General features: G+C 42.3%; 2 protein-coding genes across 3 annotated transcripts; one reads left to right on the top strand and one right to left on the bottom strand.

The window, feature by feature from the left end:
- The first annotated feature begins 3,820 nt into the window (after positions 1–3,820).
- LITAFD (LITAF domain containing) lies at positions 3,821–7,441 on the top strand. Its single transcript, XM_014893884.2, has 4 exons — positions 3,821–4,159; positions 5,048–5,113; positions 6,218–6,377; positions 6,844–7,441. The coding sequence occupies exons 1-4, from the start codon at positions 4,063–4,065 to the stop codon at positions 6,950–6,952; spliced, it is 432 nt and encodes a 143-aa protein (XP_014749370.1). The 5' UTR covers positions 3,821–4,062; the 3' UTR covers positions 6,953–7,441.
- Positions 7,442–12,166: 4,725 nt separating this feature from the next.
- On the bottom strand, positions 12,167–79,699 carry USP7 (ubiquitin specific peptidase 7). 2 transcript variants are annotated; one of them, XM_014894584.2, is made up of 32 exons: positions 79,527–79,699; positions 49,623–49,727; positions 49,200–49,232; positions 43,690–43,888; positions 42,170–42,308; positions 41,383–41,471; positions 40,572–40,680; positions 35,346–35,476; positions 32,932–32,986; positions 32,329–32,409; positions 32,142–32,232; positions 31,516–31,598; positions 30,483–30,592; positions 29,470–29,626; positions 28,449–28,593; positions 27,346–27,476; positions 26,194–26,328; positions 25,887–25,988; positions 25,103–25,208; positions 24,660–24,752; positions 23,813–23,880; positions 22,841–22,941; positions 21,324–21,477; positions 20,831–20,898; positions 19,649–19,757; positions 19,478–19,555; positions 19,016–19,116; positions 18,791–18,890; positions 17,826–17,945; positions 16,508–16,579; positions 15,524–15,614; positions 12,167–12,796 (listed from the first exon to the last, which is right to left on the bottom strand). In XM_014894584.2, exons 1-32 carry the CDS (start codon positions 79,606–79,608, stop codon positions 12,690–12,692), a joined length of 3,345 nt encoding a protein of 1,114 aa, XP_014750070.1. In that variant the 5' UTR covers positions 79,609–79,699; the 3' UTR covers positions 12,167–12,689. The 2 variants fall into 2 exon arrangements, with proteins under 2 accessions (XP_014750070.1, XP_014750078.1); XM_014894592.2 differs by lacking the exon at positions 49,200–49,232 and having other exon boundaries at positions 79,527–79,684.
- Positions 79,700–121,896: the final 42,197 nt, after the last annotated feature.

Here is a 121,896-nt window from a genome sequence, read left to right as displayed (position 1 = left end):
AGTTTGCAACAAGAAATGTGGTGCACATTCAGTCAATCCCCCTCAGCTACATCCTCTCCATTTGAGGAGGCTGGTGACCTGATTCGGGCTTAAAAGCCAGAATAACTGATGTTAAAAAATTAATTTCATGAGTAAAGAATGGGGAATTGGCAGAGTGTTCATCTCTGTGAAAAGGTTGTCTGCTTCAGATATAATGAATACTTTCTAAAGTCCGACTTCTCATTCTCTGCCAGCAGTCCTCTCTTTTAGCTTCTATTTAAGAATGAGAATAGGAAAATACCTGAGTGCTGCTCCCCAGCTATGTTTGTATTAGAGCTGGAACAATTCCTTCTTGAACATCTGAAAACCCTCAGCACATTGTGAATATTACCTGAAATGGCCATCTCAGGACTAAAGGGAAAAGATCTCTGCGCTGAGGAATTCAGTGTTTCACTGCTAGCCAAAAACTGGAATTAACTGCTTCCATCAAGAGAAACAGGCTCTTGATATTGTTCAAGCCCTAGATGCATTTGCACGCCAGCAATGGCATTTTATGGCCATTCTTTAAAATATCAGAAATTTAAATTGCCTCATAAACACAGCTGGAAGGGCTAAAAGCCCAGGAAAACACTAAACTAGTGATGACAGGAGAACCAGAACACATTGCAGCAAACTGAAAGCCTTTGGGCCAGTATCCTACAAGCCAACAGGCCACTGGAGAAAACTGCTATTCCTCCACATGAAATGTACAGATCATTTACTATAATGTTTTAATGCTAATCTTCCAAAATACCAAACTTTTGGATGTAGTATCCTATATTCTTCAAACTCCCAAATCTTAAAGTTCCCTCCCATTTCCGTGTTCCTTTTTTTCTATCTCTGAACACGCTCTCACTGAATGGCAAATCCCACACTGACATCAGCTGAAGCTGGAAAGGAGATTAAACACTTCTTATAAAGTCACTGCTTCTTGAGATGCCATCCTTGAGAGCCAGGTATGAACCTGAGAGAAGCATTAATACTGCAGGGAACTTGGATTTTCAAATGAAACCCCTTTCCAAGCAGAGATGGCAGTGCCTGTGTCCCTGCAGGCACACTTGGAGTTAATCCCATCTCTGGGGTTATTTAGCCAGCAGGGACATTCAGGAGGGATGTGCAGAGTGGGAGCTGGAGTGGGGCTGTGCCCTGGAATTTCACAGCTCATCAGCTTTGCTTGCTGCATCAGGCTGCTCTTCACACCCAAACACAAGACCCTGGAGCAAATCAGAGGAAGATGATGGAAACTGCCTGCCCATCCTCCCCTGGAATCTGTCCCTCCTGGAACAGAAAGGCTTTGTCATTTGCACCTTACTTTCACTGAACTGGCTCTTTGTGCATATGCCTCAGGGTGTGATTTAATTCTTTTTTAAATACTGATTTCCACAGGACTCAAAGTCAGCTTTATTTTACAATGCAAACCGGTTCATATCCATATGTAGACGAGCCTAAAACTTGGGAGAAGACAGGGAATTGTTTTGGTGCCCCTGGGACTAGGCAGTTCTGCCTGCAAATCCAGCAGTTTGCAGGACTTTGAGTCAATCTGCTTCGGACAAAGGCAAAGCCCACCCCAGGAGAGCCCTCGAACAGAGCTCTGCTTGCTCTGGGTGGCTGCAGAGAGGGCAACTCACATCACTCCTAAGCTATTAATTGAGACCCTCCTAAGCCATTAATTGGGACCCTCTAGGGTGTTTTTGTAGGCAAGTTTATAGGGCATTTTCCTGCTCTTCAGGAACTGCTTCCTGATATTTCTCCTCACTTTTCCCTCCAGGGCTACTCACACTGCTTTCTCCCTTATCTTCCTCTCCAACATCTGAAAAAGAGGGAAATCGCTTGCTCTAATTTATGGCAACAACACCTACAGGTTTGGGAGTCACGGTGCTAAAGGGCTCTGTGCACCTTATACACTGCTGGGGCCAAGAACACAGAGCACTTCTGTGCCAAATTAAAGGGTCTGCAGAACTGCATAAACAACCCTAGAAAACGCCTTTCCTGGGCCTCTGGAGTGCAGCACCCAGGCTCAGAGGGTATCCAAGCCCCGGGTGCTTTCTCCACAGGCTGAGGAGGAGCTGAGCCCACCCAGCCCTGCGGCAGCTCCTCCCTCCAGCACTCACAGCTGCTGCGGCTGGACAAGGCACTGAAAATGAGCAAGTTCAACAATTCAAATTATCAACAGCCTCAGCCCGCAGCTCCAATAGATCAAACACAAACCTGGCAGCCCACACTATTCCCTGCTCTGCTGCTGATTCACTTTTGCACCTCGTGTCTTACACATTTACCTGGTGATGTTATCCTGACACCTCGCTGGGTGGAGCCAGCATTAGTCAGAGTGTGCTTGCACTCCGCAGTTAACTCGACGAGTTCTCACTGTGTTAGCCATTATTATTCCCTCCTACCCTGTGCCTCTTGCAGGCGCCTGCCTGGGCTTACAGGCACTGGATGGAATTCAAAAGCTCTTTCCTCTTTTTCCTGCTTCACAGAGTGATGAATTCTGCAGAAGTGTCACCCGAAGGGACACCACCCAGTATTTAGCGTACCAAGATAGGAATAAGACAAAAACTTGGAAACTCCCTGTAATTCCCGCACTAATCCCTGTTCCAGGGGAACAGCTCTTGGCCAACACCGGCTAATGTAAATTATCTATCACCACACTGCTGAGCCCACAGTCATTAATGGCAAACTCTGTTTCCTCTCCCTTGGTTCTCACAGCTTCATCCTACCCAAATTCTCTTGACTCTCACCTTTTTTCTTCTCATTGGGATCCTCATGAAACTTCAACAATGGCCTATTAACATCTCTGCCATTCCCAATCCCCTGTTTTAGCTCCTTTATAACAATCATACTGAGATGCACCTTTCTGCCATCCTCTCCCACCCAAATATTTGTAATTTCCATCGGCACTTTGGCCTTAACATGGCCAGTGCTGTATTTCTGGTTTTTTTTCCTCTACACCTACCTAATCCCTTTATTATTCATTCTGATATCGTTTCTCGTATCACCTGCCGTTCATCCAGATTTGTGAAAATTCCGGCACATCTTCCCTGGTGATATTTTCAAATTCCCTTTTTCCGCCCCCCCCCCTTTCTGAAGGGCTGATGCTTTATCTCAGCTCTACTGATCTTCCTCTTTTGTCCTCCTCCAGCACTCCTTGCAAACCTGTTGAGACCATCCTGCCTTGCCCAGCAGTTCCTCTGCTGCTTTTCTTTGATCTAACACATTTGTGCAGTTTGTGCATCTGTGCTCCTTTTCCCCAAAAACACTCACTGACCTGTGCTAAAAGGCTGTGCCTTTCTTCTGCAAAGGACACTTACAGCAAATATTAGAAATCAACCAGTTAATATTGGTCCAAGGGGCAGCAAGGAATAATTAGCGCCTTTCCGCTGACAGTAATACAAACGCACATTTCCCTCCGTGTTCTTTTCCTCCCACCCTCCTTTCTTGCGAGGATCAGCTCCTGCTAACACCTGCAAACACACATTTCGTGGCCTCGTCTTGCTCAGAGCCTCAGGCAGCGCAGTCATCCGTAATAAGGATGTTTCCCAACAAAAGCCTGTCACCTACCGATGAGACAATAGTTTCACAGGACACAAGCGGTCACGATAACAATGGTGATAAGGTTGCACAATAATCCGAAGAAAGACAGATCCGAATTGCCGCTGATTGCACTGACTTAATCACACGTGAAGGTTTTTCACAGGTGCTCCAAGTGTGCTCTTCCCTTCCCTGATTACTTTAACAATCCATAGAAAAAAGAATAGGTTAAGTTTTCTGCAAAGGTAACTCTTTCAGTCAAGAGTTTGCACACTTTCTGGGGAACATTTTTAACTTCCCAGCACAAAGAAATGCGTTAAGATGGTATTTTCTGCTCTCCACCTTCCTCATCATGAAGTGTGACAGGAGCTGACTGGTCGCCAGCCTACAAAAAAGCCACAGTGTGAGAACTGCTCATTTCCCTCTAAGCAGCACCTGAGTTTGCGAGCTGGAGAAGCAAAGGCAGGGCACGGAGAGCAGGTTTTGCTGTGCCTCCCTGCGCAGTGAGCTGCAGCCATGTCCGGAGAGAAGCATCACCGCCGGGAGGTGCCCATGATCGTGTACGAGCCGCAGCACAGAGCCGAGCCCTCGGCCCCGGAGCTCGGCCAGGACGGTGAGTGGGGCTGGGACAGAGCCGGGAGCGCCTCGGGGAGCGCTGGGGCTGCTCTACAGCACAAACCCTGCACATCTGGGGCTGCTCTACAGCACAAACCCTGCACACCTGGGGCTGCTCTACAGCACAAACCCTGCACATCTGGGGCTGCTCTACAGCACAAACCCTGCACACCTGGGGCTGCTCTACAGCACAAACCCTGCACATCTGGGGCTGCTCTACAGCACAAACCCTGCACACCTGGGGCTGCTCTACAGCACAAACCCCAGCACATCTGGGGCTGCTCTACAGCACAAACCCTGCACACCTGGGGCTGCTCTACAGCACAAACCCTGCACACCTGGGGCTGCTCTACAGCACAAACCCCAGCACATCTGGGGCTGCTCTACAGCACAAACCCGGCACATCTGGGGCACAGCCTTGCCAGGACCTGATGGGTTTAGAAACTTGTCTGTGCCGGCATATAAAACCCAGGGTTGGGATGGGATCTCCTAATAGAAACATCATTCAAATGGCGATAAATGCTTTTGTTGGTTTAGTTAATTTTTTTTTTTTTAAACATGTTTTTTTTACCACTGAAGGTAGAAGTACTGTGGGTCCTTTATCAGTGGAGTCTTTAAATTAAGATTGGGTATCATGTCAGTGTTACGCTGGAATTTCTGCCTTTCCTAAAACATGATTTGATTTCTCAGCTTTTATAATAAAAGTGAGACCAGCCAGTCACTGCAGGCTCTTCTGGCTTTGCAGAGCCATGAATCAGTTCAGGGCTGTTTCTCCCTGGGCTGGATTTGGCACTCCCTGCGAGCCCCCTCTCCCTCACTACACGGGGCTTTGGGAGGCAGAAGCTGTTGGCACTTTTACATTTTGTCTTTGTTTTTCTTTGCACAGGGGACTACGAGTACCCTCCTCCCCCACCTTACTCCTACCGAGAAACCACCATCGTGGAGGAGCCCGGTGAGCCCAGGGCTGGTGCTGCACATCAGCAAAAGTGAAATGGGTTCAGTTTTAGCATCAACAGAGAGGGTGGGTGGGAGGTTTCTGGCCCAATCACAGTCTCATAAACTGGAAAATTTTCACAGAAATGCCAGAAGATAAACTATGACAGGGCACTCAGATTTGATTTTTCCAGCATTAGCCAATCCACACAAATACCCATTAAAAGAAAAATAAAAAACAAACCAAAAAGGCCTGAAGCCAGGGCTTTCAGAACAAATAATTATAAGGCCAGTGTTCTTGTCACCTTTATGGGAGGGGAGAAGCTCAAAGGAGATGCTGAGGGAAGGCTTTGAAGAGCAGTCAATAACACCCCATACAGGAGAAAGGAGACATAGGTTTTAAAATATCCCTAAAACCAGAAGGCACTTGAACTCTGACATGCTCTATCCTATCTAACAGCAGATCCCTTCCCACTCCTCAAGTTTTGCCTCAGGCTACAGTGTGAAGTTGTACCCTAAACACATTTTAGGATCCTAAAAATGTTTGGTTTTTTGTTGTTTTTTTTAACTGAAAACATTTCTGAAAAAAATATCCTTCGTGTACCTACAAGGGGCATGCCTGTCAGGGAATATGATAGTCAAGTCTAGACTGCAAATACATGAGCTAGAGACTAACTGGGGACAGCACCAGCAGCTGTTTGATGGCATTTAGGTGTAAGAGTAACTGCTTTGAACTTCTCATAACTACTGAAAAGTTGATCCAGAGAGTTCCCCAATATCTTCAAATCCCTTCTTCAGGGAGAACAAGTATTTTCATATTATTTTAAATATCAGAAGACAAATCCTCAGTGTCAGAGTACATCCACCAGAGGGTGGTGGGGACTGCCTGACTGGGATTATCCCACAGACAATTCCCTGTGTACGAGGAAACAGTGGCTGGGTTTAGGTGCAGTGTATTGGGATACACACAATGACCAGCACAGGGGTTCTTGGGAATAAACCTGAAATCAACAATAATAACACAGAGGCCACGTTAAGAACCCACATTCTCCCAGTTAAGGATTTATAAACTGTGTAATATTTCCTGTGCTTCTAATTTGCTTCCTTTCTCTCCTGAATTCAGTTTATTTGGTGTCCCAGCCTCCCATCATTGTGGCAGGGATCTTCTCCAGCAAACCAACATCCACAATCTGTCCTTCCTGCCGCCAGCACATCACCACCCAGGTCACCTACAGACTGGGCAAGCTGTCCTACCTCCTGTGCACCAGCCTGTGCATGGTTGGGTAAGTTTTCATGGGCACTGTGCACATTCAGCATAACAGAAGGTTAAAAATGAGTAATTAAAAATCAAAGTTCTAGTTAGTGCTTGTACAGACAGTTTGCCCTTCTCCACTTGATGAGAAGCCATCCTGTCCTTTCTAGATACAGTCATCATGGCTACAGGGGATGCAAACTTGCTAAATTTAACCCAGTTATGTTTCACTTTTCATAAGACAAGCAGAAATTAGTACAACGTTGTCTACTTCCCAACTCTAATTTAGATTCAGGCTCAGAAACAGACTCACACATAAGATGTCAGAAGCGAAGAAGATTAATTTTTTGGAAGATACATTAATAGACTTGGGAAAGAAATGGATTCACATAGTGAAAAGGCAGAGAGAACAAGGCAGGGGGAAATCACAGCTGTGGCCAGCAGAAAAGGAAAGCCAGTAATAATTCTGTGCATGTCCATCTCCTCTTTGGCTCCAGGTGCTGCTTTGGATGCTGCTTCGTCCCTCTCTTCGTGAAGATCTTCAAGGATGCAGATCATTACTGCCCATGCTGCCAATTTCACATTTATAGATACAAAAGACTATAGAAACCAAGTTTATGCAACCAGATGATGTAAAGCCTCCATTCCCTAATAGCACAAGATTCTGCACATGAAACTACTGCTAGGAAACCCACAGGACTGTGCTTAGGTTCTGCAGCTCCCTTGCTGGTGAACCCACCCAGTAAGCTCCAGTTCACCACCACACGGTTGGATTGACTTTAAAACAAAGAACACTTCCAAGACTAATTGGCAGTGTTTATGCTCCATTTGACTCGCTGCCTGTGCTGTGAAGTTTCCAGTTGGTGAGTTCTTCAGCTCCTCTCAAATCTCCCACCCAGCTGGGACACAGACTCCTCTCAGCCCACCACTAACCAAGGTCTGGACATGGATGTTTCAGAGAAGCTCTTACCTTCTCTGCACTGGAACTGACTGGTTGGGATCTCATTTCTCTCTGCTCTTCTCCCTACAGGATCTACCCCTGCAGGGCTGTGGGTGGCACAGTATAGCTCATTATTTATTAACAAAACACTAAGTTATGAGACTGTCTTTACTCTCTTATGTATTAGGTAAGAAAATAAACCTGTTATTGTTACAATAGTGGCAAAACATTTGCTGTCTGCGTTGCTGCCATGGCCTGAGCATGAGATGCAGGTCACTGGGACACCTCCTTTACATTAACAAGCTACAATCCAAAAGGCAAACACACACATAAGAAAAATCAGCAAACACAGCTTGAACAAAGCTACCACAAGGTCTTTATTTTGCCTCTCGACCTTCTCACTGCAGTGCATCATCTCCCAAAGCAGGACTTACTAGACTTTACCTTCACACAGAACTTTATAGTCACTTACCTTTTGAAATCAAATATCTGCTATTACAATGCCCAGGAGGTGCCCAGACCTTTCTCAACACTGACAGTAGCAGTGTTACTGCTGGCTGGAAAAATAGGCAGAGGAAGAGAAGAAACTTCCATGTTATAACACCATGAATACTTTCACATTGGCACAGGGATTACTGAGGGCAGGGGGATGTGCAGCAGCAGCACTGGGGCTGCTCTACTGGGCACTCAGAGAACTTAAAGAGCTCCTTATCCAAACCCTGGCCTGGCAGTGTGACCAGTGTCCTTGCCGTGTGTCACCAGCCCTGGGGCACCGCCCGCCATCGCCCCCTGCCGGGCACGGGGCGCTCTGCCCGCGGGGGCACCGAGACAGGCACAGGGGCAGGGACACCGGGAAAGGTCAGGGACACAGGCAGGGACACCGGGAAAAGTCAGGGACACCGGGAAAGGGGGCAGAGACACAGGCAGGGACACCGGGAAGGGGGTCAGGGACACAGGCAGGGACACCGGGAAGGGGGTCAGGGACACAGGCAGGGACACCGGGAAGGGCCAGAGCCCCCAGCAGCTCCTCCAGCACTGTGACACAGCGAGGACAAGTCCTGGTTGTTGGACACTGTGGGGCCGTAGAAATGAGCTCCAGAAAGGGCAATGCCCACCAGCCCTGTCACCCTGAGCCAGCTGTCACAGGCTGCATCAGAAACTGCCCCTACCGAGCTGACCCCACACTTTAGCTAAGCCAGGCTGGGCACATGCACAGATTCTTACTTCAACACCTGCACCACTGCAGCCTTTAGACCACAGAAACCCCAGTCTTCAGACTGTGAGACATGAAAAAATGTAATCAGTAGATGTAAAAACTGCTAAACAACCACTTTCCCAGCCCTACGTGAAACCCAGAGCCAACACCCAGAGCAGCTGCCCCAGCTCTCACTCCTCTGTACCTGTGACTGTCCCTCTCCTGGTCACCCAACCCACTGTCACCTCATGGAATACAAACCCACAAGGATTAAAGGCAGCCACACAGATGGCAGCACAACATGTTTTACCAATCCACACATTTTTTTTGGATGTTAAGATATTTCTCCATTTTAAAATATGGCTGTGGAACAACAAGCATTGCTATTAATTAGTGGTAAATAATGCACCAAGTCGGTGACATTAATCAGGAAAGGTCCAAAACCCAAATCCACACGAATATACACATGGCAAAGAAATTATGTATGACTTGAGATGTGCAAGAGATACTTAACAGAAGTAGTTAGGATATTTTTACACCACTATATATAGGTGCAATAGTTTTACACAATTAATTAATTCATTCATTCATTTCCTGCTCTGCTTGGTATACAGCTAACTTCAATGTACCTGGGGCAGAAATTAAATAAATACAGATTTGAAGCTGGATTAGGACATAGCACATGTGAACATTTCCCCCTTTTTCTGACCCCAAAGACCAGGCAGGTTTAACAGCCAGCAATGACATTTGCTGCTCCCACATCAAACAGTGACATTCTCCACCTCAATACCAAAATGTTTCAGGAAATATAAGGGCTCAAAACATGGAAGCTGACGAACAAGTCAGAATTTTCCTTCTGGCTAGCACACCTTAGATTATTAACACCATTCCTGACACACAATTCGGCTGAATTTTGTAAACTGCATCTACTCGATCTAACCAAAATCTGAGTGACCCAAAAGCTGTTAACTCCAACTCCTCTCCAAAATGAAGAGCCATGACACTAAAGCAGTGTTCAGCCCGGGCTATTTTATTTACAATATGTACAAGTTCCTACAGAAAACGATTTCTCACAGAGGATTTATCACACAGCAATCCCCCAGCGTGGCTCCCATGCAGGCGCTGCCCCCGCCGCCAGCGCAGCGCCCGCGGCCGGGGGGTCCGGGCTCCGGGGGCTGGCACGGCACGGCTGGCACAGGCAGGATGGCACAGGGAGGATGGCACGGCACTGCTGGCACAGGGAGGCTGGCACGGCTCGGGGAGGCTGCAGGAGCTCCGGAGGGCAGCAGCTGAGGTAGATCCGGGATCGGGAGGCTCTCGCTCTGCTCGTCCTGCTGTGCCAGCCTGGGCGAGTGAAGGGGGCTGGGGCTGGCTGTCACTCTCTAGTCAGCAACTACCACTGGTGACATCTGCTCAGATTTCACAGAATGCTTTGGACTCCTTCAGGATAAAAGGCACTATGTAAATCTACAGGAACAACGCTCTATTTCTGTAGGAAGAATTCGGATGGGCTGTCAACAACACGTTGCTCTGATACTGTCTACTGTGAAATTACATCCTTATTGCTTTACACTATATTACCATTACCTTAATTTAATGCACTCACTGTCTATCATCCAGATAATTCCAAAATCTGAATAAAGAAATGAAAAGCATGGCAATTTTGAAGACTGTATTCTTGTAAATTGTTTTAAATGAACTGAACAAACATACTGCACCTGAGAAACCCTCCTGCCCTCCTCTTTACAGGTGTTTCCACATTTCAGTAACAAGTTACTTGTGCTCCAAAACTTTTTTTTTTTCCCAGAAAATCTTTCAGTAATTGAAAACTGCATAAGGAATGCCTCAAAGTATGGACTTCACCAAATTAGTGCAGCACAAATACTGAAGCACATAAAATCCAATCATCGAAGACCCAAAAGGCACCCAAAATCTACTGTTAGCCGCTTTTTATTCTGAAATAGGAAGGACTGTGTTTCTAAAGATAGACCCTAAAAGCTGCCACCATCCCATAATTAATGTGAAAACTTAGTGACATTCAGATATAAGCTCAATTTTATATCAGTCTAAACAACACTAAATATAATTAGGGCTTACTACTGCTGACCAGAGCCTCTGATTCCCAGAAAGAGTTTGGAAAAAAATCGTGACATTTGCTGAAAGCCTGTAAAGACAATCCAAGTACCAGTAAAAACACTCCTGGGATGGTGCAATTCTCACCAGCTTGATGGAAATGCAAAGCACAGGAAAACTTTCTCCACTTAAGGCATGCCAGTTAAACACTTCCCTCTATCACTAACCTACACATTCAGACAACAAAACCAAAGTAAACAACTAGTTTGCCTTGACTGGAAATAAGGGATAGTTAAAAGCACTGCAAGATACAAACGAAAAAGAGAATCAAACATACCTAGAACTTGCACCTTCTGTTTTGGTTATGAATACAGGGAACACATTACAGAGGGAATCTATTACTCTATAAAGAGATCTTACCTTTAGAGACTCCAGATTTCACTTTACACCATTGATAATATTAGACTTGAGAATCTGGACCACAAAATTTTGTACAGGCAGGCAGAGTCCAGTCTACCACAAAGACTCTACCACGAGCTTTACAAACAAACTAGTAAAATAATTTTTCCATTTCTCTTTTTTGTACATGGCTCCTTTCCTGGAAAACCTTTTATTTGTTAAGCTCCAATGTGACTAGTTAGGACATAAAAAAACCAAACCCCAAAAAAACCTCCAAACCCCAAAACTATTAAAAAGAAAGCCCCACAAAGTTTCCCCAAAACAACCAATGAAGATTATACAATTGTCAACACTTAAGGAAAAAGAAAACCACACCTTTAGCAAAATCTCATGAATGAAAACGTTTCCCAAAACTCTACTTCCAAGGAGAGGAGAAATCTTCTTCAGTGTCCACGTCATCACTCATCGAAAAAAATTTTATAGAAAATTTTATTCAACATACAACATTTTCCAGCAAAAAAAGGCAATATACAGGAAGAGGAGTTGTACACTGAGGCTACAGAAACAAAATAAAATACTGGAAAAGAATGTAAAATTAAGTGTGAATTGCTGATTCTATCTTTACTGCACTCAAAACTAGACACGCGGCTGGCATTAGCTCCAAAGAAAAGGAAGCAGTCTGGGGACTGAAATAAAACTACACACAATGAATATCAACATCAGTGAAATTCACTTGCAGACTCACCCAATAAAATTAACCTCCAAGTGTTAAATTGTACATGTTCATTCATTAAATATACAATTTCTTTTTTCGTTTTTTTTTTCTTCTTTTTTCGTTTTTTTTCCTCCTTTTTTATACAAAGTCAACAGCTTACTAAACACTAGTGAGCATGCCCTCTGTGCTAAAAGGCTAGTTCTTGTGTTTTCCCCATCTCTTCCCATGGTAACTAAATTAATGATATTTATAATCTTTTCACTTGCTTTTGCCAACTTTTGAGTGTCATTCTATTTGCCAGAAGGTGGCATAATCCATCGCAACGGTTGGAAATTTAACAAAAAAAACCCAAATATCTCTTTTTAGGACTCGGGGCATCCACTTGGCAAAACGGGATGCAAAGTATTGACTAAATTAAATGAAAACTAGTTCATTAAAAAAGATTCTATGAAGCTGGAGGAGACAAAAATCCCAAATAAGTGCCAACAATGTACACAATGAAGTAGAGATTGCTATTTATTGATGATGTGAGTTTTTCTTTTGCATTTACAAATGCACAAAAATGTCATTTAAAGTATAACTGAAGGAAATAAATCTGATGTGAGTCTAAACATAAGACTTACCAGCTGCAGTGATGGTGAACACCACATGGGAAGGGCAGCCAGTCAGCTTATGCCATCTATAAACGTACTACAGACAAATAATTTTGCCAATGTCAACTGTTCTACTAAACTCTTCCCTCATTATGCTGACAATTGCCTTGCATTACGTTTACCATAAAATAACTCTCATTGGCATCCAAGCTTTTATAAAAACACCTTCATTTTGCTCAAAAAGGGCAGTCAATAGATACAGAGAAGCCAAACTGAACAGCCTCAACAAAATAAAATTAACATCAGCAGCAAATCCTCTTGCTGAAGACTTCAGATATAGTGCACGTGTACCAAAGTTCTACAGTTGTTAAAAAGGTGCACACACACACTTATTTTTGTCCCTTGCCTTGACAATCTGGTTAAGTAAGTCAGTTATGGATTTTAATAGCTTTTTCAAGGTAAGTGTAGCGACTTCTCTTTGGGGCTTTATTGAAATGGTCAAGCCCTAGCCATGGCCTTGGATGAGACATGTTGCCTAGAAAAGAAAAGAGAAAAAAAAAATAATGAAGTTTTAAGACTAAATTGAAAAAACGTTTCCATTGCACAAACTACTCCTGTGTGCTCTGCCCATGGTTTGGTGGGAGTCACAGGGAGGGCAGAGGAGTGCAGAGCAGCCCACAGCCAGCCAGGCTTTCCTTCCAACAGCACATCCACAACCTCCTCCAGGTACCTGCTTTTTCTCTTCTTCAGTCACCTACAGGAGTTTACAGCACTGAAGGGTGCTCTAAAGCAAAATAACCACTGTTATGGCCATATAAGAGGCACATCAGAGTACCAGATTTCACCAAAGTGCTGAGCCTGTTTCAAACAGGGAGGAATCTGCCACTGAAACACCACAACCAACAGTATTTACCATAATCTCTGCTATTCCTATCACCTGGTTTAAGTGGGAATATCTGTTAAATTCATGTAAAACGCAAATAATGCTAATTAAGAAATCATTAAACTGTCCCTCCTCTTTATTTTCTAAGAAAAAACCCTAGTCACTTAGATTGCAAAGAAAATATACAGATTTTTTCATTTGTTCAACCCAATATTATTTATTCTACTGCTAGGTTTCATGAAAACCACAGTCCACATATTTCTTCCAAAAGGGAGAAATTCTCTTTTAAGATATTCTCATTGCAGAGCATCCAATGTTCTTTGAAGTGAAATGATAAAGGCAGAAACTAAAGAGGCCCCCAGCAAGGGAAGCACATTCTACATTCAAAGCCATCAGCTGCAACCACTAAAGCATAAAACACGTGACCTTGTTGGTTGCCTGCATCTGCATTTTGTGATAAATTTCTTCAATCAAAATTATTTTGGTTTTTTTTTCTTGTTTGACAAAATGGTCAATATCAAATTAAAAGAGAACTGCCAATCTTAGTGGGAGAATTTGAATGTTTCTGAAGAAAGACATTAGGTCTTACATGGTTGGTGGCAGCACAGTCATGGCTGATGTCAGTGTACCTTGGCAAAAGCAGAGGGACACAACTGACATCAGCTATGCCAATCCAACTGCACAATGCCACCACAGCTTTGGTTCCATCAGTCCAGTGTGTGCTAAAATTTAGTATTTGTAGAAATTAATTCTATCAAAGCATACCATATCACAGGGGTGAATTCCATGAACTCTCAAATTAAAACCTTTTGCTCTCACATTCCCTACAATTCCCACAAACAGTTCAAGTTCTCCCTTTTGCACATTCTGACATGTTCTGTGCCTTTGCCCTGGTCACCTGGTTAGTTTTTCAAGCTCTTTTGGCACCACTGGCTCTGCCTTGCTCACCAAGTCCAGCAGCTCATCCCATACTATTGCCTTTCCCTCCCTGACCCAAGAGAGATGACTCCCAGAATAAAATTAGGACTCTGTCTGCTCTGACCACACAAGAGAGAGTTTATCTGTCTGTGGAGAAATGTCCACCTCCAAGCTGACCATCCAGAGACGCTTCACAAGCAGAGCACAGAGGTCCTGCAGTGCCACACTCGTGGCTCTGGGGTGACTGCAGCTGCAGGCACTCACAGCTCTGACAAGCCATGACCCTGCCTGTGCCACACACACAACAAAAGCACTGTTTGCTAGGCTCCTGCAAGTGCCCAGTAATAACACAGGTCTAACTCTCTGCAGGTTTTGAAATAAATGGACAGTTACAGGATTTCTTTACAACTGTTACATCAATCCAGAGCACAGCTGGGAAAAACTGGAGAAAGCTCGACCCTAGCAAAACCTACCACATAAACCAGGATTCCTAATGGTCAGAAAAACAGAACTGCAGAGAGTCAGTGCAACCCACAGAGAGGAATACTCAGCTAAGCTGGGAGAAGAAACCCCAATGAATTCAAGGGTTTCAATGGATCCCTGACTGTGGATGCAAAGGTGCCATTCCCAAACAGAACTCTCCAAAGAGGAAAAGGAGATTTGGATTTAGAAGCACTGGTGCAGTTGCCCAGAGGAGCTGTAGCTGCTCCATCCCTGGAAGTGTCCAAGGCCAGGTTTGATGGAGCCCTGAGTCTGGTGTGTGGCATCCATGGAACAGGGTGGAATGGGAGGCTCTTTAAGGCACTTCCCAGCCCAAAGCTTTCTATAACTATAAAAACACTCCTGTGGTGGAACTCCTGAAGGATTAATCTGTTTTCTCCCATGTGTAAATGTCTAAGAAAACAGAGGTTTAAATGTCAGTCAAGTAAACAAGATGGCAAGTCCATCCAGAGACAAATTTAGATGGAGCTGCATTTGTACCTTGGTGAATCATCTCTTAGGGGGAAAAAAATCTAAGCAGTGTCTAATTGACATATTTAATGCCCTTGTTAGAATCTTCAGATTCATTGAGGATATCAAGAATAAAGAAGAATTAACTTTTCATGACAATCAAACATGCAAGGGGGTAGATGGACAATAAAGACAAGGTGCAATTGATACTGCAATGTGTATTATACTGGACCCATTTGGTCATTCACATGCAATCTTTTAACTCAAAAGGAAATAGATTACTTATCTATATGCCTATAAAATAATTATTCTCAGACTAACACATATATATTAACACTGCTCAGTGTGCACACAGGTGTATATAAATTCCTGTTTAGTCACTACATCAAATATATTTCATGTAAAAAGAACAAACTCTTTCTGCATCCTGAGTTAAGGATAAACACATAATAACAACTTGCAGAGAAATTTCAGCAGGCAAAAGAAAAGTGAAGTTGTCTAACAACTTACCAGGTTGGGACTCAAAATCTTTCAAGTTCACTTCATACTCATCTTCATTGAGATACTGGTGTCGGCCCATCATTACAATGGCAAATTTAAACTATACAAAGAAAAACAACACAAAACCCAAGTGGTAGGACACAACATTGAAATAAAGTCTTCAAGCCTAAGTTCATTGGTTATAAGTAGTGTTCTTCAGGGGTTGAAAAAGGCCAATCCTGCTTAAAACCCTCATCAACAACTTGGATAATGGGACACAATAAATGCTCTGGAAATCATGAACCCACATCCTGGAATACTGTGTCCAGGTTCAAGCCCTCCAGGGAAAAGACAGGGCAACAAACTGCAGCAAGTGCAGCCACAGTCCAGTGAGACCATGAGAGGACTGGGGGAGAATCTGGTGTACAGGAACCTCTGGGAAATGGCTTCTGTTTAGCCCAAAGAAAAGGAGGACAGGGTATCTACAGCTTTCCAGTACCTGAAGGATGGTGCACAGGAACAGGCTCTTTGCAAAAAAACTGCACAGAGGTGACCTCCACGAGTTGCAAAATGAAACATTCTGGTTGTATGCAAGGAAAGCAAAGCCTTCCCAATGATAGTGGCAATACTCTAAAACACAGTGTCCAGAACAGGGCAGAATTCCCACCCTTGGGAATTTACAAATTGCAACTAAAAAACCCTGCACAACCTGACTGAGTCACAGACTGCTCTGAGCAGGAATGTAATGTGGGGGTGGCTTCTAAAGGTCCCTCATCAGCTACACTTTTCTGGGTTACTTTAATGTTTTGCAGAATATCTCTCTTGATGCAGTATAGAAATACTGATTCTACCCACCCTAACTGATTAGTCCTAGAAAAAGCATTATTTCAGTCAAGCAGCTGTTCTATTACACAAAATCTACACTTATCCCAAGTCTGTGGTGTACCAACCTACTACAATAAACTCATTTAGGGTTTACAGTCAGCAATAAAAACTCTCCCAACTTGAAATTACCTTTTCAAATTCTTTTTCTTGTATGTCCAGCATTGTCTGAATCCGCTTCATAACCTCTCTGAAGTGTTCACCCTAATAATTGCAACAAGATTTTTAATGTCAAAAAAATCAAGGAAAAGAAAGAGAAGCTGTTAGTATTTCCTGCTTCAAGCTTCATTGAAAAACAATGCCTTAAACTCTGTTATTTACAAAATTACACAAGTATCAAAATAATTCTCTACAATATGGAAGAACAGCAGGCAACTTTGCTCTAAATTCAGAAACTTTAAGTATTACTGATTCATCATTATGCAAACTGCCCCATAAATTGGCCAGGCACTGCCACTGATATGTGCAAGTCAGGTTAAAGTTAAGTAGGAAAGTTAGAAAATCAGCAGCAAAACAGGAATTTGTAACAAAACCCCATATTCTTGCTAAGCATATTACTACTTATTGTAATATATTTTTGCTCCCTATGTACACTGCCCAAAAAGTGACAGATACCATCAATTTAAAGATTAATAATATATATTAACTGTCATAACAAGAAAATGCAGAACAAATGGCTTCCACCAAAAATCACCACACAGGTTTTACTCTTTGATCAAAAATATGGAAATCAGTAAAATTCTAATTTTAGAGTTTTAGAAGTAGAGAGATATGGACATATTTCTAATTCCCAAATTTTTAAAGTTATTTTCATACAAAGTAACATACATAAACTAGAAAAAATTTAGAAGCAAATGCCTAAGTGCTCCCAGAAATACATACTGATATTAAGAGAATCAGGGTGGCATTCAGGGTGACAGCACCACAGAAAAACTTGAGAATTTAAATTAAGCTTTCAAAATTAGCTTTTGTTCTTGTACCAACTTTCAGCCCTAGCAGACAGAGCACATCAAATTGCAGAAGGGATGAAATGCAAAGTCATCTCAGGAAGTGATGGAGAGAGCAACCCCATTTTCCATAATCTTGTCTGGTGAGAGCAATCATGGCAGGGCCACTTTTGCCAACTCTGCACTGCAGTTACTGAAGTGCTGCTGGAAATAGGGCTCTGGTTTGTTGGGGGATTCTGCAGGGGCAGGGGATGACAGCTGCTGCCAAATGCCAGCTCTAGGTCTTGCACAGGCTCACTGAAACACTGAACAGCCTGGATATGCAAAAGGAACTGAGCTGGGAAATGATTTAAGCATAAAAAGGCACAGACAGGGCAGAACCTTTGCTACAAGAGCTGTGCTCTCCTACACTCTCTTCTTGTACTGATGCATTTCTTTGACAGCACCTAAAGAAAACATCATCAGTATAATCCCACAGGGAGCAAAAGGGAAGAATACTGCACCTGGTGTATCCTCAGCAAGAATGGAATTCCAAATGTCCCGAAAACCTCTTTGTGGAAATGTGCCACTGTGATTAGCATCTCATTTTCTTTATCTATATCTACCTGGTCCAGAGGAATTTCCTAGATCCAAACAGAGAATTGTGACTCCAATCAGCTAAACTTCCACAAAAAGAAACTAAAGTTTTAAAGTAATTTTTCTAGTTATTAAGAAACTGAAAGCATTATTACTGTTACTGATTTCAAATAATTCTATTCAAAAACAAATAGAAGAGCCACGTTGTTTGACAGTCTTTTACCAGAGTCCCTCATCCCTGGCATGAAAGCACTTCAGCTTCCCCTACTCAGGAAATATTCTCTGGTTTCTCTGAATGGCTTTTTTGACAAGAAATCTTCTATCAGTCCAGAACTAGCTGACAGTAGCACAGGCCTCTTGTCAGCTCCTCATTACAATTTACGCTGGGAACTTTTTTTTTGATTTCTGATCTCTCAGGCAAGCTAGCAGATCTAAATGATGATATGTTTAGGGAAAACAAATCACACATTAAGTATCAAATTTTCCTCAAGAACCTCAAATGTATCAGAAAAGGAAACAAAACCTTCTAGAATATTAGAGTAAAAAAGTGGGTTCTAAGCATAAACATTTCTATCATGAACTCTCAAATAAACCTTGGAATTACTGCTAAGACATTAAATATCCTATGGGCAGGCTCTTGCAAAGTCTTCATGTATTGTTATAAAAACATGTAAAACTGAAAGAATGAAACCATTACAGGGAAGCAGATGGAACAAAGGATGATCTTTTTAAAAGCATTATCTTTAAAAATACATGCAATATTATCATGTAATCTTAATACAAACATCACAATATTTGAAGATTAGCACCCAGAAAAAGAAAATTACCACTTGAAAGAGTTTCCTCTCTCAAAGTCAGGCTTTAAAGCTTCTCTAAGACAAGCACAACTCACCTCTATTCGAAACGTTCGACTTGTTGCAGGTGACAAACACTCTAACAGCTCATCCTCCTGATGGACACCAATTATTTTGTAACTTACAATTTCTAGCAGCCTTAAAGATAAACAGGAAAAAAAGTGAATTAAAGAAAATCAATGCAACATTTTAAATTCTACAGATACTTTGCTGCATAAAATTTACACGATCACATAGAAGAAATCATAGTCTTCCAGCTTTACCTTAATTTCCCTGAACCTTTTTCAGAGAGTTCTACAACTTTTTTACATTCTTCTAACAGGTCCCGCACACACCCATGTTTATCTGGATATACTGTTATTTCCTGTGGAATTTGAAACACAAAAGTCATTAGAAAATCTGAAAATGTAAACAACCACATTAAAGCACAGAACACACCAGACTGTTCTCCTTAACTACTCATCTTGAAAAGATAACTTAAGTCAGTACCTATGTCATCTTCAACATTTTTGTTAACAGAGCTGATTTTTTTTTTACCTTTTTTTGGTGCTCTTTGTTTTTGTTTTTTTTTTTTTTGTTGTTTGTTTATTTTGTTAGGTTTTTTTACATTATGTACAACTTTGTTCTAATTCTGTGTTACTCACGGGTAGAGTGTGTGACCCATAAGCACACCCACACCAGCTCTGACACAGAAATGACAGCAAATGTGTAATGGCTTCACTCACCTCTTCCCTAAACTGGCTATTTAGCCATATGCATTTAAAACTTCTTCTGTTTTCAAAATCAGTTATCTTCATTTTGAGCTTAAGAAAAAAAAGAAAAACACTTTAGGCATACTTTGAATAGGGCAGAATTATTTTTTATAACTCACCCCAATAAAAGGAAAAGACTCTTACCTGTTGATAGTAGAGTTTTTTCGGTTGCCTAGGCTTGAAGAACTGCAGAAGATCTCTTAAAGTACCTTCATAATTATGTCTAAGAGGATTACCAGGGCCATCCCTATAACTACAGAAGGAAAGAAAACACGTTCTTAAAATCCACCTCTTCAAAATCCATCACTTCTCAGTAAATTGAAGCATCAAGAACATTTTTATTACTGGCTTCCAGTTTCACATAATTGCTAACACAGCCTAAGCAGCACAACACACAGAACTTTAGTGATTTTTAAACACAGCTGGGCTGTGGGAACAGAAAACCATTCAGGGTGTGTGTTAACCATTCAGGGTGTGTGTTAACTCTCCTGATGTTTACAAGCTCACCGTCAGCCTGCAGGCTGGCAGACCTACATTCCTCTGAAATTACTGGCATAGCAGCACATGCTTTAGATTGTGAAAGATTAATTTGTGGAGCCACATGACACAGCAAATTCCACAGTGACCACAGAGCACTGGAAACTACACAGAGCTACTCAAATTCTCACTGATGATGAAGGGAGATAGCCTCAGGTAACTAAAGAGCATCTACACTTCCATGAAAACAGAAAACTAAGTTAGAAAACTAAGTTTTGTGTGTGCATTATTCCTATACACAGAGCCATAATACACTACTTTCTGCTACAGTTTCATACAGATTCAAATCTAGTTTTACACAAACATGTAAAACCATCACTTGAACCAGAAATATCCCTCTGAGTTCCTGTGAACTTGTTAGATTGTTGTCATCTTCATAAAACCTTATTTGCAGACTTTGAGGTAGGAGGGGGGAATTCTGTGGAGTAACTCCTGCATTTAAACTTGTAAAATCACCAAAAATACTGCTTTATGTGCTGTTTCTGCTCTCCTCCATTCTAGAAATCTGCATTCACTGAAACAGCACTTGCATTAACTTAGCAATTTGTCTCACAGCATCAGGCTTTGAAGTAATTAATCATTTTTAAAATGACATTTACTAGAACTCTTCTAAAACATGCAATTCTTTGAGGGTCTAGAGACAGACATTGCAATACTTCAACTGTCAAAGCAACCTGCTGTGCTTGCCACAAAGGTAACATCTCACTGGTAGAGAATTAGTTAAAGACCTGGAAAAGGCTAATTTTTGAGGAACAGCTTAGACACAGAATATTAAGGAATTCATCTTACCCTTGGGACTTGAAAAACTGTAATAGCATTGGATCCGTGTTAAGTCTCTGAGCGACTGTCTTTGCAACCTGAAAATAAATTTTCGGTAAGTTCTGAATTGTTTCACACATTTATGACATTGCTCTACAATTATACAGTCATTCATTCCATGACAGGAACATTATGCTACTGGAATTCTGAGAGAACCCACTATGCCTACCTCCCCAAGGCTAAATAAACTAGTATTGTTAGCTTCTGAACAGTTGATAATAAGATATTCTAAGGAAAAAAAGAGGAAACTGTTTTATGACATAAGTTACTGTTGCCAAAAGGCCACTAAATCCACAACAATTGGTCCATTCTTATTTTGCTTGTTTTTGTTGTTTGGTTGCTTTTTGCTGTTGGTTTTGTTTGTTTGTTTGTTTTTTTTACATATAGTATTAGGGAAATAAGGAAGACTTGCTCTGAAGATTCCCACTCCTTCAAGGAAACAAAAGAGAAACAGGACACATGCCTGAAAGTAATTCATCCTATTGGATAAAGTAACAACAAAGCCTGGGTCATTTGGGATGGTTTTGTCACAGAAAATGACATCCACACGGTGATAGAGGTCTCGGAAGTATTCCTTAGCTGTTGGGAGCTCGCTGTTATCATTTTCTGGGTCATCCCTACAAGAGCAAACAAATAATGACACCATTACACATCACACTGTTACACACACAGGCAGCTGGGGCTTTTAAAAACATGTTCTACAGTAAGTCAGCAACAGTGGAGAGATAGAGAGATGAAGTTTAGAAACCTTTTGCAAGAGCCACCACTGGTACACAGTAGGACTGGTGCAGCCAGCAGTGACCCAGAGCCCGGCGTGTCTGTGCTGCAGGGCCCGGTGGCCTCGCCTGCTGGGCTGCTCCCTTGGCAGCCTGGCCCTGCTCCTGGTTCCTGTGGGTCCACAGCACCATTGCAGCAGGAGCTGCCCCTCCCTCCCACCCTGGCACATCCCTGTGTGTCTGTACCAATGCTGCACAGCTTTCCATGAACCCCTGTATCAATCACTTTGCACAGAGGCCGGATGGACAACATTCCTTAGCACAGAAAGGCAGAACAGTGGGCATAGGGGCTGGTTTGGGTCACTCCTGACTGGTACCCCAACTTCTCTGCAGAGAAATAGCACCAGGGTACAAGCTGTGCACTTACCCAGGAGTCAGCAGCCAGCCAAGGGTGCATAACACCAACTGGGTCAACTGGGAATGCGAGTTCCAAGGCATGACATGAGAAATACATTCATCTCACATAATCTGGGGTAAGAGTGCTGAAGATAGACTAGCTGGCTTCCACCCACTGTCAGCCCATGGAGAGAAACAGAGCAACACAGTTGGGTGTGACCATCAGGAGTGAGAGCATAGAAATGCTGATTTATAGCCCTGCCAAGCTTATGAAAGATTCCTTTATTGGATACAAGATGCAGGAGCTCCCCTTTTGCCTTGGAGAAATCTCCAGCTGAAGCACCAGTACACCCACGAGTGGCACGTGCTCAGGCAAACTAGGAGCATCTCATCACCACAGACCAGTAAGGACCTGACTGTGAGCACAAGGGAGAGGCAAAAAGGGAAAGCAGTTTAGTGTAGTTCTGGGCTGAAAGAGCTCCAAGAGCCTTGTCCAGTGGCCATGGTACTGAGCCCAAGATCTGAAATGCTGGAAGGCTCCTTGGTGTCTGCATTACAGAGGCTCCAGTACAAAGCTGCACAAATCAGATGCATTGCTGAACACACTCTGGCAATATTATGAGCTATTTTAGGTTATTGGTTTTCTAAACTAGGAGGACACCTTTTCCTTAAGTAATGTGGCACGTGATACTCAAATACCACTGATATTTCCTCATTCCCCCTTTGAATAAACAAATGAGAACTGCAGAGAACACATCTACTATTGGAATGTAATACTTTGCTCTTGATAAGAAAGCTTAAAGGAAGTTCAGCTTTCAAAGTCAACCAGGTGATTGAATTGCAATAAGGGACCCCGTAAAATACATACTTCTGAAACACTATGATGTCACCATCCATGAGTTCATCGAGAGCTTTATCAAGAGATACATCATAGTCTTGAATCCTTTCTGTTAAATTGGGTTTAACTTCCTGCAATAAAGAATAAAAATTATTGATCACAGAAAAAAAGAGAAAAATAAAGGTCACAATAGTGAAGAAATCATCAGATAAGCTAACATGTATATTCTTTCAACTGAAACAAATGCATAGATATGTATCAATACAAATCCAATATATGTATTATTAAATATCTATAGGCATATTACATACTTATACTGGCAGGCTGACCTCTGGGCTGACCCAGGGATAAAAGCATCTGTGCAAACAAACTGGAATGACACTGTAACCCTGACCTGCCCAGAGCAAGGAGTATAGCTTTGCTTTTTAGGATGGCAGTGTGTGTGCTGCCCTGGAACCACCAGAGAGAGCAGCAGGACTGCTACTATAAATTGCAACAAAAAACCAATTCCTTATTCTTACTCTAGCAAGGACTTTACCTTGGCAAGATCTGCTTCATCAGCACACTGCTTGTGTATTTGGGCAGAAACAGCATAGCAGACTAAGGATTTTGTTTGCTGATTTTGGCTGGGGGAAGGAAGGAGAAGATGCAACATTTTCTCAACTTCACTAAGGTGGGCACTGAAAACATGATGGCCAATAATGTCAGCAGCATTAGCTCCTCTAACTCAGCAACACAGGTTTAGAACAACAAAGCTGCTCATATAGGACCTCATTGAGACTTTTTTTTGTCTTAAAGTTTTCCATTTTTATCTTTCAATATAAAATCTGTTTGAAGGTAACTGCTGCTACTCTTTTGCAGCACTGTAGACTTCAGAATTACAGATTACAGCGCTGATGATTTATAAATTACCATTGTTATGAGCAACTTTTTAAAATTAGTAATTTCTTTCTTTACAGCATGCAAAAGACAAAAAGTTACAAAAAGTCTATCAATTCAAACCTCATAGAGGATAAGGTTAGTTTCTTGTGGAAATCCTGCTCTCTCACACATAACTGGAAGCAAGTCACCTGTTGGGAGAAAAAAAAAGGAATGTAAAATGTGTTGCACTAATTGCTACTGAGACCAACCACTGAAAGGAGAGAATCCCTTTCTTTACCCTGGGTTCTACAATGCCTAAGAAAGAGAGCCTTCCACATTAAATTTTCCCTTGTTGACATTCAACCAGACACACATTTATGGTTTCTTTCCACTTCATTTGAACAACAAAAATATGCACCAGTTCATTGAAAATAACACTGCTCCTTCCCCAGAGAAAAGGTTTAGTATCTTTAAAAAAATAATTCATGACAGTTAAAATACAGGATTAAGAAATATGCATAAGTTAACAAAATGAGACATTCAAAATGAAAAACTACTAAATGTTTTTAGTCAGTGGGTATTTGCAGAATGCCTTAAATGGACCCATATGAAAATTAAGGCTCACACACAATTCAGGCTGAGCAGCTGCTCAGGCTGCCATGGTGAGAGGTTGTAGAAGAGTTATTTGAAAAGCTGTTGGGAGGAAAGTAGCAAATCCCAAAGCTTTACAACAGGTCTGAAACAGCTGTAACAGCTGGTGAGTACAGCAACAATGAACTGACCACCTGTGGGGTTTGGAGGCTCAGACCTGCAGAAAATGTCACTGACACCACGTGGGGAAGAAAACTCTCAGGTGCTAGGTGAAATAAGAATTTGCTTCTGTGATGTACCTTTGGTTTCAGTGATGAAATTATTATTAAAGGATAAGTATGTGCAATCTACTCTAAAAACTTCAATAAGTACAATGAAATTGAAATTGAGAACTCACGTATTTTACAGGATATAGGGGTGTAGATATGTCCACAATAATTCAAACTCCGAGTCTTCGGATCATACATCTTCAGAAACAACATTACATCATCTACAAATTAAAACACAAGATTTGATTTTAAGTGAGGCTTGGGGGGAGGAGGAAGGAGATCACCTAGATGTTTTTATTTGCACAGTAACAAATGTATCTTTGATTTATTAATTTGGTGCCATTAAAATATAGAGAGAAATTTATTCAGTGAGTCTAAAAACATGCAAAGATTGTCTTCCACTTCAGGAGAAATGAAAGAAAAACTGGATGAGAAAAACTAATTTCAGCACTGTAGTAGTTTGATGGATACATCAACAATATAGCTGAAAAAAGGAGTGCACAGTGTTTTTGGAGATACACACAAAATGAAAGTACTTTGTATTTTAGAAATGTTTAGCCCATATGCTTACGATCTTTATCAAATTTGGGTAATGTTGCTCCAGTAGCAGCCATCTCTGGATCTACTGTTTCCAAAAATATTGTCCATGGATTCTCATTGTCACTGAGCTCAATCATCTACGTAGAAAGATGTGAGAGAAGAAAAATAAAAGTCTCTGAAGACCATAATACAACCTGGTATCTGCATTTTAATCAGTACAAGAACTTCAAGATATTCTACAAGTGGGATAGTTTTATTTTAAAGTTGTGTTAAAGGCAGTTTAAGAAATTTATTAAGACAAACAAATACAGATATAAAACTACTAAAAACTTTGATGAAGTAGTAAGTTTTACTTAAAATAAACCCACTTCTTTATCTTCTAAAAGTTTACCTACAGCTACCTTTAAAATGGCAAGGACATGACTTAATTTCAGAATAAAAGGACAGTGAAACCAATCTCTATTTTCTGTGGTATTTAGACACGTTTTACATTTTAAGCAACAGAATTCCTTAAATCCAGAGGGTTTTCCCCTTTTGTCAAAGGGACATTTGTGTTTTAATCTAACATAAGAAACCATGATCAAATCTTTTTTCCAAAGCAGAAAAATCATGCACCAACTACACTCCTGCTTCCTATCCAAATTAATCCACTCAACACCAAGTCATCCCAAGTATCAAACTTCACAAGATACAATGAAATTAATTTTAAATTGAAAGTCTGAAAAATCTAATGTCTCAAAGTTAGATATTCTTTAAGAGAGCTAAAAATCATGGGAGATATACAGAAGTAATATCATCTCTCAGTGACTACTTACCGTTTTATTGCCATCTGCTTCATTATCTAACATTGCAGGTCTCTTTGTTCCATTACTTCTAGCTTGCATTGGCCATAATCTGATTTGATCCTGGGGAAATCCCTAAAATAAATAAAAATTGTGACAGGAAACTAAATCAAAACAAGGGAAAAACAGGCTAAAGATGCTTTCATCAAATTCAAAAAAATCTTCTGTGTTAAAAGGTTTAAATTATGATTGCTGCCAATATGTGGAGAAGGGCTATAAAACAACCATAATGTAACAAAATAAATACATGCAGGTAGGTATTCAGCTACAGAAAACTCACCATTGTTTGAGAGAGGTTTTGAACAAATTCTGTAAGTGTGGAGTTTTTTAATACTTTGAAAACAGTGTATTTCACTTTTTCTTCATCATACATATCATTGCCTTGGTGACCACAGAACTGATCCTCTGCCACTATCTGAAAAACGACATTTAAAGGTTACTATTCACATTAGCCCAGCTGCACCACATAATACCTTCTCAGGATGCTTTACTATTAAACCTCACTGGCCCTCTGGCACAATGCTCATGTTCTCAGGCAGCAAATTTACAAGAATAGAGATTATAATGAAATTTAAAAATCGTGATTGATAATCTCATCAGTGCAAGTAATTACAATACATTAATTCTTACAAATCCCGAGCAATTAAAAACCAGTCTTAGATCCCAAGTCTTGGAACGTGCTCTAACAATCTTGGCACTTGGAGAAAATAAAAAGGCTACATAATTCTGTGACTGGTGCAATGTAAAGAGGCCATTGAACCCTTTCCCTGTATTTGCAAGGTCCCACTGCAAACTCAGTGTAAATGCAGGGCAGAACGAGCTGGACTTCACCAGTATCTCTGCTCATCACCACCAGAGAGAACAGGCAAGGAAACATGGAGGCACATGGAAAATGGGTTCTATTTCCCTGTGCCAGATGGGCTCTGGAAAGAGCCATAAACAGGGTTCCTTAAGGCAATTCATAACTATCTAGTCCATCTGGCTTTTCTAAAAAGATAATTGCAAATATAAGCACTCTCTCCTCCTGCTTCTACTTGATGAGCTCAGTTTGGCAATAGTCCAGACCTGCAGCCTATGGCTAGATACATTCTAATTTTAGAAAATAATTCCTGAAGGAGATAAAAGTGCAGTGGTAGGGCAGCCATTTGAAATAACCTGGTCCTTTTACCTGAACTTACTACTTTTACTAACAAGCACAATAAACTCTAAAGTAAGCAGAAATGTTTACAACATACAGTACTGTGTGTTTTATTATGATTCCTTGCATATGTAAATATACTTAAAAGCACTAAAATAATAATTTCCTCTTCAAACACTACTTCAGAACAAATATTTAAGAAAAAATGAAAATCAAGGTTTGCCTTCAGGGTGGTTCAGTATTCTAAATTTTCATGGTAAAGTAGTTGTAACTGAATCTGTTTCAAAAGCTGACCTGCACTTGCATATAGAGGTGAGCTTCCTGCCTTTCCTTCCTCTTCTGAGCTTCTATCCTTTTCTCTTCTTGTAGCCTTTCTACAAGTTGTTGAGGAATATCATGGTCGGTGACAGGTTGCAAAACTTCACCTATAAAGCAAATTTTATGATGTTATTTCAAGACTTACATCAAACAGCTCCTTCTTCATATATGCTTGACTTCCCTCTGATTTGAAGTCAAAACCAGCTTTCTTCAGCTTTCACTTAAAAACATGGTTTGATATCATCATGCTTTGGCAAAAGAAGCACTTCTATGACAAGCCAAAAAGCACTACTTCCATGAAATATATATCATAGACTTTTGAATGAAATATTCAGTTCAGAATGAAAAAAATATTTGTCACCACTCCATTTTTAAGCATATATGTATCTACACGTTTACAATCAATTTGATTTCATTCCATTACCGAAGTCAGTTCACTAAGTTTTCCATCCTATAAACCAGCCAAGGTTGAAGCACTTTGCAGGTGCCTTACTGAAGTAAAAGATGACCCAGAGCAGCTTAAACTTTCCAAACACGAGAGAACGGCCGGTTGATCTTGCGGGATCTTTACGTTCCTGAGGACACACACATTCACAGAGCTGGGGAATTACAGCTTGGAAATCCTTTCCAGGCCTGGATTTCTCCTGACTCTCAGCTCCATTCCCAGGCTGACAAGCTGACTGCAGCTTCAGTTAGGGAGGAGTCTCCCAAGGTGAGAACATGGTGACAAACAGAGTGGGATTCATAATAAAGATTAACCCCTGGTGTCTTTCCCGTGGGACACATCCTGAGGTGCTGTCCCAAGGATGTTTTTCCCAATTGTCCAATGAGCTCCTGTCCTGTCCTGGCTGCACATAACACACTTTAAATCCGGGCTGTCTGTACAATAAACTTGGCCTTTTTCCCCAAAAAGCTCCGTGTGTGTTGCTGTCCTTTCTCTCTCTTTGCAGCGCAGTGACCACACGTTCCCACTGTAAATAACGCAGTCCTGTTGTGCAGGAACACTGCCAACAGTTCAGAGGTGAGCCAGCCCTGCCTGCCTGCCTGCAGGTCCCTGTGAGCACAGAGGGGACACGTACTGAGCTTGGACTCCCTGATGTAGACCAGCATGTAGGCGTTGGTGCAGTGCCGCACGGACAGGTCGTCGTCGTGCCCCCCGTAGTTGTGCTCGATCGCCTCCTCCTTCGTGCACCTCGACACTACATCGTCATCGAATTTACACCACTGGCGAGGAAAGTTTCAGAGAAAGGTGATTTTACACGTAAAAACATGTTCCTGAATGATAAATTAATCCTATTTCTGGCATGTCTTTCTGCTCTTTGAAGTAACTAAAATTACTTTCAAGCGGCATGGCTTTTAAAAGGAAATCTAGTTCAGTATAATTTGTGCTACCTGCTACTTGTGCTCAGCATAAGGAAGTCCATAAATACCAAACCTTTACTGATCATTTTACAATGAGCACAATAATTATTCTAAGAAGCTTTTCATAAGACTGTTATTCAAATATCTAGTATTTCTGTAGGAAACAGAAAAACTGATGTTATCTGTTGTAAAATGAAATAAAAAAGCAATGATGCACAAGACATCTAGTAATTCTTTGCACGTTTAGACCAATATACATCAAATTTTAAATTAAAACATTAAAGTCAATTAAGAATAAATTACAAATAGCAACAACTTCGCAGTAAAATCTGACTTCTACCCTTACTGTGAACAATCATGTACACACAAAACCAGTCAACTCTCGGGAAGAGGCACCTGACCTATAAATGTCCAATCCAATCAAGTCACCTAAACCTGGAACAGTGGGACATACACAAACATGCTGAACTTCTGAGTCACAGAAACGCTGGAAATGCTTCTATTTGCTTCAGCAAAGTCAGCCTCAAAAAAATGCTGGATAAAACCTGATTGCAGAAGGACTTCAACACATACACACACAAGTGAAGGGATTTCCTCAGTTAAATGTCTTTTGTTAAAAGCTAAGTGTGTATGCACTCTTCTTTTAGGGGACAAAAATTCTGAAGATTTGCCCATTATAAAAACTGCAAGCATGCATTTACCACACACAAATACTTTTAGGTGCTTTTCAATACTCACTTTGCCATCGCCCTTTGGATTTAAGTAAACAACATAATGTCCACCATGGTTATCTCCACTGTGTACTAGGACTGCATGGAGAATGTAATTTGCAGGATCTTTAGGATCTGTTTTTTGCAAAAATTCATCTAGTGGCAACTGCTCAGGAAATTCAAACCTAGTTTTGAGAAGAACGAAGACAATTGTATTTGTAGTTAAGATAGACACACATTATTATGGAACATTACATGTACTCCTTAAGCAAAGTATAAAGATTGAACATGTTACTGTTACAATGCCATTTCTATCCACAACATGCTGCATACACTGGCAGAATGGAAAAGTTTAAATAAATTCCTGTTTAAATATGGAATAAAAATAAACTTTTCAAGCAGCTCAGGAAAGTATGCCCTCAGTAGCATGGGTAAAAGCACTTCAACTGAATTAGGGCTGGTTTGGATTCACTGCATCAAGGCAAAAGCTTTAAAATCTGTTAATTTCCAGCAGACAAATGCAGCTTTCCTAGCACAGCTACCACTGTACTGGAACATTACTATGAAATATCTCACCTTGGTGAGAATGAGATAATTGCAAAACACATTTAGTTTACAACCAACTGTGTATTTCCTCAAGAAATTATCTCTACTTACAGTAAGTGGGCAAATGGCTCTTCCTCCATCCGTGGAAACAGATGGAGGGCAAGCAGGTAACTCCTTATTCATCCTGCTTACTGTGGTGGCAGCCTAGCCACACATAGCACAAAGAATGCTACAGAAGCCATTAAAAGATGCAGTCACCTGTTCATGGTCAAAGCAATCACTATGAATTACCAAACATTCCATTTGTCATTCTGAACTTCAACATTCAACCAGTGCACTTTTAGGGGACCTCTACTGCGTGTGACTGCACACACCTGCCTCTCACACTTTAGCCACAAGCAGGATTTTGGGAAGCTATTTTTTGGTAAAATACATTCATAGGTCTAAATTCTACAAAAAACCCAACACACACACTAAACCAACCAACCCACTTACCTATCGTTTATCTTGATGTTTTGGTCAGTCTGAGGATCATACATAAATCTCATGAGCTGTAGGTGTAATACTGGTGGCAATGTTAGGAACTTCACACCTTTCTCTGCCTCCTAGACATTTTAAAGGAAATAGAGGGTTGAATTTGTAGGATTTTTAGCAACTCAAAATATTTGTTTGCACACACTCTTCATATGGACTTTTATAGACTTGACTGCACAATGTGCACCAGAATGGTTCAAAACTTGGGTGCAATTTGAGTATCCTAATGCTGCATCAATCTCCCATGAGCTATTCCAGTAACACAAGAACTCAGTTAAATTAAATTTAGGCCACTCATACAAGCACATGTGGACACCTCACTGCATTAAGAGCAAGTTACCTGCACAAATAAAATTGGGAGAATATGGAGGCAAAAGCTCATTTTTGATCAATTCAGAATTTAATGTTCATTGCATCCTGCCAACATGAATTTGGCTACTGTGCTATACCTTCCTAAGAACAGCTGAAGAATATATAGAACATTACTGACAAAACCTAGTATGTCAAAGCTGCAGAAATAAGCTTTCACAAAACTTTATTTATAAAGGACTTCAGCTTACTCTGGTGGGTGCAGAAAGTGCAACTGAAGAGCTCAGAACATGTGCACACACATAAATGTTTAATTTCTATGGGTCATTTTGGTATTCTTGCTGAGAATACAAACATGAGCTCTCCAAAGTTACTTTCAGAGCTATGCTGCTTTTGCTTTTTTACTTGACACATGGAAGAACAGACTACTCATAGAGGAAGAACTCAGTCTTGAGATTGGTGGAAAAGTGAGCCATTCTAGCAACTGGAAGACTTGGACCTATAAAACTCACTACAAATTAAATTGCTATAAAATTTGAGCTCCATTTTAAGAAATTCAACACTAAATAAGAGGCACTATATAAAAAGCTTGTCTAAGAAGAAACATCACCAAAATCAGTTGATAAAATCTAGAATAAAGGATAATGAAATACTATTAAAAAAAAAAAAAAAGAGAGAATAATACCTGCAAGCCATGTTCTCCTGCATCATACTTGTTATCACCATCCAACTGCTCCACTGCAACGTAGTCAATGAAGGACTCAAAAACTGAATGAAAAAAAGATTGGGGAATTGTACAGGAGGAAAAAAAATGCACGTTTACTGTAGCCTGCAATACATTAATCAAATGAAATATTAGGACAGGGGAGTTTGTGTTTGAATATTTCTGTCCTTTAAATAAAGTTTTATATTACTTAAGAATGTCAAGAAATGCACCAAATTGTAGAGGCATATCTAAGAATACCAGTAGATTTTAAAATCATAACTACTGTGACAATACCACTGTGATCACCATGGCACAGTTTTATGACACCAGAATACTCCTGAAGGTCTTAGAGTTTTATGAAAAGATACCAGTGAGAGAATTGGGGAGGAAGGAGAAGGAGCAGGGAAAGGAAATGGAATAAGGAAAAAAAGGAAATGCAATGCAGGCAAAAACATTCTCAGCACTGAAAATGTTTTCAGTAAGGTGTCCTAAAGCACATATTTCCAATCACTGTGCACCAACAAACCCACTTGAAAACAACAGGCACTACAGTTTTCCAATATGTTGAAGTACTGGATTGGTGTATACCACAATATATCACTTACTATTTTTCTTTCCCTTTATACTTAGCTGGATGTCATAATAATCTTCTATTCGTTCAGATCGATAGTCTACGTGCTTGCACTGGATATAAGACTGGAAACAAAACCAAAAAAACCCACAGAAGTTCAATTTTATAAAAGTAATAAGAGTGAATTTAAATTATTTTTGAGAAAGGTATAAAATACATACCACCATCTTCCCTCTGAACAATTTAGGGATAGTGCCTTCTACACATGTGCCTTTCATTTTATTTTCCACATTATCAAGCAGCTGAAAGAAAAATCATTGTTTACACAAGATAAACTTGCAGTTTTTAAATTTAGTCATCAGACACACATGACTACTTAACTGATTAGATGCTAAATTACTTGGACAAAAATTAAATGTTAGTTTATTTGTACTGGCATTTCCTTTCTAGTTCTTTAAATCCTCATCTTTCCCCTAAACTGAGAGCTACTCCAGCCAGCTACTTCATTCCTTTGAGTCTGGAAACCCCCACAGATGTAACAATACACTTTATCTTCAAAACTGCATTTCTCTCCATGGCTATAGAAGTACCACTAGCACACGTTCCAGCTTCTCAACTCTTTACAAATTCCTCACCCACAAAAGGCCACAAGCAATCCCATTCTTAAAGAGAAACCAAGGCAAAAACTCTGCATTTGAGACCTAATTTAAATTAATCAGGGCTACTATTACTCTGATCATTCCTAAACTATATAGATATGTATTTGGCAGAATATCAAGAGAAATTTATACATCACAGATCAGTAAGAAATAGTATAAACATACCACTCGACATAATTCCTGGACATCATGCTGCATGAAGCTGTCTAAAGTTTCCCACCTTTGTAAGGCAAATAAATAAAAAATTACTAATTAGGAAAAAAACACCTCAAAAGACATTTTTTGATTTCTTCATAGATCAAAAATGTAATACACAGCAAGATGTACAGACTGAGATTTAGGACTGACTGATGCACAGGTTCTTTATTTGTGTAGGAAGAAGGGGCAGTGAACTTGGGAGACATTTTGGCAGCTGTTCTGTGCCCACCCCCCTTCTCCTGTACGGGACAGGGACAGTGAAGACACCCAGAGCCAGCTGAGGCCAGGACATTGCTCTCCCAGTCTACAACCCAGTCTCAGTTCATGCCAAAAAACCTCTTAAATAAAGGCTTGGGAGCAATTCAATGCCATCAGTCTCCACAGCAGCTTTCCAGCTGCCTCTCTGCAGAGGGCCCTTCAGGTGCAGTCAAGTGGCGTTCAGGGATTAGTTCAGCACAGGAAAGGAAGCAAATGGATTTCTAGGAAAGACTGGCTCTTTTGTGCTCATCTAAACAGTTAATCCTGGGCATGCAGTGACTCCAAGAGGCATTCAGCTTTCTGAACTGTCCATATACAAACACACTGTGTGAAAGCAGGATCTAAATGCCTCAGAGCCAGCATAGCACACTGCAACAAGAGTGTTCAGCACTCCTGCCTTCAACAAAACAAGAAGCACAGAGTGTTTCTAGTTCCAGCACTAAATACATCTGTGAGAACTGTGAGAATCTGTGTGTAACTTCAACTCTAGCAAGCTTTTTAAGTTCTAAGTCTCTGACAACTTTTTTTTGCAGCAGACACCACTAGTCCCAGCTGTATGAAATACTCTGTTGATGGTAGGCTCCAGCTTCAGTGTGAGGTTCCACCCTGGCCCTGGAACCAGCAGCAGGGTGATCAGGAGCAGTGCTGACTTTATCCTCCCTCCTACTCTCCTCTCAGTGACTCACCCCCGCTGTCACAAGACAGCAAACTAATCTCCCAAAGTGTGCCAACAACTGTGTGGAGTCCACACCTAAACAAGCTGAATCAAGTGACCTGTCAGATAATTAAGAATAGAAAATAATGCCCTGACTCTTTAGGCTTTAAACACTAGCCAGCTCATAGGACAAATCAAAGAAAAAGGTCACACACTAAAATTAAGATAAAGGTGGTCTCCTTCACTCGTGGCATCATTTTCTACTTAAAGAAGTCAAACCTAGAATTTCACAATACTCAGTAAAAAGTAATACCCTAACCAGAATCTAGGGCTCACAAGGCCAAAAACCCCTCTCTGATTCAACAGTGAGGGAAGGGGGAAACCTAAATCTTCAAACATATTCTAAAATTCTTTTCCAAGAACAAAAGCAGGCACGAACACATTCTTAAAACCCTACTGTTGAATACAAAATTAAGCATCTGCAACACCCTTGGGAAAGGCCTCTTCAAGCTACTGAATATGACAGTTGGGATCTTAACTCGAAATATCTATCATCAAGTCTGGTCCTGTTGCAGGACAGCAGGAGCACTGATAAACCAAATATACAGCAGGAAGAGGGTATGGACAGATAAACAGAAACACTGAGGCTACTGATTTCATTTTAAGATTCCCCTAAAGGAAAAGAGTCAAAGTTCTAAAGACACGAGGTACAAAGAGTGTTTGTAGGACAGAGCACGACTACAGGCTGTAGCAGCAGATGCAGGATGAACACGAGGACAACTGTATGAAAAAGATGATAAAAATGTGTTTTGAAATAAAATGTGTTCCTAATGTGTTTTGAAATAAAGAGTCTTTGTCAATATTACAAGACTAGCCTATAAATACAGTGAGACAAAGTAATACATGATAAAGTATTTTAGAACAGATTTTAATAACATCCCACTCCACACTTACAAGACATGGAAAGACTTATAGAGGTTATATTAATGTTAATCTTTCTGTCCTAACTTGTGTTTTTGGTACGCTGTAGGAAAATGCTACAGCAGCCATCAATGTTCAACAACATGGACATGCAAATTACTGCTATTGCATTAAATCGAAAACAGATTTCATTTTTCAAAGACATTAACTATACACGAACTGCAATGTTTCAATGACTGTTTTGTTCTGAATTTTACTTAAGTCAAATACATCACACAATGTTCAGGTAAATTACAATCCTGCTTTTAACAGCTCTTTTTCTGTACCATTCCCCTTCCCAAACAATCTGACTTTTGGATCAGCTGTCTTTAGTACTGGCTACAAATAAAAACCCATGCAAGTAGACTACAGAAAGTTAACAATTAACACCATGTTATATTAACACTTCTCTGCACATCTCTAAAAGTAACCTATTAAAATAGAATTTTTTAAAGTAAAGCTTTATGAAACCTGAGTCTAATAAATAGTCCAAGCTTTTGAAACTTACCCAAATGATTTTGTTAACTTTTTAGTTCCAACTGGTTTGTCACTATGTTGCAGCTCATAAAACACTCTTTGCAATGCTAAAGGAACACTTTTGGATGAATCATCTCCTTCTGTGGGCATCATGTACACAGCCTGAAAAAGCATTTAGTTCAATTAGTATCAGAAAAGTTTATTGCTCATCCTGTTTAATACATTCTTTCCTCTTCAGTGACTTCCTTCCTAGAACTCAATTTAATCAACACTTCAAAAAAGTCTGAAAAAAAATCTTGTACTGTAGTGTAAAAACGTCAATTGTCTGGAAGAACTCTTCTTAGAGCACAGTGGTTGGGAAGATGTGAACAACAGATTCCATTCACTGTTATTTTATCTAAATAGTTCCCTTATTCCAGCCTAGAATAGTAAATGCACTAAAGCATTTAATACCTTCAGATACCTTCTCATGCCTGGTATGGCTGTGCAATCATCACAGTAGGACCAGATATACCAGTCAATACTACAGACTTGAAAATAACTGGTTTTGTGAAAAAGCAACCACATGAAACCATAAAGAGCAACAAGTGAATGAAAACAGAAGTGGTCCACGTGGAGAAAGATGCCAGAGGAAGCTCTGAGAGTCCCTGATTCCCTCATTCCTACTTAATGTCATCACTGTCCAGCAAATAAACAGCTTAACAATTCAATTCACTGATTATACTGATCTGGGAAGGATTTGGAACAAAGAAATCACACAAATAGACCAAACAGGGATTAGGAGAGTTCCATAGTCACTGAAATGAGATTTACTTTTTAAAAAGTGTACAATACATCTAGGGGAAAGGAAGAGCAAAGAAAAGGGAGATGTTCATTTGAGAAGCATAAATATACAAAAAAACAGACAATCCTGGAAGGAGATTAGGCAACAAAAGAAACTAAAAAATACTCCAATATTAAGTAGCATATGAGAAAATAACCTGTTAAAACCAGAAAAATTTAATTTTCAGAAGTCACCAGTTAATAGAGATGACCTAAAACAGAATCATGAACACAAATAACTTCTAAATTTTATTTCTCTTCAGTTGCAAGCTACATCATTAGTAATACTTACACATATAAAAAGGAAACACTAATAACACACTGAAATTTATCATCAACTTTTTTCTGAAGGATAGTCAACAGAAGTCTTTGTTAGGGTAATTTTAAGAACAAACGCCCAACCTCAGTCTAATGACAATAAAAAAAGTCTTCCTTTGCTCCACTTTGAGATTTGCTTAAACTGCTGTTGTAAATTTTATAAATTGAAGAAAATTGCATCTTCAGTTTTATCACTGGCAACAGCTTTTAACTGTTGAAACTCAATAAACCTCCAACTTTTTTAATGTGTTAAGCACGCTTCAAGAGTTTATAGTGATACAGTCTGGGACAGAACTCTGTAGCTTCTGCTCTCTGTTACTGCCCACAGAAGTGCCAAGTTCAGACTGGGGTCCAGTTGCTCAGGATCAGATCCAGTTAAGTTCTGAGCATCTCAGGAATGGAGATCCCTCCACCTCTCCATAGATCCTCATGTATAGCTAGACCACCTGATTAGGAAAATTTCCTTCCTAAGATCAGAACATTCAATTTCAGAACAATTCAAATAAGCTAACAGAGTAAATAATTTCCAATTGCTTTATTTTTATCATCCAAATGCAGAATCTCAGCTAACCAGGTGGATCTGAACAAACTCCAATTCAAATATCACTAGCTAGACTTATACCTTTGATTTCACAAGCAAAAATTATTTCTTGCTTTAAAGTATCAACACCAGAACAAATCAGCACCTTGAAGAGTCAACTTTAAACCTCTTCCCGTACCTGGTTTATGAATCTTTTTAAGAGTATCACTAACTAAAGATAGCAACAGAAGCAGTTGAACAACTAAGTCTCAGATCTTTCAAAACTCTATCATCAGCCCCTGTTAACTTTTTGAACATCTTATAAATGCTATTCTATAAAACATATATATACTTGCTATGTTTAAACAAAAAGAAATAAAGCATGAAAATCGTCATGAAAAAATGCAAATATAGTTTAAAAAAAATTTAAAAATTTAAAAAAATATTAAAATGCTAAATCTATAGCAGGCTAAAATTCAACCTTGTGATTGACTCTTCCATCAAAAATGCATAAACTGGAGTTCAGAATACCTTGATGATTAACCAAAATCAAATCCTTTGCCTTTAGTTCCTATTTTTTAAAATGTTTGTCTCATACACCATCTGGACAATTAATTCCCTTCCTATATCTCTCAAGTAATATCCAAATAATAATTTACAATTTACTTATAATTACTACATTCTAGCTGTCATTGAATAAAAACACCAGTTTTATTTCTTTGGAAATTCTGTATGTGTTATGACAAAGCAAACTTTTAACACAGCCTTTCTTGGCTCTTCATTCTGTTTGTGTTTTTAGGTAATATTGGAGTTCACTTCTCTAAGTTTAAGTGTTTCTTCACTCTACCACTTCTTAAATATTATCCACTTGAAACCTTTAATTTTTTGCCTTAGCCTCCCAAATTCTGAAAGCTTGACCTCAAGATAAAGGAGTGGGGCATTCTCATCCACATAAAAAAGCAAGGTCTCTTATTTAACACCTGAGAAGTTCCCTCAGGAAATGAACACAAAAGAGGGATAGGACATGTATAGGCATATTGACAGATATGAGAAAAATTTTAGATATTTACATAACAATAGAATGGTACAGGCAACTTTGAACAAATTGCTTAAAGCCAGGAATTACTTAAAGAAGGGAAATAAATACTGTGTATGAAATTCCAAGGTTTTGTAAAATATATTGGATAACTTGAGGAGAGCCAGATCAGGGAGAAATGGACAATATTTATTATTTTAATGTATAAACATTCTGTAATGTTCTCATGAGTTGTAGGGACTTTTGCAAGGGAACCAACAGAAAGTTCCAGAATGGACCGAATGCAGCCACAAGCACTGAGAGGCTGGAGGCACTAAGGACAGTTCTGGGACAAGGCAATGAACAGAGGCCAGGGACAAAGCTGGACCCCTCTGGGCAGTCACCACTGCCCCTTGCCTACTGGACTGTAGTTAAGCACATCAGTCCCAAACAACAAATAATAACATACTTTAATGTCAAAGTTCCTTTCTTTATTCCCTACCACTGAAGCCACCTCTTGTTGCTTTAAAGGGAGGTCTCATTTCCAAGAGCCCAGAACCTCCCATGTGCTATGTGCAAGCAGAGCAGAGAAGAAAGGACCTCTCCATCAAACCTCACCCACGCTTCCCCAGGGCCTGACTTTCCACAGGTACGTGCCTGCCTTTGCTATTGTTCACTGCTTCCCCAGCTCTGCTCTGACAGCAGCTTCTCTGTGAACAAAGCTCTAAGTAACAGCAACAGAAATCATTATTTCTTCCAAGGAAGGAGGATTCACTGAAATTATGGAAATAGTGAAAAGCAAACCGAGGATGCTGTATGTTTTGTTTTATTTTACTTTGGTTTAAGAGGAACAAGTTTGGTCAAAGTGAAAATAAAAATGTAAAAAATATTTTTTCAGACAAGGCAACAACTGATTCTTCCTGATCTGTACCAATGGCAAATGAGTGCTAAAGTTGTCTAAAACTGCCACTGTCATCTGTTCTGTTTGGAGGGACTCTGGAAGCCTGAGGAATGAGCAAGGAATTGAACTTTCCAGCTGATGTCCAGGAACACTTCCATAAAGGAAGCTGCAGTTACCAATTTCAGTAAATTAAGCTCTCATGTGGTCATTAGCCAGATATTAAGAGATGCTAAAAGTTGCTTTTATTTTGGTGCTGGGGAAGAAGTGCCGGGGAATGCCTGGTAAGATTTGTTCAGTTGAAACGAGTCTGTAAACAAAAAGAATTTCTTCTTCACTACTTCATGGTACATATTGATTTAGTGACTACAAGACTGTCTTGAACAAACTACTCAACTGCATTAGATGGAGCTATTACAAAAACACTTTTTTCTCTCAAGACCAAATTGAAGTTGCTCAAAAAAGTAAAATGCACAAACACTGAGTACTGACCAAAAAGAACAGGCATTATAATGAGTGATAAACTGAATGAGTAAATTATAGCTCCTGCAAAAAAGGAACAGGTGCATCATATAAAACAAGGCAAGTATTTATCTGTTGTTCATGGCAATGGGAAGATCTCAGTTACACTCTATTGGAGTTTGAGGTGCTATTTTTTTTGCAGCACTTCAGAGTAAACAGCCCACTGCAAAGAGAAAAAAGAAATGGCAACTGGGACACTTACAGGCCACAGGGATATAAATAATAAGGCTGTGGGAAATTAAAGACAGTGGAAAGCAGGTACATTAAAAAGGAAAAAAATATAACTGAACTGCAACAACTAGTCTACACAAGAGAAAGCCCAAGTTAGAACAGCTTATTTTCAGTAAGACAGACAGTAAGTGCAGAAATGCACAGAAGGATGAATTAGGATCAACAGGAAACTCCAATACACTGAACAGCACCACAATCCCTTTTTCTCCAAGTACATCCCCTCTTCTAAATAGCCACCTCCAATACCAAGTCATCACTTCTGTTTTTAACCCCAGTAAGGGTACTGCACTATTTCAAAATAATACATTATCTAGTGTATTTTATCCTGGCTTTAGATGAGATATTTATTAAAAAGATATTTAAAGACATTTCCAGCAAAGAAGTAACATCTACAGTAAACAAAAAAATGCTACTAAAGTAAATACAAAATTACATTGTTTGAACTACTGAAAATACAATGCTTTCCCCATCACTACGAGGATGGCAACCACATTCTGCTGCATAATAGGAATTTCAAGATGGAGCAAATGTGTATCTTTGAGCATTGTTTATGGGCTGAAAAGCCTTAATTCCCTATTTTAACTATTTCAGAGAAAGGAAATTGCTTCCATCTTTTATCTGCAAGATTAAAGTGCTCTCCCCACCCCCAGCAATTCCTAGCAATATTAAGATATAATACAGTCAAAGAAACACTCCCTAAGCTCGGGTCTTCTCCAGGTGCTCTGTCTGCTTCCATAGAAGACAAAAGCTTGTGTTCTACAAACTACAAAAGGGAGCTTCCTGTACTCTGCCTGCAGTATGATGTACACCACCATGTAAGTCACAACTCCTCTGGAAGGATAAAGGAGGCAAAAGGATCACACAAATTCTGAAGCATTTACAAATGAAACAACCAACATTATAGTCTCAGGTTCTTTCGTGTATTACTTACCTTTCGTAGCTGATTTGTGAAAAATAAAGTCTGTAACAAACTGTTCATGTAACACGTTGCTCCCTGGTTCTTTAAGCCAACATATCCTGTGTGCTTCTTTGAATCCCACCTAGAAAATAGTTTGTGGTTAAAAACAAGGAAGTTCTATATTCCAATAATAAAGAGTGTTTGTTCTAAGGCAGTGCTGCTGGTTGGTATCAGCTACTCTGCACTGCTTCTGAAGATTCAAATAAACTACACTCCACTGCTGCCTGCCAGTAACAACAGTCTCTGCAATCAGATGCTTAGTGATTTTATTACTTTTTTAAAGAAAATATGTTCTATATGGCAGAAAAACAATGTCCTATGGGAGCGTCCTGGAGCTCAGAGCTGTACTTTTAAGGGCAAGTCTGCAGCTCTGTACAACACTGCTGTTTACAAGTGCCATTAGTGAGAACAACTGAGATGAAGTAGTTTTACAACTGCAAACTAAGGCAAGTTAGGCAGCACAGCCACTCAGTTGCACCTGAGACCCCACCAGCTCCCATACCACAAATGCTCAGGCCAGAATTGCAGAGGTGTTAAATCTCACACAGAAGCTGCGTGACACCATTTTGCTGACTGATGCCAAAAGAAATTGATTCTATACAAAATCTCTGACTATGAAAATATTGCCATGTGAGAATTCAGCAACTAGTAGTGACAAAGCAAGAATGTCTGATGGGAGCTACAAATGGCAATAACACAGAATACTTGAATGATCCCAAGCAACATAAAAATACTAGAATTAAGAATTTTTAGTATGGCTTTGTTTTTAATAAAAGATACTTACGCTACTCCGTGTGGAGCATCTGCTTGAACATAGACTTCAAAAGTAACTTTGTCCTCTTCTATAAAGCCTTTTTCAGGATCAGTAACTTCCTGTAAAACACAAATGACACAGGAACATGAAAAGTGGAACATGCAACATGACTGCAGTGAAGCATCCAGTCAGACATCACTTTCTAGTTTCCAAGCCTGAGCTATCAGTAGTAATAAACTGAAGAGGAAAAGCTGAAGAACACCAAAGCAGTTGTTTTTCAGCTCACTGCATTTTAATTCTTTTTTAGTGTCTCAGTGTAGGAAACTTGCTCCTGCCTTCTAAGTTTTCACAGTAGTTTTTCAGTTTTCAATAATGTAAGAGTTGGTAATCAAATGTTCTGCTTCTTCTGGACAGTATTCCAAAACCTTTGCAAATGTTTAAAAAGTTGTCACAATTCAAGAGAAACTTTAGTAGTATTGTTAGGGCATTAAATATACATCTACATATATACAAAGAACATATGGAAATGCAAGCAAATTTGTTGCTTCAGAATGTCATTGACTATCACATAGTGATAACAAAACACAAGCACTCAGGCAGAAAATAATAATGAGGGAATATTTAAATTACAACACCAATAAGAGCACTCTACAAAAATCAAATTGATAGAGTAAGAAATTGAGAAGAAATCTACAGTAATGATAGAAAAAAATAACAGCTTGAGGAAAAAAACCCTTTGCTATCAGCATCTCAGTATGCAGGAGTACAGAAAACTGCTCAGATTAAGCAACAGATTAATACATGTCCAATTACTTACACTCCAGGCCATGAAGTTAGAAAAGCCCCAGTCATTCTCCTTATGAAAGAACAAGTGACTAATACGACGACTGAATGATTTTTCATCATCCTTGTAGTTTATTATCTTGAGAACTGCTTGTGCATGACAGGACCATGACCTATAAATATAGAAGAAACACTTGAAACTCTTTCAAAACCAAGCTTTTTATAGTCATTACATAATTTTTTTTGTTAGGGATTTTGGGTACATTACTTTCACACTGGATTTTTTTTCCTTATTAGATGTTAATTGTTACTGAGGGCATGAACCTCTGAGGCTTTCTGAAGCGACATTATGAACCTGGAATGGAGAATTTCTTATGGCAACAGTGTTGATAAGAAAGTGTGTCAGTGACTTGCAGGTTGGTTTAAGAAGCTGAGGGCTCTCCCAGGTGAGTTAATTCTGATCTGCCTCACTGCACATGGATGGGCCAACTCCACGTGCTCTTGGTGTCTGCAGAGTGGGAGGGCTCAGCCTTTGCTAAGGAAAGGATGAGGAGCTTCTCCCCTCCCTCCCTCAAGATAAACTCTCCAACACTAATTGTCTCAGCAGCACTCCTTCATGACCATTGGTGCCCAAAACCACCCTACTTGTGCAAGGCAATCAGTCTGGACACAGCTCAGACAAGATCCTGTCACTGCCTCATGCAGTGGCACTGCTTGCTCAGCTCCACCAGCTGCACCTTGGTTGGTTCTTCTGAAGATCACCCTTTTTCTTTAAAACTTGGATGTGAATCACACGTCCTATTACTTGTTAATACACTTACAACTTTTTCTTTATATTCTGTCCTGAGCACTCACCTCTAAATTATAAAAATGATGAAGAAGTGCAACTTATTATTCAGAATAAATAACAAGCTTTGTGAGATTCAGTGCCAGAATGGAGTTACCCTATTGGAAAGGACACCTGAGAGGTCTGCACTTTTCCTAGATAAGCTACAGGAATGCCTCAGAAATTTGTAGGTATCTTTTAAAATTTTTCTATTATTTACAAAAGTGGTCAGAGGTAGTCAATATTGATTTGCATGCAGGACTCCAAGAACACACACATGTTCAGATCTTGCTGGATGAGCAACAAACTCCACTTAAGGACTTGTGTCCTGCTCTGCCTGCACTGGTAGCAGTTACCTGTTCACACACTTCACAGGGCAGCATTTATAGCTTGGCATGGTTAGAGAAGCTCCACTTTCATTTGAAATCAACCCAAAACTTTTTCCATGCCAAGAAAACTGTCAGTCAAGGACTTATCCTTCAGCAAGCATATATCTAAATTTTACCACAAACTTCTAGTCACACAAGCTGATTTTAGCTCATCCTAAAGAGGGGATTATTCTTATGCTTTGAGATTTAGAAAGGTGGGTAAAGGGCACTCAAACTCCTGCAAGAATTCTCTCCTCTTGCAGAAAGTGAGGTGAAGGTTTTTTTGTAGGTATTTGTACTTATTGCAATAGATTAGCCAGTATCAAGTGAGGAGTTGTACAATAATTAGAAGGGTCTTACGTGGAATCAGATTCAGCATTGCACTGAAGGAAGAATCCTACACTTTTTTGGTGTGGTCTGTCCGGGTAGAGTCGTGGCATTACCATGATCTTCCAGGGCAAGTTCCGTACGAAGCAGGGAGGGCTGAGCACTGACTCACTCAACCTGTTGAAGCGTTCCACTGTAAACTGAAATGTCGCTTCTGATCGCCAACTTGTATCTGTAACACACACACACACACACCCCACTGTTTGAAACACCTCACGTTCTTCACTCCAAAATGACCAACATCATGTAATATGAGCACATTTCATGTAGTGGAATATGGGAAGCAACAAAAACATTCCCATCCCAGAGGGACAGTGAACTACTTCATTACTGACGTCTCAATTTTTTCATTTTGAGAAACACTGCAACTCCATTCAGGCAAACAAGGCACTGCAAGACAAATTCCTTTTGTACACTATTTCTTTAAATGCTTCTTTAGCAGTAGGATTTGTTACCACTCCAGTTTCTTCTAAAGCAGCAGGTGCAGTAAGACAGACATCAAACACTCTACAACTAAATCACAGCCCACTCTAACTCTTCTTGTTGTGCAGCATCTCCACAGCCCAGTTTAAGTCACTTCCCTGCATGAACCCATACGCACAAAGGAATTTCACAATCTGTTCAGATGCCCTGTTGATATCATGTCATCTTTTAGTTGCTTTTGGCTTACAACAGTGTATCTTAAAACAGATTAATGCCATAGGTTGGTTGTTGGATTTTTGTAAAATTGTATCTGTTTGCTGAAATTCAGCTCAAGAGCAAGGTCCTGTTTTCTTTATGCTATGCAAAAACTTTAGAGATTTTTAGTGGTCTAGCACAAAATTAAATTAGACTATTTTTTTTTCAAAGAGCTTATTTTGACACACACAATTAAAGTAATTTTGCCTTCTTCCCACATACCCAGTTCTTCACCTACCACAATCTGTTCTGCTTCTGTAGCACTCAGCTATAACAGGGTGCTGGAGACTGTGACAGCTTCAGCAAGGCACAAGGCCAGCCTCTCTTTCCTGTGACACACCTCATAGTGCACTAAGGGAGGAAAAACCTGCAACTTATCCCAGATTATCTACAGTCCAGGGATGCATGAGACACTCCCCTCCTTCTCCAGTCTGACACTCGTGTCACATGGAATCCTCCTGGCTGTAAGGAGGTTGCACTAGCACACGGGGCAGCAGCCAGTACCCAGGGTCACCCTGCTGCTCTCACTGCACCCATGGGAGATGCACAGCTGAAAGTGTGCCACACATGCAGTGACACCTGAAATCAAAGAGCACTGAGGGACAGCACCACCGAGCCAGAAATCAGAAATCAGATTGTGAAATTGTGACGAGGCACACAGTACAACAAACGTGTTCCTTCCATACACAGACAGCAGCCGTTTACTCAGCTTGGCACAGCACCAGAGACAGCGCTGAATCATTTTTCCAAAACACAGGTGAGTCCTGATTGCTACCTTACTTAAAAAATGGAACATTCTTCATTACAATATGCAACAGGGTAAAGATTATACACTTCATACACAAAATTACCAAGTTTTATCCACAACTGCCAGGGAGCTATGACAGATTTCATTCTTCTCCCTTGTGAAGCAGTTTTCAAGCAGTTGTCCTACTCCCGAACTGCAACACAGAGGATTTTTTGGTGTATGGTCTGACAGCCATAAGCATTCCAATTGTGTCCTGAAGGTACTATGGCCCAAACCTGTTTCCTGTCCCCTCTGCTCCTGTAAAGACCTTCGTGTTGCCCTGAGCTCTCAGCTTCCTCAATAACACAACAATTCAAAGGATTACTTTCTCCTTTTTCCCTGCCTGGAAGTGCAGCTAACTAGCAGTCTGTCACCTACTTAAAAAATGCTCTCTTCCCAGTTTCACTACTCACTGCCCGTTGACAGAGGGAAAAGCTGATCTTCTACACCCAAGAACCTGACAGGCTGCAGACAGAGGAGCTCACTAACTTGATTTGCAGCCAGGATAATACAAGTCTGTAACACATTTAATAATTTAAAATCAGTCTTGCATCACACGTGTATTTCAAACCAACTCGAGGCCACCTCCCTGCTCACAATCAGGGTATCAGTGATTCTGGGCTCAGTCTGAGCTTCCAAAACAGGAGCCAAGTTTGCTTTCTGCCTCCTTTGATGCAGCTTTCAGAGACTTCAGCACAAGGATGCAGCAGTGCTGCTACAGTGTCAGCTAAAAAACACAGCCCACGCAGCATCTGCAGATGCTTCAGAGAAAGTTTGCCTGTATTTCTTGATTTCTTTTTAGGAAAGCCTGTGCATGAGACCTCATGAGGGAATTGGGAACTTTTCTCTGTAAAATATTTGAACAAGCACTAGTAACTGCTCCATAAAAATGCAGCCTTGTAACACAGGTCAACCCTGAAACAGAAGTTTCTTTAAAAATAACAACCTTCCTTTCTTTCCAGTAAGCCTAATTTTTTCTTAGCAAGTGTAATGGATTAAAGGAAGAATTTTATTAGAAAAAGAAGTTTACATAGCAAATGTGACAATTATTTTGAGTACATCAATAAATAAAGCCTTTTTCTGCCATCATGAACATGTCCTCCAGATGCCAGTTAAAGACTGCAACTGGCAGCAGGATAATTTAGTAGTGACTGGCAAGAGAGACTTTTATAAATCCCAGAACTACAAACTGAACACAAGGTAAAATCCAGCTGACAATACCTGGAGATATTCCAGGGAATGGACTTTCTTATGTGGAAAAGATTTTTTCATTGATGTGATGAATGTCACATTCAGCACCCTCAGAGAAGAAAGAGCCTTCAAATCAGAGATCCAAATACTGAATATGATCATTTTAAGGCTGAAACACATATTTAAATGTCGATACTTTTGGGAAAAGCAGATTTCTTTATTCTCTTAGTAAATGTTGCTACCTTGAAAGTGCACTGGAATTATTAAAATATTCTAAACCTGAATTATTAATGGAGAAACTGGCTGAATATTCTATGAATATTTTAATAATGATCCAAATACAGCATGCAATACCAGCATATGGCTAAGACTGATGCTTCTGAAAGCCTTCTTGCCTCTGCAATTCTTCACAGAAATGAGACTTCAGGAGGTAATGGCAAAGCTGCGAGTTTATGTTCAGCTAGGGACCTTCTGTTTGAACTTTAACTTCTAAGAGAATTTATTCTATATGTTGCTTTGAATACTGATGCACTTGCAAACAAGTTTTGATCAGAGCCTTGTTTTTATTAGTTTTTACTTTATTTGCAGAGGCTGCTATTCCAGGTTTTAAAGTCTGGTTCATTTAAGTCATTCTCCATCCAAAGCACAGCACAGTCCTTTAGCTGGTTCTTTTTAATTGCTAAGATTTCATACAGAGCAGCAACAGGTACTGGTCACAGCACTTGAGAGAACACAGCCTTATCTGAAAGTCCTGCTGCTGGTCCACTGCTGCTCCTGTTCCCTGTGCCTCACAATGCCTGCAGCCTGTTGCCTAGCAAAGGGGATAAGAGCTGCATTTTTTTTCCCCCCCAATCTTATCAGTCATTTCTTTATGTGCTAAGCTGGAAGAACAAAATCACCTCAAAAGTTTCTTGAACTCAGAAAATCACCAGAAAGCCGATTTCTATCATCCAGCTGGAAGCATCAACTTTCATCTTACTGTTCACCTCTCACAGGAACCACTAAACTCATTAATTTCACTGAACAGGTATCTAAATTCTTCTCATGCATTCTGTACCAGCTCAGATTGATGCCCCTTGCTATGAGTAACAGCAAAAGAAAGCTGCATGTTTATCAGAGAAGCCCATATCTCCCATTTTCCGTGTCTTTGGAATCTCTGAGCTGTACATTACCCATGCACATCATGCTGCAAACCAGATTAGCAAGAGCACAAACAGCAAGAGAGCAATTGCACCGATGTGTAAATAATGCAACAGCAAGCAACTAATCTGATTTACAAGACTTGGAAAAGAGGCATCATCCACTTATGTGATGCAAGTCTTCAGGAATGTTTTTTCAACTTAACATTTTGCAATAACACTCTTTCCTATCTGTGTCAATGCACAGCTGTAGCAGCACCAACATGTAGCCAGACACTCCTTATTCAAATATGATAATGAGGAACTATCACGAGTATTGCTTAATAATCCCTTGATTAATAATAATTCCTTGAACCCTGAAGGATGTCCCACTGGAGAGTGGGCCCAAGCTCCTGACCATGCTGAAAGCCCATCAAGGCATGAGAAGCTTTCACAAGTCTTCTGTCAAATGCCTTGAGATACTTCTTCTCCCTAGTGCAACACCTTCAATACCCAGTTCTGAGAAGAGTCAAACAGTTGGGAATTGACACAAACAGGTTCACAGTAGTTTTTTGGTTAAAGGGTCAATGTTATTCTGAATGGAGAGGTAAATATCTGATTACTTGCCAGCCCTGATAGAGCCTGGCTTTCATCAGCTATTTCTGCAGTTCAAGTCCCTATTTGTACAATTTGTACAAGTATGTACAGATCAACTAGTGGAAAACAATTTTTCTAAGTCATCAATGTGTTATGTACTGCTTGTATCAACAGCAAACACTACAGGCTTTCTACATATAAACATCTCTACCAAGAACAGAACTTAAACAGTTCTGCTCTAGCCAGTTGGTGTCAACCCATGTGGTCTTCTCTTGCCACCCTCTAAATATCATGGCCTGACAGATATTTAACCTCTTTTATAACAGCTTTTGGTAAGAACAGAATTCCCTGTTTCAGTCTCACCTATTTACTCTGAGCAATAAATCAAAACCCTCTGAATGAGATTAGGTGATCACACAAATAAAATTCATAGGCTAAGAAGACCACATTTTTCTTTCACTGCAAGACTCTGGTCATAGAAAACTTCATCTTTGCCAATGATACAGAGATAATTCAAACATGAGATGCTTTTGTTCCGAATTTAAACTCTATTCTCTTCATGGAACATTACTATTTTCTACCAGTATTCTATGTTCCTTGAACACATGAAAGTAAGCACTTTTTTGACCTTTAACCTCAAATTCTGCTTTTTCTGAAAAAAATTACTCAACATTTCTGCACAAATCTAACAAAATGTTTAAGTCTAGTCCTAACTGTACTCTCACAAGACAGCATGGAATATGGAACAAAACCCACTCATATGATGTTTCCCTTCTCCCAACTCAATTTTACCCATTCTTCAAAATGAGCAGTCCTTGCCCATATCCTTTCCTAAGAAAAGAAATATCGTTGCACATTTTCCTCACTAAACATAACAGATCTAGACTTGTTGCCTTTCTTTAAATATACCCAGAGTTATAATTATTTGATCTTCTGCAACAAACTGTATACCCTTATTTTCATTTAATGGACCAAAGGACTTCAAAAACACATGTCCCCTTGTATTAACAGGACATTAATACATAATTTTTTCTTCACTTTTGCAAGTAAAATTAGGCATCAGAACTGAGAGCAAAAGATGTTCATCAACAAAATAGTTGCCACTGACTTACCACACAAAGACAAAACCAGAGCACAGCTGCCACCTGACAAGAGAGCAGGACAGATAAGGATTCTAAACACCCTGAAGGAATTGTGTAACTGATAAAACTACTATTCAGCAAAACCCAGCTGCAGCACCTTTAAAGGGCTGTATCACAAAACATAACAATGGCCAAGAGCACTTTCTGCAATTTTTAAATGAGTACCTAGAAAGAGTACAAGAAAAAAATCCCAAGCCTTCAGAAGTCTAATCCTATTGTACAGCTATGTCAAAAGGATGCCTACACAGAAAGCCAGCAGCCATAACTACAGAGGGATTTATTTTTTTAATGAGCTACAGATCACAGGACACAGGTAAGAGATTGACCATTTTCTCCATTAAAATCATAAAATTAAAGAAGCCAAACAAATGCATTTATCAAATATTTACTTACCATCTTCCATGTCTTCCTCAGTGTTGTTATGTCCGTCAGCCATTGCTACATTCCCATTAATGACAGGATTTTGAGTAATTCTTGGAGGATCATCTGTATCTCCAGCTAAGACCAAAAAAAAATATGTGAAAATTAATCACACAATTAATAATCAGAAAATAACATTTTTGTCTCAGGTAGTGTTTATGAGACACACGAATGGTGCACATTTGCACAGAACAGCATTTAATTAAATTATTGCTCAACAGTTTTACTGGTATGTGTCTAACAAAAATTCCCCATATAGGTGAATATTTATGGATGAAGAAAAAGGTCCACATTAATGTGGAATACAGAGACAAAGAACATAAATTGACTTTTAAGTTTCCAAATGGCTTTACAATCAGCATCTTATAATCAAGTCTCATTAAATAAGAATATTTTCTTTACTTTCTCTTGCATTCTTACAATGCAAGAAATTTTTACACAAGTTCAAGTTTCTAATAGCAGACTTTTTAAACTAACAAGTTACTTTAAGACTTGTGTTACTTTTTTAAGGAAAAAACTGAACCTCTAATCAACTGTAATAGTAAGATTTAAATCTTACTTGGGGAAAATTGACAAGGAAATCTTTTAGGATTAAGGAACATTTTAGATATAACATTTCCAATTTCTAGCCATAACTGCCATTAAGTTTTGCTCCAGTGACCATTACATACATAAATGCCACTAAACCAAGAGACATGAGACAATTTGATGAACTGAAACCCCACTATTTTGATTGAACAAGCACCTTCCTCATTCCTCCAACAACTGAACAACACCTCCTTCCATTGCTTCCACACCAGTGGATAGTTTCAGCATGATTCCAGAAAAGTGGCTATATTCTTGGATAAAACAAACTGGGTTTTATCATCAAACAGTAAAACCTATAAGCCCTTGCAACCATCTCAAGGACAGGCACTACTTAAAAGACACTGGAATTTAAAAGGTCTGATGAGTTTCTCGTTGCTACACAAGTTGTGCTATTAACTTATATATTCTACTATCCCTCAAAAGCCCCAAGGTCACTGATCTGGGTAAACAGGAACAGTTTTATACCCAAAAGCTACACACAAGTTACTGACTGTGAGCACAGGGGATGCAGGTAACCTGTGCCACAGGATGGAAACCGTTCCCAAGGGACACGGCACGATCCCAGCTCCAGCACACCGGCCTGGCCGTGCCCTCGCCCGTCAGCACCCTGGACAGAGCCGTGCTCGCCACCGCCCTGCCGAGCAACCGAGCTCCCCACGGCCACGCAGGGCTGCCCACGGGCCGGGCTGCCCATCGACCCGGCTGCCCACCGACCCGGCTGCCAGGCTGTTTGCAAGAGCTGCCAACTAGCCTGGACAATTGCCTCCGACCAGACTGCAGCTGAATTTCTCCTGGGCAAAAGGGACAAACTCAAGTGACAATAGGAATCGCTGTGTGATCGTCTCCCGAGTCTTTTAAAGGCCAGGGCTCCCATCAAAGGTAGGAGAAACCACAGAAGTGCAGCAGCATCAGTCACCGGCTGCTTCAGAGCCGTCCCTCTCCTCAGAGCACACCACGCTTTTGCAGCCTCATTCCAGCTCACAGCACACAGGAAGATACTTTCACACTCGGCACTCCTATTCTGATTGTTTACTCTCCTGGGAAATCCGCACAAGTAGTAACCTCTGCCCTCAGCACGACAGAAACAGCTCAGGTTAGAGACTTACTCCTGGATTAGAGCTACGCTACATCACGAACATAATGCTCACACACGGCTTTTGGACACTTATTAGGGTGCAGCAGATCTCACTGAGGTACCAGTGACAGCGGTGTAGTGAAACACGCACTGGGCAGCACACACAGTAACACCTATGTTTTTCTAAATTCTTAGCTTTAGAACAAAAGCAAAATCAAGTATGACTTGAAGTTTTGACTTTGTAAGAAAAAGGTTTGCAGAAGAGTGGCTCGGGTGTGGTAGAGCCTCAGGGGCCCCTTCAGCAGCAACCGGCACTGGGAACGCTGCAGCAGAACAGCAAGTTAAAGATTTACAACAAAATTACGGGGGGACAGCTCTGAACTCCTGCAACTTAAGAGCAGGAAAATGACAAAAATCAAGAGTGAGAAGGAAAGATCCCCAATTTCATTTCAACATCCTGCCCTCCCCATCACTTTTTTAACCTTTTAACAGCACGTGCTGTTAAACAAAGCTGTTCTCTGGGTCAGCGCATTCTAGAAGCATACAGCATGTTCTCAAAATGTAACAATTGCTTATGCTAAATTAATACTAATATTTTTTTTAATTATTTTTCTTCCCAAAGTTATCATCAATGCAACTTAGTATCTGGAAACAAACTGAAGCAAACACCTGAGCTCTATTCTTCACTAAAAGCATATCCAAGTTACCTTTAAACAGAAAATTTAAATATCGACACCATGTTTCATGGGAAAAGAACTGCCCTTAACTAATAAAGAACTTCCTATGAGATACTGCTCTACATTCCCTGAAAGTATGAGGAATTAGAGAGGATAGCAATACCAATCAACTTAGACACTGTTTAGTGATAAGACAAATGACCCATGATGAATGCCCCTGCTGCTTCTTCTGACATAGATGGACACAAAGTTTGTGATACAGCTTTCAGATATGGAAACCAGATAACACCAGTCAATATTTTTGGCTACTGTGAAAAAGGAAGCTTTTAAACTGCTAATAAAATTCAACTAATCCTTTAGACAAACAAAACACAATCCCTCTTCCACAGATGTACTAGCAAGCAGTATAACAAAATGCATTTTCTACTAGAGCGTTGAAAACCAGTAATTTGTGTTTTCCTCTCATGTCCTTAACAGCTCATAGGAAAAATTGTAAAATCCTACCAAGGTTTAATTAAGAAACATGTTTTCCTTTGCCTCAAGCAGAGGCAATGCCTAAGACTTATTCAAATTATACATTACACGATTAAGAAAGAGAAAAAAATACCTGTCCACACTGGCCAGGAAAGCCTTCCTACCAAACATACTACTTAATACACTGCTGCCTTTAATGCAGTTTAAACCACAGTGTGCCAACATCACTCCAGTCATGTCATCTCTCCATTGCCACATCAGAATACCCAGTTCTAATGATATCCCTGGAATAAATTTGAGATGCAGTCTATGAATCAACTGAAAATTAACATAAACCACATCAATTAAGGAAGCATTACAACAAAGCAACTTTAGGAACAGGAAACGTTTTTAACTCTTTAAATACATTACTGCAATATTAAATGAACACAGCTCTCAATAGTAAAGTTGTAGACACTATAAGCCTGTGTTGTAAGAATATATTTTCCACCTCCCCAAAATGCAACACATAAACCTTTGTAGATGTTCTTTTGTTACAAAAAGGAATGCAAGGCAACACGAAAAATAGCGATGACAATTTCTTCTGAAACATTTAACATCATATACCATTTTCTCTCTGTCCATGGCACTGTGCTGCAAATGAAAAATACATCTTGAAGAGTTTACAGGGAGTCTCTGAGTTTGGACGATAAGGCAACTTCCAAGAATGGACATTTCAGATATTAGTGAGTTTGTGCACAAAAAAAAGCTTTCACTTAGTTACTGAAAGATCATGAATGCTGAAATAAGTCTAAACACCGAGATACGCAACTGGAACAAAACTGGAGCATGATGGCACAGTTTGGGAAGGTGGTAAGAAGTGTCAGTCACCTTACACAGACAAATTACTGGATTATACATAAATGACTCTGCAGGTGCACACTTCTCATCACCCATTAACTAAGCCTGTCACTGAAGTGTTGAGATGAAAGCATCAAAACAAAATGGTTGTGGCATTTGCTGCAGGGGAAAGTGGGACAGAGAAGCAAAAAAACCCCAAATACATTCTCTGAAACTATAAACTTCCCATATAATGACAGACCCTACAGAAAGTATATATATGAAAAGAAGTCTGCTTGTTATGGACTATGAGCTCAGTATTATCATGTTCAAATACTCACACTATTAAGCAATCAGAACTACAACAGTATCGATGATTAAAAAAAAACCAACAAACAACCTATATTAAAGAAAAGCTGTTCTGATGGATTCAGCCTGCTTATTAATATGAACTCAAGTGTCACTGTAAGATACATTGCTCTGTTGTTCTACTGTTCACAACAATTCAAATCCACAAGGATGGAATCACAGTTTGTCATATTTTTTTCCTACTGATGAGAAAGTAGAAAAAATTTTGTCAAGTTGATGTAGCTTCTGGCATAAGTTAAATCCAGTTTTAAGACAGGAGCACTGCAGAGTGCTCTGTCCCTGAGCTGCAGGACACATCACTCAGCATAAACACGTGTTTGCAGTCACATGTGGCCAAAAGCTACAGAATGACTCCACAAGCACAGCAATTCCACTACAGCAGAAACTGCCTCTGTTTAACAATGATGACGGCGAGCTACAACTTTACTAATCTTTCAGTCATGATTCACATCACAGCCATAGTCAAAGTCTGAGAGATTCTCTATAATATTTGTTATTAGCTTTCAGAGCTGGCAGCCACAGAGGAGAAACTGAAGCAGTCTCCGCAGCAGGTTATGAAACATTTGTTTCCTTTTGAGGTTAAGGAGACCACAGCGGAGGAGTAATAGTGATACTAAACACTGGGTACAGTTATCACACACATCCGCTCACTCTGAAACCACTGGCACTGAGGGTTTTACAGTCCCTGCAGGCAGCCTGCACAGCCCTCCATGCAGCAGGGCCACAGCAATCCCAACATCAGCAGGGAGCTGCACCAAGGGCAGTATCAGCAACCTGAAGGGAGTCAGTCATTCACTGCTGGCAGCAGCTTGAAGAATATCATGACCTTTCACATCCAGGGTCTTGATTTTAGTGGAAGAAAGCAGAAAACAACACTTTCTTCTCTTTTGCTGGACTAAACGGGCATTCCAGAATAAAGGTCTTCATGAAAGTTTTAAAAGGGCATTCTTCTCTTTAAATACAAATATAACCCTATATACAGATATGATAAAGGGGTGGGTGTGCGTGAATTCCAGTGGATGAGTGAACCCGCAGTAAACACTAGGAAAAGGACTTACTGAGCAAAAATATCAGGTGGCAGGAGATAAGAATAAAATCAGAGAATGCAAATGAGCAAAGTTCATGCTGTAACAGTCAACCTACATCAGCATCAAGGACATCCCGTGCATGCTCAACACATAGTCCAGGTTTAGCTTTGCACCTCAGTGTCAGGACTCAAAGCTGTCACACCCCTCGGGGCAGCGCAGCACAGCCATGGTTCTCTGCATTCACTACAGAACATTTCCTCTATTGTGGAACAAACCATAATCTCTTTAATAGTTTTTTTTTTAAATTATTTTTTTAAAATGTATCAGTATTGTAAATAAATAAAAATAAAGAAATATCTAAAAGTTTATGTCAATGCATAGTTTAAAATACCAGCCTGACATGGATAATAGCACAAAAGTAAAAAAAAAGAATTAAGAAATCACCACTGCTAGAAATCATAATGAATAAACATTCTGTGATTTCAAGTGCTATAATAAATATCATCTCTTTAACCACCAAGTTGATCCTTGCTATAGGAGCTATATGCAGCATATCAAAAGACATAACTGAGAAATCCCTAAAGCAAGCAGTAAATGCCACGCTTTCTGAAGCAGTTACCAAACCATGGTGGTGCAAACAGGATACTGAAGAGACTCAGAAAGCAAGAATATGAAAGTCAGAAAAATGTGAAGAAGATGATGAGCAAATACCTGCCTTGAGCTGGAAGAAACAACGCCAAGAGGTTATTTCACAATTCCAGAGAAGAAATGCCCAGACCATGCCTGTAAGGAGGCTGCAGGCACTCTGTGGAACTGGTTTTTATGTGGCTGTAACAGTTCACAAGAAAACTTCTGGGTTCCAGTAGCTTGCTTCTCCACAAGTCTGGAAACCATTGCTCTGAAAGCCAGATGAAAAGAGTGGCTCTCAAGAGGGCAGGGTTTAAAAAAAACAAACAAAAACCAACCAAACAAAAAACCAAATATCCAGGCCAAAAAGTAAAACCGAAACAACCACACATACCAAAATTATCCAAACAAGCTCCCACCTCCACAATCTGAATGGAATTTATTTACAGTAGTCAATCTTTGAACTACTAGAAGTGTTCAGAGCAAAAATTTCCCCACTTGCTCTGAAAGAACTCAGCTTTTCCAAAGCAAGAGAAACTATTTGGCCTCTAATCCCTACCTGCAGTTAGAATACAAACACCACTTACTGCACAAAGGGACTCAAGAGAAAAGGAATTAAATGAAAATCATTCTACACAGTTTCATTTTTCCAAGACAGTCCTAGGTTGCTATAATGAAAGATCTGAAGAGAAATCAAGCAATTTCTGTACTGTGGCTGCCTTTCAAAAGGCATCCAAAAAAAGCAATTCACCTAAAACATTTCAAAGGTATCAAACAGTAACAGAGACTGAGATTAATTTGGCCAGAAGAATGGGAGGAGGGAAAAGGGAAGTACATAAACCCCCATGATCCTATGGATCAAGATGTAGATAATTGCTGTCATGGATGTTTCCATTACTTATAAATATTATGTCATTTGTCTTCGCAGTTAAAAGTTAATTCTCCCATTAGCAAAACTGGGTAAAATTTGCTTTGGCTTCATTTATTATTTTCCTTTCTTCATGGCTCATTACTTGATCAGTGCCAAAAGGTGTATCTAGAAATGTCTGTACCATAACAAGAAAGTTATGATTATAATGACTAAGTCTTAAGGGGGAAAAGCTTCTAGAGAAGTATCAGGAGGCAGAACCAACCTTACAGACTAAGGGAGAAAGGTATTAAGGGCACAGAAAGTGAGGAGACTTCCAGCTAGGGAAATAAGGTTTAAAGATCTTCAATCCTTTCAAAATTTCCTCTATTACATTTAGAAAGAAAGGAGAAAATACATTTATTTACTAAAGAGCAAGTAGCCAACATTAAATCTCAAAAAAAAAAAAAACCAAAAAAACCAAAACCAAAACCCAAACAGTATTATACGGAAGTCTCTTGCTCTCTAATTGTCATCTGAAACAAGTAATTATTGCATTATTGACTGGGAACTGCAAATCTCCCACAGTAGGAGATGATGTTACACAAGACAGCAAATGAAGAACTGGGATGGGACAACTTCCTGGAACCAGACTCATCTCTGCCGTGCCTACAGAATATGCAGCAATGACTAGACAGACAGTAACAACACTGCAGCCACCACTTAGGACACTGATCAATCATTATGTTCTGCTGCCTTGCATTCCCATCTCTGGGTCTGCCCGGCCAAAGAGGACATTTTGACAAAGCACAGGACGGCCAGACTGGTTTCTAACTGCGCCAATGTAACTAATGAATGGGAACTAAATTGTATTAATAGATTACATGATTATTCTATTCTTAGATAAAGCAAAGCAGTTACACTCTAAGAAGACCCTGAACACTGCACAACACACATGAACAATACCAGTCTGTAAGGTAAATAGTATCAGAAGCTTCATCCCACTGATACAGTTATCTCCGTGGGAAAATAAATGGGAGGTACAATGTAACTTTGTGGATAGAAAAATAGTTGAGAACAAATAGCCAACTCAGAATCTGCTCCATAACTAAGAAGTTTGCTGCAGCAACTCATTTGTCTGCTCATCTTCAAAGACAAGAGCAGTCTGATGGCACTTTACCAAACAAAACTCTTAAATGTCTTAGAAATGTGATTAACTTCCTACTATCACAAAAAAACCATTTAGGGTATTATCAATACACCCACGCAGCGGACTAAGCTGCCATTAAAGAAGTCCCCCCAAAAACTTACTGAAACCAAGAGTGACTAAATCACCTGCTTTCACCATTTTAACCCTTTGCTTTATGAGTAATTCAGTGTCAGATGAAAGATTGTGTGAACCAGAGTTCAGTTTGGACACTAACAACACACACATAATTATCCAACAAATGTACAACTTTATGCTCTTGGTGAAGAGTGTGTATAGGCAGCCTTCACATTTCAAGGGATCTTTCAAATGCTTTTTAAGCCCCAGGTGTATAATAACTGGGGTAGACAGCAGCACTGGCATGAATTTTTCTTCAGTACGGTGAAATTATTTAGCAGAAGATACCAACCTGCCTGTCTCATTATCCTGGCTTTATGCATTATACAGTGTCACAACCTCTTGGAAGCCATCAGGACAAGAGAAGGTCTGCTGAAAAATTTTTCACAGTTTTTTTCTTAGTCTGAAGAGCTTTTTTAGCTTAGGCTGTGCTTCTAGAAACCAATCAGATCAGGAAGAAAGGCAGGAAGACTGCTTCTGGCTACCCTGTAATACTCAAAAAACAGTAACTAGAACAGTTGACAAGATAAATTATTTTCTTCCATGATCAGGAAAGGCAGAAACATCAGAAGTGTCATGACCTATTATGGCAGCAGCTCCTGGACTGGCACTACCTTCTCCTTGCTGTATCTAGAGCAGCAAGGCTACAGAAGCAACTACCTCAACTCGTCAGGTCTTGTCTCTGCACATTCCAGAGATGGCAGTGTGATTACATCTCTGCTGCGGGTCGGGCACTCAGTCCCAACCTACCGAACACACCCTCAACAATGTGTTTTTCCAGTATCACACCCCTCTTTATGTTTTACTGCTCTACTGAGTAATGTCCTTCTCTACTGCAACAACAAAGGCTACCATCTGTGGCATCACTAGAGAGGCTGCAAAACTACTCACAGAAAAAAAGGAAGTTCTGAAAGAGGGAAGAAAAGGATGTCCCCTGAGCTGGAGGCAGGGCAGCCCAAGGGCCATAGAGTATTTCTGTTTGTGTGACATTATACTCAGCATGCAACAGTGCTGTGGACATGTTCTTGGTGCGTTTAAAACAGACAATTAAAAAGCAATTAAAATAAGCATATTTGGATAATAATATAAGCACATTGTGGAATTACTGATTCTGCTCCCATTAGCACCTCTCTCTTTCCTTGTGGAAGTCTAGAAAAGCACACACCTCCACCACCTGGACCAGCATGATTTTTATTACTCCGATACATAAATTTTTCAGAACTCACTTCTGTACCATTTCGGATGAGTACAATCCACAGTCTCAGAGAGTCTTGGGATACATCTATTTAACTGAATACAATAACTGAACACTCACAGTATGCTTAAGAAGCAAAAAGGTTTTGCACATATACCAGTAGCATAAAACATTGCCTTACATGGGTATGATCACACACACCACTTGCCCAAACCAGCTCTGAAGGTACACTGCTTCTGCGCAGTTCCTTTGCTACAGAGTCAAAATATTATTCACCACTATTTCAGATTCTGTAACTGTTTTGAGACCAGATTCATCCTTACAGCAAAGGCTAATTGCACTGCTGACTCCTGAACTCAGCCTTGAAGCATGCTGAGTTTTGCTCACACTAGCAGTAGCACAGGAAGGTAGCTTGATTGTATTTTCCTAATAGTGACGTGATTTTTAAACTGTTGAAACACTGTTGATCTGTCCATGTTGGAGTTTAAAAGCAAAATTAATTTCCTGGTAGAGAATTGGATATGTTAGACTTCCATATGCATATGGACTTGCATTGGAACTAATTTTATAAGCCTATGAGCAAAAAATATAAACCACCTACTTTAGCCCCATCTTTTAATTTACCTTTTAACAGAAAAGATGACACCAAGCCACAGAAACTGTGCAATGTGACCAAAACCCTCACATTTAGGGATCTAACACTTCCAGCATTTCCTCCTCTTATTTTCAGAAATGCTTTAAAGGTCTTCCTTTATTATTGCAGATTTGCTAATACTGATCTTGTTTTCCCTCTTCTTATGGGGCCAGCTGTGCAGAGAAATGGATAGATAAGTAAAGTATTCCACGTTCACAGAATCTGACTCAGTAGATGCAGGTAGCTGGTAGTTCTAGACTAGGCTTTGGTGAGAAGAGAGAAAGGCAAATAAATCAGATTCAGGAAAATAACATTAACAACTACATAAAACTGTGAAAAACCAGGCAAGCACAGTTAATCGTATTTCCTGACAACACAAACAAGCTTAAATCCAGGCTTCTTTGCTGCATAGTAAAGGAGTCAAAATCAAATATGCTCACAAGAAAGTATTCCTCTGAGGATAACTATGGAATGTGTTTCAGAGGTGGCTGTTACAGCAAAGCAGCCTGAAATCCCAGGCCAAAGCATCTCCAAACTTGATCTGGCAATCCCATGGCAAATCTAGAAAAATGCAAAAACTGTGTCCCTGAGGACACAAGGAGTGGTGATCACTCTGCCATGCCACTGGATGCATATACTGCCCAGCTGAGATTCACAACTCAAAGATCTCAGTAGCACAGTATCTGACTATGTTTTTATTGAGGTGGTGGCTTCTGCAACCAAGAACCACTACAGGCTGTAATTAGCACAATGCACTGAGTACTAGAGCAATCTGAAATGTAGTATGGAAGCAGAAAGATATTGTTTATACAGAAGAATTGTAAATCAAGCCTGCCGTGTGTGCTGGTTTGGCTTCTTCATGACTAGAGGGGAATATAGGATTTTCTACTACTTATAATACACAAGGGACTTCATATTAAATTACCAGAATGCAAGTTTAAAGAAACAAAATCCGCTCTCCAGACTTTCAGCACATCTTTCCTCAATTATCCAGGACCCTTCCTAGTCTAATCAGTCAATACCACTGAACAGCCATTTGATACATTGTACCATCTTTATTTTCCTTGTTGTAACTTCTTTACTTCTCCTATACCTTTTCAATATGGAGGGGGAAGCAAGGCTGTTAACCAGGCTGCACTCAGAGTTCGAAATCAGCAGCATAGGGAATGTACACAAAGCATTTATTATTGCCAGTTCACTTCCAAAGGCGATGCAGTGAATGGAAGAAGATTCTACGAGGAGCAGTGAAAAGGTACAGAGGCAGCATGGCCAGGCTCAGACACCCTCTGGGTGTGCACAGCAGGGAAGGGAACTCGCCATCCCTCCCCTGCACTCACGTTAAACATCAGCATCTGCCACTGACAGACCTCCACACACCAGGTTAAACAATTTTTGCTCAGTCCAGGGTGGCTAATCTTATGCAAATATTCAGGGTTTCCATAAGGAACTTCTGAGCATTCATACAAAAAAATCTGTTACTAGCCTAAAGTATTAAAAAAAAAAAAAAAAAAAAAAAAAAAAAAAAATAAAATTCTTGACTAAGAACACAGTTTTGTAGAATCTATAAAACTTTACTGTAGGAAAGAAATGCCTATTGCCAAAGCGTCTGGCACTTTTCATTCAAAATAAAGAGCCGGCCCAATTGTGGAGAAGCATCCAGGCAGTGTGGGGCTGGGAGCAGGATCAGCCCTACCTGCCCAGGTGAGTTTCCTCCTGCTCTGAAGAAGAGCCACGGCACTGAACTGCAGAGCTGAACCAATTAGTGTGGGGTGCCCAGTGCTGATAAATCCTAACCTCACATCAGGGTCGCTTTTACAAGCGAAGATTAACTGTGGGGAAAACGACAACAACAATTAAACCATTCAAGGTCTGAGGTTTGAGGTTGTTTTGTTAAGTTCTTTATGTGAACTGATCCACATGCACACGTGCACAGCCTGGTAACACAGGAACATTTACTGCTTCCTGCCAGCCATACAGGGAGCACTGCTGACAAAATCATTATTTCCTACTGAAATTCAGTTTTCACTGTGTATAGTAACAGATACATTTCCAGCATAATAGCAAACCATGATTTTAAGAGATTTCAGAGATTTCTACTCCAAAAAAAAAAAAATCTATGCTTTAAGTGTAAACGTCTGTTTTTGATGTAATTAACAAGCAGTAATAACGCTCTCATGTAAAATTAACAACTGCAAAATGAGCAAAACAAAAAATGTTCCTTTTTTCACATGGGATGATCTAGAAAAGAAGCTGCTTTCTTATTGTTTAAGACATAGATTTCAGAGTTCTGTTCTCCACTAGTTTCCCAAATTCCTAAAAGACATGGTTCCCAGGAGCTTTTGAGGTTGTTCCTTAAACTCAATTTTCCAGCCTCGCCTGTTAGCACAGTGCCATGTCCCACAAAAGCTTCACTGACCAAAGAGGATGAACATGGAATGACTGTGCATGAAAGGGGTGTCCAGCTGGTACAGGAGATTTGGTGATGTCCCTGCCTTGAACACGAAAAAGGCTCAGGGCTGGTGCCCCAGGGAGCAGAGACTGTGGGGTGCTTTACCCCATCCTGCTCCCATTTGGAAATTCCCATCCCTCCATCAGTGTCCCTGTTTTCACTGAAGTCTCCACGAAGATTTTGGGGTCTAGACACTCCCAAGAAACCCCAGCCATTAAATTTCTGGCTAGCTTTAATCTACTGAATCATCTGCCAGGTGGCTGCTTTCTTCTAGTTTGCAGCACGAAAATTAGCAATCACTAAAATAATTTTAGAAGCCTTAACAGAGCACTGATGCAACAGCTTTCCTCAGTCTCTACAACAGAACCATTAAATCCCAAAGCAGTTTACACTTTCTTCAGCATTCATTTTGACTAAGATTTAACCTTTATTTTCCCTTTCCATTCTGACAGCAACCTTTCTACCTCCAAGTGTTAATGCAAGAAAATAATTACTTAGGCTCTAAGAAAGAACTGATTATTGTTGTAAAACGTTCTGAAGATCAGCTTCACTTTGCTGCTTTGAAGATGAAAGTTACTGTACTGAAAACATCCAAATGTTAGCAGACACCAAAATTAGCACTAAACAGTGTTAATTATTTAATACTGTCTACATGAGGAACAATTTTCTTCAAACAAATAACACAGCTGAAAATTTTTTTTTATGGAATCTCGTGTGTCAGTTTCCACTATTTACCATGGAATTCTTAAAAGAATGCAGACGGGAACTTTATAATCCTCACTTAAGCACTCCACTGACAATTTTACCACTTTTTCTTTGTCAGCAATTTTAAGTCGCATTCTTTTCTTACTGAAAACAAAAGAAAACTTTAAAGTGACTGAAAAAGCTTTTCCTGTTTAACTATTCAGTGTTAAACAGCCAGCCAGCTGTTCTGGTGCCACACAGGCTGCCATGGGACCAGGGAATCAAGTCCCTGCTTCCCCAGGCCTATTAGTTAAGCAATCACAATCAGGAATGAAGCTATACTTTGTATTCTAGAGAAAACAGTATACAGACACAGCCATATACAGATTTTGAGGCTAACTTGCTTTTCCAAATCCTAACACAAACACACCGAAATCCACGAGGCAAAGAAACTGCTGTGTACTCCTCCACAGGAACATTATGTGAACAGCCAAATTCACACCTCCAAACCTGAGCAACTTGTAATACAAACAAGAATAAAGAAGAACCTACTGCTATACCCTGGAACACCTCTAAACCAGCAATCTTTTAGAACTCCATCACAGACAGAGCTTCTTGAACCCTGTACCTCATACAGGAACATCTGCAGCTGCAAACTCCAAAGCTACATGATTTATGCAAACAACTACTTCAGAAACAGAAATTTGAGAGATGCATTCAAAAAGGAAGACCTCATGCCTATGTAATTTCATTTTCATTTGAATTTAAAGAGCAACCAAATGGCAGAGGTGGAGGGATAAGGATGTTTCTGATGGAGTTTATTGTATATGGTGTGGCTCTCAGATTTCAGTGATCTCAGTAGTGTCCAGATGTGTCACCATCCCAAATAATCACCCAAATTAGTTTTCCCTTGTAAAGGGAGACAAAACAAGTTGGTCGAATTTCTTCTTCTTTTTTTGGAAAACTGAGTTACTTCACAAGTAGCAGCAGTTATAATTAGCACATTTTTCATCAGAAATACATTCTGAAGATGAAATTGTATTTCACTGCTCACGTTTGTTGCATATTTACTTTCTTACTACATATTACACTTAATTTTTGTTTCATGAGCCAAATCCTCAGATAGTATTTCAATAGCTTTCTGGTCAACTATTCTTAAAACATAAAGACAACAAAATAGACTTGAAAATACATTTTAGGACAGTTGGCTACTGTGTGTCACTCTGTGAATTACATCTTTCTTATACTTTGCAGAACACCCTAATTCCAGATACTCTCTTCTTTCTGGTAAATCTTCCCGACTACTTCTATTTTCCCTCCACTGCTAATACCACTCATCTGAAGCAAATTTTGAGGACTTCCAAAATTAATTACTGCCTTCCTGCTTTGCCTCTGGCTAGAAGTTGGTATAAACACGACCATCGAATTGAGCTGTATTTTAAATTCCTTATTCTGTTGAGGATGAATGATTCTTCCTTTGTCTCAGGACAACCCAAAGTCCCTTAAGTTTACTCCACACCCTGTATTTTTCTCTCTAATAATGCAGCATTTTGTGGTCTGTGTCACCATCAGCCACTACAACCTCACACACAGCTGGGACGGAAACCCTCACTCCTCACACTTCTTTTGCTCCAGTTAGTTTGTTCACATTTCCTGCTACAACTTTTACCCCACAAATGCTCTCACTATTTGGAGTATATCCCTGGAGCCTACAAAAGCAGATTTTTTTGGCAGTCCTCCCCACTACTGGATCCTCACTGCCTCTCTTTTTCCTGGACTACTTTTCTGTAACTTTAAAACTGCTAGCAGTTTTCCTTGAAGGGGTGTGAGCATGGCATAGTGCATGGCAGTGGATCACAGGGGAGAAGAGAAAAATAAACCCAAACACAGAGGTACACCACAAAATGTCTAGTATGTAATTCCTGGCACTTCCTTAGCTCCAGACCTTTTTCACCAAAAAAATTCAATTAAGAAGCCATAAGGATGTTCCTTCTTTCAGAGGTAGAGCTGACATGATTTAAGAGATCTTGCTGAAGAAATAGAAGTACCTACAATAAAAAAAGTATCTGCAATAATGTGCATTATTTGCAGGATTTTCATTAAAATTGACTAAATTTTTTATTTATTAAAGCAACTTAACTGAAGCAGAGAGCTCCAATTTAAATGCCATTACAGTCAGGTCTGACCCAAACCTGAAACAAACTCCAGCTGCCACTGGTCAAAGTCAGAATTAGAGCAGGATTTAAGAATTACTAGAGACAGTAATAATTTAACTGCAACTGTTATCCCTTCTGGAAGGAGAAACTTTTTCTCTGAAAGAAAGGAAGAGACACGCTGTGCCTCTGCAATAAAGAATAAAAAGAGAGATAAAAGACAAATTTAAAAAAAGGAGAAGATAAAATAGACAGGGATTGAAAAGAGAATGGCTACTTTAGTGGTTATTTTGCTGGAGGTTATCAGGGAGGAGAAGCTGCTCTCTGGGACACAGCTCTCAGACCAGCAAAAGAAGCAAACCAACCCTTTGAAAGAATAATCAGTTATTTTACCTACAGAAACCAGGTGGCTGCAAGTGGCAATGCTGTGTTTATCCAGGTGGTAACACAACACTGGCATACTTCTAACAGCTAAGCTACACAACAGGAAATTTATCTGTGCATATGTAAAAGGAGAGTCTTTACCTGTTTAAGCTTGTTCACAAACCCCATCAGACAACACAATTTAGATTTTTACCTAGCAGATGCACCTTTCCCCCCCATTGCATCCTTTGACCATAAAAATGTTAAAATAAACATACACTGTTAATTCATATGGCCAAGCTCAGGTATTTTAATGTCCCTGTGGATGTTATATTATTGATACATTTTCAGTAAACTTTAAGATCAAAGAAATCCCACAAGACCAAAAGGAGAGAAACACAGACAAGGGGACAGGGTAAGCACATCTCTGTCTGCCTTTGATTTGGACAATCTGAGTAAACAAGATATTGCATTAAACATCTAGATGATAATCTGTGGGATGCTGGAGATCCCTGAGATTTTATCAGAAAATTTCTATCAAGCTGTAGGATCTCCCCACACTGCCCTTCTCAAGGCAGGGCCCTGGGATTTCAGCCACCTGCAGCTGAACTGCAGGAGGGAGGCAAAGCAGCCCAAGGACCCGGCTGCATACACAGGAAAAATACCACATCCACTACTGCTGGTTGCACAGTGCAAGATAAAAAGGTGTTCCTCCAGTGTTCAAAACACTGCACATGCCACCCTCTCTTCTTTGAAAATTAAAATATTTACTTCAAAGTGCTGACACAGAATAAATGACCCCAGAACAAAGAGAAACACCATTCAATTAATTTACAGGCACGTGGTTTTAGCTTTTGCTATTGCCATCATACCTAACACATGCAGTGTTCACAGCCAAATTTGGGTTTATAACTGGGGGAAGGGTATTTTCATTATTTTCTGCAAATCCTATTAGCAATCAACTCAGCAAAATTTCTCAAGCAAACAGGCTACAAATGTAAGGATTTCAACGCCAATAGTGCTTATTCCCCGCCTTAATCTAATCCAGCACCCTTGAAGTCTGAGCATATTCCCAATCCCTGCAAGCTTCCTTCTCAGACACAATTCTGAACTCACCCTGCTGAGCCGTACAGGGAACTCCCATTTGAACGCTGAGCTCCAGCTGCTGGGGAAAAGGAAAGACTATTCCACATCTACCAATAAATGCACCCCCCATGCATTTGCACACATGCAGACAAACTGCCTCAAGCACTGCAGCAGAATCCTGTTATCCCTCTGCAACTGAGGTTAAGAACCAGCACGGAGTGACAAACTCCTGCTACACAACAGCACTGCCTGCACTGCATTAACTGCATGTTACAACTGCTGTTCTAGGGACAACTATGATATTTTTTAAGAGAAAAAAGTCTGCAGGACGTGCAGAGTTCCCATGAGATTTTTTTATCAGTTTTAACAACTATGCAATCAGATTGGCTCAACAAGGATACAGCTTTCACACTTTCTGTTCTCTAAGTGAGGACTAAATCAGAATCAGTAGTCTTGGTATTATTTATAGAATTGAGGTTTATTTTAGTATTATTGACACTATTATTTTAATACTTGACTTACATAACTGCTTTATCTGAGATCAAAGAAATGATCCTACATTTTATTTCATATACTAGTGTACTTGGTATGGCTACATCTTGAACAGGATCAGCAATCCAAGTTCCAGTAATACGATTTCTCAACAACCAACAATCAGAATCTGTGCTTACACAGGTCCATAATCTTTATTATGCTTTATGTTCAGGGTGAAACAAAGCAAACCAGGAGACAAAAAGCATTCTAGAGTTCTAGGGCATTAAGGGTTTTCACTTTTTGAGTTTTGTTCAGAAATACAGAGAGGATGAGTGAAAGCCTTGGCAGGTACATGATGCAGACAGATGGCAGGTACACGATGTGCACACAAGAGCTGTTCCTGCAACTACTGGCTCCTGCTAGCTCACTGGTGCTCTATAAACTTTTTAAAATGGTAACATGCACTTCAGTAGACCTCCAACAACTTAACTCCAACACTTATATTTTATTATCATTGCTTGAAAAAACACATCTCAGAGAGCTGGTAGAACTCTGTGGAAAGGAGAAGGCATTTCTCACCACTACGAGTGGCATATTCACAGCAATTTGTATTTTCTCCCAAATCTTAGAACAACATAGAAAGTGATTAAGCACTCTGGGTAAGCCATAAATCACATTATTCAGGTATATTCAGGTGCTGAACTAACATTAAAATAGCATCTTAAAATAGCTTTTGCTGCTACTGAAGATTACAGAGACAGTCAAAATTTCTCTGCAGATCAAGGTGGCAGCTGCATACATTCAACCACTATAGGATTTACACTTACAGACCTTGTTGAGTGAATTAAGATGGAAAAGAAAAGCAGTAGGGTGAGGAAAGCATTCCAGCTCCCAGAAAATTCAAGCCCACTTAACACAGCCAAGTGCACAACTATCTTTTGAATATAAGCTGAACTTCTGAAGTGAACATATACCACTAAAAATTCCATGTTAGGCGAGTGCTGCCAGCACTCCCTGCCTGGCAGGCAGTTATTAACACACTATCTTCTTTCTCAGTGCAGCAGTAAAAAGGAGCAGGTATCCCTCCAGCCTCTCCTCTGCTCAGGTCCAAGGAGCACACAGACAAGGCTGCAGCCAAGAACAAGGCATCCTTCCCAGCTGCCCACTTCTCCAGGTGCCCTTCTGGACTGGACCAGGAGGTAGGACAGTTTTTCTTCTGGAAGCAGTTCAGTATTTTTCAAAGCTTCTCCTGCCAAGGCAGCCCTTCCTCCACCTGGGAAACACAGGGGCACAGAGCAGTGTCCCACCAGGCTGGGAGGTGGCTCCCCAGGAACAGGACTGCTATGGGGCACAGTACATCCGTACTGGAGAGGCAAGTTATCAAATGAATAATCCCTCCCCAAACTCCTGAGCACGATGTAGACATCAAAACTGCACACTACCAGCAGCTTTACAACACTCAGAGTTTAACAAGCTTCTCATAGAAGGCAATGGTCCATGGTTAGGGTAGAAATCAACCATAATTGCTCAACAACTCTACTTACTTAAAAAATTTCTTACTCCAGAAAAGTAAAATATCTATTTACAAAGCTGTATGCTGCCAAAAATTTAAATACTTCTATTGTACACCCATCCTTTGATTTAATAAAGCATGCATCTGAGGTGGTTAATGTGCATTTCAAGGTATATTAAAAATGAGAGATCAAAAATTAACATCAGCCCAGGTAATCTCTGCCAACATTTTGCTCCAGCTACACTAACTAGACCCTGTCTAGCATTAAGCACATCAGCTCTAGGCCAACTTTACCTTCTTAGGTCTAACCTGTGAATGTGATGCTAACAACAATAGGCACACTTTAAGCTGAATTCAAAATGACAGAAATTTCATGCATCTTCGTCTGCAAACTTTCCAGATCAGAGAGCAGATTAACTCTGAAACTCTCTGTTTCCAACACAACTGGTAAAAACTTTTATTATCCAACCATATTCCAGAAATCAGTGCCTTCTGTTTAAATTAGGACCATTAAACTGGCCAGAAACCCTGGCTGATCAAACAGCTGCAGTAAGCACCAGCTCTAGGTCTGAATGCAAGCTGGAAATTTTTATCCCACACGAAGACAACTTGGACAGGAGACTAAATCCACCAAAAATACATTTAGATCATAATTTAATTTAAATTATTATTTAAATTTATAATTTAAGCTAGGTAACTGTTTGACTTCTTAATATGTACTTGAATCAGAAAACAGTAACCCACTTTGTACGGGTGAAAAAACTGAAGACCCTTCAGATGTCTCTCCAATTTGGAAAATGCAAGAAACTAGATTAAGCTACAATGAATACCCTGGTGGCAAGAAGAGAAAAGATGAAGTAAAAGAAGTGAAGACATTCAGAAGCAGACCTGTAATAGGAACAATTTCATCCCTAGAAGTGGTTTGCATCTGAAAAACATCCAATTTTTATAATGGTAAAACCACGTGTCTGCACTAAGAGCTCTGTAAACTTGGATTTTATACCTTTGGAACTTTGTTATGGCCTGCTATGCATTTCTTGGGGGAGACAAGCCCAGGTGCCCAATAAAGGGTCTTGGGTATGCATTAAAAACGAGTTACAGAAGCCATTAATGGCTTAAGAATTTTCTCATCCTCCTGCCTCCTCAGTGAAGTTGACCCACTTGTCTGTGGGGCCAAACAATAAAGCAGACCAGTGAACTGAGCTAGGTTAAAAATAAATACAAAATAAGGAAGTTATTTTCAATTCAGATCTCTTCATTCATCTCCTTATGAGCAAGGATGCAAAAGGGTAGCACAGAGGTCAAAAACCCTGCTCCAGAAGACAACCTCTTCTCTTCAGCAATGTGAGCTAGACACAACTCTTTCCCTGGCTCTCAGCAGCATGTAAAAGTCATCTGATATAACGAGGTCTGGTGCCCAGACCAAAATCAAGGACCTTCCCTGCAGCTTGTGCTCAATTTTGGGTTAAGCTCCTCTTTCTTGCAAGCATTATTCTCAGCTGGACTGCAGCACACCACCTGACACTGTAAAGCAGAGACTCCTTGGATGTGGGAGATGTTTGATGCCTCTGGCTCCAGAGGGGTCAAGCATGCACACCTGTTAAGTGGGCTTCTGCTGGACTAACTTCAGCAAAAGCCAGGTAACAATAATAATAATCTTGAACAAAATGGGCCTTCAAGATGAAGTCTGTGTTGAATTCAGTGCTATTGGTACAACTTCAGCAAAAGCAAATGTTTACACATTTGGATAAGTAAGGCTCCCATGGCTCATGTTCAGACCTTGAGTAAGCTTTATTTCAAGTAATCACATACTATTCTTGGATTTGACCTCAGTTTTGTTTTTCAAAGGTGGCATGAAATATCTAAATTTTTATTCATCTTAATTATTAGTTGCAATACAGATTTACACAAACACTCCTGGGGTATTTATGATCTGAAAAACAACAAACAGATAAACATACTGAGGAGAACCACTTGAGGCATGGGCTCTCACTGCATTCAGTTCATTGTAACTGCAGGATGCTGAAAGGTCTTATAGAATTAGTTGGAATGTTTTCTTAATCCAGCAAGAGAGGTCACTGACCAGTAAAGCCAAAGTGTTTTTATCCTGAGTTTTAAAGTCTGAAGACAGATGCTGAGGTTCCACACACCTTTCTTCAGTGGCAATACCAACAAGCTCAGTCCCACCCCTAGAGCCAAGCTTCCCCAGAGCCCGTCCAGCTCCTGCTCGGCTGCAGGGACTGAAGAGCCCCTGGTCTGACTCCTGATCTGCAGCCAAGCACAGGGGACACAACAGCCATGGCCCATCAACAGGCAACTGACACAGGCACAACGAGATCCACTGTTGTGCAACTTTCTAATGACTTTCCCATTAATCTGTGCTATTATCAAAATCAAGAGGGTTTCCCCAGCAGAGCTCTGCTGATAAGCAAACGAGCTGCACAGCTTTCCCTCCTTCAGAGGGAAGCCACAAGAATCCTTTCCAGTAGGGACCACATCCTTCCCACACCAGCCCCCTCTCCTGCTTTGGGTTATACACTCCAGGGCACAGGATAGGCCAAAGCATGAGCCTGATGAACAAAATAAATCGGAAAAACAAGAGAAATCTGCCGAGGATAAGGAAATATTTTAAAATCAATATAGAATTGAAGCAATATATTTGAAGGAAAAAAATTTTATAAAATTCTGTGGTTAAACTTTCAGAATTAACTACTTTTAAAGAAATTATTACTAAGGTTTTAGTTCTGGCAGATTTGGGGTTGATTTTACTGTTGCTTATTTTTAATTCCTCAACCATAAGGACACTCTTAGAAAGAAAGGGAAAAAAAAAAGAAAAACCCCAACACTTAAGCTTATGGTTACCTTTGTGGCATGACAGAAATATTATAAAGTATTATATTAATTTTTAAGGAGACTGTTCTTTTGATGCAGAGTGCAAGAAGTATTTGAAACAGTCAGACTGAAATAGAGGAGGTAAAAGCCACACAGGAAGAATAAGAGAGGAAAGCAGATGAAAAATACCACTTCTCTAATTGCAATTAGCAGGGAGGGTTTTGCATGTGCCTTGTGACTCACTGTTTAATTCATATAATATACAGACACATTTGAGTTATCTCTGCGTTCAAACTTCTAATAGTTTCTCCTGTTCTCCAGAATTAGGGTCACCCCTTGATATTATTACGCAAGTAACACTTAACCAGGTGAAAAATTCTTTAGAAGAGGTCAGCTCCTCACTATTCCCAAGGAAGAAGGAAATCTAACTAATCTTTAGCTTGATTTAATGAACAATAAAAGGTTCACACAGACTCTGCTTAAGCATATTTCCTTTTGTATGCTATAAAAGGAGTACACCTCACATTGTCTTAGCACCTGAAGCCTGCAGACCCACACAGCAGCATGTGAGTGTCCAGTCAGCTCCAACATCTGTAACAGAAGCAAATTAACCATTTATCTAACTGGAAGAATTAAGATACACTCTGAAGGAAAACCTGTGCCTAAAAATTGGTCCCTGATCACTGTTACTATCTGGTGATAAGTAACTGAGACACATTTCACAACTGCTGAGCAGCAAAGAGGTGGCTGCATCAAGAGAACTGTCTGGATTTGTGAGCATAAAGGAGAATCCAAGTTCTGCCTCATCTCTAAATGAAGTGATCTTGGGTCTTGAAGAAAACCAAAGATGATGCAGAAATCACCATGCCCCTGTACTAGGATTCAGAATTTCACCTTGACTAAGACAACAGGCATTCTTAGATGGGGGCAAGAAAAAAAAGTAATAAAAATAAATGTTCACTCCCCAAACATTTGTTAATGTCTTCTTTCTTTTCCAGCAATCAGAGACTCTCAAGACTAAAAAATGCAACAGGTTACTGCTTAAAAACTGCACAGTGCTAAACAGCACACTCATACAGGGGGCTGAGGCAGCCTGGTAGGACCAGATCCATAATGGTCCCTTATCACAGCTGATGGCCAAAACAGCAATGCACGGAAATAGATGCCAGGCACAGGGTGGCCAGCCTTTAGATCCCAACACCTGCACACTGGAATGTTGGTACACAAGCCTCTGCCATTGCCACAATCATATCCAGCACAGGGGGAGAACTGCAGAACATGGGTAAGTTCAAAGCTCCTAATCAAATGTCCTCCTGCTCTGCTGGGGATACAGGCTCAGCTGCACAACAGAGCAACAAGACGGGGGGCACAGCTGCCAGGGTGGCTTCCTCACACAGTGTATTGGTCTTATATTGGGAAGTCTGTTTCTCTTCTTAAAAATGTAATTTCTCCCTTCTTAAATGTCATATACTAAAACCAATAACATCATTTATTACCTTATCTACTAAAGATAGATGTAACATCTGTACATTTTCAAATCACAGACTAGGCATTTTATGAAATCAATTCACACTACTAATGCCTGATCTATTTATCAGAAAGAATATTAACCTCCTAAGTTGTATTTGGAGTTTAAAACCATCACCAAGTTTTAACAGGTACTTTCACACTTTTATCAAAATCTTCACCTAAGTTCTGCTGAACAGTATCAGGGATATTAGAAAACTCACTGAAACACATGGGGAGGAAAATCTCTGTTGTGGGAATACACAACCATTCCTTTTTTCAAACATGGCTGTATTAGGATAACATCACATTTAGAACCCTAAACCAGAACTGTCCTTAGACCTTTATCAAAACACACGTGCACAGCTGGAGATGCCACATTCTTAAAAAACATTCTTACATTGCTTACATCTGTGAAATCATCAGATGATCAAGACTAGAGCTCAGTGAACACCAATGATACTCCTACACATCTTTTGCTATTTACACTAGGAAAAGGGATGACCTTAATAATTTTCACAGATTTCTGCATTTAAATCAAGTTCTACTGGAGTGCATTAAACCCCTTAACACACAACATATAAAGCTCCAAGTTCTGTTTCCCAGCAATTTTATGTTTCATATCAAAGAGATGTGACTATATTAAAAAAACTCATCACCTCTCCTAAGCTGCAAAACACTGCAGTACTGCTAAAAAAAAATATCTATTTTGAACTTTCTCCTCAGACGACATTCCAGCTCACTATCCACATCATCTTCCTCTGGCTTGCAATATGCTTTGGAGTGCCAGCAGAGGGGCTGATGGTGTTCAGGACACCTGGAAGACTGTCTAGATCCAGCACATATGCAAGAACAGTCAAGGGAACAGTGTTTTTTCCTTCCCCAATTCAAGCAGGATGCTCCAGCACACCTTCTCTGGGTGGCATCACTCTGGAGCTCACTTTACAGCTGCAGTCAGGGAGAACTCAGGTTTGCAGACAGTGAACATCCTGTTCTCCTAAGACATTTGATGCTATAGAGCATGATGGTTTTGTTAAAATCTTCACTATTATGTGGGTCAGGAATTACTTATTTTGGTAATGTTTAAAATAGCTGCCAAACAGCAATTAAAAACACTAACTGAGCTATGCTGTATTGATTACAGCATGGAATTTAAATTTTCTCAAAATTTATTACTTGATCTCTATATTTTTAATACATTTTGCCTAACAAATATGCTCATGCTGTTAAACTGGACAATCAAATTGTGATATTCTAGATCACATCAAATCCAATATAAAACAGTTTTCAAATGTATTTTTAAATTCTGAAGAGAATCCCCAAGATTCTTAGACACTACAGTAAGACTAGCACTGTCTTCCCAAAACTGGAAATAGCCAGCACAGTATTTTCAAAATCCATCTGCTAATTTCCAGAAGCCCAGTTATTTCTAGTGAACAAAATCTCAGCCTTCTAGGGAATCTAGGCAAATCAAAGTCAGAACAAGACACTATTTCCAAGCTGACCATCCTTTATTTTGCCAGCAAGTCATTCAAACCCTATTCAATGTTTCTAAACTTGTAGAAATAATTTTACTACAAACAGCAAGGCAAGATGAAAAATAAATGGATTAGCAAAAATGTTAAAATATTGCAGTCTAAGCCTGCAACAATACTCACAGATCATGCTTCAGCCATTGTCACTGATTAGGTGCACTTTCACTCTTTTTGCTACTATATGAAATTAAAATGCTACAACCACTGCAGCAAAGTGACCAATGGAAATGTTTCAGAAAACAACACTGTATACTTAGTAACTTGACAAATAAGACAGCTCGTCTCCAGCCCCCCTTCTACATGTCAGAACACTTTTTAATAACTGTTAACCTTGTTGCTGGTAAAAATCTACTACGTACTGATTTGACATTACTATATTAATACACATATGTATTTCAGGGGAAAAGGCATTCTGGCTATGGATTACTAATAACTTGCATTGCAAGCTACCCAATATTTTACTCCTTCACAATCTACAGCCCCAAGATACAAAGTCAAACTACAGCAACTGATCTGAGACATCTCAAAGCACAAACTAAAGCAAACAATGCCCTATTTTAAATTTATTATCATTCAAGAAAAATTGGATGCTTCACAAGCTTTAAACCAGTTCATTTTCACCCTTACCCCAAATATCGAATGATGTCATGCAAGATGTACTGGCTAAACTGGTTTAACTGCTACAGGCTGGATACACTGTTTAGATTTTCTTGTGATAAATTACTTTGCAGCAATGAAACTGATTCAGTTAGTTTTAAACAACTATGTTCACCTGCTTTTTTGAAGTAGTTTGGGCTCCTATTACCTCTCCCCACAATTTGACAGCTTGCTACTTTACTTTATTTAACTCCCTAGGAGCAGCATGGAGCAGTTTTTACCACTTCCAAATTCAGTCAACAGCATGGAACAACTGGAGTGCTGTAAGGAAGCCTGAGATACACAGCTCATCCTGAGGAGTGTGCAATCTGCACTTCCCTCCAAAACTTGCACACATTTTCCGCTATTTCACTATTTCCACTGCACAGAGAGTTTACTTACTGAGAACCCAGTTTATGGAGAATGCACAGAAGGAACTCCAGACATAGCTTGTACTCTTCAGAAGCCACCAAGGACGTTTTCCTGGTTGGCATGAAGTGAGTACTTGAGAATGATCCAATGCACATCTTCTCCCAAGGCCAAGCAAGCTGTTTCTGAGCTACCAAACATGAACATTAGGAGTAAGAGGCCAGGCCTGGTTCTTTGCTCTAGCTATAACCCCAGAATTAACCTCATTTTGCGTGTTGTCCACTGCATCAGCATTTCGATATTCCCTTGCTTGACCATCACCTATTTCATGGAAAACGCTGGAGAGGGGAAGGGGCAGGAAGAACACATAAACAAGCAGATACCCACAGCTGTATAATGAAATTAGTCTGCATATTCTCCTCTCAAACACATAGCCCCATTTTATCACCACCTGGCAAACAGCAACACAGAAGACAGCAAAGGAGTGCAGGGAAAAAGAGGGATACAGGCCTTCAGGAGGAAGGCATAGAGGCAAGCAGAAAAAGAAAGTGAACACTAGATTATGTATGCAAATGATATTAAATTGCCAGGAATTGAGAATACTAATGAGGACAAAACATGAGAGGGAAGCAAGCATTCAGAAAACAGGCAAAAATAAGTTAAGTATTTGAGACCAGTATTCCACAGTGGGTTTGAAATCTAGCAAATTCTGTCAGTAATGAGCAAGGAGAACAAACTTTCAGCAGCATGAAAACTGCAAAATAGTGTGATTTTAAACTTTTCACATACAAGCAGACATGTCAGGTTTTTCCTGGGGTTTTTTTTTGTACATACCTTGCATCATTTAACCTGCAATTCAAGTCTCAATTTTAAGTTCTCCGAACTAAGGGAAAACTTAAAAGATGGAATTGCCTGAGAGGCTGCAGAGCTGACACAAGGACAGAACATAAGTGTGCAACCTGAACTACCAGTCACTGCACGTTCCTGCCTGTGACACTGTGTTGCTAAGCCTGTGCTGGCTACTTCAGGAAAGAAACTTTCCTAATGACAAACACATGTACCTATGGAACCATGGGCAGAGGCTGAGCCTACAAAAAAAAACAAATTCAAATTATAAACAAGGGAAACTTAGAGTTATTAAACTGCAAATGAGACTTTTCACCAAAGAACCCTATGCAACGTGTAACTGCTTAAGCCGAGTCCTTTGAAGCTCACACATTTGTGAAAAGATGTTACAGAGGAAGCATATATAAAGTATCAACCTTGGATTCAATTACACTTTATAGAGCAACTCACTAGCAACACCAGAGTCCTAATTCTTTGCGTGATAAAGCAAACTACACACCCTACTTACAGTACAGAAAAAACTAATATTTATTTCTTCCACTAAATTTATTGAGCATACAAATAAACACTTCAGAATTTCCACGGGATAATTTACTAATCGCCACCCCAAACTGTTAATTTATCTAACACCCAGGCACCAACGGCTCATCTGCACACTCCCACTCTGTTTCGGCCCAGAGGCAGCCAGAATCACATGCTTTTATGCAGCATTAAATAAATGAGGGGTGCACACAGAATCCAGGACAGTGACAGAATTTGGCCAGGTAACTGTCAGCATCTGTGCTACCTCAAGCTGCCCTTCTTGTTCCTTCCTGCCCCAATGGCAAACCCTCACCACACTCACACAACTAAATGGGGCTGCAGGGTGAAGCCAATTAATAATCTGAACAATTTTAACCCCCCCACTTTCTGTTTTTAATAGTCACAGGGAGGTGCAGTAACCCAACAGCTGGTGTGGCACATGAGGGGACAACCAGCAGCAGCACTGTGTTGTCCAAGTGTCCCCTCAGCTTGGGAAGTAGCTGCCTTCAGGGACACAACTCCTACAGTGCTGCGAAATTTAAAGTTTCTCTGTCCACATATCACTATTGCCAAGCCCCAGTAAGGCTAGAGCTGGTTCCTAACACCCACAGGTAACAGGACTAAACACACAGAGGGGTGACTGGTAACACAACAGCACTGCAGAGCACTGCAAGCAGGTGAGCCTACACCCTGGTCCTGCTGAGCATGTACCTGGCCCTCACCATGCTGCCACTGCTTCTTTCCTCCGTGATGCAGAGATTAATTTTTCTTTCTAAACGGAATGTCTTCATCCCTTGTGAAGTCCAAAAGCCCTGTCCAGTAGTACTTTCATTTACACAGAGTGTCCATAAGGTCATCAAGGAAGAGTAAATTAGTCATAAGGGAAAGGGGAGGGGACAAAATAGGGACATGAGAGCAAACACTCAAAATACCATATCTGATTCAACCCTGAACAGTTTAATTCCGCACTTCGATTACTATATCTGAAATTGTTATTTCACTCTTTAAAAATTGGTCAGTGTAGCTGTACACAGACTAAGCAAACCTTAAAGTAATTTAAAATCAAGATGTGCAATTTTCCACTGTGCATTCTTCACATGCCTCCTAAATCTAATGTGATCACTCACCAAAGAATGGCATCCAATACTGCTCTGTGCATGTTAAAATTAAGCTAACTACATGTTATTATGTCTTTTCCTCACTGCTCGAAAACATCTCTAAAGAAAGCACAAACATCCATATATTAAAATGATGAACACTGTTTTACACATTAAATTGATAGATACCCATGATGTCAACTTTTAAAAAAAGTTAACAATAATCTGATCTCTGCAGTCCAGTAAAATTAACATGTTTCTCTAAGAAAAATCAAGTATGGGGAAAAAAAACTCTAAAGGCTAAACTTTTCTGTTTTTTACATAAATGGATAGTTCTCAAAAATTACCAAGTTTGTTATATCGGTTGGAATCAGCTGTGTGTGGTGTAATAAATTTCAAATAGATTTCTGAGACAACGATGTATTCACAGTGTCACTATGTTGACATGTGCAGACTCTTCCCTCCAATGGAGGTGGCCACCAGCATGATTTTTACAACCCTCACAGTGATTTCTGCATGTATTTTGGACTTCCACATTCCCAGTGGCAGAGTGGGTTCGATCCAGAGAAATACATGACATCCTTAAACTGCATAAAAACGTCCAGCATGTCACAGTGAGCCCAGCATGGTAGAACTGGACGCCCACAAAATTCAAAATAAAACCAATAAATACAGTCAATATCCTAAAGGACCTGAAAAGGACACTGAGAAAATGCAGATTACTAATGACTATCAAACAATCTGCTGGAAACTGTAACCCACAAGATGCAAATATCTGTATGTATACAAACTGGAGGTTTATTTTAAATCTCCTCCTTTTTCATAGTTGTCCTATTGTATAGAAACATCAATCTGGAGATTTTACTACAACAGAACTGAAGAGTAACTTAGATAGTAAATAAGCTTTAGACATTATTGCATAAAATAGACACTTATGTTTTAAAAAGCCAGGCTTTATGTAATGACCTTCTAATCTTGAAATGTAATCTCACAGTCACTGTGACAAACTTCCACTGAAACACCTTCCCTCCTCCCAATTTCAATGGCTATTATTTAGCAGATAGGTATATTTGCTAAGTCGATTGTCCTGCTTTCGAGCAAAATATCTTGTGCTGGGGAGTATTTATGTCACTCTTCATTATAAGAAGAATTATCATCTTCACAGCCAGGCGTTCTAAACGATATTTAGGTAGTTGGTGATTTTGACCTCCAAGTCAATCAGTACAAGTAGCTAGCTCACTGTAGCCGTCCCTCCTTTGGGATCGAAACCCTGCCGTACATTTGCCCAAAATAATTTTACAGCGTTGAATTCACATGGAAGGTGTTGTTCAGTGGACAGGAGGGCGTGCAAAAACAACACCACAATGCAAAAGAGAGGGGAAAAAAAAAAAAAAAAGGCCCCGCTAAAGGCACCACTGGAGACTACACCGGACGGGGGTAGGGAACATGCAAACGTAGTGCCTCCTTTATGGAGCCAGCGCAACTGCATGACGGTGCAGGATGCGGGCCGCGGGCTGTGCAGGCACTACACATGGCCAGCGCTGCCCGCCGACCCGCGCAGGCCCGGCCGGCAGCGGGTTCTGTAAATAACCCTCGCAGGAGGGTTAATTAAAAATGGCGAGCAGCGTAGCTGCCTGCATACAATGAGCGGCCGGGCAGGGCAGGGCTGCAGCCCCCCGCCCGCCCCGCCGGGCAGCCCCGCGACAACCGCGTCCCCTTCGCCCGCCCCAGGCAAAACCCTGCCCCGGAATCACGGCAACTACTTTAACCGGACCCCCGTGCCCCGCCACGGGTCGCCCCCACGCCCGGCGGGAGGCTCCGAGGGTCCGGGGGCGCGGGGCTCCTTTTGTAGCGGCGCTTCCCTCGCACCCTCCCCCTCCCGCGGTGCAAATTCCTGCGGAGCCCCCCGGGCCGCCTTCCCCGGCCCCGCACCGCAACTTTGCCCGGCGTCCCCCCGCAGCCCCGCCGGGCAGAGCTCCCCGCGCCCCGGAGCTGCCGGGGCCAGCAGGAGCGGCCCGGGCAGAACATGTTTACGGCGGAGGGCGGCCCAGGATCCCCGAGGGGACGCGGCGGAGAGGGAGCTCCGGGAGCAGGGCAGAGGGGCGAGGGGGAAACTCTCCGCGGAGTTGAGGGCGCAGGCCCTGCCCGGCTTTACCTTCCATCTCCATATCCTCGGGCTCGCTCAGCTGCTGCTCCCCGGGCTTCTGGTGCTGCTGCTGCTGCTGATGGTGGTTCATGTCGGGCTGGGGTTGGGGCTCGGCGGCGGCGGGCTGGGCCTTTCCCGCGGGGGGCTGCGGGCCTGTGTCGGGAGGGGAAGGGGCGGAGGAGCGGCGGGGCCTCGGCAGCGGCCGGGACTGGGCGCCCGGCTCGGGGGGCTGCGGCGGGGCTCCGGCGAGTAGGGAGCGGGGCGCCGGCGGAGGCAGCGAGACGCGCACGTATTTGCTCGCTATTCGCCCAATCTCGGCGGCGGCACCCGGTCGGGGAAAAGGGGCTGGGAGGAGGGACCGGCCGGAGGCGGCGGCTTCCCCGGGGGCCGGAGGGGAGGGGACCGGGAGGGGGGGACGGGAGACCCGGAGTCAGGGCCCGGCGGCGCCCGGCGCTTCCCCTTCCCCCGGCGAGGTGTCCGCGGCGCTGCGAAGTCGGGGAGGCGCCGCGGGGCCCCTGCCGTGCCCTCCCGCCCCCCCCGGCGCCCCGGCACCGCCGCTGGCCGACGCCCGGCTCGCCGCTCCCGGCCCGCGGGCCGCCCCCGTCGCCCGAGCCCCGGCGCGCTGCTGCCGCTCCGCCGCCGCCAGCGCTCTGTGCCTCAAAATGGCGGCTGCGGTACGCCGTGAAATGTCACATCCGCATGAGGGGGAACAGCCCCGCAGCCGGGGAGGGAGGGAGGGAGCGAGCGAGCGAGAGAGGGAGGGAGGGGAACAGCGCCGCGGCCGCCGCCGCCGCCCCAGGAGGCCGGAGGGGCGGGGACAGGGCCGGCCGGCGCTGCCGCCGCGGCCTTCCCGCAGGGCTGCCGCCACCTGCGCGGGGAGCGGCGCGGCCGCGGCTCTGCGATGCCCGCCGGGCCCTTGGCGACCGCTGCGGCGGAGCCCTCGCTGCTCGCCCCGGCTCTGGCTGGCGGGGGCCGCGCCCTGCGCTCGCCGTGTGGGCCCAGGCCGGGCTGGGAGCGGAGGAAGCACCGCACGGCCGCGCACCGAGAGCGGCCGCCTCGCGAGGGGACCCGCGGGGCAAGGCCCGGCTCCGGCGGGGCCTCCTGGGCTCAGTTGCGCCCGGGCCTGAGGGTGCGGGGCCGTGCGGGGGCTCATGGCCGATTCTCCCCCGCACGGGGATGCAGCCGGGGCTCTGCCCGAGCTGGACCTCGAGCGGAGCTCGGCCTGAACCTGGCAGCGCCCACTGCCACCCGTGCGGCATGGACGGGCGGGTAAAGAACGTGTTTGTGTCATGTGTGGAAAGGGAAAAAGCTGCTGTAAACAAGACTGCTCCCCGCCTGCATGCCACTGGTTTTTTTATTAGCCTTGTCTGGAGGATGTAGTCACTCCCAGGATGGATGGAGAAGGCAGGGGTGCAGATGAATAATAATAATAATACCTGGCTGGTCCAGGCTGCGGTTAGAGCAATGAAGGAAGCAGCTTCATTTAAGGATGGAAGTGTAGTTGGAAGGCCGTTGAGAGTTCCATTAAACAGCCCAGTGTTTACTTCAGGATGCTGGAAAACAGGCAGCAGGATACACTCCAAAGGGAAGGACTCAGAACATGCAAAACTGGGCCTCCTGAAGGGACTGAAAATGTACCTACGCAGACAGTGCTGGTCTGCCTGCAAGTAGATAAATTAATTTTTAAAATTATTTGTTTTTCTAGTTTATAAAATGAGCAAAGCAAAACCAATCTGAGGGGAAAATTCAACGTGTCTGGCTTCTCAGCAGCACAGGAGTCTACAGGGATGGACAGGGGAGGAAAATAATTTCCAAGTGTGTGAAACCCTGCCTTAAGAAGTAAATTCCAGGTCTAGAAAATGGAAAAATAAGTGAAAATGAGGATAGTAGTGGGGGAATCAGGTTTTAAAAGCAGTTAATTTGATAGTTTGGCTCTCAAAAAGTATATTCTGACTTCTCCTGTTGTTCCTCTGAATTTTCAAAAACTTTTTAAAGAAAAATTAATTACAAACCTGGAAATTATTTGTTGCTATTGACCCAGGCACAAATATGACAAATCTGCTAAATCTGGGTTTACGGTGTCTCAGCAAAAGAGGGACATTAGGACAGTGGTTCAGACAGGGATTGATGCACATATCTTTAGTCTCCTCATGTCCTAAACTTTGAATTCCCCACTGCCAGTCTTTCCCTATAATTACCTCCAAGAACAATTACTCTTTCCTGACAACTTCCATTCCAACCTCCTAAATCATACACAGGTTTAAACTCATCCCTCCATCCTCCCTTCCAAGTGATCCCCAATACAGGATCAACCAGTATGTCACAACAAGAAGGTGGCTATGGATTATTACCTGATTCTTCAGCCACAGACACTGGGCTTGTGGGCAAGGAACAACTGAGGAAAACAATTTCACTACTGCAAAGAATGAGTCCCTAAAATTAACTGTAGGCTGATGCTATCATAATCCTAAAAAACATTCTTTTGCATGCAAAAACTTCTCTGAGCTTCAGTTCATTTTAAGGTAGATAATTTTCCAAAACTGTTGAAATAATGTTCAAAAATTCCTACTGTTTTAGGGGAGTAAAAGTTGTGCATAATTCATCTGTACAAATGCTTTACTGTGGAAAAGTGTAAAAGGTGGTGTTGAAGAGAGAGGCAGGACTTTTCCTGTCATTGTCTGCATGTGGGAACAATCCATCATCAGTTTGTGAAGGCAACGTATCAAAATCCAGCACTTGATTGTATATTCCTAATATAAGTCTTAATCTTTTGAGAGTCCAGCTGCAATAAAGTCTAAAGTACCTTAAAATGTTTTGAAAAGACATATGGAAATGTGTCATTTATATTGTGCAAAAATAGCAAAAATCTACTGAGAATTGATTCAAATATTTATATTTAAGAGGCAATAAATGTTAAGGATGGGTATATAGTAATGTCAAATGCATTTATGAAATAATTAAAGAGCAGGCATTTTATACCATCAGCCAGTGATTGTACTAGTGATTTGATTGTTTCTAAGCAGGAAATAGAAATCTTACTAATTGTTGAGCCTAAGGTGAAATCCAGATCTCAACATATGCTAACACTTTATCCTAACTACATGAATAATACATCTGCTGAGTATTCCTGACCCTTTGCCACTCCCTCCTGAAATTTTCTGCTCTCCAGCACAAGACACGAAGGCTCCATCCTTGGAAGGAAAGGACGATCACCTTTTTACAGCCACCTGGCCATGTCACTGCTGCCAGCATTTCACACTTCCTCCATGCCAGCACTGATTCCAAATCACTTACTTATCAAGCTGATCCATAAATGCCTCCTATTTTCTTACAAATCTGTTTCTGCACTGGACACCACATCCTCCTGTGACTCCTGTCCACTGTAGTTCTGATGGCAAATTTATTGTGCAGGAAAGTTGGGCAAATCTCTGGCATAGGTTACTGATAATTACAAAAAAAATACCATTAGCAGGAACATCATGAATGGAGTCTAGGTATCCATTGCTTTCATTCTTGTCCTTGCTTTTTCACTCCTCCCTTTCTTACACCCACCAGCAGAATCTTCTCTAAAGTGAGGCCTCTGTCCTGTCTCCCACCCCAGTCCGTCCTGTGTCCCCGCGGGGCACTGGGCGATCAGGTGAAGCTGCGCCTGAGCCCGGGATTTCATCTCGCAGGTCCAGGCCCGGATCAGCCGGCAAAGGGGATCCCCGTGTGTGCCGGCACTGGCTGCAGCCTCACCACATTCCCTCCACATTAGTCACCCTAATGATGTGGCGTTAAAGAGGCGCTATCGTCTCTAAAATGCCATTGAAGAAATGGCTTTGTTTTGCAAGGGTGACCTGCTCCCCAGCCTCCATGAAATGTAAAAATAAATCCAAGTCAGGCTGTTTATTTTTAAAACACTCACAAGCCCATGTTTGTGCGCCAGGCTGAGCCTCTGGGAGCCAGGGAGAGCCCCGAGTGTCCCCGTGCCCCTGCCCTCCAGGAGCGAGATCCTCACCATGGCACAGCCGGGAGGCTCATCCCGTCCTGCTCCGGACTACCCCCAACTTCAGCGGGGCCTGATGGCCTGATTGGAGAGCCACGGGAGGGAACTGCGGAAAACTGAAGGAAAGGAGGAGAGTGCTCAGCCCATCCTGTGCCCCGTGGCAGAATCAGCGAGGCCAGGCGGGTTTCTGCCAGCCTGTTTATTTCCTCCCTGCTGCAGGAAATCTTGCCTCCCCCTTGGCTCCATTTGCTGCCCTGGCTTCAGCCTAAGGATGGCCTCTCCTGGCCAGTGCAGGACTCGTTTCCAGCACCACGGATGGTGCTCCATAACGTGTGCAGGTGGCCGTGTCTATAATTAAGAAGATGTATAGCCATTTAATGACAGAAGGGAAATTACACCAGCACACACCCTTAATACAGATGCACTAAACCAGCAGAACTGGGGCTGCTGCTTGTGCAGCTTATTCTGCTATGTATTTGTGGATGAATATCCATTAATGCAGATGTGCCTCTGTGCCAGCAGGCACTGACACACACTCAAGACACTGAGTGTGCCCCATTCAGGCAGCCTCTTCTGGTTTCTCATAGTTTTTCTCCTCCATCTCACATATGCATAATCAGACACTTGCTGCTACAGTGATAAAAGTAGTTTGAATTATCTCATGGTGGCCAGAGCCCCCCATTGTTCATGGTCCTTCTAATACTTTGCCCCATTGCCTGTGCTGCCTGAGTTGCTTCGTACCTGGGAAGAGTAAAAGGAATCTTTATTTAGGGACCCAAAGAATCCTGTCTATTGTCCCAAGTGCTCTAGATCAACATAATTGCAAACCAAAGACCTTCTAGCTGAAGCAGGTGATCAGTGGCTCTTGCAAACACCTTCAAGCTGAGTGTGGGGAAAGAAACAATCACAAGCCTCCTGCAGCATGTGAGACAGGAAGCCAACAGGCAAGAGCCATAAAATGTTGATAAAGATTCAAAATGAACTGGGAAAACTAGGTTATTTGTTTGACTGCAATGTATGTATTTAGCTATAGCAACTTGTTCCACAAGTAGTGGGATGGATGAAGTTTCGTGCCCTGTAAATGTATTTTCTAAGTTTCGTAACACTCGATATCCTGCAATAACCTCAGAGGTTTTATGGCTTTTCTTTCCAGTAGCAAATGGCTCCAAATAACCCCAGTCTTTCTCTGAGCAAGGGCTGGACTCAATGACCTCTGAAAGTCCCTCCAAGCTGCAATAATTCCATGGTTCTTTAATGTGCTAGCAATTTCCACAAAGTATGCAGGTATTTTCTGCTTCAGTTTTTTACCCCTTTACTGACTGGGTTTATTCCTGAGACTGGGACAGGCAGACAGTGCAATAGCCTAAGCTCAGAACACTAGAGTAAAATACATAATTACAACATCTTCAGGGATGTTCTCAATACAGAGATCTTTGATGATTTCTCTTTAATCACTCAAACATTATATTTTAAGGAGATATATAAATCCTTATTCCTTAGTAATAAAAGGTGGTGAACCCATTACACGTGAATATACCATAATTCAAAGATTTACATGACTTAAAGTATATTTTGTAGCAGTTTTTCAAAGCCAAAATTTTCATATGACTTTTACAGGCAGTCAAGACATCTAACGTTGTAACTAATAAAAAAACCCAAAACTGATAAACTTTAATTTTCACAATAAAACCAGGACTGTTTTGATGAAAACCTGAATGTTTACTTCTAAGCTGGTAGGTGGTGATCAGTCTCTGTTTACCATCTTTGAAAAGTCCAATGATTCTTTTTTCTCATCATATTTTATTGGACACTGTAAAGTATAAGATCAAGTATTACAGCAATAGACATCCAAAGTAAAAAGGGAATGGAAGGTACTTTACCAGCCCAGAATGTGAGCTGTGTGTGTATTAAAGTGAGTTAGTGGCCTTTTTAGAAAAAATAATGTTTTATATGTTCTGTCCATCCCTGTATGGCACACCCCAACAGAGGTGGCACAGAGCAGTGGGATGAAAATGAGGTGAATTCTTCATTTGGCATAGTAATTGATCACCCTGCTGCTAAAAATTTTTTAATTTTTGATTTTCCTGGTTTTTGACATCAAAAACAAGGATCACCTGAAAAGGCATTTGGTCACTTTTCTATTCAACTGAGAATACCAAAGAATTTTGCCTGGAGAGTTGTTGAGCACAACAAGAACAGAAACTATACTGAGACTTAGGAGATGGTACTTCAGTTCTTGTCTGTGTCACATCTGTGGCACCTGCTCTGCAAAGCACCAAATGGCTGACCCAGAAGACCACAGCACACATTTAAGTTGGCCTTGCTCTCTAGAGGCATTAGTTGTGTGTCCACAAATGCATTTCTCTGCTTTGATTGCAGGGAAGGGACACAGAGATAGGCAGGTACTGCCCCTAGTAAACAAAATGTATTTTTTTCTGCCAGGTGTTAGTGCTTGCTAATAGGCAAGCTATTAAGGAAACTGCTATGTTAAAATGAAAATGAATATAAAATAAAACATTAAATCTGAGTTTTTAAAATTTGAGCCATTTGTCTTCCCTGAAATCCCCTCCCTTTGCCTGACTGCACATCACATCCCCACCTGGATGTTGAGTTTAGCTTTGTGTACTGTGAAGCTGATGGCAGCCCAGGCATCACCCTGCCATCTAACTCCAGCAATTTCCTTTTTGCCTTCTTCCTCAGAAGAAAAACCTGCCTTCACAAATCCCTTCCTACTTTCAAGATTCTACATTAATGATGACCTCCTCTCTGACACCGGTCTTCTCTTCATCCCATCAGTTTAACAAACTGAAAGCAGGGCAAGGACAGCATAACCAGGAGATGCCATGGCTACATCCAATCTGTAGCTGTCATATTAGAATAATCAGTTGTATATCAAGGGGTAGATTTGATTTCTTTTCCAATGTGTTATTTACAATCTGGCAGAGTTCCGTACAAATGCAGGAACTGATCCTGCAATTTGATCAGCCCCAGCAGACCCAATGAAGTCAGTGGAGTCTGCACGGATGGATTGGATTCCAGTATTGAAGATTATTCTTGTCAACTGTTTCACAAGCAGACCTCACAAAATCTGTAATCACAAAATGACTAAATAAACAAGGCAAGTGACATCTGTAGTTGACATTTTTACTTCCTATGAGTGTCACAGCATTGGCTGAATTAATCCATTTTTGTGAAGTGGCAGAGAAAAGATGCTAGAGAGAGAATAAAATAGAAGAAGTTAATCTAGTAACAGAGAGAAACTTTTAAAAGATAAGCTTGGGAAGGCACACCTTTTGCTTTGAAGTGAATAAAGCTAGGTCCTAGAAGACAGAACTCTCTATCACTTTCAAATGAGAGCCCTGATCCTGCAGGGAGTTCTGGGCAGGAAGATCCACGAATCAGTGCAGTGTCTTTCAGTGTCTCAAGTTTTTATTTCAGGTCAGAAATTCCCACTAAATTGAACAAAAGTATTGTTCCTTTTTTTTTTTTTTTTAATCAGAATTATGAAGTTTCATAATACCTACAAGAAACTCATGAAGTAAAAGCCCTTTGGCTTTTGATAAAGATGTGACTGCTGAATTTAGTCCAGAGTAAGTTCTCTCCAATTATTAAGAATTAGAGCTCAGTAGGAGGAAGAAGTAGTTTGATTAAAACACCCTGTCTCTAATTGTTCAGATATCAGCCTTATTGCCATTGTCACCCTCCTGTTTTTCCTATGCTATCTGCCAGCCAACAAAGCTGGAGAGGTCAAAGTGCAAGCCAGCCAAAAACCCAAGACAGAATAGAAAAAGGTATCTTTAGTCTTTTATCATAAAGGCCTTGAGAAACAAATCAGATTTTTTTGCTGCCTCCTCCTTAAAGTAATTTTCAGGGAGAAATGCTACAGACATTTGAGGAGAAACTGAGTATTGATTGCTACAAAACTGCTCCTGATGTGTTTTTTGAGGGGAAGGAGGAGTTTCTCACCCCAGCAATGCCTGGATTTTGCAGCATGTTGCAGAGAGGAGGAAGATACCAATTAGAGTAATAGAGAGAGCAAGGCTTGGAGCACGGAGATAAACATCTGGAAGGCTCCTTCAGGCAATTGCATTTGAAGACTTGAAAATAGGAAGGATTAATTTAACTGGGATTCTGAAATGGAACTGAAACTGGAGTTGTTTGCTGGTGGAACCACATAATTGAACTTCTTCCTATTATCAGTGGCAGCTTACATTCAGAGAAGTTTGGGAAGCTGGACTTTTAAGAACAGAGAACTGACAACAGTGTGGGAAGCAAGATGAGAGCATGAATTAACATTTCCACAGTGGTGAAGTCAAAGCCGAGTGTGACATCTGACTACCTTTATTTGTCCTCGATATTTATCCATGAATATTAATTGCATTGAATCAAGCTGGTTTGTTATCTGAATAATAGCCATTCAGCTGGTGCTGCCATCACAGCTAAGAGCAGGCTGCACTGGTTTAGCACACCCTGCTAACTGGGCAACCCCTCCTATGGCCACTGCAGTGGGAGTGAAGTGGCCTTTCACTCAGGCTACGTTTTGGTTGAGCTTGGGTTTTAACAACAAAAAACCATTTGCTTCTATTGAGAAAACTTGTGGGGAGGGTCAGAGGAAGATACTTGGAGCAGTTTTAGATATATTGTATCTGAAACGTTTCTGATGCATGGTGTGGTCAGTAGTAGAAGGGCATGGAAAGAAAAGAGAATTGTCACTTTGATTTTTCAGATTTGCTATGTACAGAAAACTCTGAAATTAATAATTTTTCAGTGTAATTCACTTCTTAGTCTGGGATCTTTAGGACAAAATACTTTTCAATAACTTTTTGGCTTGATCCTGCAGTTGCTGCATTAAACAAAGAGCAGTATTCCTATGATTCCTATACTCTTTCCAGCATGCATATGTACATGCATATATGTCTGTATATGTGTATGAATATTTCATGTCCCTCATAATTTCTCCCTGACTGTGCCTGGCAAGGAAGTCCTCCCTGAATCACCACAACTTTGCCAATGGTGAGGGCTGGTGCCTGGAGTGTTGTGATGCTTGTAGGAACCTGCTTGATTTCCCTGGCTGCTCCGGAGGCAACTCTGGTGTTTTGGCAGACTGGTGCTCATTATACTTCCTGCCTCAATGTTCAGAGTGCATTGATACTTCAACAAGCTTTTCTTTAATAGCTCAACAATCAGAATATTCTACAAAAGCCTTCATTACTGAGCTTCTAAAGGCTCAATAGCCCAAATTTTTCATGTTTTGGTCCATAGGCCCAATAAACTCTCACCATGAAGCTGGGTGTTCTTCTAAGGGTTAAGTCACAGAGTCATCTGAATGCTCTGGTCACAGCAAGGGACAGGGGTTCTTATTTGTTAAGAGGATTTTATGCTTCTGAGTAGCTCCAAGGAAATCAGTCTCAGGGGTCCTCCACAGCAGAAGCTGAAGGAGCAAAAGGCATCTTTCAGCACAGCCCAGGCCCCAAGAGGCTGGAATATTTAAAGTTCTTGTCAGGAGCTTTCTATCAAAGACAAATCTCTTGCCTCTGCCCTTCAGTCAGAATGAGGAGAAGATTTCTGAGTGATGATCAGCTGGGTTTCAAACTTGGGAAGACCTAGAGCTGCAAGTTAAGAAGAGCTGATGCTTTCATTTGATGATTCCTGGGTGATTTAGCCCATCATAGCACAAAGTTAAGGCACTGACCTTCCCCGCCAACAACTTTTACCTGAACTGAATTACTCCAAGGTAGACTCTTAAGACTTTGTTGTGTGTTCATATGGCAATGGGTATTTTTGAAGCCTCCTACACAAAGCTCTGTTCTAGGGTCTTTATGAGGGACTGCTATTGCAGACTTCCTTGGATCCAATCATTGTCTGGTTTCTTAAAGACTTTTTGCTGACCTCAAGTGAGTTTCATGCATCAGTCACTTCTTTATCATCTTTTAGATTTTAAATGGTAGAGTGCTGCAGAGAACTCATCTGAGAGTCCCTGCAAAGAGGAGACTTGAGACACTTTGCCATTTTTATCCTGAATCTTATCATGAAGCCCTGTTCTAAATTTTTGTTAGCAGCCAGAGGTAAAGTTGTAGAGGCCACTCCAGGTGAGCTCTGTGGACTTTCTCCATGCTTCTACAAAACCATTAGCTTTAGATTTGGTCTACAGCAAGCAATCCTATTTTAGTCATCTAGCACTGTGGAAATTGTTTCTGATATTATAGAAATCAAGCTTTTCAATCCAGTACAAACTTCATCTGTTTCAGGTTAACATTCCTTAGCTCTGAGTTGCATTTGCTGTAACTTTGCATACATCTTTCAGAGAATGCAATGCTATGATGGGAATCTCCCAATGCTATGATGGGAATCTCTTGGCTTTTGTATCCATCCCTTTCTCCCAATATTTCCATCCTGACCTGGTTTTCTCATAGTTGTATCTTCTTTTTTGTCACCTCCTGATACTCCAGGGGTAAGAGTCCAGAGAGTCCTCTGGAAAGGGCAGCCACTCACTAGAGCTGAGTTTCTTGAAGAGACTCTCCACTTCTGTCCTTTAACAACAGGAGAGTCTGATAAGATATTGATTTTGTTACTTCTGTATTGTTCTGTCAGACTTCCTTCCCACTCTCATCCTGTAATTTATTTCTCTGGTATGACATTGACTCCTGCTCAGACTGGGAGCTGCATGGAGCAGCTGATTCAGTTGTGGAGATCACCAGCTTGTGCTTGGCACTTGTACCCAGCCACCACCTCTCTGGGTTATAAAGGCTTGTGTTCATGTCATTCTGAGAAGTCAAGATACAGAACTGAGATGAGGATCTGAATGTTCTCCTCCAACGGTAACCTTTTTTTTTAAGGAGTTGATATTCCACAGTCAATACTGTTCGGGTGTTGCTAGTACACTGTAAAATCTCACAAGGCATTTACAGCACTAATGCTTAACCAGAATTAGAGAACAAACCAACAACTAGGAAAAACCATGCATACATTAATTCAGAAATGGGTTATTCTATGGAATATTTCAGATTTACCCAGGTACAAAATAATGAAGAGCTAATATTTGTTCTGGGAATTTAAGTAAAGGTAAGAGAAGAGAAAGAATATTTGCAAAAACTTTAGACTGAGTATATGAATTAATGCTAGGTACTAAATCATGGGCATATATTTCCAGGAAAAAGGTGGAAGCCTGTGCCTTAAGGGGTTTAAATAGTAAGAAATAGTCCTGCACAGGTTACAGTGACACTCAGGACCTGAAGAAAGCAGAAAATGCCTCAGCCAGCAGAGGCACAGCTGGAAGAGGATGAGCCCTGATGCCCTCAGGCTCCCACACCTTTCCAAAGGGGATATTCCTGTGCATAACTTCACACATGGCCATTTGCAGACCTGCAAATCTAGTGCAATTGATTTCTTCCTCTCTATAGCCTATAATTTGAGAGTTGAAAATTACTTATAGTAGAGGGAGTGCTGTCTAATTGTGAGAGCAACTTGATGTTCAAATAGGTTGTTTTTCAAAGATTCTTCCAACTTGCTACTGATCCTCTCTCAGTCCAACAGCTTGGCACTGGTTTCAATAGAGTTGGATAATTTTTCAAGTCCAATGTCTTCACTTCCTGTGTGTCTGAAAAATGATTTATAGGAGTGTCACACAGTCCCAGAAATATTACATTTCCAAAGTCAGTATGTTTAAAGATGTCACCACTTTTGTGCTCACCTTTCCCATCCTCTTGCCTCACTGCCCTCAAAACAAGGACAACTTTTTGTGAGTCAGCATTGGGGCTGCTGCAATTCTATATTAAGGCCAATCCAGGCTGGAGTTATTTTCCTTCAGTATATTGGGCTGACAGTGGCAATCTAGGACCTGGTTCCCCAGAGGATCAGATAGCTCTGCCTTGGAGAGCAGCAAGGCTGAAGGTGGTGTAACCTCAGACTGCTGATTTAATCTGCTGGCCCAAGCATGCTGGAGCCTGGTTCAGCATCAGTTGGTGGCAGTGATGGAGAGGTTGTGCGCAGCATGGCAGGGACTAGAGGCCAGGTAGATTGTTGGTCTGATTTGGCTGGTTGTGGACAGCTTGTACATGGTGATAAACCATTTTTGAATCCTTCCAGGCAAAAGCTTGAGGACTGGATACCTGGAAATCCATGGCACACCCTCAAACTTCTGCCCCAGTGGATGAGACAGAAGAGTGAAGTAGATACACACAGGAGCAGGGCAGCAAGGAAATGTGGAGGAGTCACAGCTGGAGGGACTCTAGGTGACTCTTAAGGACTTGTAGGAACAGCTGTGATTTTGGGAATTGGTGGCTGAGCAGGGGGAGCTACCTCTTAGTGTGGAGGGGGAAGGAGGCAGGAGTGGAAGCCCAGGCCTGAAGGGAATAGGGAATCTCCAAGGGCAGGCTGAAGTCTGGTGTGGATGGGCTCCTGAGAGCAGGGCAGGTGCCCAGGGCTGTGCATGGTGCAGCTCCAGGAGGGATCTGTGTTTGTCCTGTCCCTGCTGCAGCCCAGGGCAGTTTGTGCCCAGCCTTGGTTCTCTGCCTCTGGTGGGTCTGGGCACTGCCAGGGAGCTGCAGTTCCACAGGGAAACCTGTGCCAACTCATGTGCTTTGTGCAAAAATGCCTATGCTCCCACAGTCACCTTCTCCTCTTTCTCTGTTACATAAAATTCAGGCTCATTACTTTTCTTTCCCTGTTATTTTAGTTTAAAAACACTTTTTTGGTTAAAATAAAAAAACAAAAAACAAATACAATATTTTGTAACTGTCAGGGATGCCAAAGCTTTTCAAAGCTTAAATCTTCAGAGCACTTTGGAAATTCCCACCAGAAAACATCATATGAGGCAAGTGGAGGGAACCAAGGCTGTTTTAGAAGTAATTTCTTGGGATATCAGACTTCAAGGAAAACAAAATAGCAATAACCTGTGAGAAAGACAAAGACCTATTGTTCTTCCTGTTCTTCTGGCTCCATCAGCTCTCTGACTGTTCCTGCCCAGAGGAACTTCCTTGTTCTTTCCCAGTTATTTTTCAATCCACTTCTTTCCATTTCCAAAATTTCCATTCACTTCACAGTGAATCCCATTCACTTCTTTTCATTTCCATTTCCATTCACTCCACAGAATGTGAAGTGGATCAATTAACAAAATAACAAATCTCAGGCTTCCTAACACCAAGCAAATACTGCCAGAGCCCATCTGACAATGCCCAGGATGGGAGGATCCCTTTGGGAACAGCAGCTGGCACCAGAGGGGAGCAGGAGATGACCAGACCCAGCAGCAGCAAGGCTGACAGAGTGTTCTGTCTCCTCTTGAGACTGAGACAATTAAGTCTTTTTACAATACTTTATGTAGAAAATCTTATTTTCATTTGTTTTCCTTGATTGATGGTGTGTGATTCTTCCTGGTTTATTTATGGAGAGATGACTTAGCCACATGATTAACTAACAGAACAACCAATTACACACATATTGTAGTAATTGTGAGTTTGCATACAGAAAAGTCACCATGGAAATTACATGAAACAGGCTCATGTCAGTGAAAAGGAGGAAGACTGGCTGTTAGAGCAGGAAGAGTGTCAACCACATCCTCCCATACAGACCTGTCACTTTACTTTAGCACTCATGGAGAGTCTTTTCCCAAAAACCCTTTTGGTGACATTTTGAGCCCCCTGCAGTTTACTAGATGCTCATGTTTGACATTTATTGTGTCAGACAGTGACTCACATAAACTCCTTGTGGCCTGTGTTCATTGCTAAATGTTTTTACTGTGCAAAAGACACTTGAATGGGAATGCTACAAGTGGGAGGTGTTTGTGTGGTGGCTTGCAGCCAGCAGCCAGTGTGGCCTCTGCTGCTTGGGACACTTCCTTAACACTTACAACTGGAAATAAATATATACATATAGGTATTGCAAAGGCCCTGTAGAACAGATGCTCCAAAGAAATACAAGTCTTTGAATATCAATGACTTCCCTGTTAGGAAGTTTGAATCGTTCCTTGAAGGACTGGATAGCTTAATGGTTGAATCCAGGAAGCAGAAAAATAGGTTAAGTAAGTGAAAGAAGCACAAAATGACAGCAGTAACCTGTAGGCAATCTCTGTCCCAGAGGAATATTGTCACAGAAAGGCAAAATGGTTCTGAGATATATCTGGAATTAAAAGTTCGCAAATTCAGAGTACCTTCTCCCATCCCAAAATAATTTGCTGTGAAGTTTATCATCATCTCAGCACACTGATGGTGAGCTAGGAGAAATGCCAGCTAATTCATCAACAGAGGGGACTAGATAGCAGCATAAAGAAAATTAAGAGTTCTGTGATTTGTATCTCATTAATATAAAAGACCAACACCAAAATAGCAGTTCTAAGTCTGATATTTTAAATTGATTTAAACTCATTGTTGTACACCAAGGAGGCAAATACATCTGTGTATCTACACTATTGCTGTCAGTGATACTGGGAGAAGGAAAGCCAGTTGTTACAGTCACCAGAAATATAAATATATAATTAAGGTTAAAGATGGGTGCTGAAAACTGATAAAGGGAACCAGTAAAATTACTAGAGCATGTCCTCCGAACATGCTGGTCTTTCAGAGAGAGCACAGCCTAGAGCAGCAGAGCAGAGGATCACACAGCAGCAGCTCATCCTGCAGGCAGAGCCCAGCACAGCCATGGCTGGGCACGCTCCCCCTCCCAGGAGCTACAGGAGAGCCTGATAACAAAATAAATGCAAAACTCACGTAGCTAACATGCTATAGGCTTTGCAAGAGATCCTCAAGTCCTGTAACAGGAGCAGTTCAGCACAGCCAAGCCATGAGTGCAGTGCACTGCAGGCTTTGGGGCTGTGACACAGCACAGGGTGCCTCTTGCAAATCTCAGGTGACGCCACATTCCTGGAGAAGCAGGTGAAGGGGAAAACAATGTGCCATAAACCATGGTCATGTTCAGCCACCAGCCTCAGGTGGCTTTTCACGTGGCCTTTACAACAGCCATAAACCAGCCTGTGTCACCCACCCTGCTGTGCTCACGGGGGACACAAACACCTTCCCTGCAGACCAGCCCTGCCCATCAGGTGTTCATTTCTATGCTCAGGGGTGATCTGTTCACCCAGAGCTTTAGCAGGATAAGTGCCAGCTCCTGGGGTACTCATTTGGTCACCTGAGGTCTGAGGCTCCTCAGTGTGGGATGAACCAGGAGTGCTGGGAAGGGCTCTCTGCTTCCCTGGCCAGCCATGTGTGCTCTGCATGCCTGGAGCAGGGCCATGGGAAACCTGCTAGGAAAAAGCTTCTTGTTTGGCTTAAAAAAGCAAAGGTGAGCCCCAAGTTAGGCACGTGGTGTTACTTGTTATTGCCTAGGACCAAGGTCAGGTGTGCCACCCTCCTTCCAGCCGTGAGGAACTGCCCTCTGTGCTGGTCCTCAGCGTGTCTGGGAGGGATCAGGCTGTGCCCTACACATTTGTCATTTTTCCCAAAAGCAGCAAGGAGATTAGGTCCCAAATGAAAACATCCAGAGTGCTCCATGTGTCACACCAACAGTGTGCTGTGCAGGGAGGAAACCCACCATGCCTCCCCAATTATAAAAGGTTCAAGGAGAGCACAACTGTGCTATCAGACATCAGAGACTCTAATCTGCGTGGTACAATGTGCAGAAGCCAAGTCCCATCTTTTCTGTTGTTCCTAGAACATTGTTTATAAGCAACATTTCTCCCTTTTGTAGAGTCCTTGGACATAATTGACTGTATTTTAGCAAGTTTCTTGTCTGTCTTCCCTTGTTTCTCAATGGGTTGCCATGCTGAGAGCATAGGAAGCAGCCTCCTCCATTCCTTTCCCTCCTGCTCCCCTGGGGATCTCTCCCTCCCCAAATTGCAAGCAGATTGAGACGTCTGGCATCCAGAGAAGTGGGAAAACAAATGACTCTCTCACAGTCCCCATTGCACTCCTTGCCTGGCCTGTGAGCCCAGCTGGGCTGTGTGTGCTCGCTGTGCACAGCCCGTGAGCACTGCAGGGCCATGGGCAGCTTTGTCCCAGTGCTCCTGTGAGACACACGTGCTTTGACACCCGTTCTGGCCCCTGTGAGAGAGGTTAGACTCCTAAAAAACTGCCTACCTTAACTTTACTACTTTTTATTTTTCCCTATTCTACAGCCTGCAGCATAGTGGATTAAACATCTAGAAAAAGAAGTGCTGTTGGAATTTTTTGCAGCTTTCAGTGGTTCAGATGAGACGAGCAATCAAAGGGCAAGGCAGAGGCATGGCTTTTCATTGCTGCTATAAACAATCAAACTCAGACTTTGCACCATGTAGAAGGTTGTGTTATAAACAAGCACGGCTGCTATCATATTACCATCCCCAGGCTGATTTATATAAACTGCCTTCTGAGCTCTGATTAGCTTCAAACACACGTGCTGTATGGGCAGAGCAGATTGCTGGAATAAAATTTTCAATGAGACTTCTAATTGTTCAGGTGCCTACTAGTGAGAAATTTCAGTTCCAGGGAAGTTGCATGCAGTTTCTGAAGTGTTTTAGGAGGAAGGTAGTTAAGCAAATGAAGATGGACTGGTATTTCTCTCTGAGGAGGCTGTATCTCTGTGCTGTTCAGGCTGTACATGAGTCAGGAGCAGTAATTGTGCCCTAGATCGCTGGAGGGGCAAATAAATGCGTTGTAATGTTAAGGTAGAATGCAAATATCTGCATCAGGTCCTTTAAATTTATCCTATGAAAGGAATATTTACAGCTAGTAAAATCCAAGGAGTTTTCAGGCATATGTTCAGAGGTCATGATCAGGACTGCTATAAGTGAACATGCACAGCTCAGACTCAACTACAAAAAGACTTTCTGTCAAGGCATATCATAGAACACTAATTCTTTCCACTCAATAGTTCAGAAATCACACAAGCCCTTGATTATAGGTTTATATCCCATGATATAAATCCCTCTTCCCCAAAAATGTTTCTGAGGCAAAGACTCCCTCTGTTTTTATGTGCAGAGCCAGACCTACCTATGGCCGAGAATGCATCAACTCCTGCCTGTTCAAACAGCACTGCAGTGAGGCTGGGGACACAAGAATTAAACATTAGAGTGGAAGTGCAGCTGCTTAGAAAAGTGCTGCAAAGGACTGGGAACCAGCTGCCCGAAAATAAACTCGGGAAGGTGCAGCACAGTGCTGCAGCTGAGCTCTGCCATGACCAGAGCAGTGGCACAAATGTGCGAAATGGGCGAGCCTTTATCAGGCAGAAGTCCCCGCTGGCCTGGATTCCCGTGCAATTGAAAGCAGAGTCATCTGCAACAATGGGAGCTTTATTTATCCCGCACAATTGCTGCCAAAGCAGTCCTGGGACGTCCATGAGACTGCTATGAATATGTTTGGAGCGGGATGGATCTGGCAGCGCGCTGCGAAACTGCTGCATCACCAGTCTCAGCTCTGCCGGCTGGCTGCACTGACTGGCACTTTTTGTGCGGGGTTGCTAAGGAAATTTTAAAGCTTTTAGGAGCCTGAAATGACACTGTTCAGCCTGCCTGCCCCTGTGAGACTCGTGACTGCTCTACCCTCTAGAGGCAGTGGCGAGGATGCAGTCGCTGCTGTTCTGGGAGCTGATGGAGATTGGGAGCCAGGGCTGTGCCAGCCCCGCATCCTCCACACGCTCACAGCTCCCACTCTGCTGGTGGAGTTTCGAGGAATAAAGCATAAAGAGGTAAGCCAAGAGTAAGACAGGAGTCGTTTTACATCCTCTATCTGAGGGCTCCCAGGACCCCATCATGACATTGCCTGTTTTTTTTTCTTTATTCAAGGTAGAAGTAGGTATGTACCAAAGGAAGGAGAATTTAAGTTTTTCCTTTGCCAGGGACATTTGGCACTTTCTGATGTGCTGCGCGGTGCTTGTCAGCAGGGCAGAAATCCCCCGTGGCCGTCTGAGTGTCCTACTGAACTGTGCTTAATCCTGTTAGCCTCGCTAATACGACCTACTTCTTCCCAGGACTAAGAGTCATCCGGGTTTCATGGGAAACAATCATGAAACTAAATCTGCTTCCAGCATGTAGGACTCCTGAAAGAAGAGTCACTTACTGACAAGCCTGGGCTCGACACCAGAGAGGCAGCAGGACTGATAAGTTCACACCAGAGAGCAGCTCAGCAGGTTGGGAGACTTTTCAGTGGACATTATTACCAAGCTTGCAGGGCCTAGGGAGCAGTGAGGCTTTGGGAGCATCAAACTGAAAACTTATCTGGAAAGACCATCAGGGAAGATGGAGCCCTTACAGAAGAAGGACTCAATATTCTACAAGATCTTGGGAAAATACTTCACTGCCTCGTGGCCAGGGTCTTTCTGTAGGGGAATTTTCAAATCTTCAACGAAAATAAAATAACAGGAAGAATTTAAAGGGGCTTAACCTTTCCTGTTTTGTGAATGTGTCTTCTCTTTATGCAGTCTTCCTGGCTCCTCACTACACGAACCCTCCAGATGTGAGGACTGAGGCAAAGCTCAAACAAGATCAGGATGGTTTTTAGTGAACAAAAGGAAGTAGGGGACAGCAAAACAGCATGACAGGTACTCTCTGAGGTGATGCTGACCTTATTTCGTGATGGGCTGAAAAGAGAGATGCAATAAGCAAATACAAAAGGATAAAAGAAAATTTTACATTAACTGTCCACTTGATCTCTTCCCAGAGTGAAGGTGAGAACCTTCTTGACAGTTTCCAAGTACCCGGGGTTCTGCTCCTGGGTAAATGTAAATGATGCATTGTGGAGAAGCCACTCAATTCCACATTTTGAATTTGGCTAATTAGAGGAGGCCTATTTCTCAGCATGTGACCCTTCCCATGAGAGGGGGACACTCAGAAACTGGTACACCAGAGCAAGTGTAGATGCCAGGTACAGCCCGAACCTGAGAACCAGAGTCTCCAGTGCATTGTTACCTTCTTCCCTAAGAGAAAGGCTTCTATTCTGCACTGCAGCCCAAGCCACAGCCAGGTGGGGAATAGAAAGGCAGACTTTGAGATGTACTGCTCAAGCATAAGGAATTTATCCAGGGTTAAAGCCCGGCATAAAGCCTGGAGTATCACAGCGACAAGCCCCTAACTCGCCAAATGCCACAAACCTCTCAGCAATGCTCAGAGATGTCACCAAAGTTTCTGAGCGACATTCAGTTGTCATTTCTCTCTGGAGACATGCAGGAGGACACAGTCACAGCCTGTAGGGACACCAGTGTGAGCTATGCAGTGCATGGGAGCCCACGGAAGAGTCTCCCTCGTTATCAGATGCTCGAGAGAGTCTTTGTCATCCTGATACCGAGAGCAACAAGGTGACAAATCAATGGAAAGCACGGCTTGTGGGTTGACAGTGGGTCCAAAAATATCTGGCACTCCCCAAAGTGTGCATCTCTCCCTTCCATCATCACCTGCAGTTTGTTTAGTGCTGTTTGCTTTTCATTTTGGTTTAACCTTCTATGAGCTCTGGCATAGTGGCAAACTGTGAGACCACTCCAAACGAACCTGCTTACCTCTTGCCTCGGCTCCTACATCCCAAACTGTGAGACATCTTGCAGGGAGAAGAATAAAATGTGTTGTTTTATTAAGAGACTGTAGGGATCGACAGCGTTCCAGGGGAAAAATGAGAGGCAGAGCTCAGCAGAGGAGGAGGGTGGAAGGGATGGCAGGAGGGAAGGTTCTATAACAGAGACACAGCCCATCTCTTCTCCCTTATTTTAGTCAAATCCCTCTCTAAATGTGTGTTGCAGAGCTGTCCTGAGCAGCTCAGTTTGTGTTACAGGCAGCTGTGATACAACACTCAAATATCGAGGTGCTTGCTTGACAGTGATAACACAGCTCAGTGGTGGAAGCTTGGCGGTGGGGAAATGGATATGTGGAGTGGAGATAAAAGGCTGTGAATGCTGAACTGGAAATGTTGCTATTGGTATGCAAAAGGATATAAACCACTCTCGGTAGTATGAAAACATGATAAAATAATGTAATTTTCATTGAGCAAAGTAACACAGGGATCTATTCGGAATCTCTCTTCAGTCCTCCCAGATTCAGAACTATTAGACAAGTAATTTTATTTCCCTGCCACAGCTCATTATGAAAGGACATGGCATGCTCTGCACCCTCTCTGGTTCTAAGATTGGTCTTTATCTCATAATGTTCTGTATGTGAAAGTATCCTCATGTTTGATCAGCACTGGACCTACACAAATAAAGTTAGAGCAATTTCACTGGATGTTATCTCCAGAGAAGGCAGGATTAGGAACAAAAGATCAATTTAAGGTGCATTGACAGAGCTGGATGCTGAGCTGTGTCTCAGTGTTTCTCTGAACTCTGAACAAAAGCAACACACGGCTTCTGTGCTGTTTTCCAGCTGGTTCTGCTCTGCATGGTGACTGATGTTACACTGATCTGGTGCAATCACATCCAGGAGCATATGAAAATAGTCTCTCGAGTAGAATTTGCTACCAATCAGATTGCAAATGGGGTGAAAAGCTTGAAAAAAACATTGACTCACCAAGCTGAAGCTGTTTGGGCTTTGCCCAAAACTACTTTTAAATACAAAAACTGCTCAAAGAGTCCTCAAATCTTTAATAGTGTGTCCCAAATTAAGAAAGCGTATCAAGAGACACAGGCTCTGCTGGAGCAGCATTTCTCGTGTGTGTGTCACTGCTGCCCAGCAGTGGGTCTGCTCCTCCAGGGGCTGCCCCTGGGCTGCCTCTCCCACCCTGCTCCCCATCAGTGATGCTGCCTCGGATGCTGCTGTCAGGGACTGTGGCGAGATAAGTGTAATGACTCACTCCTCTGTTCAAGAAGGGTGTAAATATTATACAGCTCCTCTTGATTCTAAAAGAAAAAAAAAAAGGAGAGTTTTTAGAGTTTCTGAGCAGAGCCACAGGCAGACTGCATTACATCCCTGTGAACTCACAGATTCACTTCTTTTTTATGGGAGATACTTTTCATTTCTTCCACCAAGTCAAGGGAGAATCATCTTCCTGTCCACCTCTCATTCTGTCCTCCACAAAAATGTTTCACTAGAACTTTTCTGATGGTGCTAAAACCTGATAATACAGCACTAAAATACATACTGCACATACTACTGATAATACTGCACATAAAATACAGCACTATCAAAATATGAATCAGTCACAAAGCATCTCACTCCTGGTGAGGTAACACAGATAAAAAAACAGGTTGGAGAATTCCAGATGGATTTTCTGGAGCTTCATGTTCCCAACTCTTTTTGCAGTTATGCATAAAACAAAGAATATCTTTATTTGTGGAACGTATCAACTTCCTTAAAACAATGCAAGCAAATGAAAATACAGCCCTGCCTCCTTTTTTTAGTAAGTTTGCAAACCAGCATGGTCTAGCCATTCATCCAAGAAAATTCAGAGGAATCTGAAACCCATTCCCTTGGCAGCAGGACGGAGGAGTGAATTAAATGGGAAAGCCAGCTCTTGACAGCACAGAAGTTCCCTTCTGGTATGAGACATAGAGGTTCACATCCTCAGCTGCTAAAACAGAGGTTTATACTACACCAGGAACTGTCTCTTTCTTTCTCAGGTTGACTTAAAAAGTGAAGATGAAACAAAATAGGAACTAAGATACAAACAGAATTATTTAAGCACTGACCTCTGACTGATTTGGACAAATAAACTCCTGTCACCAAATGTCCTGGTTGTTTGAAGGTGCCATGTGCCAGTGGCCTTTCACTTTTACTATTTGTAACCAGAGGCACAAGAAGCCACCCAAGAGACCCTGGGCACCCATAAACCAGAGCTCCTGGCCCCCTCCTGCAGAGCCAGGGGACAATGTGGGCAGGCAGGAGCCCAGGGAATGACCCTGCCTGTGTGTGCCTGGCAGGACAGGCTGGCAGAGGCTGTCACTGTGCACGGGGGTCTCTGCAGGAGCCTGGGGCAGTAAGGTCAGCCAGGGACTGCTGCCATCCCCAGCACCCACCCCTCACTGGGGAAAACCTGGCTGGAGTGTCTGAACAGCACCCAGGGTGGGAGCTGTGGGGCTCCACATCAGCCTCACTTGCAGGCCCCCTCCTCTCCAAAATCTCAGTCATGGATGACCCAGTGGATGGCAGGCATCAGGCCAGGGATCTTTATTCACTCTTATGCAGTTAAAATCTGATTGATTTCCATCTGGTGACTTCAGAAGTGGTTGCCATACCCAGATGGCCTCAGGTCATATATTTTGTCTATTTATATCCTTGCAAAGGAGAAATAAATACAGGTAGATGACATGGGGAAGTGCCCTGAACCAAGCAGAAAGCTTTAGTGATAGCAGTTTTATCATGTCTAATGATAAACTTAATATTGCAGAAAATGCTAAGAGCGAGAAGAAATGAAAACAATTTGTATTTTTGTGGATGAACTGTAAACTACAACACCAGGGCAGTTCTATCCAGAAAACAAAAACCCACCCCCCTCACTGGTTTCTATTACACTCAACAGTTAAAAAATGATGCTGGTGGATAAATCTTGCTGTAGACAGAATAAAGCATGGCCCAGCTGCAGTGCAGAGCTTGTTTCCCTGTCTGTGTGTGCACAGCGGGCACTCTCTGTAATGAAGGATAATTGTGTCAGTACATAATTAGAGATAAAAAAGCGGGAGGGTGAGATGCCAGTGATGAGATCAGCATGGCAATCCTCCTAAAGAGATAGATATCTACTTGCCACGTGGTTTGGGGCCAGGACTGGGACTGGGGTCAAGGAATTACATCTCTGTCTTGGCTGCTGCATGACCCTGAGGAGAATGTTTAACTTTGCCTTGTCCCATTTCCCACGTGGTGCAAATGAAAGCTGATTGTTCAAATGAATGTCACCTCTCTGCAGAGGACCCATGAAAAATTCAGGCAATATTTGAACCATTTAAAGGTTCTTTCCAAAGTACACTGGAGCAAAGTTTATAGAGCAGTTCAAAGGCCGAAAGACTTGCAAAAAGAGTTTAAAGGGATTATTTATGAATTAGCTAAGCATTGATTAATGGACAGCGTGTCTGGAGGCAGCCAGGATCCATGTCTACAGGGCAGTAGTGAAAGCATCACTTATCCTCTCATAGGTCCAGCTGTTGACACAATGACTGGGAGAAGTCTGAGCTGTTCTGTAAATCCAGGCACTGAACACGAGACCTTATTCTAGAGACACAGTGTCAGAAGGGATTAAGGTAGGGGGAGAGATTTGGGAAGAAAAGAGGTTTGCAGAGGAGGATAATGTGGGAGAAAGGGGGATTGCAAAAGGGGAGACAGTAAGAGTCAGACAGCAGGGTCAGAGTTGGTAGAGGATCTCCCTGGGCATCGAGGATAGCAGAAATCTCTTCAGCCATGCCTAGGAGGTATGGTCCTAGGAGGACGCCAGAAGTGAGATCCCAGCATGGCTGGGGCGTTCCCTCCTCTCCCTCCTCTGTGACTGAAGTTAAACACTTGGTCTGGGCAGCACCTGGATCTAAACTCCAATATCCTGTTGGAAATGTGCCAGGGAAGGACCATTAGCGCTAGAGCCCCAGATAAAGGGCTGTTTTTACAGTGCAGGTGGTCTGATGGGCAGTGCCACGGAGAGGAGGAAGCCCCGATGAGCAGCATTGCTCTGACCTGTGAGGAGCGAGTGCAGAGAGAGCAGGGGCATTGTTAAAACCACCCCTTTGTGGGACATTCCTTTTTTTAAAAGCCTTTCATATAATGCTGGAACAAGAATGGGAAATGCCTTGTCTCGGGCTTCCTGTTGTCAGAGCAGAAAATGATCCAATGTTCTTCCTACGGGGCTGGGGCTGCTCCTCCTGCCCACGGGCACCCTGCCTCCTCCTCCAGCTCACATTTTATTTTTAATTCAGCTACTCAGAGGGATGGAGAGAGGAAGAGGCGGGTGCTGCCCTGGGTGGAAGTCCAAAGAGCATTGTTTTCTCATTACGAGCATTGTGTTGCCATCATGGATAATTATAATCTTACATCTCTTTTTTTTTTTTTTTTTTTTGTTTTTTTTTTTTTTGTTTTTTTTTTTTTTTTGTTTTTTGTTTTTTGTTTTTTGTTTTTTTTTTTTTTGTTGTTGTTGTTTTTTTTTTTTTGAAAACCACACAAAAGCACCGAAGCCAGAAACTTCTTAGTGACAACCTAGGAGATGTCTGTTGTTTTTCCTGAGTGTATTTTATCTTATGGGGATTTGAGGATATTGCTGTGGAAATGCCAGATATTAAAACCTCATTATACTTCTGTTTGCAAAACAGATCTTAATCGCTCGCCATCCTAAACAATTACCCTGGCAGGCAAATTCTGGAAAAATTAACAGCCAAGAAAGATGAAAAATCTTTTCTTTTTCCTTTGTTGAAACAGCAAAATCTGCATGCAAATTCACTTAATCAGCCAATACACCCTGCTAATGCAGCCCTATTCCCAAGGAGGCACTTTTCCAATTTTCTAAAGTGGAGCTACTCGTGTTTCCTAAACCTTATTCCAACTATAACTATAAAATAAAGTTCAATGTTTTTCTGCAACCTGTCCCATCCTACGGAGCTCTGCTCTGAAGCAGAGGGATGCATGCCATCCTTGCCCTCATCACCTTTCCTGTAACTCCCAGGAGAAGTGGGAAGTGCAGTGGCCCTGGGTGTCAGCACTGCAGTCTTGGCACCAAGGATTAGCACTGGTGATTTCTGATATCCCCTTGTGCAACAGAAAAAAAATCTCATGCACTTTTGCTGAGGCTCCTGAGTGATTCCCACTTCCAAAAACGATGTGGTTGGACTGCCATGGATTTACTGGGAAATAAGCAGTGAAGTCTAATTGGATTGTCTTGGTTTCATGGGGATTCCAGTCCTGGAATTCCTCTCCTTATGTTCGACTGAGTTCCCTGCGGTCTCTGGTACCCCTTGGAGTCTCTGTTACATCAGCCACAGGTCTCCTAATTGTCAGCTCAGGCTGTGCTTAAAGCAAAACCACTCTCGTGAGGTTCAGAGGGTATTGCTTTAATGGCAGCCATTTCACTAAGTGATGAATTTTATTTGAGCTCTTACTTGCCTTGGAGAAGATTAATCTCTTTTGCTGTTTCCTCTCCTGCCATCCCTCAGCTGTGGAGATCTGACTTCTAACAAGCTGAAAGTGAACAGTCTGTGTGCTGCTGCTCCAAGCCAGTGCTCAGGCACCAGACAATTCCTGAGATGACAGCAGAGTCCCCTCCGGGTCACCTCATCCAGAGTCCCTGGATGGGTCCCTGTGGGTCAGTGGTGCACAGGCTGCTGCTGAAAGATGGTCCCCGGGAGCCCCTGAGTGCAGGGCTGGCCAGCCTGCTCTGCACATCTGTCTGCTCACAGCCCTTCCCTGAGGGCTCAGGCAGAGCACCCTGGTTTTGGGTGGCTCCATGGGGAGCCTGGGCTGCCCTGCACGTTGTGCTCTCACCCCCCCAGGCCCATCCAGGCAGCAGGATTCTGCCATGAACTACACACATCTGATAAAGCTGCTGGAATACCTGAAAACTAGGAGTACAGGACCAGGTGTAGGTCCCTGAGAGAGAGCAGTGGTGAGTGCAGTGCTTGGGCTGGCTTTGGTTTAGCCACATTTTGAGACTGATGAAGGGATGACAGAGGGGTGGTGATGTAACTCCTCTGTAAGACTCTTCTCGCCTTGCCAAGGCAGCACTTCAGCACTGACTACAAGGGTTAGGAAATTTCTGAGATCACTGCTCCCCTTTTAGGACACTATTGTAACTATTGAAAAATGCCAAAAGATAAATGGACATTACGAATTGTGTGTAGTTTTATGTTTCATGTCTCAGCTCCTGGTGGCCAATACATGTTTATTTACTTTATTTTATTTTGTCAAGGTTCAGTACGTGGATGGGAAGCTGAGGGCAGATGTGAGTGTTCCAAGCACAGTGCCAGGACCTCTGTGGCTGCTGAAGGCTCCAGGAGGAGCCTGGCACAGGGAGCTGGATCCTGGGAACTAGATACTGGGCTCTGGGAGCAGCGAGCTGGATGCTGGGAGCGGGATGCTGGGAGCTGGGAGCAGGGAACTGGGCACTGGGCTGTAGGAACAGGGAGCTGGATGCTGGGCTCTAGGAGCAGGGAGTGGATGCTGGGAGCTGGATGCTGAGCTCTGGGAGCAGGGAGTGGATGCTGAGCTCTGGGGGCAGGGAATGGATGCTGGGCTCTGGGGACAGGGAGTGGATGCTGAGTTCTGGGGACAGGGAGTGGGTGCTGAGCTCTGGGGACAGGGAATGGGTGCTGAGCTCTGGGCACAGGGAGCCGGGCGCAGGGACCTCCCCGCCCCGCTCTGAGCCCCGGGCGCTGCTCAGGGCAGCGATTTAATGCTAATTTGAGCTGATGGCCGTGATTTCCGAAGCACTCAGCGTTATTGTGCACACCTTTTCAATCTTCTCCCTTCTTTCAATACACAGGCTGCGGTTTGCATTGGCTCCCAGCTAATCCCGCCGTCCCTGGAGGGGCAGGCTGTGCTCAGGACTCTGGACAGGCACCGGGAGCCGGACCGGGCAGGGCCAGCTCATCCATCCTCTCCCTGACCTCCCCCCCGCTTCCGCCCAGATTCTGTTCCCGTTAACAGGTGTCAGACAGGTTTGATGTGAAATATCAGCATGAAGGTCCCTGAAAATTATTTCTTCCCAGATATCCACTGGTTATCCCAGGAACGTCTGCTCTAGAAGTATTTACAGTGACGTTAGTCACTCAGAATCTGGTTTGGTTTTCTTGTTTCATTAGAAAGACACAGCTGTAAAATTGCACAATGAAAAAAACCAAACCAAACTAAACCAAACCAAATTAAGACCATAAGGTGCTCCACTCGAATTTGGAATGTTGCTTTAGATACACTACACAGGGACAGAGATACCAAAGACACAAGGGATTATGCAGGCAAACACACTGGAGAGTGTTTCTGGTGAGAAGGTGCCTTTTGAGACCTTTCACGCTTCTCTAAAGGCAAAGTGATGTCGTGTGAGGTAACCAAATCACTCTGTGCTCAGTCCCTGCCGCTGGCTCGGGAGCCCAGCAGCATTCCCGGGACAGACCCGGCTCTGCCCTGGCTGCCGTGCCATGCACAGACCTCGCTGACACGACCTGGAGGGATTTCCTGGGCTGGGTGTCCACGAGGAATTGGCTTTCATCGAAAACCACAATAACCCCGTTACCTTCAGCCCGCTCCCATCAGCGTGGGCAGCACCCCCCGACACAGCCACCTCTCCCCGGTTCCAGAGCTCTTCTCTCCCTCTTCCTGCGGGACAGAGCCGCTCCCTCCTCCCCAGGGCTGTGCCAGGGCTCAGCTGCCAGCCACCAGGCAGAGCCCACCCCTGCCCCGTGGCTGCCACTCTGCCCTCCCCAGACCCCTACCCGAAAACTTCAATTCTGCAGAGATATTTTCGTGATGCAGGAAGGGGGGACCTCCTCAGACTCGCTGAACGGATCTTAAATTTGTGAATCTCTCTCTGATGTTAGACAGAGACGAGCTCACAGAGGGGCATCTCTGCTCCCACTTCTGGAGAAAAGGAAATTTCATTGTTTTGTCCACAGGCGATGGCACTGACATAAACATTTAGTGTGCACAATGACAAATACTCTGTATCTGAGCACATTCATACTTCAAGAGTCACCAAGAGGGATTTAAGCACATCTGAGTGCTCAGCGGGAAGGACAGAAGATTGTGCTTAAAACTTTGCAGCCTTGCCTTAGCAAGAATTTCTGACAATTAGAGTTAACCTGCAAGGAGCTCATGCCAGGTATTGTATGCGAGTCCCCCTTGCTGCAGGAGGTTTTTAGCAAAAAAAATAAGTCCTTGTACATCAAGCGAGTGGATGCTGTCAGTCCGAGCAGAAGGATGAGGCACAGAGCAGGCACAGGGATGGAATCCAGGAGTGAGTAAATCACGGTGCATCTTGGTGGAAGCTACAAACAAGGCACAGCTAAAGCTCTGCAAAGGCTGCAAGTCCGAGGGGACCTCTGGGGCTGAAAAGGTGATTTTGTGTGGGAGGGCAGCTGCTGTCCCAACCCCCAGCCAGGATGGATGGGAGATGTCTGCTTAACAGCCCAGATTCCTGGGCTCTGCCAGCTCCCCCTAATCTCCTCATCTTAACGACAACCACTTATTTGTCCCTAAAGTGGGCTGGCAGGGGACAGAAAAGTCTCTCAGGTACACAGGTTCCTGCGGCGTTGCCAATCCTCAGTTATTGCATGATGCATTTCACAATATTTTGTGTAACTGATTGTGGGGTTTGGGGGTGGTTTTGTGTGTTTGTGTTTTGTTTTTGTTTTTGTTGTTGGTTTTTTGTTTTTGTTTTTGTTTTTGTTTTTGTTTTTGTTTGTTTTTGTTTTGTTTTGAAGCTTCACACGCTGGAATTATGTCAATGTGAACATTTCAGCCCAGGTTTTAGATAATTTTTTTTTTGTAACCCGCAGCTTGCTCTTTCAGAGGAGGGGAAGGTGATTTGGGAAGCTTTATGCTTTTAGAGGCTGTGCCTGACAAAAGTGGTCCTAATCACGGCCTGAGCTCGGGGTCAGCCCCATCAACCCGAGGAGCAATTTCCCTAAAACCTGGGAATCTGAGGGATGAGTGGGCAGACACAGCAGCGTCTGACAGAGACAGGAGGGCTGGGATGGAGGATGGAGAGGCCAGGATGGGGAGCCAGCCCGGGCTGTGCAGGGGCTCCTGGGCTGGGCACAGCCCTCCCGAGCAAAGCGTGTCCCCCCTGAAAGGGCAGCAGCCCGGTTATTTTGTCATGTCCAGAGTGAGTGTGGTGGTAGGAGTGTAGTCTTGCTTACACCCAGAGGAAGGTATTTGGAAAAACTTTTTTGGCACCATCCCATGGAAAAGGCGCTGCCAGCACATCTTTCAGCGTGAGGAGCCGAAGGCGTCGCAGCACGGATTGGAACGAGAGAAGTGGACGCAGCAGCTTGAAATAAGATGCGAAATAAGTGTGGGCCAGAACCTGTGCTAAAGATCTGCCCATAACTGCAAATCCCAGGGAACAAGGAAGGAAGGAAGGGACTGCTGTTGATGCCTGCAGGACCACAAGGGACCTCTCCCTCTGCCTCACCCCACACCAGCACTAACGATGCCAATCAGGCGCTGAGGTGCAGCCCATCCGCTCTGTGCCCCACACAAAAGCCGCTGACCTTCCCTCATTAACAGCTAAGAGGGGTTGGATGGCCCTACCAGTAACCTGGAGCAATGATTGATGCTCCGGGATTTCTCTCTGTAGTATTTCTCTAAGTCACTTCTTACACAACTCGTTATTTTAACTCCAAAAGGCTTTTCTTTCCAGGAAACAAACGCTCTTATACAGGCTCTCGAAGTTAGAGCTGCGTTAGTGTTTAATAATCTCTGAGAGTAAATTGAATTCCCCCTCTTAAAGCAGCAGGGAGAATTTAATCTGATGGTTTCTATTAAAGGAAAAGGTTCCCTGTGAAATTTTACCAGAGCGTTCAGAGGAGAGCGCGAGTCACATTTCTGGTTAGTTATTCATGTTTTCACTTTGAAGTGTAGGGTGATGCTGTGGTAAACCCCGCAGCGCTGGGAGGCGTTTATTTTGGAGGAGAAGTTATTTGTTGGAATTTCTAAATATATTTGGGGTCGATCTTAAAATAATTAACCCTGGTGGAAGGTCAGCAGGTGGAAGCCTGCGGGGAAGCGTGGCCACCCTTCTCCTGCCCTGGAGGTGGGCGTTAAGCTAAAGAAAGGAGGAAACGTTGCTTAGCCTGAAGTTACATGAAATAACTTCAAAGTCAACAGAGAAACTCTTCTCACAGGCAGCGCCTGGCTTCGGGGACACCCGTTCCCTGCAAACATTCCTGGGAGCTGGGGAAGCGCTGGGAAGCGGCTGCGAGCCCGCGGGACACGGAGCTGGCCACGGGCAGGGTACAATGGCGAGGGACTGGAGAGACGGGCAGGGGACAGCAGGGGACAACAGCGACGGGCAGGACCTGGCAGCAGCGGGCCGGGGACAACAGGGACAGCAGGGGACAGCAATGATGGGCAGGGGACAGCAGGGGACAGCAGGGGACAGCAGTGATGGGCTGGGGACAGCAGGGGACAGCAGCGGGCTGCAGGGACAGCAGGGACGGGCAGGGGACAACAGAGGACAGCAGCGGCGGGCAGCAGGGGACAGCAGAGGGCAGCCAGTCCCCTGTCATTCACCTTCCCAGATTTCTTCCCGTGGGTTGCGTGTGCAGCAGTCGGCATTCCCAGCCTTCCCTCCCCTCCTTCCCGCCGAGTGCTCCGGGCTCCGGGAGAGCTCAGCTCCAGCGTGGTTTTACCCATCCCGAAATCCGCCTCTGAGCACTGAAAACCAATGGGCAATTTCTGAGCTGCCGGAATAATAATCCATTGCCGGTTCCCCCGGCGTGCTGCGGGGCCCGGGGGGAGCCAGCAGCATCGCGGCGACTCCCGGCGACAGGAGAGCCCAGGGCTGCCACACACCCCGCGGACACGGCTGTGTCCTGGGCACCACCACCAAGGTGCAACTTAAAGATTCCCACCGGCCCAGGTCTGCTTTGGCTTCACCTCCCTGAGAGCTGGAAGTGTCCACATTATCAATTGTATTGTCAATCCAGATTGCCCGGTGGGCCGAGCCCCCGGTGTGCCCAGCCCCAGGTGTGCCCAGCCCCAGGTGTGCCAGGTGTGCTCCTGGAGCACAGAGAGGTGCCCGGGCTGCAGGGACACAGCCCGGGGATCCCTCGCCGTGCCCCGGGCCGGGGCTGGCACCGGGGCACTCCCTGATTGTTATATGGGTCAGGCAATCTTTGAGCACCGTGTCTCACATCAGCCCTTCCCGTGCAGGAGATTTTATTTATAGCTGTAGACACGGGTACAGAGATACAGACTGCGGATCCACAGGGAGTGGTTGTTCCTCATTAGACCCTTGGACCCAATTTCCTTCGGGATGTGTCATCTTAAACCCTTGCCAGAGACTTATGGATTTTATCCAGATAGAAGGTGACAAGCACTATACAACCAAATTATAAAATTAATCAAGCCAGCTGTTATTTGAAAGAAAAAATGCTTCTCCCAGAGCTCATAATTTATTAAAATCTGAAATCAAGAGCTGAATATTTATAACTTACTTTTGTTCCTCTTTCTGGAGCTCTCTAGACAGACATTTTGATCAGTTGGCCTGAAAAACTAGATCTGCTCTCAGAAGGAAGAAATCTGAAGTGCTCACACAGATTTCTTTCCTTCTGGAAGATATTAAGAGTTTTGCCCGTGATGTTTCCATTTAATGAGCCTTCTGGCCTTTAGTGACTTTGGGCATGGCTTTTGACAAGATCGTCCAAAGCACAGCTCACAATGTCATGCCATAGCTCTTCTAAATTGCAGTGGTAGAAAGAATAATTATTTCTAGATTGTCACCTAAATTGGCATTTGCCTAGGAAATGGGCATATTTGTTTAAACATTTCTTTCAGGAGTTTTTTTCCCAAATCACAAAGAGTAATTCAACACCCACTACAGAAACAGATTACCTACAATCATAAGCATATTTGGGCTTATTATTAAAGGCTGCTCATTCAAATTATGCTCACAAGTAGTTCCTTAAGGAAATGGACTGAAACTAAATCCAGATAAGATAGCTATAGCAATCCAAACTTCTTTTCTATGTGCTACCTTAAAGCTTAAACGCTAGCAAGTCCCCTCCAAAATCACCTTGTGTCCAAAGGTGGGCAGCAGCTCTATTCCTTCCATCCCAGTGAAATCCTTACTGTGGAATGAAGCAGATTACGTGGAATCCACGGACTTCATGTAATCCATGGGCTTCATTAATGGCCATACACCTGTACATGGGACAAACTGAGCCACTGAAAATGTTCATCTTCAACAAGTGCTTTTAAACTCTGAGTTGAGGGGCTTGAATACATGGGGTGAGACACACACACAGCCCTGGCTCTGCAAAGGAACAGCACAATTCAAAAGGTGAGGAGGAAGATTTAATAAAACTGGTATGGTATGGGGAAAAAGGCCAAATCATCTCCTCAATCAAATAATTCATCTCAGCACAGGCTGGTGCTTGGAGCAGGTCCTACAGATGTTCTTTAGCAGTAAATATTTTTGTCTTCATGTCAAAACCTCTTGACACAGCTGGGAAGTTTAAACCAGAAGAACTCTCTGTAAAGGCACCTACTCAGGGGAAAAACAGCAGCAAAAGTGACAGCTGAACCAGTCCCCCTCTGCATTGCTGCAGTTTGAGAATTCTAGTGCAAGCATTGGAAAAAAGCTGTTCTATTTACACAGATAGAAGGTCAAAGCCCTGGCTGGTGCCCCTGTCAGGGGCAGGACATCCAGGAGGCCATCAGCTATGAAGGCAGATGTGGCAGAGGGAGAGGCAAGCACAGCAGGATCCTGGCTCTTGTGTGAGATCCAGTGCCCAGTTTCCTCACTGCTGGACAGGTTTGTTTGGCAGGGTTTAGTATTATGTGACAGCTAAGAGTTATCCACGGGCTGACCTTCCAGCTGGACATGTGAGGAGTACAGGGCTACAGAGAGAGGCCTGACAAAATACATGCAAGGACTGCACTCCTCTCTCTGGGACAGAGATACCTCCAGTGGCAAGCTCTTCATCCTGATGGAGACACACTCAAAGTATGGTATGTTCTCCCTGCTGTTAAGATTGTTGCTGACTTTGGCAGATTTTTCTCTGCTTAAATAATATTTTCAAGTCAGAAGACAGCACTAGGAAAATCTGCTTGGCACTCAGCAGCAAACTTCTACCCCCAAGTTTTACACAAGGAAGCATGAACTGTCCAGAAATGTGGAGGATCCATATTTATGCTCCAGGGTAACTAGATTTTCCTCCCAGCATTAAAATGCTCATTTGCCATGGGTTATTCAGCAGGGAGGCAGCAAGTGGCTTGCCATAGGCTCCCTGCAGCCTCTGCAATTATACAGCAGAGCAGTGCTGTGCAATTACACAGCCTCTGCCATTCAAATGCTGCAAATCATTTTGCAAGCACTCATTAAATAACTTGCACAACAACCTTGCTGATAAAGTACACATGCTAATCATGTCTGAGCATCACAGGCTGAGGCACAGAAGATTCAAGGACTTGCTCAGGGTCACGCTTTGAGGATCAATAGAAGTCACTGATGACCTCCCTCTCATTACCCAATGCCAGTTCTTATATGCAACATCCTCCATTGGGATTTTAAATACAGATGACTGATGCCTTCTTTCTATTCCTGTTGGAAGGAATCCACGTGTCAGATCTGAGTGTAAAAATACCATATTTTGATACAAACATATGCCATAGAAGGAGATTATACTAGAAGAGCTTGCAAATTCATAGCTCTTTAAGTCCTGGAGCATCTCAAAGAGCTCTTCCTGAGTATTTATGTGATTTTCACTTTACCACCTCTCAAGTGGAACATAACATTCCCTTAATAGCACACAGCAATACCCAGCATAGAAAGTGAAGAACCACATCCAAGGATAGGTCTGAAAATGAGGAGGGATTTAAACCCAGAAATAAGGTAGTGCTTCAACAAAAAGCTTGATCTAGAATTCCAATTTATTTTCCCTGCTTACCAGAAACTCTATTATGAAAATCTGATTCTCTGCATATGACAGAGCAGAGAATCTCAACCATGAAGTTTCATATCAGGGGAGTGTCAAGTGTGCTGAAGGGCAGGGTCCCCATACTCACACCTTGGTACCACAGCATCCTTCTGCATCATCAAATTGCACTCACTCCTGGGTCAAACAGAAGGGAAAAAGGCTACTTACAGTCTGGTTTGCTGAAAATGACCCCATAGTATATAACTTCCCAACAGTTTTGTTTTTATTTATTAAGGGGCAGATCAGCATTATTGTTATTGGAAATGGATGGAGCCATGGACTCAGGAAGGCCATAAGCTGTTGCTGTGGGAGTGTGCACCAGGGAACAGCTGCTCTGTACTTGCCTCACTGCTGAAGATGGTTGTCAGCCTCCTTGGCCCTATTCCTGCAGGCTTTGTAGTGGGAACCTGGGGAATTCCTAAGTCAGAAGCATCCAGACCGCTGTGATGCTGGTAATGAGCCCATTAATTTCTTTAATCTCTTTATTTTGTTTCTCTTGTATTCCCGATGAGATCCCTGGCTGTTTCCATCTCCCTAGACTGCTGCAGGCTTTCCCAGGTGCAGGTTCCCTGCCCAAGGGGCTGCAGTGGCTCCACAGCAGGTGGCAGCCCCACGGACTGGGGTATCCAGGAGTGGGTGCTGCTGATCTGCTTGTGCCAGGCTCACTGTCCCAGCTTCTGTCCCCAGTGGATGCCATGGAATTCCAACCCTGCCTTTGTATGGGGTGTAGTGGTGAAAGGTATGGACACTGAGGTAATGGGAGGATCAGGTAAGGTGAGAGACAACATCTGGAGGAAACACCTGGAGATCCAACTGTTCTGCAGCTGCCAGCCTTGCACTGAGCTCATATCATAGTTCTCAAATCTATTTGAGAAAGAGAATATGAGCTCAAAGCTGGTTCAAAAGCAGTGCAGAAACAAGCCCTGCTGTCAGTGACAGTAAGGAGCCATCAGCTGTGTGACATGCACCACATACAGCAAGGACACAGCCCCGCACAGAGCTGAGGTGAGGGGTGGCCCCATCACGCCCAGGGCTGAAGCTCTGCAGGGAACAGCTTCTCTCCATCCATTCCCTTCTCCCCCTCACATGTCCTTTCCCAACATTTTTGTTTTCCTGGCCTTTCTGACGAGCAACATCTTCCACAGATAGGCTTTAGGGGTGGAAGGCAGCCCCTCTGGACAGAGATCTTCCCCCTTGTAGCTTCTCCTGCCACGGCTGCTCCTGCCATGCAAAGGCTTGGTGTGTTCCCTGCTCCAGGAGGGCTGCACAGGAGGACGAGGCACCACTGCTCCCTTCTCCCTCTCACACAGCCTTTGTGTAAACGGAGAGTTTCTGCTCTATTTTTTTTAATCTGGTGTCCTCCTGTGAATGCCACTGGGGGTAGAAATTCAGGAAACCAAGTTTTAAATGTTTGGATGTTCAGATCCTGTTAATCAAGGCTGGAGTTTCTTAATGAAGGAATAAGAGCAGCACTTTCATTTCATTTTCATTTCTGTGCAGAGAAGAGGGCTCCAGAAATTAAGTGATAATTTCATAAAATTATTATCCACAGAAATACCCCCAGATTAGTGTGATAACTCAGCTAATGGCATCTGTAATTATTTGATTACACATGCTGAACCATGGATCTATGAATATTAAATATATTAGACACTAATATAGAGCCAAGGGATAATCTAACTGTCATGAATTCAGATAAAACAGTTGTAAAAAAACATGTGGAGCATTAAGCCCCCAAATGAAAACCAGCAGTACATCCCTTCCCAACTCTAACTCAATGTGATGCTTCTGGGCTATTTAGAGAAATATATTGCTTTTTAGAACATAATAATTATCTTTTTTCCCCAAAATATTTGAACATCTGTGCACTGACACACACCTCCTCCATCCTCATCCTCAACATCCCTTGAACTGCCAGCTGTGGAATAACATGAGTCAAGACACTGAGCCTGCTCCAGAGAAGGAGAGGTAGACATTTCATATCCCATGTGCATCTTTACAATCTGTTTCCACCGAGTCAGAGGGAAGGACCTGGCACACTGACCTTAAGTTGACAGTAATAAATACAAATTAAGCTTTTCAAAGGGATATATGATGATATATGATGGTCACTCTCCCCAGAATGGAGAAAACATTATGTAGAAAATATGATGTGCCATGTGGAGTGGAGCAATTCAGTTTTGAAAAATACTAACAAAACAACAAAAGAGATGGCAGCAGGAAAGCACAACTTCAGAGGAAGAATAGTAAGAATTCCTGGGAAGAAGGGAAATGTATCAAATAGCTGATCTCATTGCTGTGCTCTGTGACAACTGTTGGGTTTTGGGCACAGGAAAACCCCAGACCTAAAAACACTTTATAAAATATCCTACAAGACCTAACTACTGCCCCTGAAAACATATCATAGGTACCTTGCAGGCAGGTAGAACTCACTGTACTCATTGCAAACACAAAGGTACCAAAATCACTCTGCTCTGGCTGGGCAAGTTCAGTCTCTTCAAACCTGTGGCACACCTGAGGCAGCAAAGGAAACCAACCCAATGCTCCAAACGATGATACAGCCCAGGAATTCCCAGCCCAAGCAGATCCCACAGGCTCTTGTCCACCTGGCATCCAGCACCACCCGCAGACAGGACTTTCTGGCTGGCAGGAGGGTACTTTATTCCAGATAAACAACCTGCATGGATGGCAGCCATCACCCCTGGGCTGGCAGAGCTCCACCTGACACAGCCTGCTAAAGCCAGTGTGTGCCAGTGGGGGCACAGGGAATTTAAAACAAATTTCAGCCGAGTTTTAGAATGCTTTATTTATTCTACAGGTTGTACTGGGGTTATTTATGATTTTCCCTCACCATTTCAGCAGATATTTTTACCTCAGGGAAGGCCAATGTTTTAAAAACTCTCCTTCCCTTAGATTATATCCTTCTTCTTTCCTCCCAAAAGACAACCTAAAGGTAAAGGAATTTGGCAGCTAATATTTCACCTGCAAAAGATAAGAATGACTTAGAACAGAATATTTAGCTCCTGTTGCTCGATGACTTTATATTGATTCATGTCTGCTCTGTCACTGTAACGTGTCTCAGCACCTCCACGTTGCATGAGGCCAATGACCAGCTTGGGCAACCAATTTGACTGAAAATCAGTACTTTTACAAACACAGGAAGATGAAAAAAATGCCTTCAGTCTGACCTGCTTTGGCATGTGATGGACAGTTGGGAATGCTGACATAATAGAAATGGAGGGAAAGGTCTGGCTGAGGACCTTTTGGTGAGTGCCTGTACTTTGTCCCTGTTTGGCTGGCACTGCCCACAATGAAATGGGGTGAGCTGGAGCAGCAAAAGTAGGCAGAGATGACCCAAAGTGCTTTAATCTGCAAGGCCAGAACTAGAACTTCAGATCTCCAGATCTGAAAGATCTGGCAAAGAGAATATAGGAAAAAAAAGTTTTTCGAGAAAGCATATCCCATTTCCATGTTTATTGGATTTTAGGGTTTGTTTCTGTCTGTTCCCAGGAGTAAAATACAGGAAGAGTTACAGAACATTTGTTGACAACAACTGACTATAGAAATGGGGGGAGAAAAATATGCTTTGGAGTAAGTGCTTCAGCATCCTCATAAATCTGCACTGGAATAGACTCTGGCCATTGTATTTCTGAGGCTGTTACAACAGAGCACAGCATGGTGGTTGCTCTCACCATGGCAACCCAGAAAACTGCCCCATCACAGAAGGCTTGCACTCTGCAACACCCATCTCTCCCTGCCCTGCTTCTCAAAGGAGCCTGATACATTCAGGACTTGAAGTAGCACTTGAAGCCTGAGCCCCAGCTCCAGTGCCACTTAGAGTCTCCTGCACTCCATCCAACAGCAGAGACTGGGAACATTAGCAGCAGCTCTCTTATGCTGCAGAGAGCTATTGAAAAATGGGGTCAAAGCCGGGAGAAAGGATTTTCAATTTTTTCAATACACAGCAACATTTTGGGGCCCAGCACTCACTCTTTATGGAGAGTATGAGAGAGATTTAATGACCTGAGCTGAAGTTTTGGTTGTGTTCTTCACAACATTGCCCTCTACCACTGTACCACCACCCCATTATGAAGAAGGGGGCTCAGATCGTGGCCTGAGCTCTGGGGGAAGGGATTTTAGGCTCTGGGAGCTGGTGCTGGCACTCCTGCCACCTCCTGCCACCTCTGCCACAGCCCTGCCACCCTTGCTGTCTTGGCTGAAGCTTCTGGCAAACGCCAGCCAGGCAGCCAGAGGTGATAGTGCCACATTACATCTACAAACCAGAATTCATCTGTTAAACTTTGTGCTCTTTAGTATTTTCATCATGTTTCATTTGAAACATTTTATTAATACTTCATGGCAAAAATCTTATGCAGTCTGCCTGGCGAGACAAGGTATTTCATTAAGCACTTCTGGAGTCAGTAGGACATCACCCTCTTTTTCCCTGAGCTAGAAAACTGGTCACTGCAGAAGAGAAACCCCACACATGATCTACTGAGACTGAATGACTCCACTACCTTCCCCAGCTCATGTTCTGTTTGCTCAGGACAAATTGTTAAGAAGATTTTAAAGAACTGACACTATGGAGATCCCTGAAGTACAAGTATTATTCCACACTTTTGATGGACTAGAAGTGTATTATCTCCTTTATATAGGTGGAATTGAGCAGAGAAGCTAGAGGACCCATTTTGGGAAGTGTTGTGCATCCTACTCCCACACAAACTAAATGAAGTCTTCCCTGGCCAGGGTCCCAAGAGATTATTGGTATTCCAACTGCTCTTGAATCCTCCAATAACTGAACTGCAGGACTGCAAATATACTTAGCACTTGAAATTCTTTAAACTTGGGCAGTCAGTCATTTCATACATCACAACGTGGGGGTAGGTGGTTTGGATTTTTCCTACTCAACTGATTAAAGAGTGTGGGGAAAGATGCACTTTTTGAAAGAAATAATTTGGTGAAGAACTGAAAGGACATTGAAGTTGGTATCCAAAATCCAATGTCTAACCTCTGTTCATATTACTCCCCACAACTATGCACAATATATCCACTTGATCTTTTAAAGAAAGTTCAAATTCATTTGTCCTTGAGCAAGCAAAATATTCAGTAGCTTCAGTGGGGGTTCTGCTGAGCCTCAAAGGCTGGATCAGGGAGCTGGCTGTCATGGCTTACTCAGCCATCTAATCCTGCTAAAATCACTCCCTACAGAGCTCCAGGGGTACAAGTGAATCAGAGCCTGCAGCACTCCTGTTGGTGTGTCTAGGCCAGTGTGAGTTAGTCAGTGAGGCTGAGGCAGGCTCTGCTCTAGCACTGGTGTGGGTACCAGAGAAAGGGAGGCCATAGCAGGTATGAGAAGATGCTCCTCTCCAAAGCCAACTCCAGCAGCCCAAAATGAGTGTTTGCATGACTGCACCCACCAAAGCAAGTAATAAACTTGTGCTCTGCCTATGACCCCATTTCTTGGTTTCAGGAGTGGTGGTAACGTGACATTCCCGGCTGTGTGGAGGTTTGCTGACAGCTCAAAGAGAAAGTCATAGGATGGAGACTTCCTGCCTAGAAACAAACAAACAAACAAACAAACAAAAACACTTCAGCACAGGGTTAGCTTTAGAAACACTCTTGCAATCTGCAATTCCAAAACACTCAGCCAAGAGTGATACAGCAAACTACGTTTTCTTTCATAGTTTGTGATGCTCGATAAAAAGAGAGCAACTAAATATTGCAGTGACTCAGAACTGCCTTTGGGAGCATGCAGGCAACCTACTGGAGACTTTTGGCATCCTGCTCCTCCTCCAACTAACAATGACAGTAAGTGCTAAAACACCTGCCAGCTGCAGCAATTTGCATAGTGCCAAATATCCCAACATCCCACCACAAGTTCACATGGAGAAATTCTACTTTCATTAAGGTTTTTTAAAACCCTTTGGTGTCCTGTCTCCTGAAGGTACTGGAGCAAACAATCTGCTCTACTAGCAAAGGAAACACTTAGATGACCTCCACATTCTTTTTTTCCTAACACCTTTTTTTTTTAATACTGTTATGTATTGGCAGTAAGCAATTAAGATGATTTTACAGTTAGAATGTGACCTATAGCAGTTGGAGATTATGGGATATTGTTCCTCCTGCAGCTTTGGACATAGCTTTGGGACTCAATCTTGAGAAAAGTTTGCATATTGGGCCAGCAGTTCTACTAATCATAACCACAAGCTCCCAAACTGAATTCAGCCTGGAGACCTGTTTTAGTGCTGACAACACTGAGGACTATCAGCTTGTGCACAGACAAATAGGGTGATGTTATTAGAAGTCACCTGCTCATTCATTGTATAGCATGAAAATGTTATTTTCTGGTCCTTCACAGCAAAGACCATCTCTATCATTTGTATGCAGCTCTCAGCAGTAGGACTTTGTTGGCAAATCTTGATTGGTGTGCTATGTAGAAACTGTTTTTATTTTTGATGATGCACCAGAGATTTTTGAGAAAAAATAAACTGCTTAGAGAAGTTTTATAGACAAGCAAAGTTCTCCTTTCAGAGCAGTTCTTAAGGCATGAAGAAAGATTAGGCTGCACTGAAGTACTGAGCAGGAGGACAACATTCACCACATGTTTTACCCTGTTATGCAAGAAATACCTTTAATTTCAGTGGAACCAAATATGCAGTGAGGTACATAAAACTGAAAACTATGTCTCCTACTCATTTTGGTCGAGTTTGAGCTCACACATAAATTTTCTGTATCTCATAGGAGTCATGTTGTCTTTCCCACAAAAGGAGAGTCTTGCTACTTGTCTGGATTGTTTAATGATTTGGTATCAAAGCCCTGACATGAGGTTTGGAGAATCTTGTTCTCCTAGAGTCAAACTACTTTCCTTCCCAAACTGAGAATGGCTTTTGGGCAAAGCCTCTGGATCACTATTTCAGGCAAAACCAAATTGACCAAGCTTTACTCACATAGTTTCAAGTTGCTTTTATGTGACACTATTTTGATCATGGTCTTAGAAGTGCTATTACTAAAGTGCTCCCAGGAAATTGCAGGAAGGATCCAGATGCTGTTGCAATATACAACTTTTATTTAAGGTTATCAACATTTTAAAATTCAAAACAGCATTCAAGTAACCTTTTTGCAATGCTTACCTAGTTTTGGTTTTTCAGAGCAAACCATTACCTAGGAGCATATATTAGGAAAGAAATCCTTTAATCCTATTTCCTTACTTTTCTACTTTCGTAACTCAAAACCAGGCTCTTGCAACTATAAGGAACCCTCTTATTTTGATGGTCTCCACCTTTGTCAATCAGTTTCTGTTTCAGACTGATCAAGCGCTTGCACTAAGGGTGCTCTATCATGACATTTCTTGGTGGTGAAAAGCAGTAACAGCCAGCAGACATAGAAACTCATCTGAGCACATCAGGAGCAGCTTAAACTGCCTTGATTATGTGATATACAACAGTCAGTGCATGGCTGTTCTCTGTGAGCCAGACTTCTCATAAATACTTGCTGCTTGCTTGCTCAGCCACACTACATTGGACTTCCCCAGGATGAAAAATTTTGTCTGAGAAACATTACAATTTGCAGCTGAGTAATCACCTTCCCTGCTAACCTGCTTTTCTGGAGGACAGCATACTGAGAGTTTGATTCCAAAGGACAAAATGGTGAAGAGAAATGAAAATATTGTTGTGGGACACATATTGAGAAAGTAAAAAAATTACAGTCTGAAAAATATTCCAGGCTGGAGCTTTTCAGCTCTGTTCCCAGCTGGTCCAGCTCAAGGCTAGGGAGAATTTCTCCCAGGGTGATAATTTGGTCAAAATAAAAAGGATTTAATAATAAGATAGAACACCTGTAGTGGTGTGTGACCAGGCCCTGGCAATGGGGTGTCTTCTCTCTGAACCAATCACCTCTTCTCTACTCTTGGAATTGCGAGTCATGCTATAAAACCAAGTGTGTTTCTGAATAAACTTGTATCCTTCTTCCTGTCATGAAAAACAACCATGTAGCTGTGCATCTTATTTCCACCGCACTTAAAGGGTTAAAACCCCTTTCCACGGCTACATATTGTCACTCAGATCTGTTTCTTCTCTTCGTTGAAATGAATACCTACTCCCTTCAGTTCCTCCTCTTAAAATATCATGAAACTTGTCTTACACAAGTGTCCAAGTTTGGCTGCAGCACTGTGAAAACATTCCCATGTGTATATTCAGCCATCTACACATTCAGATAATTTAAAATGTTAGTGTTCACTTTGGAAAGATTGTATTCACAATAAACCTTTCTCTTCCCCCATTCTATATTTTCATATTAAAAAAAAAGTTTCCCTTTATTTATCATTAAATTCAACTCCCAGTAAGAATCTGCATAAGGGAATAAAACAAGTCTTCAGAGCCTTCTACAATTAGCATATTCTCATCATACTCCAGTAATTATCTCCCTTGATACTTCAGTTGGGATGCCACACTGCTCTCATCACTACAGCATTCCCATGGGGGAAATTAAGAGGCAAAACACTAAGATTACTCAGATTCCACATTTGCCATGTGCACATCAGTGCCCTCATGGTCAGTCCTTGTGCATCTGACTCTGGCCAACAAATCCCTTACCAGCAACCAAAACCAGCACAAATGTGTTTGTGCCAGGCCACTGATGCAGGTCAAAAGCACAAAACTTGTTCTTTATTTCTAGGGAGAAAAGATTCTTTAGTGAATCAGCGTTGCTCAGAGCTGCTCAGGAGGTGTCGGAGAGAAGAGTGTTTGGGGGTGTTAAAGGGTTTCACACATGGTGCTTTTGTTCCTTTTTTTTCTCTTTGCTGCATCCTCCATAAATAACCTCAAAAAGTCAATCATTTAATTCTCCTTCTCTACCTGCAGGACCCATTGAGTACATTATTCTTCTAGTCCCAGAAAGTGCTTGGCTCCTTTC

This window comes from Sturnus vulgaris, chromosome 16 (assembly GCF_052056855.1).
Source record: "Sturnus vulgaris isolate bStuVul1 chromosome 16, bStuVul1.hap1, whole genome shotgun sequence".
Taxonomy (NCBI): domain Eukaryota; kingdom Metazoa; phylum Chordata; class Aves; order Passeriformes; family Sturnidae; genus Sturnus; species Sturnus vulgaris.
Note: the sequence above shows the minus strand (reverse complement) of the source record. Positions and strands in the feature narration are given on the sequence as shown.

Coding starts and splice junctions, on each gene's coding strand:
- LITAFD (XM_014893884.2), top strand. CDS start 4,063: ATGTCCGGAGAGAAGCATCACCGCCGGGAGGTGCCCATGATCGTGTAC. Junction 5,114..6,217: donor CACCATCGTGGAGGAGCCCG/GTGAGCCCAGGG, acceptor TCCTGAATTCAG/TTTATTTGGTGTCCCAGCCT. Junction 6,378..6,843: donor ACCAGCCTGTGCATGGTTGG/GTAAGTTTTCAT, acceptor CTTTGGCTCCAG/GTGCTGCTTTGGATGCTGCT.
- USP7 (XM_014894584.2), bottom strand. CDS start 79,608: ATGAACCACCATCAGCAGCAGCAGCAGCACCAGAAGCCCGGGGAGCAG. Junction 49,233..49,622: donor TGAGGAAGACATGGAAGATG/GTAAGTAAATAT, acceptor CTCTCTTGTCAG/GTGGCAGCTGTGCTCTGGTT. Junction 26,329..27,345: donor ACCTCTATATGCAAGTGCAG/GTCAGCTTTTGA, acceptor GTCGTTTTTCAG/ATAGTGGCAGAGGATCAGTT.